This window comes from Dinoponera quadriceps, unplaced genomic scaffold (genome assembly GCF_001313825.1).
Source record: "Dinoponera quadriceps isolate SergipeBrazil2010 unplaced genomic scaffold, ASM131382v1 scaffold2392, whole genome shotgun sequence".
Lineage (NCBI taxonomy): Eukaryota > Metazoa > Arthropoda > Insecta > Hymenoptera > Formicidae > Dinoponera > Dinoponera quadriceps.
This window is the reverse complement of record NW_014556584.1, coordinates 19,801-132,338: the sequence shown is the minus strand read 5'-3', so window position 1 is coordinate 132,338 and position 112,538 is coordinate 19,801. Positions and strand designations below refer to the sequence as shown.

General features: G+C 43.0%; 10 protein-coding genes across 43 annotated transcripts in view; 5 read left to right on the top strand and 5 right to left on the bottom strand.

Annotated features, from left to right (window-relative positions):
- Positions 1–3,546: 3,546 nt before the first annotated feature.
- LOC106747859 (thyroid receptor-interacting protein 6) lies at positions 3,547–8,328 on the bottom strand. Its single transcript, XM_014625823.1, has 6 exons — positions 8,088–8,328; positions 7,783–7,927; positions 6,933–7,422; positions 5,687–6,024; positions 5,179–5,594; positions 3,547–4,891 (listed from the first exon to the last, which is right to left on the bottom strand). Exons 1-6 carry the CDS (start codon positions 8,234–8,236, stop codon positions 4,639–4,641), a joined length of 1,791 nt encoding a protein of 596 aa, XP_014481309.1. The 5' UTR covers positions 8,237–8,328; the 3' UTR covers positions 3,547–4,638.
- Positions 8,329–8,605: 277 nt separating this feature from the next.
- Positions 8,606–21,829, top strand: LOC106747860 (protein Malvolio). 5 transcript variants are annotated; one of them, XR_001374694.1, is made up of 17 exons: positions 8,606–8,712; positions 8,790–9,174; positions 14,027–14,310; positions 14,666–14,861; positions 15,082–15,204; positions 15,362–15,588; positions 16,350–16,488; positions 16,584–16,745; positions 16,814–16,972; positions 17,056–17,106; positions 17,249–17,631; positions 17,711–17,921; positions 18,982–19,052; positions 19,215–19,371; positions 19,499–19,740; positions 20,427–20,971; positions 21,084–21,823. XR_001374694.1 is itself a non-coding variant. In XM_014625824.1 (14 exons), the coding sequence occupies exons 4-14, from the start codon at positions 14,688–14,690 to the stop codon at positions 21,148–21,150; spliced, it is 1,767 nt and encodes a 588-aa protein (XP_014481310.1). In that variant the 5' UTR covers positions 8,606–8,712; positions 8,790–9,174; positions 14,027–14,310; positions 14,666–14,687; the 3' UTR covers positions 21,151–21,829. The 5 variants fall into 5 exon arrangements, 1 of the variants encoding a protein (XP_014481310.1); XR_001374691.1 differs by lacking the exons at positions 19,215–19,371; positions 19,499–19,740 and having other exon boundaries at positions 20,427–20,598; positions 20,926–20,971; positions 21,084–21,824; XR_001374692.1 differs by lacking the exon at positions 19,499–19,740.
- A 728-nt stretch (positions 21,830–22,557) lies between these two features.
- LOC106747861 (prostatic acid phosphatase) lies at positions 22,558–26,103 on the bottom strand. The gene is made up of 7 exons (XM_014625825.1): positions 25,759–26,103; positions 25,349–25,447; positions 24,558–24,980; positions 24,321–24,444; positions 24,045–24,256; positions 23,718–23,898; positions 22,558–23,647 (listed from the first exon to the last, which is right to left on the bottom strand). Exons 1-7 carry the CDS (start codon positions 25,855–25,857, stop codon positions 23,523–23,525), a joined length of 1,263 nt encoding a protein of 420 aa, XP_014481311.1. The 5' UTR covers positions 25,858–26,103; the 3' UTR covers positions 22,558–23,522.
- Positions 26,104–27,836: 1,733 nt separating this feature from the next.
- LOC106747863 (acyl-CoA-binding domain-containing protein 5) lies at positions 27,837–34,940 on the bottom strand. Of its 2 annotated transcripts, none has more exons than XM_014625829.1 (6): positions 34,555–34,940; positions 30,255–30,448; positions 29,986–30,148; positions 29,542–29,690; positions 29,027–29,323; positions 27,837–28,867 (listed from the first exon to the last, which is right to left on the bottom strand). In XM_014625829.1, exons 1-6 carry the CDS (start codon positions 34,613–34,615, stop codon positions 28,724–28,726), a joined length of 1,008 nt encoding a protein of 335 aa, XP_014481315.1. In that variant the 5' UTR covers positions 34,616–34,940; the 3' UTR covers positions 27,837–28,723. The 2 variants fall into 2 exon arrangements, with proteins under 2 accessions (XP_014481315.1, XP_014481314.1); XM_014625828.1 differs by having other exon boundaries at positions 29,027–29,380; positions 34,555–34,939.
- An 88-nt stretch (positions 34,941–35,028) lies between these two features.
- LOC106747862 lies at positions 35,029–37,888 on the top strand. 2 transcript variants are annotated; one of them, XM_014625827.1, is made up of 8 exons: positions 35,029–35,107; positions 35,669–35,910; positions 36,011–36,241; positions 36,310–36,470; positions 36,565–36,758; positions 36,834–37,107; positions 37,161–37,449; positions 37,572–37,888. In XM_014625827.1, exons 3-7 carry the CDS (start codon positions 36,033–36,035, stop codon positions 37,433–37,435), a joined length of 1,113 nt encoding a protein of 370 aa, XP_014481313.1. In that variant the 5' UTR covers positions 35,029–35,107; positions 35,669–35,910; positions 36,011–36,032; the 3' UTR covers positions 37,436–37,449; positions 37,572–37,888. The 2 variants fall into 2 exon arrangements, with proteins under 2 accessions (XP_014481313.1, XP_014481312.1); XM_014625826.1 differs by having other exon boundaries at positions 35,039–35,910.
- Positions 37,889–38,830: 942 nt separating this feature from the next.
- LOC106747856 (inositol hexakisphosphate and diphosphoinositol-pentakisphosphate kinase 2) lies at positions 38,831–62,303 on the top strand. Of its 24 annotated transcripts, XR_001374689.1 has the most exons (31): positions 38,832–38,995; positions 39,223–39,379; positions 39,535–39,643; positions 39,713–39,820; positions 42,536–42,736; positions 42,833–42,973; positions 43,050–43,140; positions 43,289–43,455; positions 43,612–43,904; positions 44,666–44,860; positions 44,975–45,061; positions 45,135–45,323; positions 45,906–46,003; positions 46,125–46,262; positions 47,003–47,032; positions 47,820–48,054; positions 48,328–48,763; positions 48,857–48,993; positions 49,272–49,386; positions 49,468–49,707; positions 49,775–49,891; positions 50,056–50,213; positions 50,503–50,651; positions 55,642–55,998; positions 57,906–58,127; positions 58,235–58,478; positions 58,667–58,758; positions 58,927–59,038; positions 59,319–59,705; positions 60,283–61,198; positions 61,293–62,303. XR_001374689.1 is itself a non-coding variant. In XM_014625800.1 (30 exons), exons 3-30 carry the CDS (start codon positions 39,611–39,613, stop codon positions 60,752–60,754), a joined length of 5,238 nt encoding a protein of 1,745 aa, XP_014481286.1. In that variant the 5' UTR covers positions 38,831–38,995; positions 39,223–39,379; positions 39,535–39,610; the 3' UTR covers positions 60,755–62,303. The 24 variants fall into 24 exon arrangements, 23 of the variants coding, with proteins under 23 accessions (XP_014481286.1, XP_014481284.1, XP_014481290.1 ...); XM_014625800.1 differs by having other exon boundaries at positions 38,831–38,995; positions 58,241–58,478; positions 60,283–62,303; XM_014625798.1 differs by having other exon boundaries at positions 39,223–39,321; positions 60,283–62,303.
- An 895-nt stretch (positions 62,304–63,198) lies between these two features.
- Positions 63,199–68,367, bottom strand: LOC106747887. Of its 5 annotated transcripts, XM_014625882.1 has the most exons (6): positions 68,290–68,367; positions 67,786–67,950; positions 67,245–67,567; positions 66,647–66,739; positions 66,014–66,573; positions 63,200–64,954 (listed from the first exon to the last, which is right to left on the bottom strand). In XM_014625882.1, exons 3-6 carry the CDS (start codon positions 67,246–67,248, stop codon positions 64,337–64,339), a joined length of 1,275 nt encoding a protein of 424 aa, XP_014481368.1. In that variant the 5' UTR covers positions 67,249–67,567; positions 67,786–67,950; positions 68,290–68,367; the 3' UTR covers positions 63,200–64,336. The 5 variants fall into 5 exon arrangements, with proteins under 5 accessions (XP_014481370.1, XP_014481372.1, XP_014481369.1 ...); XM_014625884.1 differs by lacking the exons at positions 67,786–67,950; positions 68,290–68,367 and having other exon boundaries at positions 63,199–64,954; positions 67,245–67,265; positions 67,353–67,550; XM_014625886.1 differs by lacking the exons at positions 67,786–67,950; positions 68,290–68,367 and having other exon boundaries at positions 63,199–64,954; positions 67,245–67,265; positions 67,412–67,550.
- A 1,890-nt stretch (positions 68,368–70,257) lies between these two features.
- On the bottom strand, positions 70,258–72,819 carry LOC106747855. Its single transcript, XM_014625794.1, has 3 exons — positions 72,040–72,819; positions 71,474–71,920; positions 70,258–70,901 (listed from the first exon to the last, which is right to left on the bottom strand). Exons 1-3 carry the CDS (start codon positions 72,817–72,819, stop codon positions 70,317–70,319), a joined length of 1,812 nt encoding a protein of 603 aa, XP_014481280.1. The 3' UTR covers positions 70,258–70,316.
- Positions 72,820–78,647: 5,828 nt separating this feature from the next.
- Positions 78,648–82,007, top strand: LOC106747865 (protein Fer3). The gene is made up of 4 exons (XM_014625831.1): positions 78,648–78,821; positions 79,189–79,343; positions 80,341–80,500; positions 80,873–82,007. The coding sequence occupies exons 1-4, from the start codon at positions 78,774–78,776 to the stop codon at positions 81,023–81,025; spliced, it is 516 nt and encodes a 171-aa protein (XP_014481317.1). The 5' UTR covers positions 78,648–78,773; the 3' UTR covers positions 81,026–82,007.
- A 5,128-nt stretch (positions 82,008–87,135) lies between these two features.
- LOC106747854 (inhibin beta chain) overlaps positions 87,136–112,538 on the top strand; it is a 29,410-nt gene continuing 4,007 nt past the window's right edge. The window contains exon 1 of the mRNA XM_014625793.1: positions 87,136–87,949. Coding sequence (XP_014481279.1) covers positions 87,136–87,949 — 814 coding nt within the window. The remainder of the gene's footprint in view (positions 87,950–112,538) is intronic.

Sequence of the window (112,538 nt, the reverse complement as noted above, 5' to 3'; positions counted from 1 at the left end):
ACACACACACACACACACACACACACACACACACACACACACACCATCACGTAGGGCGGACTATGACACAGATTTGTTGTTCCTTTCGTTGACAAATTTTCCGCGCAAAACGTTGTAACGTGTTGTAGCTGTTAATTACGAGAGAAAAAAAAAACAAACAAGAGAGACCCAAGTACGAAAGACGAATCGCCCCGTACCCACAAGCGAATAAGGTAAGATATTAAATGAAAAAAATAATGAATTAAAAAAAATGTGTCGGCTGTGAGCTTCCAAGCAAATAACAATAATTAAATTATTATAATATTAAAGGTTAAATAATATTCTACCTAATTGTTACGAACGTGGATTTCTTTTATCTATAAATGTGAAGTAAATTTGTTATCTCGTATCTCGCATACCGTAGCTATGATTGTCCATTCTAGAGAGAGGGAAAAGAAAAGAGAGCAAGAGAGAGGGAGAGAGACGGCAACAGAGAGAAGTTACACGAAGTTCGTAGCGCTGTCATGCAAAAATGACACGCACGGCGCGCGTTTAGCGGATGAATGTTCCGGTGAACATCCGAGAACGTGTGGTACGTAGATAATACGATACGTGACAAAGGCCTAGAACGCGTAGGGAGAATCTGTGAGAGTTGTTAACAAAGAAATTAATTTATTGAAAAAAAGCAAGAGTGCCTTCTATTTGTTTTCGTGATTGTATTGTTGAACATTTGTTGCGTTACGTTCCGAGAGCCTCTAATGTTGTTATAAGAAAAAAAAGAGATGTTTGAAGAATGTTGTTCCTCTATTTATTTATTGATTTACGGGCATGCGTATGTGCCGCCCGACTATATCCAGCGAATTCGGTAGTGTGAGTATGATGATGCTGTAGTAAGGTGTCAGTACCGGCGAATACCATATAGTGAGAGCGAACGTGAAAATGTAGCAATCGAATCGCATATTAACTGACGTTGCTGTCATGTCGATGAGAGAGAGAGAGAGAGAGAGAGAGAGAGAGAAACGAGTGCGATGAATTGTTATGAGTGTGAGCCGAATGAATGAATGTGAGGTGTAGACAGGGAGGAATATAGAAGAAACAGCTCATTTCGACACCTAGTTCTACGTATTACATAGAACGCAGAGATGACTCCTCCCTCTAATAATATATATATATATATATATATATACATACACACATATATATACATATATATATACATATGTATATGCATGCGTATATATCCATCGTATGGGTACACGCTGAACGGAAGTGCTCGTGTACACTCACACACACACACACATGTATGTATGTACGTAAATCGACATATACGCATACATATAGACGACTCGCGATTATAACATATACCGAAGATATCTAGGGTGCAAATGCGGAAAAGAAGATATGCATACTTATTTAGTCGTGTGTATTTGTGCGCGCGCGAATCTGGATAGGTGGCTGTGACTTATTGCGTGCAACTACAGATTTATATGTAAGCATACGTGTGCTCGTGCATCTACTCTCACTCACACCATACACAGACATGCACACACACAAACACACACACGTATATATACAAACATCACACCTGCATAACGCATACTTACATAACGCATTATTTCATATATATATATACTATACATACTATACGTGTACCTATATATATATATATATAAAGAGAAAAAGAAATAGATTGTAAAGTGCAATTCTATGTTAATTTTGGTACAAGCTAAAACGTGCAAAAACGCAAACGCGAATATCGTCAACGGACAGAACTTTGCGTGCTAAATTTAACGTAGAATGGTGCTGCGGATATGATCGATATAAATGATTATATATATATATATATATATATATATATATATATATATATATATATATATATATATTACATAAAAATATATATATATTATATAGTTTTAACCCAAAAAAGAAAAAGAGAGAAAAAGAAAGAGGATTCTAAGCTAGACGCCTAGCTAGTGCTATGTTTAGCGAAGTATAGGATCTACGAATGTATTATATACGCAGCTGAGATCGCGTGCATTTCGGATCGTGGAATGTCCCAGTTACTTGTCGCATCTCTCCGAAATTGATACGGGGGAGAGGAATCGAGGGAATGCGGGCTCCGAGACAATCTATATTAAGTGTCCGAACGTTATTGTCTCTCAAGGAGATTACGTCGCTTCGTGAAGAATACCCGCGACTATATTTAGTACAAAAGTGCTATATATATATATATATATTATTAGCGCAAAGCATTTTTCGCGACTTGTTGGCGAAGTTAGTTATTAATTAGCGATTAATTGGACATGTCAGATAATTAGGATTATTTATTTTTTTTGTTTGGATAAAAATCTCGGAATGTTTCGTGGTTTATTTGATAAATTAGTACCTCTCACTCTCGACACATATGACACACACACGTGCGCGCTCGCATGCATTACTTATCTAGTATACGCAGTCGCCGATAAATTGATGCACACTATGTATTCATCGTGGTCTGCCAATTTGTAGATAAGTAGAATCCATCCGTTCATTTCTCCAAGAAGAAACATAGAAGGGTACATTCCACGATCCGCGAAGGGTGCTCGTGTGAAGGAAAATTTATGTATTAATGAACATAAATTATACACAAAATGGCATACAGGTAATATCACAAAAAGTTACATAAGATTTAAGTACTCTATGGTAATATAAAGAAAAAAAATATGTTACGCATAAGAAATGCAAATATCCAAAACGAGATGTTAATAATAATAATAATAATAATAATAATAATAATGATATAATAATATAATAATAATAATAATAATAATAAAAGACAAACACATCTGTGCATGAAAAAAATCATAGCTGAGAAAAATTAGTAAAGGGATGATATAGAATGAAACTGCTGTAAATTTCTTCTGCAATTATATAATAATATAACAATAACAACACAATAATAATAATAATTGTATATATACACATCTGGTATGTGCACGTGTGTGCGATTATACGCGTATACACACCATATGTATACAGGTTGTATAACTGCGGGCTTCGTCTCAGTTACGGTTCTTACGAAATTGGAATTGGTTTCTCCGTAGCAAAGACGTTGAGCTTCCAATAGTTTTCCATGTCGCAAACAATTGAATTCCCCCGAGTGAGCAAGCGAACAAGCATACTCTTCTTTTGACCGTCGACGGTGAATCCAGCAAGACAGCAAAGATACGTAACGTTAAGTGTTAACATTCGTAAAGACGAATATTGTGCCTAATCGAATTTTTGCTAAGGAAAATTGCTCCAAGTTCCTCTCGGGAGGCCCGTAGCTGAAAGGAAGAGAGCGGTAGCTTGAGACACCGTGTAATAACTATTAATAACAACAAGTCACAATAGTAATAACAGAGTAATCGATAATCAATAGCAAGTCTTATTGAGATATAGCGAAACGTGCAAAGCCCGATCGCGTTAGACTATGTTCGCTCGATAAGTGCAGCCGAATGTGCGTGTTGTCCCTGCATGACGCAGCGGGACGACCGGATAGGTAAGAGAAGGATCGATAGGAACGAAGTGTTACTCGTTTGGCCATAAATAACAAACTGTATTTTTATTGATACTATAATACAGAGATCGTATAAGTCTCCTGAATGTATGTCTTATTCATGCATGACAATTCGGGAATTGGTGATTACGTCACGATGTGCTGAAGAGACACGTTTGAGCGTTCGTTCTTTTTCTTTTTGGTACTCTTATTGTGAGAGAGAATTTACTTACAGCTACAAAGTTTTAAAGAAATGGCACGCATCTCCTTACCAATTATTATATATATTTGTCTATATATATATATAATAATAATAATAATAATAATAATAATAATAATAATGCTACTTTTCCCGAATCTGCGGTCTATCTCTAAATATATATAAATTGAAGCGATATTCTCCCGTTAACGGATTACACGTTAAATACTTCGCGGTACGTCGAATACTTTGCTAGAATCACAATGATAATCACATCATCTGCAGGAAAATTGTCGTCGGATGTCGAGATTGGTCTACGTCACCTCTAATTCGTCGTCACCGACGTGTGACGCCCGTTATACTCCGTAACGTAGTGGCAATGCTTCGACATTATGGCAGTGTGACGGAATTTCAACGCGTCGGTCTTACGCCCTTAAGATTCGTATAAATTGAGTACAAAGTCAGCAACACGATTCTCCTCTCGCGTCAAATTGTAAAGAAATCAGTGGCAAGAGCAATTTTTCGTGTCAATTGACTAATACCTATGATATTGTAAAAAAAAACTCGGATCTTTCGCGCTAACGTAGTTAGGGTTCCTTCGAATACAGAGAAATATTGCGGTCTTGTGTGTTACGACAGTAGCGGAATGGAAAAGCCGTACGCGAGAAAGGAAACTGCAATACCGGCATCGATATCACCTCATATGTATAGCAAGTCACGAAAAGGCTGCAGCACATTTTTCTACAAATTCCGGAATCCATCCCGTATCAAAGGACAATTTGTTTTTTAGTAATTCCCAGAAAACACATTTTTCTATTGGATACGAGATGCGTTGCGAAACTCGAAGAAAAATATTGTAACCTTTTCTGTGACTGGCGACACAATCAATCACAATGACACTTGATTCGATATCTCGTCCGTGCGCTCGTCTCACGACGTCTTACAATTCGGTCGTCATGTGGGACGTTAAAGCCTGAACTCGCGTCGCGTTGCAGCTCTTGCACAACACGTGGTCGTCCAACGGATAGCAGCCCCGTCCCTCCGAGTCCGAGGACAATACCAATCCGCAATCCTCGCACTTGTAGCACTGTATGTGGAAGCTGCGATCCAATGCCACCACTCGTACGGTCTCGTCCTCGCCGGGTTCGGGCATTATCGGTAACTTGCAGACGCAGCAGCGCGGCGCGAACTTCCTGCGTGTGGGAAAGGGCGAATTAGCGGGCAGAGGAACGACTATCAAAACCGAGGATACGATCCACTCGAAATTACAAATGCTTTGAAGTGCTTGAAGGAAGAATGTGATTGGCTTATACGGCGCTTCGAAGCGACATGTCTGTTCTTTTTAATCGAACTGACTGCACTAGTTGAAGAAATTTATGCACACCGAAGCGTGAATCTCGTATGTACGTTTTGTACGTTTCAGTGTACATGTAAATTCCTTGAAATAGTGCAACCAAGTTCGACTAAGAGGGAGACTCACTTGTGGAAACACTGAATGCAGTGTATCTGGTTCGTGGCGTCCACGGTGAACGGTATGCCGTCCAGGCTCTGTCCGCAAACGACGCAGGTGAAGCACGATGGGTGATATGGCTTACCGGTGGCTCTCAATATTCTATCTAAAATCGGTCTGATGCAGACGCAGCACTTCTCCAGGGTGTTGAGATAGTCCTCCTCGCAGTAAGGTTTGCCCTCCAGCGAGTAGAAGGGCTTCCCCTGTAGATTGACCTTGCAGACGAAACAGCAAAAGCAGCTAATGTGGAAAACCTTGTCCATGGCCGAACATCCGGTGCCCTCTCCCTCGACCTTGCGCCCGCATTGCCCGCAGATACCGTAAATGTCGCTGTCTTCGCTGTTATCCGCCATTCCTTGGACCAACAGATCCGTGAGAACGTCGACCTGCGAAGAAGTACAGGCATATTCGTTAGGTAGAACGCTGATTTACCGTGCTATGTTACGCCTAAGGCACAACGTAACATTTCGAGACTCACTTCTTTGACGGGGGACGCTTTGCCCTGCGGCTGCGTAGACGTGGCCGATCCGTAGCCGGAGTACATGGAGTAGTTGCACGACAATTGCGACGGTGGCCTGGGGTTAATCGGCTCGTATATGGACTCGTACGTCGAGCTCGATTGCGAACTCGGCCCGTAAATATCGGCGGGATAGTTGCCCGACGGGAAGTCGGGTTGGTAAGTGGCGCGCCTCAGCTCGCTGTAACTGGACGACACGGGACTCGGCGGCGGAGGCAGTTCCTCCGGCGGCGGCGGGAACGAGTTCCCGGGCACGCATGAGACGTACTCTGACGGCTCCGGCGGTGGCGGTAAATCGTCTGCAATCAGAGAGAAACCTAACGGATGCGTATTGAATCTCCCACGCGTACACACACATACACACACACTGCGAATTTCTCTCGGAAACTGTTCCCAGCCCTCTCGACGCGTCCGTTCCTGTACTCCGCTTTAATCGGTGCGAGCAAGAGCTGCCGTGTTCCGTGTTGAGAATAAACGCGTCGAGAAAACTGCAGCCCTATTCTGTTACTTTGAACGACAGTGTGTCGTTACTTCGCGCAGTTTTTCATACATTGTATGGGTGCGTTCGGGGAGCCAAAGAGGTGCTAGCGAATGCAAGCTCTATGAATTGTATGAATAGTGCAATGTTAACGTAACGAGCAGATGCTCTTAGCAAGCTTTCAATAATCACATGTTACAGAATAACCAAGATTGAGGGCACAGTGCATTGTCTTAAGGGCACAAATCAGCCATTCTGCTAAAGTTCTAAAACAGTAAGAAAATCAACCAATCACAGCCACTTATTCTCCTTACGGTCGGGGAACAATCGACTGTGATTGGCCAATTTGCTTGCCGCTTACGTTCTTGTTGCATATTACGAGCTTAACGCTCAGCATTGACAGCGTGGTACGACGAGCTCCCCCGAGCTCACCCACACACCTAAAGAGGCTAACGCTATCAACACCTCGGAAGCGATAGCGTTCACCACGAGAATTTATGTATGTAAAACACTTCCGCCCGTCACAATGGCGTTAGCGCTGAATAGCGGTGATAGCGAAGTCCTCGAGCGTAACGACAACGTAACGATGACGATGTCGTTTGAAAGTACAGAAACAGGCGTACCGGATAGAAGACGAAACAAATAAAGAAAAAAAAGATGTGCTCGTACCGTCTGGCCGTCGCCTTAAGGTTCGAAATGTGTACACAACCGATTCGTATAAGTTCTTACCACCGCCATGCGGAGGAGGAACGTTGCAGTACGTGTTCTCTGGTTTAGGGCTCCATTGAATATTGCTGTATATGATGTCCTTCTCGGTTTTGATCGGCGCGGGAACCGGGATCGGCACCGGCGGCTCGATATTGCTGTACACCGCGTTTCTCGTCGCCCTGTTCGAGCGATCGTCCGCCACGACGGGCACCTGGGGCGCCGGCATGTTGCCGATATTGGAGTAGTAGTTCTTCTCGTCGTATCTATACTTAGGCTCGAACTTGTCGTCCGATTGGCACACGTAGAAACTGTCGTTGTTCTGATAGAGTTTCGACGTGTCCTTGCCGTTTGCAGGTGCCATCTGCGAGAAGTCGTTCTGTATGTCCAACGGAGCGTACGGCGACGGCGTGTTCATATACAAGTTGGTAGCCTTGTCGCTGGAGCCCGCGTTGTTCAGAACTGTGCTGTACGATGGCGTTGGCGGAGCCTTTATGGTGTAACTTTGTGGTATCTGAAATATGTGTGTGAATACTTAGGCACTTTTGCTGTTGTCTCAGGTTCTATGGTAAGACGTATGTTGAATTACCATAGTAGCATCCGTTTTTGAGAATGCATACAAAGGAAGCACGAAACATTACGTTAGTACACAGTGATACAAGTGTGGGTGACAGGTGTTGGATTAACCCTCTAATGACAAGATTTTCAACACACCCGGGAAAGTAGGCTCGGAGTTTGCTCATTTGTCATATAATTCATGTGGATGAGAGAAGTAAATGATAATATAAATTCGTTGAAGAAGAGAAACAGCGCGCACACGCTGTAAAATAAACGAGATCCTACCTTGTGGTCAGAGGGTTAAATAGCGACTCACCTGAGGCTGAGACCTTTTCGGCTTGGGCGGTACGGCAGGCCCGACCTTCTTGCCGGGCTTGACAGCCTTGGCCGCGTCATCGCCGTGGCTGAGCTGCAAGCTTGCAATTTGCTGCTCCAGATTACCCACGTTTGACATTTTTTTTCTGCAACAGAATAGGTTAGGTGTCGAGTTTAGTGTGTACCTTCTATATCCATGCGATTATACGAATTGATGCTGGCGATTGTCGTCGAAATCCTTACACCCTGATCACAGCTTAACACGCAAAACGATTTCTAAGTAATTGAGAAAAAGCTACGACCAACCGACTGGATTTGACAGCACAACGCGTAATGGCAACGACCTCTGGTTTGAGACACGACGTCTGTCCGTGTGCACCTGCACTCGCTGCACCTCGGGCGGGACTGCACTCACGCCTCGAAGAAAGAGCCGCAGTTAAAGGGAACGGGCTCATGGCCAAAGTAATTTAGGGTCTTGTTCCTTTCTGTACGCTGCGTTTTCTGCCATTGTAACTTCCTTTTTTCTCTCTCTCTCTCTCTCTCTCTTTCTCCCTGCACACTTTCATACTCGTGTCGTGCCACTCCATATTTCTTTTTACTTCAAGAGCAATGCCGCCAAAAAAACGAACAACGATGCTGTGAGGACAGCGTGGAAGCGGCAGATTCCGTTCTCTTTCGGGCGGTGACTCAAAAATGCCACGTTTCCTGCGTTTGAAGCCGAACGGTAGAGAGAACTCGGCAGAAGGGAGCAAGGAGGAGAACGAAAGATCGAAAATGCGGCCGGGGGGCACGAAGAAGCTGGCACATGACTCACGCTAAAGACATCGTCGCTGAGCGTCGTTATCGCTCGCGGAAACCGCTCGATTGCACTAATCGTTTATCAGAGCAGCGCCCACACACATTATGTAATAATCGTGGTAATCTGCCGGTGGTACGTACCTTGTGCAATATCTATTCGTATTTGGCACGCGATTGCTCGCAGTCACGCTTTTTTCCCTTCGTTTTCAGATCGCCCTGCGGTGAGAGAGCAGGGCGTGAACTCGCTTCGTCAGCTCCTTTATTTATACACGACGGGGATTTCCGTTACTTCGCGCGCTCCGAACCACACCCTCGCACGCGAGCCAGCCGTCAATCCGGCGAAATAAACGCGACGCCGGCGGGTACACGATCAATTTATGCCGATTACGCTCGACGCGACGCACCGTGCGCTCTCTCGTCCATGACTCTCACGGCCCCACGAGTCCACCTGAATCATCCGCAAGTGCTCGCCGCGACACGCACGCTGCGCAGGTACGCGCCACTCTGGGCTGTGTGCGTATGGGGCCTGTGACGGACTTTCGGACCAGTTTGGACGGTCGGAGCGTCCGGAACGGAGGAAGAGAGAGAAAAAACGGTGAGGGCGACGAATCTGCCCTGCTCGGAGAGTTACGTGCGCCTCTGCGTGCGGCAAGTCCATGACTCACTGTCATCATCATTCTAACCCCCTGATGAAATTTCAGACTCGAGAGAGAGAGAGAGAGAGAGAGATATCTCGGTAACAAGTTGTTGGGCGATTTTCAATTTTATGAGAATTTTTGAAGCTCCAAACAAATGTGATGTGGAAAGGAGAAGTGGGTCGATGGAGGTATTTTGCGAAAAATGTAATGAAAATTTGCTGAAATGCGCTCGAAAATCTTAACTGGGCTTATTTCATTATTATTTCATGAATGTTTCAGTAGAAAATTGCTTTCGTTGGTGTCTCAGCAGTTTTTCTTTGAAAAGTCATGCAGTTTATAGTTATATTTGGTAAATTTTATGGTATCTGATATTTCAAAATGTTTTTAATACTTTTCAACAATGTACTTTAACTTTTCTTATATTTCGCAATATTATATTACATTTCATAGGGAAAATTATGTGTGATTCATTTTTACATGTATAATTTTTCAATAACTTTCATTTCACTTTTCATCAATTTCATGGTACTTTCGGCAAAATATTTCCATCAGGGCGTTACAATAAGTTTGTATGCGCCTCTCCCTTCCACGCTACATCTTTCATAATTCTAAAAATTCTTATAAAATTTAAATGTTTAATAATTAAAAATATATAAATATATATAATATATATAATATTATATAATATGTGTATATATAATATTATATAATATATGTATATCAGTTTTTGAGATTGGAAAAGATATATTGTATATCTTTTGCTTATCTTTCTCACATTTCTTAAGTCATTACGTCAGAGAATGTATCTGAGGGGAAATTATTTTACTGTTATCGAGGATAACAGCCGATATTCGTTGACTGATTGATTGAACAAAAATAATCTCTCGTGCCGGATGACACGTTTCTACTTTAACACAGATTAGATTTAATCTACTCAACGATGTATAATTACAGATATTTGATGCACGAATAGCAATCTCGAAAACACCGACAATTCGATAATTTCATAATCTAGCACGATTATCGTGTAGTTTGTAAATTTGATGCGATGATTAAATAGCGATATTAATAGCGATTTACATTATTTATCTTATTAACGTAAATAATTTCATATTAATTTAACAGATTTCAATTTCCTCTCGATAAAGAAGAGAAATTTATAATGTGAACAATATTAAAAAGATCAAGTTCATAAGATTTTCCGAACTCGTTAAATAATTTCCGTAATAAGTGACCCATATGGCCATATCTTATACGTCGTTACGATCGTTCGATTACTTTTATTTGTGAAAACACGACGTCTGGTTTTTACGTCTGCATTTCAAGGCGAGATTTACGTATAAGAACCAAACAAGCTCTTGCAAGTACTTTTCCAAGTGCACACTATTTTTTTTCCATTCAAGTGTTCCCTCGAGTTACTGTTTTGCGCCGAAAGAGAAGTTTCGTTTACGTTATAACTTGAAATAGATAGAACGAGAAACTAGAATCCATTGTTCATATTCTCTGAATGCCGTGTTTGACTTTTCCTCCTACCAGGGGCTTACCAGGATGAGTCACGAGCGTCACAAGCGTTACAACTGTCATAATTTCTCTTTATTTAAAATAGTGAATAGATAACGTTTAATGTGCCTTACCAATATATTAGAAATCACTTCGTGTGACGTTGAGATTAATTGGAAACAAAACAAACGATAACAGGAAAATAGAAATTGCTATCGTAAAGTATTTTCAACACTTCGAATTCCATGATGAAGTTTCTTCCTTGTACGGAAGAGAAACTAATGAATTTTCTTGTTCTACTAAAATTCTTATAATTCACCTGCATCTCTTTATCATCATAATTCTCGGGAATGATCATTAACAGGTGTTAACTACGTGAACTAGAAACGGCATCCTGATTATTGTTAATCTTTTGCGATTGCCTGTATTAGCATCGTCTTGAATTGAGAGCCTTCCGGTGCCACCGCTTATTTAATTACGATGATTCATATTTTTCCTTATTTTTATGCGCACAGTCACAAGATAACCGGTAATATTCCATCATGGTCGCGTTTTATTGTTGTTTCTGCGAGAAAATTCACACAGAAACATCAATATTCACAAAGAAAAAGATTTCTTTGGATTTAATTAAATTCCTTCAATTGAAATCAATTTCTCTTTTGAAATGGAGCAAACAAACGTTTGATTCAACAACAGAATTGTTTCCGTTTAGTTTCTCAAACAATAAATATTTTTACGTCAAATAACACATCTCTTTTATATTGTCATTTAAACACTACAATGGTCGTCACAAGTAATAAATTATTTGGAAAAACTAACAATAAGTTAGAAAAATATTCAAGAACTTTTTGTGCTTCTGTGGAATAATATTTAATATATAATGAAATACATTTTTTTGTTGAAAACCAAATATATTATTTCCCCTAAATAATAATAATAATGCTTTTTCCATCAACATGGTTTATTCTAATAAAACGATATTTTCATTTAAATAAAATAATATTTGATATTAATATTTGAATTGTTTATATTAAACAAATCCAAATCAAACCTGTATATTAAATCCAAAGAAACTTTTTTTTCCTTATACGTTTTCGATATATTTTTCATTCTTTTATGCTGTTTAGAATTTGGGTTGACAAAATTTGATGTTATCCAACGTCATACGTTTTCTTTATCTCTTCACGTGATCGGATAGTATTTAATTAAAATTCTATCGCGCGTTCTACATCAGTTTGTACTAACTATTTGTTTCTACTCAATGACTCATTATCTCGCCAGTGGTTTTGTTAATTAATGTTATTTATAAAACACAGCCGTGATCAGGTAGCGTGATATGCCGGAAGAATGAACGAGTCTCTCATTTGGTGTATCTAATCGTTGACGATTAAAGCACTTGTAGATATTAAGTTACGTGCCGACTGACAAGTGTCTATTTTTTTAAACATAGTGTCTTCCCGTCACCTCTCGTGCTTCTATAAAATATCGCTTTTGACAGGTGAATTTAAGTTTTATTATTTTATTGTTTTTGTCAAGCCGTGTTATCGCTTATACGTGTTGACACTGAGATGACCACAAGTTATCTCAACTAAACAACGAGACATAAAACTGTAACAACATCAAGTCGAGGATATTTGTGAAAAAATTCGAGAAATATACCTCCCAAGAAATCGCATTTTTACACGTTCTTTTGCTTTCTACTTGCAGACACACAGAAAAAAAGATTTGTTTCGGATTTGATACAAATTTTTTAATCGGAATAAATTTAATTTTTTTTTAATGGAGCAAACAAACGAATGTTTGATTCAAATAAGACTGCTTGGTTTCTCAACCAATAAATATCTCTACGTCAAACAACATATTTCTTTTACATTTTCATTTGAACATCACAATAACTGTCACAAGTAATAAATTATTCGAAAGAATATACTATGCTAAAAAATTTTAAAGAACTTTTTGTCTCAGTGGAGTGTTATTTAATATTTAATGAAATAAATTTTCCTTTTATTGAAAATCAAATATTATTCCCTCCAAATAATATCGTTTTTCCTATCAGACGACATTTTCAAGCAAAATGATGTATTAAATTATGTAATTTATACATTAAACAGACCAAAGTTAAACGCACGTGTAAATCCAAATCAACTTTTTCCTCTGTGTATGTACACGGTGGTGCGCCGAGAAGCAGAGCCCGATCATATAATCGGTGTCGGTAAAAGTTTATAAGTAATAAAAGAGAAGCGGACTTGTCACTTTCGATTTCTTCGAAGCTATTTCAGCAGAACGTACAAAATGACGAAGAAAGGAGTATTTATCGAACTATCGCTATTACGTAGAGGTACAGATCATCGTAACCGGTTTGGCCCCTTCGCGTTCTGTATATTTAGAAGCACGTTCGCTCTCTATCATTATTATGGTATTAACGCATCCTCCCCCTCCCCCTTCCCTTCCTTTAACCGTATCATTTGTATCGCATCAATTAGGCGCGCATTTCGCATTATTACATTCGTATGCTGATAGCGCTGTTAGGTTGCTACATTACGGAATTACGAAGTCACAATTTCTGATCGGAGGACGCGCACTCAGGGAGGAGGGAAGGACACATTCATTTCACGTAGTCACGTCGTCGCCGATAAACGCGGGGAATTCCCAGGATAGTGTAGACGCGGCTGCTTGTAAATCACTGCACGTACAAATCTTCGAAGAAAATTGTAATATTTTTATTTACATATGAGAATATTACTGCTTGATTTAAAACTATTTCCTTTCAGTATGTAAGAGATAATATGAAGATAATATAATTGTTTTAGATAACGTAAAGGCTGTAGATAACAGACATGAATAACGCAACACACATTATTACTAGCTATTTATAATTTAAAATGGACAAAAAATTGCAAAAGAATCATAAAATGAAAAACACATGGGTTTTATTTTTCATAGTGTAATAATTTTTATCAACGCGAGGAAACTCATAATTAAAGGAATGTCGTGAGTGACAAATTTTTGAGATTCGGCTGATCAATTTGGGGAAACAGAGAATGTAGCGTAAGATTATTAAAAAAAAAAAGAAAATAAGTAAATAAGTAGAAATAATGAAAATAGTGAAATATCTTAAAATGATTTTAAAATTATTATAATCGATCTTCCGGCGAAAATGTTTAGAAACCGATGGATTTTTTGGGTAACTGACGAATAAAAAAAAAAGAAGACTTAACAAACTAAATTCGAGGCGGAAAATTAAATGGTAACATTGTACTCTTCCGATCATTTCTGTACTCTCTGACAAAAATGTTATTTCTTCATCAGGACTTGAAGTATCTACGTCCCTGATCGGCCGACCCCTCTCCTGCGGTTCTGTTGGCCAAGTTCGACAGTGTCGAACGGCATCCACTGGCATTCAGCGACGAGCCAGTGAGTGGTGAACAGTGGATCCGGCAGCCTGTTTTCGCTGCGTCGCAGCTGGTCGCGATGATCCACGATCAATGATCGCAGCGTGTGGGTGGTATCAATGACACTGAAGCGGACGTGATTTCCGATAATTGTGCGAATCTTCCCGCTTCGTCGCATTCTTGCGTTTCTCCTGCCGTGAAGTGAGTAGAAGCTCGTCTCCTTTCTGAAATTCTCTCAGCAGCTCGCTGACTCAGAATCGACCGACGACGACGATCTGCATTGATCGATCGCGCACTTTTATCCTACTAACAGTGTCAGCGACGAATCTCACCTGCCTCTCCACCCGATTTCCGTACAATTAAGAACGATCATCTATCTATCTTCCACCTTTTCTCTTTTTCTCCGGGCCGTTCGTTCCGTCGACATCGTGTGTGCTTTTTACGCCGTGCTTTCCGTTGCATCACACTCTCTCTCGGTACGTTTGAATTTACGCGATCGCGAGTAGGAGAAACGGTGACCTATTTGTGCGGCAGTTATCGGGATGGCTTTTTTCAGAGCAACGCATCTCAATACAATCATGCAGACGAGTCACGACGTGAAGCCCAGCGACGATGCCGTTGTCACGACGGTGCCACATCAGCGAATGCAAGAGTCGGGATTAAACAAAGCCACCGAGAACACGTCACTGTCGTCGAACAACAATCAAACTTACTTCGCCGACGAGAAGGTGCTAGTGCCGGAGAGCAAGACGGTGAGCCGACCTTGAGCTGTCTTATCCAGCACGTTACTCGAATACAATAATGCATTATTGCTTGCAGATATCTTCACGTCTTTGTAAGCCAGTTCAACGACAAATTTGTCATTGTCATCGCCGTTATCGTTTTACTTTTTTTCTTCCCCCATTCCTTCATAACACTCACGCCGCTTTGTAACTTGCTGTTTCTCTCACGATCGGACATCTTTCGTTGCAGGATGGATTCAGTTTTAGGAAACTATGGGCTTTCACGGGGCCCGGCTTCTTGATGTCCATAGCTTACCTGGACCCTGGCAACATAGAGTCGGACCTGCAGTCCGGAGTGGTGGCGAATTACAGGGTACGGCTCTGAACTTGAAACGCGCACGACGTAACGGGCGTGCAGCTCTGCAGTGTGCTTCAATTTAGTTTTATTATTATTACTACGCGCGACGTTCCCCGCGGTTTATCTTTTTTTATCCTCTAATGACCTCCTCTGTTAACGTGTTCGCTTTCAGTTATTATGGGTACTACTAAGCGCTACTATCCTAGGTCTCGTAATGCAAAGGCTCAGCGCGCGCCTCGGCGTGGTGACTGGCCTTCATCTAGCCGAGATGTGTTACAGACAATATAAAAAAATACCTAGACTCATTTTGTGGATAATGATCGAAATAGCGATTATCGGTAGCGATATGCAAGAAGTAATAGGGACGGCTATTGCCCTTTATCTCTTATCTAATAAAGCGTAAGTGTCCTGATTGCTAAATATTTATCGCTAACAATACACTTAAGCTAACACAGTGTGAGGTATGTACTTCTCGGGAGGATGTGGAGCAATTAAAATGTCGCGATTCGCGCTACTAACCCTCCTAAACGTTGGGCACACATCAAATTATAGTTGTCACACTGAAAGATAAAAAATTGCTACACCCAAGTAAATATTTGCTAAGGAGTATCAGAGTGTTTTATTTGGATTAAGTAGATATTGTTATTGAATGTAGCACTTCTTTTCTTTCAGGTTGCTGCATTCAAGTAACATTTACTTGATCCAAATAAAATAAACCGATACTCTTTACAGCAAATATCTGAACTTGAACGTAGCAAATTTTTTTGTTCACTGCAGCAGCAGAACATGAATTTTTCTGTACACACTGAATTTTTCTATACTGGGAGTTAATTAACATTTCTTGTAGTATGTGTGAAGTAAGATTATAATCTGCACGTCATGCGCACATATGCATGTGTATATATTCTCAAATTACTGCGTCGAAAAAAAAATATATATATATATATCATCGATTAAATTTGTCGATGCGCATGATGGCTTTCATTCTACGCACGAGTCGTTATCTTTAATTGCTTATTCTTTACCTCCTTTGTCTCTTTTTCTGTTCTTTTACCATGGCCACGGAATATCGTAGATAGCGCACGTAAATATGTGCGGAATGTGATAATGATACAGCAACGACGAGAGTCGGTGCGGTCGGTAACTTTCTTTCCTTCCAGAATACCTATTTGGGGCGGCGTACTTATTACCGTGGTTGACACGTTTACATTTTTATTCCTGGATAAATATGGCCTGAGGAAGTTGGAGCTGTTTTTCGGCTTGCTAATCGCAGTCATGGCTGTCACCTTCGGCTATGAGGTAAGTCACTTCGACGATACTTTGATCGCGTCGCTTCAACTTACGTTCCCGACGTCGTCGTCGTCGTGCTAAATCCAATTTCGGATATGTTTCAGTATGTCTATTCCAAGCCCCCTCAGTTGGACGTTGTGAGAGGCATGTTTGTCCCGTGGTACGGCGGAATGAATTACGATAACAAGGTGTTGCTCCAAGCGGTGGGGATCGTCGGCGCAGTCATCATGCCGCACAATTTGTACCTTCACAGTGCCTTGGTCAAGGTAAAAGGACTTTTAAACGGCGTCGTTGATTCTCCGACGATATGTGTAATAATTTCTGGATTTTTCAGTCAAGAGACATTGATCGAAGACAACCCGCCAAGGTTAAGGATGCTAATATGTATTACTTTATCGAGGCCAGCGTCGCGTTATTTGTCTCGTTTGTGATCAACGTGTTCGTCGTCGCCGTATTCGCTAAAGGTCTTTTTGAAAAAACGAACAACCAAGTCGTGAGTGCCACAATTAAAGATAGTCGCAGATAATCGCGAGATAACGCCAGTAACGTGGATATCCGTTTTACATCTCTTTACAGTACAGTATTTGCGAGGCGAGTAATTACACACTCGGCATGGAAACTTTCGAGGTAAGCGCTCTGTCCCCGCGGAATAATCTGTTCCGATTTATGCAGTTATGTGACGAAAACTCGCATGAAATTGGCGATGTTACAATTGTGTGTGGGTCGCTCCTCTCAAAGGCGTTCGCTGACGGAATCTCGGCATTTCCAGAGGAACAACGAGACGCTCAACGCCGACCTCTACAAGAGTGGAATCTTCCTCGGCTGCTCCTTTGGCGCGGCCGCGATGTACATATGGGCGGTCGGCATCCTGGCCGCCGGTCAATCGTCCACGATGACCGGCACCTACGCCGGCCAGTTCGCGATGGAGGGCTTCCTGAATCTACAGTGGGCCCGTTGGAAGCGAGTTCTGTTCACCCGAACGATCGCCATAGTGCCCACGTTCCTCGTCGCCTTCTTCGCCGACATGAGCAACCTGAGCGACATGAACGACATCCTGAACGCCATCATGAGCTTGCAGCTGCCGTTCGCCACCTTGCCGACGATCGCGTTCACCAGCAGCGTTCAGATTATGGGTGAATTCCGGAACGGATTGTACGTATGACGATCCCTCTTCGTCGTCTTCCTCTCGGTCCTCCCTTCCTACGATCGCGTATATGTGTCTGCGTTGCAGGGTCAACAAGATCGTGGCGACCGCGCTGTCGGTGTTAGTGATCGTGATAAACATATATTTCGTGACGCAAACCGTCCAAGAAGACCTACCTCACACTTGGCCTGTGTACCTCGGCATGTCCATCTACGCGGTTTTATATCTTATTTTCTGCACTTACCTAGCTATTCACATGGCTGTGAGCATGGGTGCAACGTCCCTCGGCAATCACTGGGTATGTATGCCTCACTCTTCTGCACATGACGCACTTATCTCGGTGTTAATGCTCGGAAACTGCGTTGATTCTCGTTGATTACCACTGACATTGCCGTGTTAATTGTCGTCACATGAAACTTGTTGTACGTGAGGTAATTAGATCTGAATGCGGAGTTGGGTGTCTGAGCTTTTCAGAATCGAATCACCAATAAGTGAGAAATGATTGAATCAATTTTTTCGAAACATTAATTTCACGCGAGTTTTATCAACATTTTGACATATTTGGCATAAATGTTTTTTAACTGTTATAATTGGTGATATAATAAAACAGTAAGGAAGAAACATTAAGTCGATCTTATGAAACATTGATAATACGTGGATTTTATAAACATTTTGACGCAGTATTTTATCAATGTTTTTAAACTGTTATTTGATAATATAATGTTCCTAAATATTAAAGTCAGTGTAGAAATATTAATTTTAATATTTTCGTCGAATATTGTTAACATTGACGTATACAATATTAAGAACATATCTGAAAACGTTACATATTATAAAATATCATTATAATAACGTTATTATTGTATATATATATATATAATTAATGATTTCTTGTCTACTGGGAATACACGTGATATTATATTCGCAATCGCGATATTCCACTGAAAACTCGCGTCTAAATCTAAACTCAAATATTAGTATTGCACTTGAGACATGTTTGAAATAACAACTACTCCAATACAGGTCATAAACCTTTATAAATAGCCGTTGCTTGAAACTTATCTCACATAGAATTTTCAGATCTGAATCTGAAGAGTTAGATTGGGTTTTTTTTATTTGAATCATGTACGTGACATTATATATTCGTAATCACGATTCACGAATGGAAAAAACTCACATTCCATTCTAAATTTAAATCTGACTACTCACCTGGAACAAGTTCTAAGTAATAATCCTTAATACGGGTCGTAGAAGCTCACTTGACGGTTGAATTGCCAAGAATAAATCTTTTCAAACTGTGAGGAATAACAGGCCTTTTCACGGGGCCAAAACGTAAACACTTGTCTTCCCTTTTCCAGTTTGTTACCAAGTACATCGGCACGCCCGTAAGCACAACTCTCGGTATAACGAATCCAGCCGTTTACGCCAGGTAAGAGGAATTCTCTATCTATATTCGTTTGTCGAAGCATTGTACCATTGTCTCATCGGATGACACTATAATGCCTGTGGTGGAATATGTTATGCGGAACTCGCCGAGCAACACGGATATAATCAGTGCGCTTTTCTACGTCTACTAATTGTATGTGTGTAGATACGAGACTTTCGGTACGAGCGAAACGTGATTTTGTAAAAAAAAAGGGCTACTCGTGTGTTCTCTACGTGTCACATCATGATTGGGCGTGCACTCGACGTGAATCATGCGATGATACATAATCTTTTGGGAGGCTCAATAGAGTTACCTTGCATATGTGAGTCCACATTAACAAAGGTACTAACAAAGCATGCCGGTGCGACGTCGCTCAAAATCTACTTCTCGAGGTGACGAGCGGCGCAATGTTGACGTATAAATCACGTGCAAATAATTCAAACTAACAGGCCTAACACAGAATGCTTCATGAAATGCACAAGTATACATTCTCCTGAGACTTGCATATGTCTACATGGTGGACATCGCAGTGGTTGGGAAGACGAAATTTGTATCGCGTGCTTTGCATTTGTCGAATTCGTGATAATTGACTCCGCGTTGGCATCCTGTCAACGGTAGTGCCGATTCTGATCTCGTCCGGCCAGATGCATGAATGAATCATGACCTGGTTAAGCGTCGACGTTGCATCAAGGTATTCTTGCCTTACCATTCACATTTGCCTTTCATTCGGATGTTTTCACGAAAGTTTACAGTCCTCGAGTTTCGAAAAAAAAAAAACTCGTTTTCTCCCCCATTTTTCCGCGGATTTCTTCGATTTCTGTGCAAAGGGGACTAAATTGAGAAAAATTCACGTTGGGTTGAAGCTGCATTTATTAATTTTTTTATTAAAAAATAATAATAATGATAATAATGCTACTTTATTGGCGCGAAACGTATATTAAAATAACTCAGAGTTATTACGAGGAAGGTATAAAAAACGTAAGGGTCTGCTGAAAAATTGGAAGAAACATTTTTTTTCTCGAAACTTTAAGAATACGCGTGAAAGTACACTTTCTAACCAGTGCATGCGCTTCGGTGTTGAGTTCGTAACATTAGGCAAACCTTTTGTTTCCGTCATTGCGCAGACTGCAAAGAACACTTTCATTATATATATAGCAATAGTAAATGAGAATTGATCGGTCAAGTGTTCCGGTAGAGACACGGTGATTCGTTACTTATTAATTAGAATATTATGTTAATTACCAATTCGCCAATAAGGTTTTTTAGCATGAATGAATAGTTTAAAATATATATACATAGATACCGTGTGAAATATTCGTTATTTTCGTACGTACGCCTATGTGTGTGTGATTCAGACTGGATTTTCTTCATTCATAGTTTCCACAATACGTCAGAAACCTCGTTGAACGCTTAGTGGGAGTAATACGATTAAATGTGCGAGGCAGGTACGACCTTTCAGTGTTCTCCGACCGAAAACGTGAGAAAAACAATGTCGCGTTGGAAAAGTGTGCTTGTAAAACAACTTGTGACGTCAGCATGATGTCCCATGGTATGTGCCATCAGTTAATTATATCTCGATCGTAATCTCAGAAATGTATACACATATTTCTTTATTGCGAGAAATACGAGTGTAATCGATGCTTCCCCCCCTCCCCCCACCGTGATAACGTTTCGTCATCGTTATTGGACGATAACAACTCGTGCGGAACTCGTCGTCCGTTCACCTCATCCCATCGGTATTGCCGATCAGTTTTTGTTTGGTCCCTGTTGATTGTTTTTCGTACCGACGCTTGTATCGAAAGAGAATTTTATCACGTACGACGAGTGATTAACCAACACTATCTTCATTGCATGCGAATTGTTAACACACGAAAAGTCTGGGCTCGCAACATTGACCTCATTATCTCGATATCGTGACGAAGGTAAGAGCCACATTGAGATTCATTCCGTAATCTCGATGTTAACAATTCAACGTTCGGTTAATATAATACGTGTCGAAAGTACATAAACACACGTTGAATATATATATTGCAGAACAAATCCAGCATTTACCATTCAAGAAAATTTCGGCGGCAGTTTCACATCTATACCAGAATATTAATTCGTTTACGACCAACTTGTATCAGTAACGGATGCCTGAGCGATGAACAGTAAGGTGTACGATCCGCACAGTGCCTCTTCAACTACATTCAACTGGGCAGGAGGTAATCGACAGTACACCGTATGATATCAGTGTAACATTCCGTCATCGAGCACACACGTTGTTTCAAACAGAAGGCTCGGGAAAAGAAAAATTATTTATATATGAATTTTATCTCTATATGTGTGCCTAATATATAACCATATGTAATTGTATATATGTAGCCATATAGGCAAAGTTTATATGCAAAAAAACTACATATATAATTTTGCATATGATTATATATTATCAATTTTTTCCCCGGGTGATTTACAAATACGAGAGCAGGATGCTATGTAATTTTAGACACTCATTTTGTACATTTTACAACGAGTTTCAATTGGAGTCATATTTATATGTGTACATCGTAACAATATCGTTATTGACATGCTCAGATACATATTTATGTTTGTTGCGAACTTTATATCTGGTTCTCTTCAGCGTAACTACTTCAGCGCAATATAATTTTCACATGGTGTGTATTCAAAGGAAAGTAGTATACACGTGAAAATTACATTAGAAATAATGTGTCAATGTGTCGTACATGTAACGTACTGTATCTGTAAGGTTTTAAAATATCACAAAAATACTTTTAGCGAGATTATATTCTTTTTCTCCCCGACACACATACACACACACACACACACACTTACAATATTATCTCTTAAAAGTAATTTGACGGGCACGTTATAAAAACAGCGGCTAACTTTAAAATAGGAACATATTCACGTGTATAACTGCGTGTACACAGATCCAATCGATATTAAAGATAAAAAAGAGTGTATAATCTTACACGAGAATAATATCCCCCCATCGTAATTTCGGTCATTGTTAATGATTTGTCAATTGTTTACGCACGGTTCTCTACGGCCTTGAATTTCTGCAACTAAACGATTTATTTTGCAGTGGGCAGTGTTACACATTAGCTGTCTCTTTTACATGTTGGTATCCGTTATGCGAGGAGAAGCTTGATGTTCAAGCTCGTCGTCGTGACTAGACAATTGTAGCAGTATATCACATATGTCTCGTAACGGTTACGGCAATTAAAATGTGCTATGTTCTCGTCGAAGTCATTCCCTCGTGGAGGGGATCGTCCCTATAGAAAAGAAACTGTCGTAAGTCGTTTCTTGGAAACGCCCGTTCTCTCGTCGCACACTTTGCAGACATACTGAATTGCATTGAATATTTATTACATATAACACACTTGTACACCATTTTTAAGTCGCGCAATATAACGCGTTGTTACAATAGTAGCAATACAATAGAATATCTTCATTGGTATTGTACGTTTTCTCTTTATAAAAGTATATCTGAATATCCGTCTCTCTCTCCCCCCTCCCTCCCTCCCTCCCTCCTCTTTTTCTTTCAAATAGTCTTTTAAAATTTGCCGTGTGTTTAATTCGTGCATCAGAGATCCACGTATTTTTTAAGTAAACGTGCGCGGTATAAATCGTTATTATTATCTCAATGGTCGGACTTATTTCTGCTAAAATTTTTTTAACAAATTTCCCTTGTGTAAAAATAAGCACACATATACACACACACACATACGCGCGCGCGCGATGCGGCTCACGGAGGTATGACAGCGAACATTCACTTCGTGAAAATGAGCTCAAGATATGCTTAGAACATAGGTAACAGTTCAGTATAACCTACTGATAAATGGTACTGGTACAAGAAAATTTACAATATCACATGATCGAACATTTGAGAACAGAGGAGTTGCAGATTCACGAAATTAACGATCTTCTCCATATCTACGAATAAAACTTGATGGCTTAAAAAAAAGATCTACCGTCCATTGTAAATTAATTGTCGTAAAGTTAGAGTGTATAAGAAAATAATTAGTCTAAGTAACTTAAATTGTTGTACGTATCGAATATTTCAGCCCGAATTTCATCCGGTCATATTGATCTACATTTATCTATTTATTATCTATATTTAGGCATAATATATTTTATATCGGTTATCCATAAATGGGAAATACTATTTCCTGGGAGGAAGCCGATTAATTCGGTCGTGCAATGGATCTTGAAATCATAATATTGCTACGTCCGTGCTTAATCACACAATCACGTAGAAGAGACCGTCTTTTCTGCATCATTTTTCTCTGTCGCCAACAGAGCATTTTTTCCGACCGAGTTTGAGTACAGTACTCGGGATGAAATACTCGTTACATACATCGGTTAAAAACGTCACGACGTCAATTTAATCGCGCGAGCACATCAATGATTAGTAATTAATAATTATATTTCTTTCTCGCTTTTCGCTATGATGATTTGCGCCAATATTCGTTATATGGCGTCGGTTGTCAGACGAAAATAATACTGCTTGTGTTCCTTTTTATCACGCAGATACATGCAGCCGATTATTAGTAGAACTAGTAAAAGTACCAATACTATAGATAACGTCAGGGTCGCTGGAACAAACGAAAAACGGTAATTGGAATTTCAGATGAGCAATCGAAGTACACAAAGACGAATAATTACTTATAACTACTGCTGCGTTTAGGTTGTACTCGTATTGTTCCGTCTTAAATAGACATTCTCGTTCCCAGTCCTCAGGTACAACATCTTTAGTCAAAGTAATAAAATTGTCTAAAGGGCACAACGTAGTACAGCCCGGTAACGTCATAAGTATCGGTTCCGCGCTACTATTCTTGTAAGAAACCTACGGATACACATATAAAAATATATGAATCTTATAATTAAATATATATATATATATATATATAACCTTGAAATAAATATATATGTATATATACATAACTTCACTTTAATGAGAAAAGTGTACAAATATTAAGCAAAAATACGTACCGTTACAAAATACTGGTTTTTGGGGTTTGTCCTTAACTCTACGAGAACCGTGGCGACATAAGGTGGACAGTGCGGCTCAAATAACTTGAGGGTCATCAGCAGATTTGCGATAGTTTGATCATGGGCACTGTATATCCACACTTTTCTGTCGGGTTCCAACTCATTCTGCGATTTCTTTACCATGTGGTCTATCATTTCCCCAAGCAGTGGACCTGTGACATCACAGTTAAATGCCAGTAACCGAGAACATGTAATTAAAAAGTCGCCCATAATCACCTGATTTCAACCTCTGAAGTATCTGGTTGTACGCGTCAGTTGTGAAACTGAGCTCAGCGAGAGGCTTCATCTTATCCGGAAATACTGACCTTGTCCACGGTGGTAGAGTTTTGTTGTATAAATTCTGCAAGATAAACCGAACTTCTTTACCTTATCTTTGCCTCTCAGACCAGCGACAACGGACAAATCATTTATCTCTCGTATCGATACGAAGCAAATATGCTTATCAGAACGCACCTCGATATACAAGGTATTGTACAAATGTTCGACATTCTCCAACGAAGAAACTTTATAGCCGGTGTTCTGGGACAAGTAGCTGTAGAGCTTCGCGTTCGCCTGATTTATCCGCTTCCTTTCCGGCGACGTCAGGACTTTCTCCAGCTCGTACTTGTAGCGCGCACAGTATTTCTTGCCGCTCAACACGTGATCTTGCTCCTCTGGAATGGTGTGTACCGGAATTGGCATCCACTTGATACGGTCCCAGACTTGGTCCCTCACCGGTGGGTAGAGTCCCGCTAGATTCGCCTCGGCCGACATCAACGTGCGGTCCACGTCCGTACTGCGGACGCAGATATCGTATCGCGAGTAAACAGCGGGCAGGAGATCGGAGTATCGTTTCCGCAGCCAACGGCCAAGAAGCAACTGCTGGTGTTTACCAAGCTGTATTTCAAAAGAAAACAAACATCAGTGTCGGTACAGTTGGTACGTAGGTCCTCAAATGCAGGTGCAAACGGCAGAGCGATCTTGAAAATCCATCTAATGCATCTTAGCGCGAGAATTTCACTTTTTTTTCCTCCTTGTTTAAATTTATACTCGTTACATAAACACTCGTGTAGCAGCGGTGCCAAGGTTCAAGCGTTGTGCCAACTCAGGTGTATCAAATTTCACGGAGCGACATTATCTTGAGGAGATAAGAAGCGGAGAAAAGACAGTGTCACGAGACACTTCTCTTTGTTCTGCCTGACTACGACCAGCCAGATCGTGTCGATTGCAGTCGAGACACACACCATTCCATGGCTTATACTCACATTCGTCAATTCTCCATATGGAACCGGCCAGGAAGTCTCCTTGCGATAAGGGTCGGTCGGATAAGGAGCGATAGGAGTTCTATCGCCATGTCTGTATAACTAGAAATACACATAACAGAACATATTAGATAAGCCTCGAGTTATTATACAAGTAGCTGATGCGTCACAACAAGAGATAAGGATGCTTTTAATGTTTAACCCACACAGTTTAACATTCAACAATAAATTTCGAAACAGATAGAGAAGAAACAACGCAATAGGTCTGAAGTCTCACAAAGACGTCATAAAGTGATCGATGGTACGCAAAACGTCTGGAAATGAATCTTTAAGACGAGTCTCGATTTTGGATATTGCGTTGCCCGGGAATAGTGATGAATGATATCGGTAGTTTTCAAGGGAAAGGTACTTACAACGTTTGCGAAAACGATCGTGCCCAGGTCTTCGGTGGTGGAGTGGCTCGCGGCGAAAATACTCGCGAACACGAGTAACGTCAGTCTGCTGCTGTTCATCGCGAGAGCGGCGAATATCCTTTCACTCGACCGTCGGTGTTCGAGCGCTTTTCGAGCAGTAACCTCACGTGGACTTTACACGTGACATCGGTGAGTAAACCTTGAACGGCGCAAGAGAACACGACGGTTATAATTTACGGAGAATACCGTCGCGCGATGTCATTTTCGTGGCCGCAAACGACGCAACCTCCATGCCAGTCCGTCCGTACGCGAGGAGCGTGCCAGTTTCGTCACGCTTTTATTATTGTTGTGTTTGTATGGTCACGAGGCTGTGCGAGGTGGAGGGACGACAGCGGGTGAATGCTTATTGGCCCTCGACGTCGACTGAATTTTCAAAATAGATAACGAGTCGGTAATATTTGCTCGATTTTAATCGTTTGCAACGCCTTTATTATCGTGACCGTAGTTTTGCATTATCTTCACGTTAGAACCTTCGGCGCAAATGCATATTTTTGGATAAAATATACCGACGTTCGCTAAAAGTAGGACGACATTCTGAGAAGTTGCTGTCACGATAACATTCCGGGACGATCTCTTGAAATATTGGAATAGTCTCGCAATGTTACGACTTTGTGAAGTAACTTCGTTTATTTTTGATTAATTTAGTAATGGTTTATTTTGTTTTATTAATAGTTTATTCAGTTATTGATTGAAGGAGCTTCTATACAAGTACACTGTCAATAATTAATCATTCGAAATTTTGCAAAATCGTAAAGGACTTTCTCTTCAATCCATTCTATATCCACCTTTGCCCCTGTTAATCCGGGACACCATATATAGTTTTAAAGGTTCGGACAAAACCGGTTTTTCCAATTTTCCAGTTCTCTTCGATTTGCTTCCGTGGTAAATGTGAAAAAAATTTTTTCGAGACTTCAAAACTATAAATATATATAATGATTATACATGAGAAATTTTTTATCAGGAATGTGGGTTGCCTCACTTCGCAAATTTCGACGTTTCGATTTTATGCATGTCCACCGAACTTTCAAACTTTAATGAATCTTCGGATACGTTATCAAAGTATCACGCTGCCGCATATTAATATTAATGCATATTAATATTAATGCTGCATATTAATAACTTAAAATTAAGATTTTGAGACGATTCTGCTTTGACCTCATTTGAATAAGAAAGTTGAAGTTTAGCAATTTAATTGAACAAAAAGTCAGGCCTTGGCATTTAATATGCGTGCGTGTTATCGGAAACAAGTTGTCGAGAATAAAATTAAATATATTTCTAGAAACAAATTAAATAAATTGCCGCTTCTTGACTAAACGTGCAATATTTTTTGCAATACTACAGTAATAGAAAAAAGTGCACGTTAATTAGAAAGGATGAGATAGCAGGAATATTAACTATTGAGATACAGGATAACTTGACACGGAAAAATTGACTCACTGGATATGTTGCGAGTGCGAAAAAATATTCGGCAGGTGCGTTATCAACTACAAGGCCTGTTTAGTCGAACCAATACTTGTTCCTTTTCCCTTCAATGTTATAAATTACATATATCTTTCTTTCTTACGGTAAAAGATGCAGTCTAGTTCGGTCGAGAAAAAAGACTGGTCACCGTCCCCCTATAGTTTAAATATTCACGTTAATAATAGCGATCGGCTTTTATTCTGACCTTCTCTCGCTTCCTTCCGTTAATTGGAAAACCTGTTTGCGCGATTTGCTCATATTTTCATGTTTAATCGGAAAAGAGATATTATGAGAGCGTCCTATTTCCAACGGCTCATGGCATCTTAGACGTTATTTAAACGTGACTTGCTATCCGTAGAAAGGTCTAAGTCCTCTCTTAGCTGTACTTTCTACACTCGTTCTCCTTCTCACTTCTTTACTTTCTCTTTGCGCGAGAAAAATCTAGAAACTAAGAGGGACGGGGCGATGCTCTTACCACGCCACAAGGAAGTCCGTTCAGCGGAACAACTCCCGCTCAGAAGTGAGAGGAGTCGGTGGGAGGTGTTCAATTTAAGATATAATTAGAAATTTATGTATTTCTCATATTCCACCTATGTACATCAAGCTCGCCGCGAGCTCTCGCTAGGTAAAAACTGCACCGTAAATGTAAAAGTTTCGCACGTTGATCACGACGATGTCGCCATTGTAATGCCGGGTGCGTGGACGCTTTGAGCCCCCCCCCCGTTTTCTTAAAAACTCGTTACATTACACGTAGAATATACAGTAGAACAGTAACCATCACGTACGCTTTAACGTGTACAAAAGAATTTGCTTTCCCCGTATGTGTATGTGTGTGTTTATATTACAACTTACGAATATATAATTATTTATATTATAATACACATACAATTCCACCTTTTAGAAACCACTGAACTATATCATTGTATTTTACATAGTTTATTCCGTAAGGTCGCGCACTCTCTCCGAAACACACAGAGATCCTCGGTAACCGGTCCGAGAGATCGTCTTCGATCCGCCGGTGGTTAGAAATTTAGAGAGGAAAAACATCGAACCGAGCCACCGAGGCTTGCGTTCATGAAACTGTAAGGTCAAGTTGATGCAATTGCAGATTACAACGGCATCCGAACTTTCGCTGTGAATCCATCGAGCACTGCTCGCTCGACAGACAATTTGCAGTCGGGAGAGAAAGTGCGTGACCTCTTAAACAGGTCACACACACACATATATATATATATATATGTGTGTGTGTAAAAATGTACAGAGAGACCGACCTGGTTACGGTATTATCACAATTCACGTTTACGAACGTAATCGGAGATTGTATTAGGATATAGTGAGAAAATTGCCCTGCGAGAGAATCTCTGTACGTCGTTCCTCAACTGAAAATCGCCGACCCGATCGATGAAAGCGGATTCTCAGCTGCATGAGAGTAATAACCGTAGGATCACAGTTTTCGTTGGCGGTAGCGCTGCGTGGCGTTGATCAGCATATGAGCGAGGAATGGCCACAGGATTAATACGGCGAACAATCGAGGCGAGCACTCGTGGAACGGCCACCAGCTCGGGTGTGCGCGTTTGCCGGTGTACACCTGAAGAGAAAAAGAGGCACGAATGATTTCAGCACTTTCATATAAATTTGTCAGTCCTTATTGCGTATCCCTAATATTTCGTATGCGATTTCACATCTCAGCTGTGTGCACACATGTGTCCAAATCTGAAGAAAGTGAAATATGCCGAGTGAGACGTACGCTTTGCGGCGCCAGCGCTTGCAAGGCTCGCCCTTCTAAACTCCGTACTCTGGTGGTCACTCGGTCGAGATCTCTCTGGAGATGCTGCACGGTCGTGGCGATCTGATTGAGGAACTCCGCGTTGAATTTGTCGTCTTTCTTTGTTCTCTGTCTACCCCTCTCCCGCTTACCGTCCGCCGCGGCGTCCACCGCGTGGCCGTTAGCGTTACTGTATCCATTAGTTAATTCAATGTTCTCCGTCACTACAGTGCTCTCTGTATTCGAATTATCAATTCCGTTATTTGCCGTCGTTTGTACCTTTTGAGGACAAGTAGAAGATTTTAATGCGTCTTTCTGCGATCTCTCCGGCGCGGACTGGAATGAAATGGGATTAATGTTGCTAATCGAACGATCATAAGGGAAAGAAAACAACAATCCCGTAATTCGTATCGCGATAAGCTCGAGAGCTAGAGTTACGTTCTGCGAGGAGATGATGATGACAGGGCGCGGCTAGAGAGCGACACGATGATACGCACCTCGACGGTATCTATAAATTCCTCCTCTTCACCGTCAGTGTCCTGCGGCAACGGGCTCGCGGTGCGGCTGCTGGTCGGGCTGGTCTCCAAACTGCTAGTTATATGTCGCGAAGCGTTGCAGACCCTGTGGGGTGACGTTTCTCTGGATGCTGACGGACGAAAGAGACAAATTCAACGGAGACTGAATCGAGCGAGAGAGAGAGAAAGAGAGAGAGAGAGAGAGAGAAGAAAGGGGGAGAGAATGATACTTGCACGGAGGATACACGCGTTTCTCGCTCGCCGTTATCGGGGCTGATAATTTCGATGCTAAACAAGAGAGTCGAGTTCTCGTATCAGCGAGATATGAGGTCCCCCGATAAGTTTGTGCAAAGTCGGTTCATCACTTGGAACTTTCGAGGCACGTTTCGTTGTGCGTGTGGAAGAAATAAAAAGAAAGAAACGAACCCAACGGCGAGCCGGATAACGGTGAACCCGGTTGGGAGCGCATACGCTCCAGCACTGGTCCCACGAGCAGCTCCAAATCCTCGGTCGGCACGCTCTCATAAAACGAGTCCAAACTGCCGAGAAAAGTCGCCACGTTGTCCGTGTAAGACATAGTCTCGACGATCTGTGAAGTAACGACGACGTTTTCATTTGACACAGATATGCGCGGCCGGTCGGTCGCGCGATTCGATTGCGCGACAAACGGTGGTGCGTCATGAGGAGACACGTACTCTCTTTAATTCCTCCACGTAATTATTCATGGCTTCTGTGCGGCTCATGTTACCGAGACGCGTCCAGGCGTCCCATTTTGCCTTCTTCACCACCTCCCAGAACGCGGGTTTCGACTGCTGGCAGGGCCCTTCGGTCGCCTGCTTGAAGTACGAGTAAAATCGCAGCATGATCTCGTGGCTCGGCTGGTACGCTCCTAAAAAATATTTATGCGATGTGTGCTTCTAATCGTAAGGATTATGTATGTGTTATATAAATGATATGATGTATAAGTAAAATTATGTAGAGCGGAGCCGATCCTTCTGCGAAATATGATCCTTTATTCAGCAGAACAAAATTGTATCTTCGATAAGCGATCGGAAATTATTGGCATCCATGCAGAACACGGCAGGCCTGATTAGCGTTTTCTAACGCTATATTAATATGTAAGAAGGCCAGAGCTGAACGAGAATAAAAAAAAAAGGACACCTCTCTGTCACTTAGCCTTGACACTTTGACTCTCGAAAGCGATCTCGCGAATAAACCGCGATGCAATCGCGGTTTGCTTAACGAATGTCGATTCTTCCCGCGTGTATCACCGCGCAATATCCCCGGCGATATTTCTACGATTCCGATTGCGACTGGAAAAATCCTAGGTAGACTCGTAATCTTGATAGAACTTGCAATTCTAGAAAGTGATGCTCCAGAATGTGAACGTTGCTGCGTAGAAGATAATCGCCAGTTGTTTTAGCAATTGTGAAAGTCGTTCCCCCCAACAAATTGATCAGATCGGAATTCAACAATATGTAACAAAATATATTTCAGCATTATTATATTCGATCGGCAGATCGGTGTTGTTGATAGGTTGTCCGCACATGTATTTACACGCATTTATCTGTTGAAGCACGGCATAAACATGCGGAGAAAAAAGAAAGAAGTCAAGCTGACTATGCGTAAATTCACGAGAACGGATGAGAAAAAGGTAATCGCCGGTAACATGTCAAATATCGCGGGTGAAGTGCGAGGAAACAAAAGGAAGGAAACTTCGTTTCTGATTTATATGTCGATTTGACGATAATTAAAGCGCTTGTTAACAGAGTTTTATAACTGCCAGTGCAATGCGAGCGATTTTTGCGAGCAGTGAAGAGGAACATTCTAGTTTTAACCACAAAGCATGGTTCAGCTAGACTTGCGCCGTTAGAAAGTAAAGTGGGAGTAATACAGTCACTTCGCCATATGAAATGACTGGAAAGTACACCTATATGCAATATTCGACATCAAGGCCAAAATGGCAAGGAAAACAGCGGTGAACACAATCGGCACCGAAGCAACGTTCTATGAAAGAGTACAGTAACTGGTAAAAAAAAAAAAAAAAAAAAAAAAAAAAAAAAAAAAAAAAAAAAAAAAAAAAAAAAAAAAAAAAAAAAAAAAAAAAAAAAAAAAAAAAAAAAAAAAAAAAAAAAAAAAAAAAAAAAAAAAAAAAAAAAAAAAAAAAAAAAAAAAAAAAAAAAAAAAAAAAAAAAAAAAAAAAAAAAAAAAAAAAAAAAAAAAAAAAAAAAAAAAAAAAAAAAAAAAAAAAAAAAAAAAAAAAAAAAAAAAAAAAAAAAAAAAAAAAAAAAAAAAAAAAAAAAAAAAAAAAAAAAAAAAAAAAAAAAAAAAAAAAAAAAAAAAAAAAAAAAAAAAAAAAAAAAAAAAAAAAAAAAAAAAAAAAAAAAAAAAAAAAAAAAAAAAAAAAAAAAAAAAAAAAAAAAAAAAAAAAAAAAAAAAAAAAAAAAAAAAAAAAAAAAAAAAAAAAAAAAAAAAAAAAAAAAAAAAAAAAAAAAAAAAAAAAAAAAAAAAAAAAAAAAAAAAAAAAAAAAAAAAAAAAAAAAAAAAAAAAAAAAAAAAAAAAAAAAAAAAAAAAAAAAAAAAAAAAAAAAAAAAAAAAAAAAAAAAAAAAAAAAAAAAAAAAAACTAGACGTTAACTTTGTAACTCATTATATAGTTTTTTTTTATTCAAGAAAAAACCCGTTTTCTTCCTCACTTTTCCGCGAATTTTTTTGGTTTCTTGTCTTTTTTACGGAAAAAAGAAAATATCTCGGGTTTTAACCGAACACGCGTGAATTTTTCTAAATTCACGTGTAAAATCCGAGGAAAAATAGAAAGAAAAACGATTTTCTCCCGTAATTTTAAGATTGAAACATCGTTATTTCCTATTTGAATCTTGTAACTATAAACTATACAACATATTAATTTCCCGGCTTGAATATTATTTTCGGCTGAAGTCGGGCAGATATTTACACGCGAGTTCGCGATAGGACGATCGTAAAAAAGCAGACAGACCACTTCTCGACAAAAGAGGAAGTGAGATGAAGATAATACGCATCCCGGCGCTAGTTTCTTCTCGCCTCTCGAAACCTGTTGCGATTGTTTCGTTGTATCTTTTTATTCCGGTGCTTACATTGTAAGAATAGCAGAGGATCCTGGAGTCGTTATTATGTTTTACTGCAAATTTGCGGGGTTGGGAAAGTTACTTTTAAAAAATAATTCATTACCGTTACTCGTTACCGTTAGTTAGGAAATGACGAGTCATTAAAATTTCATCGAGTTTTGAGGGTCCTTTTTTAGAATTCGCTTCTGCTCGTTTCATATACACCTATATTGCGTAACGCGTGCAAAGTAACCATAAAAATAACGATTATATTCGTTACCGTTATCCAAGAAACGTGACATTACCGTCACTAATGAGAAAATGTCGTTACCAAATCGTTACAGGAAAAAAAAAAGAAACGATAACAACGTTGTAAATAACTCCGTCGTTACTTTCCAATTCAGCAAATTTGTTAGTTCTATACTCGTTACCGTACGCGCAGAATTAAAAATCCTACCGCACAATTACAATACACACGTTAATGTAGGCGAAAACGGTTGGCTTCATTCGAAAGACGAGAAAAAGTTAACGAAACCTTTTTTTTCGAACAAAAACCACCGTTTCCGCCCGCATAAACGCGCGCATCGTGAGGGAGAACTTTTAATTATGCACAGTCAGTAACGAATATGACGTGAAAATATTCGCGCTAAACAAGGGCGACTGCAAGACTCATCTCAATGCTCGTCGGCTCATTATCATAACAAAGCCTCGAGTAATGACGCGGTGTGTCGAGCGTCTCGGCGAGTGATATTAGAATACGACAGTTACGATTAGTAATCGCATAACACGATATAAAGACCGGTTTCAAAGGTTGAGCCGTTTCTTCCGCCAGGTTTTCGTAACGATCTCGCGCGTATCGCCGGGCGCGCGCGAATAATCGTCGTATCCTCTCTCGTGCGTTTTTTCCGCCGCGCCGACGAGGAAGTCGCACGACGATTCAGAGATCGAATTTTTGATATCGCTTTCGACGTCGCGCGCGCGAGCGAGCAAGAAGTTACATTCACTTTCTTCCCCGGCTATCCGATCCCGTGAATTTCTCTGCTCGGTCACATTGGCGCTGGCTTGCTCGCAAAATCCGTCCTTGTTTCCAATCGGAAGCGACGGAAAAGTACAGGGAGGAAGCGGCCCGAGGAGACGGTGTCGTCAAGTTTCGAAAGTGTGTTTCAACGCGCGCCCGAACGCTCGCGACGCTGTCCTTCGACCGTCCGTCTTTCAGCTCTGGACGGAAATTCATTTACGATCTCGTTACGATCTCATTACCGTACATCTACTCGGGATACGACGCACGCAAACCTCGTGAATTCGACGAAAGGTCAATATCCGCTCGCTGCGTAATGGGCACGCAGTGGAAAGGGAGAAAGAGAGAGAGAACCTTGAGGTGCGAGTCGCCGCGACTAAACACGATTTTTCGACGTGCGTATATGTGCTGACAAGGAAAGCGAAATTACACGCTGCGCCACCGTGCTGAATTTTAAATGCCTCTTTCTCTCTATCTACCTAATTATCTATCTCTTTATCTCTCTCTTTCTCTCTTGTATGAGGCTAGCAGTCGTCCCGAGGTGCCAGCGGGGAACGATGACGACGGCAAATATCAGGCCGTGGACTTTAGTCGATACGCAATAACGCACCGGCCGTCGATGTGCGGCCGAAAGGAAGAGAAGCTGGAAAGGAAAAGAAATCAACAAAGAGGGGAAAGCGATCGCGTAATATCGCCACCGCCGCCGACGCTGCGGATATCGGTCGTTCTCGTCGTCGAGAGTGAACACGATGAACTGTAGATGGGCAGACGAGTAAAAGTCATACGTGGATAGATAGGTGAAGGTTGTCTCCCCTCTAAGGATCGCCGTGACAAGCGCGGTGTGCCCGGCAACGCGACGAAAACATACAGGGGGATCGTTCGCGACACTTTTTACCATTTTTCGGCAGGCTCCTGATCACGTTCACAGCTGCGTTGAATTTCTCTTCCGTCGTCATGTTTCCCTGGTGAACGCGGACGGGCCGCTTCTAGTCAGGTCTTGGCGATAAAGCGCGTCTCTCTCTCTTTCGGCCTCCTCCTTTTCAAGTGCGGGCGCTTCTTTTGTCCTCCACGAAAAGCACACCGGGGATCAGCGCGACGAAATGTACCCGGGCGACGGCGAGCGACGACTACCGCTGACAGCGACTCGTCTACTTCGAGAATCGAATCATCGAACGATTACCAACTGCCGCGAAACTCCCCGCGAGGAGAAACCGATTGACAATTGATTATCGTGCGGCAACCGCGCGACGTATACGACGAACCTGGACCAACGACGCCACGACGATGACTGACGGATTCTAATAAATTTATCGCCGCGGGCTCACCGATTGGCGATTGGCGATCGCCCGTTCAGCGTCTCGGCGACGGCACGCATGCGCTGGCCGCTAATTCAAGTTATTCTTTCATTCGTTCTTTCGTGCCCGCCGAACGGGGGGATATGTATGTATGTGCGTACGATTTTGGAGTTGCGATTACTTGCGAGTTACCATCTCAATGTTCTCGAGTTACGATACATTTTCGAGTCATGAAGTTACTCATGATTCGAATATACATGTAATCAGACACGGTGTTCGCGACACTTAATTTTTCTACAAGATTCGGAACGCACCCCGTGTCCAATAAGAAAATTCGATTTTTAGTCATTCTCGAGAGGCACATTTTCCTATTGGGCGTACAAGATGCGTTGCGAAACCCATCGGAAAAAAGTGTTGCAACTTTGACCACGCCGATCGCGCGAATAGTGTGACGACTGTGTCCTCGACGAAATGTGATCAAATTTTTAATTGAATTGCAAATTTGAATTCGCAGCTTGATAGACGTGACGGAGCATTTTTAATGTACCCCGCTGGTCAGGCGGCGCAAAATTTGCTCGGCAATGCGGTTGCATTCGATTAAATTGCACCCTCTGCACTTTCTCTCTCGCCCTTTCTCCTTTCTTCGCCGGAGCTGAGCATACGTATATATGTACACACATACACATGTGTCTCCACCTCATTTTTAACTTGCAGGAAAGTACATTTGCGCTATTGACCTCCTTCTGCCACAAAGTTCACTCGATGTTTACACCTTGCACTCTTCGCACTCTCTCCATCTCTTTCCCCTTTATAAACGCGTATGCGGGTATCCTTTTCACTTGAAGTGTAAAAAGTGTAAAAACAAACCTATGGAACGTGTAGTCGTACTGGCTTATGTGAAAGACGGCCCGTGTGACGCACGTAGGTGTTCGTTTAGTTTTGCAAACTGTTCAACGGTGAGTACGGTGTAAAAAAACTCTTGCCAATGAGCTTTGCTTTCCAAAGTGACCCATCAAACATGTGTTTCTAACGTATGTCTTTCTTCCTCGCCGACAGGTACAATTGTCAAAGTTGCAAAATGACTTCGTTCGGTCGCGGTCGTGGGTGGTTTCTTCAGAAGAAAGAACAGGGTCTTCGTAGACCGGGAGGTGTATTTTGCACCAATGATGCCGTTAAAGACATATTGAACAAGTTAAGTACCAACGGTACTTGTGAACAAATCTCACCACAGCTGGTTCAGGAGATCATCGACGTGATGACTAACGCGAGCAGCAAAGAGAACCTCAGGTATTATACAGTTCCTAGTCTTGCAACAATTGTTTTATCGCTCCTGAATGCAACATCTCGTATGTTAGAGAAACATGCGACATGCTTTGGAAACAATCCGTGATGAACGACACCTTCACCATGAAGATGGCGATGGTATTCAGTGATAATAAAGTTGCCCTCATAGAAGATACCAATAAAGAGACCATACGGTCTCGTTTCCTACGTTTTCTGCAGGATAATTATATGTGCAAGTATCATGTAAAGTTTTCTCGATTGTCTTATGTCAATATCGATGTTATTCTATATATATATATATATATGTTTGTGTGTTGTTCTTTTAGCTAGGGAGAAAAATAAAATGGAGGACAAGAAGACATTTGCAAATATTGTTTTACTTCATGCAGAAGTTTACTATCATATGAGACTGAATAATGGTAGTAGATTGAAAATATTGGCTTTACCATTGATTCACTATTTAGGAGATTTGATAGAAGATAGTGTCGAGGAAGAAAGTATTCACTTCATCATGATACAGGTGTGCTAAAATCTACATTGTGCGGATTTAGTAAAAACAGCACCTTACAATTGTGTGAAGTTACTTTTCCTTCAGATACTCAGATCCGGTAAAAATCTTTACACAGCGTGTCCGGAACAACTTGTGGAGTTTATAATAAAAATTAAGCAAGCATTGATTAAAGAAAAGAGCGAACATTCTCGAAATCGTGCAATGTTATTGCTAGTGATCGACTTAGCTAATAACCACTATGAAATTAAGGACACACGCCTGAGGCAGCTTTACACTTCGAATATTAAAACGCTCATTTTCGAATATCCATTTTTCAAGAAGGAATTAGAAGCGGACACAGAGACGAAGATTGGAAATGGTAATGATGACTTGTCAAGCATTGGGGGATGTGTTGCAATATGTGAATAAAAGTTTTAGGCAATGATCTGCCAAAGAACATGCAAGAAGTTGACAACGTCCCTCCTCATCGAATTGCAAAAGAAGAGATGAACGATCTTTGTAATAAACAAAGCCATCATTCAAAGGGTCATCATGTTCCAAGAGCGATACGTGGAACGGGTGCATTAGATACTAAAAAAGAAGATGATGTTAACACAAAGCTGAACTCCATGAAGATCACGTCTCCAAGGCAGAAGAACGCAGACTTCTGGGATCATGACGATAGATTTCACAAAGATTACGAATAGTGTGTGTGTGCAAGGTAAAGATTTACATTTCTCAGCTCGTGTAAATATATCTATATATATGTATAAAAATGGAGTATCTTTCTTTTTTTAAGCATATATAAAATTCCTCATACGGTGTTCTCTCTCTATATTGTAGAAACGTTATCCACTGACTTAACGAATAATTATAAGTAATAAAAAAAGACTACAACGAGGATGTGGAATGAGTGACATATATTGATTGGAATGTCACATACTGATAAATATGGACGTGATTAAAACAGCAGAAAAACATAATAGATTTGTTTGTTCAGCTGTATTTTTCCGCAGGTTTCGTCTTTTTATATTTCCGACACTTCATTATGTACTCCTTTTGAGTACACATGAAGTGTACAGTCAAAGAAAGGGAAAATAAAGCTACTCTTATATCTACATTAAGGTAGAAATAAACGTAGATATACTCTGAATGTGATACATACTCTGTTATTATTTGCAATGTTTGCTGTTTTGATATTTGATTGAAACTTTCGGGGGCGATGATATACTTTTTATAAAAGATAGCGCTGCTAAGATACTCGTGTATACAATGTAGGTAAGAGAGACTGCAAGATTTTACTGATAAATTTGCGACGTTCTGAGAAACAGAACTTAAACTTCAACGACAACTAATATTGTCTACTTCAGCTAATTTGGATTTTGTTTTTTTTAAGTATATTTGCTAAGGCTGGGCCGCGTCTTCTCCAGGATTGATAATTGATAAAGAAGCTCGCGTGTGTCATCATTTTGTTACTTACAATATCAGTAGAACTTATTGAAACTACATCCACGTTTATATGTGAATGTACAATATATATATATACTTACTTCGACGTATCGATAGAATTAATCTAAGGGCATGATTTTTTGTAAAGTCATGTATCATGTATCATGTCAATCTTTCAATAATAAGGATATACCGATTCCATTTTATATCTTCATTGCAGCGTAATACTTCAGTTTTCTTTACACGAACCGATGTGAAACTTCTCGCGGAATGCCATACACGATATATACGTGCGCGATATCACGCAAATAGACCTCGGTATGACCAATTTATCGTTCGAGTTTCCCGCCCGAACCCACCTGAGTCACGTGACCTTCCCGTCTGAAGTTCGGTCATTCGAACCGCGCGTCGTGTTTCGGAGCTGCCCCGGAACAGCTTCGCGGCTGCAAATGCGCGTCACGTGTAACAGGTAGAACGCAAGGTAAACAATTGGGAGTGCGGACGTTGCGAGAGGTGAAATCGACAAAAAGATAATTTTTCGAGCGAGCGACGGGGGGGAGGAGACGAAATTTCGACGGAGCGCCGAGAGCGCTCGGCCGAGATGGACGGTTCGTCCAACCGGATGTCAGATTCGGGCGCCGGGATCCTTCCCTCCTCCATTTCCCGTCGAGATTCGATTTCGGCAACATGTCCGCGAATTGACCGACGCCGCCAGGTGTATATACGGTGAATTCAAAACTGTCGAGCCACGCGTCTCGTGTCATATTACGAATCATGCGCGATCATCGCCGCCGTGAGTCGCACTTTCGCCACGATCTGTAAGTACGCTCCGGCTCGCTTGCACTTCTCCGTGAATCGCCGACGAATGCGCGAGTGTTTGCACGCAGTTGTCTCGACGCGGCGCGGCTTAATTGCGGCGAAGTTGCATCGTGCCGAATCGAACCGAGTCGTTGGTCGCACCGAGCATCGTCGCGGCTTTGAACTCACGGTTACCCTCGGTTTCAAAAATTTCACAAACGCCTCGCGTCTCACGATGTTCTTTCAGATGGCTCACGTGTGTGTAAACATTGCGGCATAATCTTGTTTAACACGATTCGCCGGGGATACAACGCCTCAACGTAACGTACGATCGGTGCAAACAAAGGTGCGTTTCGTTCCTGGAGGGAGGCCCGCAGTTCTCCGGGCTGTACGCGAGAATTCACGTGAGAGAAAAGAACTTGTAAGATAAGAGAGAACGAATGGAAATAATTTGTAAATTTGCCAACTGTTTCACCATATGTCCTTCTTAATTATGCTCGATGATGTATCGCTGTACTTCATCGTGCGATGGTAATACTCGATTAATATGATATAACAGTTTCAGCAGTGTGTTACATTGTCTAACCCCAGTATAAAACAGGGTTGATTCTTTTATCAATGAAACGTGATCTGTCATGTCTTACACTGAACTGGAACATGGTTATCAGGTAAACTGGATTACAAAGATACAAATATCAGGATGTGTGATCGAGTGTCTCATGAGGATCTTCTCACAGGGTCTCAAGAATGCGAGCAGACCAATGTTCTACATAGGAGATATTAATACGGTACAACCACCTATAGTAGGTCCTGTTATTCCTTCCATCTATCGTTCATCTAAAAGGGTGAGTCTGCATTTTGTCATTGAGGTCTAGTCGCAAGCAGAATTCACGCATGTCCAGGGGAATCACACAGAGCAAACTTTGGAAATGTATCTTCCATTTTTAATCAAAGCACATACTATATGTAATATTTTATTGATGTCAGACAGATAGATGTTTCGTTATGTACAATCATTACTTTCATTCGATAACGATTTGTATCTGATAATCTATCACAAGAAGCAATATTAGATAAACACAGAGTTGTATACATCGATAAGTACTTATATAATTCGAGAGAAGGATTATCCTTGAGATAATTTAAAATACGTCAGTTTACATGCTTATTTGTATATCTTGTGTTTATATTTAAAAGGTGACAAATACTTGTATTTATTTGTAAGATATTGAAGTAAACGATGATTAAGAGGTTAGAAATAGAAGACATAAGTATGTGTGTGTGTGGTTTATATGGTATGTAGATATATTTCCGGTGTTTAAAAATACAAGTGAACAGCCCATGTTTATTTACAGTATTCTCACTTTTCCGTGAAACTGCAGCAGTAGATACGATTCTTAAACAGTTTTTGCCAAGTAAATGCTTAGAGGAATTCTCTTGCTGAAACATTATTTGATATTGATGCCAAAGTGGTCAAGAAAGCATATATATTCTTATATAATAAGCTGTTAAAGGAGCAAACCAATCGACATAGGCATTATTCGTAATATATATATTTTAGGTTAATAAGTGTTTCTATCTAGCAGAATGTGAATGTAATCGGTATAAACATAGGATAAATTTTGCGCCTTCGTGATGTTTGGGCAGACAGGAATTTATCTGATTAAAATTATAAGGCAAAGTATTCGAGCTATAACGGTACGCATATGATATACGAGTGAATATTACATTTTGCAGTGAAGGCATGTAGTGCAGATATATTTTCACTTTGTTCACTCTGTGTGCGTGTGTGTAAAATGAAGATAAAAATAACACAAGTTATGTCGATACGTAGCAACTAATATTAACCGAATCATAAATTACGTCTAACTACTTGGGCTGGCAACATTATGACAACTGTTCAAAGTTTGTTCCGTTATGTAGAACATATAGTTATCACACAATGCATGAAAATCTGATTTTGTTTGAAATTGTATATTACTGGCAATTAAACTTCCCATTTTTACCAGAACATAACACACTGTGTATCGGTTTCACATTATATTGAAAGTATAAGCATGCTATCAGATATTTGAGTTTTATCACGATAGAGTTGCAATAATAACCTCGAGTGCTACTAAAGAGCAAGTTTGATGATTTGCTTTTTATTTCCTTATCATGACACACTATTGTAGTCTTTGAGTGACCAGTATTATTGACACCAACTAAATTGATTGCTTGTTACCAGGAAAGTGCACACTCAGTCCAGTAGGTATTCAAATTTTTGCGGAGATACGTAAGAATAATATCTATCCCCCCTTCTCCAAGGTGAAAGTGTGTGTTTGTCATGATATGTGTACTGTGTGATACTGTAATGTACTTCTGATTAACTATGCACATTATCTTATGTAATCGTGTCATGTATGCTCAGTAATACGTATAAAATATACATTTTGTCGGTTAACAGAGATAACGACTGGTTATAATGAAACAGAAAGAAGATACAGGAATTTTAAATAGAGGAATGAGAGCACACGATAATAATAAAAGATTGAAAAATTGGTGAAATTTTAATTCAGTTCAGAAAATTATATTCATTGAAAACACTACTAAGTTTCCGTGATAACTTATCAGATATTTAATCACAGAAATAGACTAAACATTTTTTTTCAAACAGAAGTAAGATACTTTTTTCATTCACTCATCGTACAATTGTCGCAAATTAGAAGAATTAAGAAATAGGCTTTTTATTTGCGTTTTATTTCTTCAGTTTGTAATTTTTGTTCTCTTATAACAATTTCTCGATTCTTTTATTACAGTGGTCAAAGAAAGCTCATTCCTCAGCTAATTCATTCAGCTTGTCAGCTGCATGACCGATATCACATTCCTCATTGCATTGGATTTTTAGCGAAAAGTAATAATAATCACAGAGTACAAAATAAAATGGCGACTGAAAACGTATAGATGAGAATTTTATGCTGAATCTCAGACTCAAAAGAGTGAGCGAAGTCTCACTTTCAAATTCCCATGTTTCACGCTTTGTTGCTTGATACGTATTACCTTTCTATGTAGGCGATAACGTATGCGATCAACGTGTAACTTACTTATCGAAAGCTCAAGCTAAAGAGTATAATGAGTAATCATACAAGGGTTTGCAATGAAAATTGCCCTGAAAGAAATGCCGACGACAAGCCCAGATTTCTGTCCTGCCTTAAGGCATACTGGGTGAGCACTACTTAGCTTGGAGATTTTACGATCTCTCTCGTCGCTGCTTGTTATATATATCGAAGTGTAGAAAAATTGCACATTCATTTATACAATATGAGAATTAATCCGTAAATTTCTTCGCATTTTTCACGAATTAGGCTATCTCGTTGATTTTTGACGGAAGGAAAGGCGTGTGTGGTAGTGAATTTAATTTCAAAATCTCTCTACACGTAGTCTTATAATTATTTGTGTATTATTTATTATATACATGTATATGAAAAATATTCATTGTCATCAGGACGTATATCTTGCACACGCACAACAACAGAGAACTTCTCGAGCAGTTGTCGTATATCACCAATTTTACCTTCTAGCCTGAACTGTCAGAAGGGTGCAGCAACGATGATGCTTATATGGGTAGCAGTGACGTGGAAGGGGAGGGGAAGCAAGTCTTGGTCGGGGTGTGCGCGATGGCGAAGAAATCGCAGAGTAAACCGATGAAAGAGATTTTAACGAGGCTCGAGGAATTCGAGTACATCAAAATTATTGTGTTTCCGGAAGATGTGATACTAAAGGTAGTACATTCTTCACGCTTTTGCACTCTAACGTTTTATCGGGTTCTCCTTTTTTCCTCCTTATATACCTTATTCAATATTTTCGCTCGTTTACAGGAACCGGTGGAGGATTGGCCTATAGTCGACTGCTTGATAAGTTTCCACAGCAAAGGCTTCCCACTCGATAAGGCTATAAACTATGCGAACTTGCGCAATCCCTTCATCATTAACAACCTTCCGATGCAATATGACATCCAGGTAGAGAAACCGTTGACATTGCAAGCGCCACTGTTTTTCTACCGCATATATCACACGTGAACGATTACTCTGACAGGATCGAAGGAGAGTCTATGCCATATTGGAGACCGAGGATATCGAGATTCCACGGTACGCCGTTCTCGACAGGGACTCACCGGATCCAAAACGTAAGTAACATTCATTTGTTGCATTGTAAAAGCACCGTGTAAACACACTCCCCCACCACGACTTAACGATTTCGATCGAACGGTGCACCTAGATAAGTTTAGAAAGCTCTTTTGTTGCATATTTAATCTTGACATATGCAGAATGCAGAATCTTTTTCAGATCATGAATTGGTGGAGTCGGAGGATCACGTGGAGGTGAACGGTATTACTTTTAACAAGCCGTTTGTGGAGAAACCGGTGTCCGCTGAGGATCATAATATTTACATTTATTATCCCACCTCTGCGGGTGGAGGCAGTCAGAGATTATTTAGAAAGGTATATATATATAATTTATCCTCTCTTTCTTACGTTCTAATAATTGAGATACAAAACACGTTGTGTATAAAATTTTTAGAATATGTAAATTACTTTTGTACGCGGTAAATCAATAATTCACACGCAAACACTCATCGTATTTCGTTCGTTATACAGATAGGTAGTCGTAGTAGTGTATATTCTCCGGAGTCTCGTGTTCGAAAGACTGGTTCGTATATCTATGAAGATTTTATGCCTACCGATGGTACTGACGTTAAAGTTTATACCGTGGGACCTGATTATGCTCATGCCGAGGCGAGAAAAAGTCCGGCTCTCGATGGCAAGGTCGAGAGAGACTCGGAGGGCAAGGAAATTCGTTATCCAGTGATATTGAGCAACGCTGAGAAACTTATCAGCAGAAAAGTATGTTTGGCCTTCAAGCAAACGGTATGCGGTTTCGATTTGCTGAGGTATGTGTGCGAAAAAATTACCTATTCCGCGACATAATCAGTATGAACACGAAAAATTTAGGTCCACCTTAGTGACTTTGTTGGTAAACGGTAACACGCATGCATCTGCTTCGTGCATCGCGCAAAAATGTGTATTCCAGAGTTGCCACAAACCTGGAAAAGTCGGGGCAAGATAACAAAAAATCTGGAATTCGAACTTTGCTCATAATTTCCTTAAACGCTTTCGATTGTAGTCTTCCTTCCAGTGCTCATTTACTTTTCGTTGGCCTGAATTTGCATTCAGGATTATAACGTGTTAGTAAACTTTCAAGTTTAGCAATATAATTCCTGCTTCTATGTGTTCAAGTTTAAGATTACACATTGCTCGTGGAAAATTCTCTGTCGTCTGGGAAACGTGGAAAAGTCGGGGAATCTCGGGATTCATTTTCTGTGGCAACCCTAGAATTTCCTATTTAGAACTTCAGTTAAAGTATAATCTGAAAATTGCAGTATTATCTATTCAACACTACACTGAGACGTGACACGTATACTGGCGTTTATTCGTGATTGTCCGACGCAGTTATCAGTGTCACCCTAGAACGCATATCGTATTACATACGTACGGTTACGTACGTAGCTTCGATTCTTCCTGCGACGGACGTGAACAGTCGGTATCGACACCACCGGCGAGTTCTGTCCGCGCTAGAAACGTATCGCGATTCACCGTGAGCCGTTTGAAATCGAATGCGATTGATCCAGCGCGAATATCGCTTTGTTTGCAGAGCAAACGGACAGTCGTTCGTGTGCGATGTAAATGGATTTAGTTTTGTAAAGAATTCGAATAAATATTACGATGACTGTGCCAAGATCCTGGGCAATATGATACTGCGGGAATTGGCCCCGACACTGCATATTCCATGGAGCGTGCCCTTCCAATTGGATGATCCGCCCATCGTGCCAACTACATTCGGCAAAATGTTAGTAGAGCTGCAAGTGAGAATTCGTGAACAGGTGGAAATATCGTCGTTAATGCAGATGATGTAATAGTGCCTTTCCTATTCATTGTTGTTAAACTTTAATGCACGGTTTAGGATGGAATTGCGCTGCGTCGTGGCGGTTATTAGACACGGCGACAGAACTCCCAAGCAGAAGATGAAGGTAGAAGTGCGTCATCCGAAGTGAGTACCCGGGGGAACAACTGTAGCGGTGTTTTTGCCGAGAAGTGTCGCAAACTGAAAATAAATATTGCAGATTCTTCGAGATATTCGCCAAGTACGATGGCTATAAACACGGTCACGTGAAGTTGAAGCGGCCCAAGCAGCTGCAGGAGATCCTCGACACAGCGCGTAGTCTGCTGTCAGAAATACAGCATCGTGCTGCGGGGCCCGAGCTGGAGGAGAAGCAAGGGAAACTGGAGCAACTCAAGAGTGTGTTGGAAATGTGAGTGTCAAACGGACGGTCGTAACTTTAATCCAACAAAGTTGGATAATAACTAATTACTCGGTTAAGCTAACAATTTAATAACTTTTAACTCGAACTAGTTCATTTAAAATGCATTAACTATAACTTGTTAACCTTTTTTATATATATATATATATATATATATATATATAAATATTAACTTAGTTTTATATTAAAGAAAAGTCAAAAATAACGCCAGCAGAATGTTTCTTTGCGCGCCAGTACTCTTTTCTTGCGTGGAATCCTGAGCGCACAAAACAGTCCCTACTTTTCCTATAATAGACTACCTTTCTTTTTACTTCGTATAAATTTCATCTACGATTAAAAATTATTTTATTATATAAGAATATATTTATATATAGATTGCTTTGCGCACTTAACTTTATTAAATTTATTAAATTAATTTAATCTTAACTTAGCTTTTAATTAAGATCTTGTTTAAGTAGCTTTTAATTTAATTTATTTAAAAATTAACTTATCTCACTTGAATATAATTGCGCGACCTGTGAGTTTTTTGATCGTCGATAAGTATGTGAGAAAATGATGAAAATTGTGTCTCAGGTACGGACATTTCTCCGGCATAAATCGCAAGGTCCAGATGAAGTATCAACCTCGGGGACGACCGCGGGGAAGTTCTTCCGACGACGGTAACGATCTCAGTATGGCGTGTTCACTTTCTTCCACTATCTTACATGGCTCTCCGCTGGCAGAGAGTCATGTGACATATTTCAACGGGTGTGCCCCGGGGCTGCGCTCCTCTCCACTCTTCCTCTTTTGCAGATCGATTGGGTGAGCCGTCTCTCGTCCTGATATTGAAGTGGGGCGGTGAATTGACGCCGGCTGGACGCATACAAGCGGAAGAGTTGGGACGCATATTCCGTTGCATGTATCCCGGTGGTCAAGGTAGACACCTTAGTGGTTCGTATCTTATGTTCATATGCTTGCCATGCTCGCTTTTAAGTTTCTTACACAACATCGAAGGTCACTTCTACTGTAATTTATCCTCTGTTAGCGGAACTTTGTCTACGTAATTCCGTCGCTGTCTGAGAGCCTCTGTTGTTTCCGTTTTTCCCAACCGTCGAGAGATTGAACCCGTCAACCTGAGAGTTTAAACTTTCTTAATGCCCGTTTTTGTCATCATGGATTAAACCTAATCGACGATTAATTCAAAAGAATTGACCAACCGCATTGGTTTGATTCCGTTGAATCAATCGTCGATTAAATTTATATCATGATGGTAGAAACGAGCGTTAGTCAGAGACTTAAACGCCAAGTTGAAGTTCCGTCGGACGTTGGTAGAAGTGAGGCGTTCCAATTGGCGTTACCGTAACTTGTACAAACCTTGAAAGCGTACGAACGGCTTCTTGAGATCGGCATATTGCGAGATTGAATTGCAATCTTAAATGCGACTCTCCCGTCTGTACGCGCTCTGTATTTTTGTTAGAGGCTCGACAGTAGTCAAACGAGAGTAACACTAACGCTGATCGAGTTGATCGAGTGAAATTGCCAGTGTAGCGAAGCACAACTTTGGCAACTAACGACCATATTGGCAATCATATCGTAATTCGTAGTTGGTAGTGAAAAAAATGCAGTAATTACGCCCACGGGTCGCATTAGCAGGATAATTTATCGGTAATCTATCTCCAATGTTATTTCAGAGGAAGAATCAGAGATGTTACCAAACCACGGTAACCTTTTATTTATGATCCACGCTTACTTCTCATAGTTCTCCTAAGTAGATTGTATTGCTGTCCTTAGAAATAGCGATGTTTTAGAGTCGACGGCGTAAACAGTAAGAGTATACTGTACACTTTGTTATTTCTCTCTTCGTTTTTGAATGCTTCGAGCTGCCGCTCGACTCGGCGTCCCGCCGAGTTGTTCGTCGCAGCGTTAACGAGTGGCATGGTTTTTTATCGCACTGTACACCCCACACACACCCCACACACACACCCCGCTCATTCATCTTTCGCTACACGCTTCTTTCTGCGTTTCTCAATGGATGCTTTCGTTAACAATTCTAATAGCACTACAAACACTACAGATACACATTAAATGTTATTTTGTCGTTTTCATACGAAAGACGTCGTGCACGCGCTGTACAATTACAATATACAGCTGATTGACGTGGAGAGAGGTAATCTTTTCATTAGAACCGTAACTCCCCCATCCAGGAGCTGCAAGGTAAATTCCAAGCCATTCCAAAGACATGTAAAAGCTTCGTACGGTAATTCCCTTGTTGCGGTAAGACTTTATAATCAATACACAACGCAACGTTTGATGCCAATTGATAACGATTAATGTATCTCTATGACAATATACCCTCTCGATGATCCTGATACGAGAACGTAGGTCATCCCGATAGCGGTTTTTCGAGTAAACGTCCCTATTGTTCCATGTCGTTGTGTTCTATTACCGTTACTGTGCCTCGGCGAGCCTCTTCATCGTGCTGATACCACTTCCCTTGTGTAAATGTAGGTGAATACGCAGGTGCGCAAGGACTCGGCCTGTTACGCTTGCATTCCACATTTCGCCATGACTTAAAGATATACGCCAGCGACGAGGGACGCGTCCAAATGACCGCGGCGGCATTCGCGAAAGGATTGCTCGCGTTGGAAGGAGAACTGACGCCCATCCTCGTGCAGATGGTGAAGAGCGCGAACACCAACGGCCTGCTCGACAACGACTGCGACAGCAGCAAGTATCAAAATATGTAAGCTCATCGTTATTACTAACGAAATATTTGAAGATATAACATTTAATTTTATATTCTTTATTTATACATGTTGTATCATTTATATTTTCAATTTTTACATACCGTATGTTATATAATTTTTATTATATAATAATATATATACAGTATTATTATATAATTGTTATATAGTTTTTACACTCTACATATTACATAATTTATATTTTTAATTTTTATATAAAATATTGCATTAGATAATAACTTTTATACGTTCGATATTTGTTTTAATTACAGGGTAAAGACGCGTTTGCACGAGCTGCTGCAGCAGGACAGGGAGTTCACTCGCGAAGATCGCGAGCAGATCAATCCGGGGAACGCGTTGAGCATTAACGCTGCTTTGGACTTCGTCAAGAATCCAGTCCGGTGTTGTCAGCATGTTCACACCTTGATTCAGAAGCTCTTGGACATCGTGCGCATCAAGAAAGAGGACCCGAAGACGAAGGACGCGATACTCTATCATGGTGAAACCTGGGAGTTAATGGGACGTCGTTGGGGGAAGATCGAGAAGGATTTCTGCACGAAGCAGAAACGCTTCGATATATCCAAGATCCCCGACATCTACGACTGCATAAAGTACGATCTGCAGCACAACAATCACACGTTGCAGTTTGAGCACGCGGAGGAATTGTACACGTACGCCAAGTCTTTGGCGGACATAGTGATCCCTCAGGTACAATTCTTTCCTATTATCAGTAGTAATTCCCCAGCTTTCCTAATTTTTCCTTTGTGTGCGAGTTGCGTCACGCGTTATTAACGCACACAGGAATACGGTTTGACGGTGCAAGAGAAGCTGACCATCGGCCAAGGAATATGCACACCTTTGTTGAAGAAGATACGGGCCGATCTGCAACGAAATATCGAAGAGTCCGGAGAGGAGACGGTCAATAGACTGAATCCCAGGTATAACAATTACCTATTTACGGAGAACACCGGTTCTCGTGTCTTCTTGTTTCTAACATGTAATTTTTTCTTTCTAATTATTTTCGTTTCTAATATATGTAATATCCTAACCCAGACAGCACCGATTTCTAAAAGATGTCTTAGGAACGTCTTACCAAAGACGTATCACATTTTTCAGACGTTTTTAAGACGTCTTTCGGAAACTCTCACTGTCTAGGTATTGTATTGTTTCTAACCCACATAATTCTAATAATTCACACACACACGCACGCACATAGATATTCCCATGGCGTTTCGAGCCCCGGACGCCATGTTCGCACGAGGTTGTATTTTACGAGCGAGAGTCACGTACATTCCTTACTCACCGTGCTGCGTTACGGTGGTTTGCTCGATGTAAGTGATATATACGTTGTTTCCGAGTGAAAAGGCCGTCTTGTGCTACGTTCCTCTGGCTCTACGGCGAATCGATTACAGGTGGTGAAAGACGAGCAATGGCGACGCGCGATGGAATACGTCAGTATGGTCTCGGAGCTGAACTACATGTCGCAGATCGTCGTGATGCTGTACGAAGACCCGACCAAGGACCCGAGCAGCGAGGAGCGTTTCCACGTCGAGTTACACTTCAGTCCTGGCGTTAACTGCTGCGTACAGAAAAATCTGCCACCCGGACCCGGTTTCAGGCCACATTCGCGCAACGAGAGCAGTCACAACATGGTGAGCGTCGAAGGTGTCCGGCACCACACGTCGAAAATGGCACGAATATATCGGTTCCCTCTTTCAGGGCGAGAGCGGTGGTTCCGGCCAGGACACCACGTCGCAATGCAGCACCCGGATAGAGGAGGAAGACGCGGAATTGGGAATTATGGAGGACGATCTGATGAATCCCGTGGTGCAGACCGTGAGTACTGCAGTTTGCGTCGCATTTCAGTTGTCTTATAAATCAGCTTACGCGTGATCGCCTCAGTGTAAATTGACGCTTTCGGTCATACGTTTATGTCAAAGTTACAAATTGCTTCTCAAGCGTTCTCACTCAGTGCGGTAAGTATCGGTGACGTTTTCCAGGACACGCCTCCGTCGCTAATGGAAACCGACGCGGTGGATTCCATGCTAGACAGTCCGACAACCAGTCGTGGAATCGATATGATGGACTTGGATCCGAACATGATGGACGAGCCGTACGATAGCGGCTTCTTACAGAGCTCGGCTCCGATCCCCATCAGGTTTGTCCCACCCATTCACATCTGATTCTCCTGAGATACCAATGATATAACTATTATGTAATAATAACTGTTATTATTTATTTAAAATTCAATACTTATTATTTTCATAATTATTATTTATTAATACAATGCGATTCAATAATTTTATTGTAAAATAATCCCCCCTTTGATTATTTTCGTCCTTTTCTTTCGTGTCAAAAGGATTTTACTATTTATTTTAATACACATGTATTTTAATGAATTTTATAAGTAAACAAAATAACTGCTGATTCTTTTGTGACCCACACAGCGCTAGAACGGTGGCCGGACACGAGGCAGCCAGACTCGGCAGTCAGTTGGCGGCGAGTCAGCGGCAACGGCGAAGCAGGGAAGCCGGGACCATCGTCGAACCGCGCGCCCGCAGCTACGACCATCAACGGCAAGAGAAGTCGGAGAAAGGTAAGTGCGCCCTCGACGGCTCGCAAGTTATCATCCGCGTCAGTGGGCGGACTTGCGAGAAACTATGTAAGTGTGAAGGATGCGTCGCTAATGAGCCGGCGAGATGTGCCGGCCGAGAGATTTTCTCGACATTAACAAGCCAGGCTACTCCACTTACATGTACATACATGTACACACACACGTGTACGTACACGTGCGCCGATGCAAACGTATGCGTACGACGTGTACGCGTACGGTATCCTTAACACGTTGATAGTTTGTGCATGGTATATTGTGTAATTATTAATTATCATATATATATATATATATATATCGGATTTTTCTTCTTCCTACATATGTATATGTATGTATGTATGTATATATATATATATATATATATATATATTTATTTATTTATTTATTTATTCTCATATACGTGTCACCGTGATCGCACCACTGTCGATATTTCTAGATATATGCTACGTGAATGAATGCCGTATGCTATCTCCCGAATATTATTATATGTAGCAGCTTCGTCTCGCGAAAAAAGAAACTGCATTTTATCACGATAAATTCTGTCCCCGACACACACGAGTATATCGATCGACGTACGTGCTGAAAGATCGCATTGTGACATAGAATCTTAATTGCATTGAGATTTCGGATTTTCACGTCTTGATGCATCCCACGTTTCGAACACAGTCCGTTCCGGATTACCGGAGTATAATAGTTCTCACAGTTTGAACACTGAGATATCGATATTTTCCCAATTGGTTTACTTGTGAAACATAATGATGCACATACTGAAATTATATACGTCAAGGTGAGAGCACACTTTGCAGAACTTTTTTGCCGTTTCTTACTATTTGAATGACTTTCAATTTTGCTGAATGAGCGAACATAGACGTATTGGAGCCATCGCGCCATTTTTACGAAATATTGTGCATGACAATGAACGGTGTATGCGCAACAACAAGATAGAGAGGCACCGAGACACCTTTTCTGTTCATTCGAACATGATATTGTACTGTTTTGCGCGCGAGCACAAATATAATTCTATTTGAGGCATATACACATACATACATATGTATATATATATATATATATATTATATATAATATATATATTAATGTTAAGGCATCAGGGCAATTAGGTAGCGCTTTTACGGCTAATTACTAGCAATTGAAAATTGATGGTGGAACATCGCCACAATGCTCTTTCTGTGTTCTGCTGTCTCTTTTTGTAGCTGCGGACAAGCTGCAGTATCAGAGCTTGGACGCGGTCAACAAGGAAGGTATGTTTTATTGGTTACCGATTTTGCAGACGACTCTCCGAGATAATGCACATGAATTTTGTCAATGATATGATTTCCTTTTTTTTTTATATATAGCTCTGTTTACTTTTATTTGCTGTAATCCGAATGGATTATCGTGCCCTCTTCTTTCATTAGAGTACAATTTTGTTTTTATTTTCCGTGTCTCTAATGCCTATAGAGTCTCTCTTATGCTCACGTTGCAATGAAATAGTTATCGATTGGCCATTGGTACATATTTATCGGTGCATTCAGCCAGGGTGTCTGCTACCTGGAAAAGCCTGAAAAATTTGCAGTTCTCAGGGAATTTTAATTTTAAATAGCATCTATCTGCAAGCCGGATTACCGCGTTATCTATGAATAAATATTGTGTGATTGACTGAATTTTGCTTAATAATACTTTCTTCATTAAGAATCTTAGAAAGAAATATTTCAGAAAATATTTCAGAAATATAATCAGGATTTCTTGATTTCATTTTGAATTAATTTTAATTTTAAAGATATTCAATGTTGAAATCAATGATTTCGTGTTAGATGCAATTTTGTTGAAGACAGATATATTTTAATAGATTTATAAAAGTTACACTTTATATTGGTTATGAATTATATGATTCTTTTATTAGTAACTTTTGAAAGAGAAAATTTTAAATTTTACGCAACATAAAATATTTATTTTTTAGAGCCCTCACAGTTTCTTTCGAAGTTTTTCAAATTTAACCATCGAAATTCGAGTGAATCTTAATTTTACTTTATGATTTATTTAGCTTTTGTGAATGAGTAATATTAAGGATTTTGCAGATAAGATTAAAAAAAAATGCCTTTATTTTACCTGGAATTTTTGACAAATTGTCTGAAAAATCAGAGAATTCTCATGGAAATTTTTTTTCGGATTTCAGTAGACACCCTGTCAGCGTTTTGCATTGAGATATTTCACGGGGGAGAAGATTCTTTCCGTTTGATCTTGTAATGACAGTTTAATCGAAGTGACGCGCCGTAGCGATTTCGTAGTTTTCTTTGTGTATGTTACCGTTCTGCCACACATGTAGCACAAAACAATTCCCCTGGACTTCCGTGACCGTGTAAAGCAGAACGTTTCTCGATTTTCGTTGCAATTAGAGTGCATATAATCGTTGAATCTGTACCGGTACCCGGAATGCGCTTTGTACGCACATAATCGGTATTACGAAGTACTGATTAAAAAGCAACCGCCGACCGTCACACTCCCGTCACACTCGTGTCTCCTCGTAGCAAATACTACTCTCTAATCCCTTCCCCCGATGGAATTACTTTCTCCCCACATTTTGTCCCGAGTTTTTCTTTTATTTGCGGACCACGTTAGTTAGTTCTCGTGACGATCTGTATTGTAGCCTGTTATTTTCTCACTCTAATCAGAATCCCACGAAAGAAAAAAGACAAGAGAGGATAGCAAAAAAGGGAAAAGAAGAAAAGACACGTATTGCACGTATTGCTGTATTCTATTAGACGAGAGAGAAATCTCGGTGCTACTTCTCGGGAGCGTGTGGTAGAGAAAGAAACAAGAACGCGTCAACCGGGCCGAGTACCGACCACAGTCCGGTTGAGTGGCCACGATCCGGTGGGACGAGCACTGATCCGGACGAGTCTAATGTGAATCTTGTTTCATGTAGTCTAGACGGGATTGTGTTACTTTGCCGAAGTAGGAGGCGGCGGGTTGAAATAACTCTTTGCTCAGCGATAGTTGTGCGCGTGGAAGCCAACTAATCAGTGTCAGCGGCGGTTGTCTGGCTCACACCACGTCCCCACCGTGGTGTGACCCATTCAGTCGCCCTCCCATTCAGTATCCTCGAAATATCCCACACGAAGAGAGAAGTCATCAGAGTTCCGCATGATTCGCGCGGTCGGCTCTCGCCGTACGTGTCGCCGCTTCCGCGGAGACGCTCATCCGCGCGATCATATTTCTCTCATCCTCTCATCGTACTTCTTTTAATTCATTTCACTTCGTACTTTTTTTTTCCATTTTCTTTCAAACTAGCTCGTATCGTCGTCGTCACGCTCGTTTCTTCGCACTTGACTATCATTGATTACACTACTGCGATCTCTTCTCTCACTTCGATAGAGACAGTCTTTCTCTCTCTCTATCTATCTATCTATCTATCTCTAGTAGATGTGAGCCACATAGTAGAGCATTCTCACCTCTTTTCTCTCATTCACACACGTATCTCGCATTCACAAGGACGAAAGTGAGAGAGAGACCGGCACAAATCGACGTGTCCTCTCACGTATCGTCGTCGTCGCGACGATCGTATTAATTAACGCCGTTAAAGCTTCGGCGGTTTACTAATGAGTGTTTGTGTAACGAGACTGATCCATATATGTCAAAGTCGTGTCATGTGGTTTGGTTGGCTTACTGGTTGCATGGCTATCGTGTGTGCCACGGTTGTTGTGTGGTGTGCGCGTTACTCGCCGAGTCTGATATACGTACGTACTCGCTACTGTGCGTGGGAACGGTCGAAGGTATATACTCTTCTTCGCTCCTTTAATTTACTTTTCTTCCTCGGCGGCGAATCTTTACGGGCGTGCCAAGCGCGACAAGTACTTTCACTTGCCGCTCTGGCTGGCGTCTTTCTCTCGACGACGCGCGAAATCGTGAATCCATTCTCATTTCTTGACCCTCGCAAAGAAAGGGTGGGGGTCATTCATGACCTCCGGCGTATTATTATATTTTTGAAAAATATATCCTTGTTATTGTTCCATGTTATTTTATGTGACCTTTCCTTGTTTTCCAACGGAATGCATATTCATAAATTGGGATCACTCATGACTCCACCTTTCTGTTCACGTCATGCTACTCCACCTTTCCTTGCGAGGGTTAACACATTGCCAATTCTGCGGAATTAATAAGACCATAAGAAACTCTGAGAAACACACATTTCGTGAGTAATAGCATATCTTAACTCGAACTTTCACAATTCTTGCAACAGAGCAGCGTTTTTATCCAGTCACTTACGTCACCTTTTGTCACTTACGTCACTTTTTCTTGACAAGTTACTTAAAAACATTAAAAAAAAGGTAATTCAAAAAATTCACTATTATCCAAAATGGATCACAATAGCCACTTTTCTTAAGGTACCATTAAATTTGTAAAATATAGGCATTCTATGTATATTTTTGCCGTCTCTCTTAATAAAAAACTGCAATGTGTCACGAAAGAAAGATCCATCGAGATTTTCTTAGAGAGTAAGTAAAGAACAAATTCTTCACGTTTACCGTCGCGTTTCGGCAATTTGCATCGTACGAAGAAAACGCAAGCGGATGCTTCATATTAATTAATGTCGTCACCGACGAGGGGGGTAGATTTCGTGGTCGCTCGAGCGAAAGCAAGAGAAAGAAACACCGCATATTCAAAGATTCGCCCCGTTCTTCTGTTTCGTTGGTAAATGGGTTCTTTAATCGGCTCTTTTCTCTTTTGTTTTCCCCCCTTCCTCTCTCTCTCTCTCTCTCTCTCTCTCTCTCTGTCTGTCTGTCTATTTCTTTCTCTATTTCTCTTTCTCATTTTTTTTCTTTACACCGTTATCCCAAATGCTGCACTATTATACTCCCCCTCCCCCTGCTGTTGTCAACCGGCAATCCCACTTTGCTCGTTATCACGAAATTAACGCGGCGCGTTATCTCGCACCTTCACGCCTCGCACCGTGCCTCGCATCATCTTCCCCTGATCAGCCGCGGAGCCGAGCGAGGCGTATCTGAGGAAACCGGCGACCCTGTCGCAGTCGCACAGCTCGCCGGAGCTGCCGGTTTCGCCGGGCGCAGGCTCCGCGAGCTCCTCCTCGGGTTCGCCACCGCCCACGATCACGCTTCACAGCGCGCCGACCTCGGTCTCGGCCGGGGTCGACGACGGACAGCTACTCGCCACTGCCACCCCCTGCTCGTTGCTCGTCCCGTCGATCGCGATCGGCGGTGTCCTGCTGCAGGAGCAGCAGCAGCCTACTGTCGAGTTTTACCGGTCGTCGTACTGCGGCAGGAAGTACGGACGGTCGCGCTCCGAAGCGATTCTGCTCTCGTCCGTCGAGACCTGCGGTGAGTGCGAGGATTCCTCTCGGTGAGAACGGGAGAGAAGGCTGGCTCGAGATACGGAGGCCTCCGGGTCCTCTCGGGGCCCTTCACGGCGAGCGAGATAGCTCTCTCAGTATCAACGTCGATGAGGACTTTGTCGAGAATAAAATCTTACAGCGGGCGCTTGCCATTTATCTGACCGGTTAACACCTGTGTTAATTTGTGTCGACGCAGTTAACGTACACAGAAAAAAAATATAGTATCAACTCGAGACTCGTATTCTTATACATATTCTTATATCATATACTTGTAGTTTAAGTCAATGCGAACAGAAAAGTCCTTTATCATTTTCTCAAGTATTATTTATATTTTCATGAAATATTAATTTGAATATTAATTTGAAGATATCGTTTTTCCCGATATCTTTCCTCTCAGTTCATAACAATTATTTTTGAATAACAAGAATATGATATTTTTAGCGGAGCTATGTAGATTTTCTTCATGTAAGTTTTACCTTCATATAAGACTATATATTTTTGCTTACATATGAGAAGTCCTGAATATAAAAATTTTTTTTTCGGTGTACAAATGGAAAAAAAAGCGCTCTGTTAAGAATGCTCTTTATTAGCGAACGATGCATTATTCATTGAATGTTTTCCATTTAGTAACGCAAGTTGACTTTAAGTAATTCCGCTTTTGCAGAGAGTTGAGCGTGGTTTGGCGGCTTTTCACTTACATGATTTGTGTCCGTGCAAATGGACACAGGTGTTAGCACAAATCCTACAAATGAAAAATATTCTTAACTCTCTGAATCGACGTTTGAACATGATGTGAAATTCGTTACTTTTTTCCTTTCACTAATGAAACGTCCTGACATTAAAATGCTGGTTCTGAATGACATTGTATCGCGTGTCCGAGGTGTCATAATCCGATCCTACCGGATTCATACCGGAGTCTCATTCTCTACGATAAGGAAAGTTGCATAATTAATGCAGTGAGTCGATCGAGGCTGGCGTTCGATGTCCTCTTGTCGAGAGCTACTAGTAGAGAGTCATGGTAGTTACGAGACTACTTATCGTAAGACGAAATTAGCAGCGAGCGATTAGCAGCCTGCATCCACAGAATTTACAACACACGCGCGCGCGCGCATACGCACACACAAATATACACGATTCATTAAATTAATCTCTTCGAACGGATGCGATCGCAAATCTTGCATATCCAATAGTTTATCTTCCAACACGAACCATTCTCACAAACGTCGATTGGAGTTTACTATGATTTAACTAATCCTCCGTCTCTCTCTCTCTCTCTCTTTTTGCTCATATAATATTCTCGCTTATATATGAAAACATTTACCGATTGATTTAAGACTATTTCTCTTCTGTGTGTTACTTCATAGTTGCGCTTGAGAGGAATCTTCTCAGAGCGTATAATAAATAATGCTATAAATAATCTCCCCGCCCCCCCCTCTCTCTCTCGATCCGAAATAAAAAATCAATTAATCATTAGCATCAGTCTGACGGTTTGTGGGAATGGTCCCGTGGCTCGTTAATACATGTGACCGATTCGCTTTGCTCGTTGCAACTGGTGCCAACATCTTCCCTCTTACTAGCATTGGATGTCTCTTTCTCTCTTCTTTTCTCCCTGGTACGCGAGCACGAACGCAAGCACGAGTCTGGCGTGACGAGGTGTAAAGCTTCAGACGTAGTCTACTTCTGCGGCTTTCGAAGGCACTCTGTACACAAGAGCACCACGATCAGAACAACGTTCACTATTCACGTTCATCCACCATCAACCATATTGTCAACCGTATTATCACCGTCCTCCCCCGCGAGTCTGATCATTCAAATCACCATCCAGTCTGTCTCTCAGTATCGGTCCCTCCAGATCGTCCGTTGTCCAGCCTGAATTCCTCTTCTCCTCCCCAGACACGCGACCTTTGTTCATTCAACCTGATCCTACCTGCACAGCAAGGCGCCACCGTCACAGTATCTCCGGACAGATGAGTTATTTCAAGCTGTTGGGCTACAATGTCAGCAAGAAACTCACCGGCTCGGCGAACAGCCTCTTCAGCACCGCTGTGATAAGCGGCTCCTCGAGCGCGCCGAATCTCAAGGACATGGTGCCGCCGCACGCGTCCGCGGTCGCTGGTGAGTGTTGCCTTCGTAATCACGAGAGTCTGAAATATCCAAATCCGTAATCTCTGATCTCGTCTTTCCTCTTCTCTCTTTCCCTCATCGTTTTGCACTCATTGAAGCGATAGAAGGCTTCGGCGGAGTACCACCCATCAGACCACTGGAGACCCTTCACAACGCCTTGTCGCTACGTCAGCTGGACTCCTTCTTGGACATGATGACCAGCGTGCCGCTGTTCCGCACTCCGGCCTCGTCGCCGCCCAAACACCCGTCGCCGGCCAGCTCGACGCACGAGTCACTGAATCCAACCCTCGGCCATCCCGGGATCAGTCGCGAGTATCACTCTTCCGACACGGAAGCCGTCAGGTATCGTAAGAAATAGCATAAGACGCCTCCGTGAGTATCGACTGACTTTCTCGCTGTCCCTTTTCGCCGGATTTCCTCTCGAGCGCGCTGCGCCGACAATTTCCCGCTGCTTTGCTCGTGCACTCGAGTCTCAGGCTTGTTTGTTTCTCGGTACGAGACATCATCAACGTTTCCCTGTCGTCGTTCAGGTACATCACGCCGACCCCGATACAGTACAAGCCCCTGGGCGAAGCGGAGACGTGCGACAGAGGGAATCTACCGTCGCCCACCAGTCCGAACAGTGAGCATCTTCTATCCTGCGCGAGTCCTGACGGTGTGGCAAATCTCGTCGAATAATTGTCACTTATTTCCCGTCAGAAATTATCTTTTATTCTACGTCAATTTACTTATAATTTTCCAATCGTCTCTGGTTTATTGTTCTTCTTGTGGAATAATTTTTACCGCGCAGGTACGGGATGGAGCAGCGAGCCACAGTCCTTCTTGTCTTCGGAGCCGTCGTCGCCGGCGCCAACCTCGACCGGCGAGTGCAGTATGTCCATAAGTTTGATAAGCAACGACGGGTGAGCTCCAACGCGCACTTTGTACACTCTTGTGTTCCATCTCTTTTCGTATCCTGATTATTTTTAACACTCTACTGTGTTCCCTCCCCCTACTGTAACGATATCTTATGTATATAACATGGATGAATACTTACGTTAACCTCAGATATTCTGTAATTATACTGTTGTTATAGCGTGTCTGTATCTTAACTGTCTTATTTGTGTAATCCCTTCGTGTAATCCTCATCACACGCCGTATATTTAACAACACCACTAGAAAACGACGTCTCTCCGTTCGTAGTGCTCAGCTTTTCAGCAACGCGCCCAAGTTCTCGACGACTCCTTGTCTGGACGTCGATTTTAACGAATTCTGCATGAGACTCGACCAAGAGAATCGAGAAAGTCGCGGCAGCGTCTCATATACGGATTATTACAGCAACGAGGACGGTCAGATACGCAAAATAACGCAGATACCGCAGACCATGCAGCAAGTGGCAGCAGCGGCCGGCGGGCAGCCGAATACCGCCGGCGATGATCTGCCCGCTGACAACGTTGACGAGGACGAGGATCACACGTTGACGTTGAGACAGAGCGAGGAGCAAAAGAAACAGGACGTTAAGCTGATATTCGAGCAGCGGGACAACGTGAATCCCGCGAAAGTGAGCGGCGGCTGCAAAAAAATCGGACGGTGAGCGAAAGGGAGGAAAGTTGCTTAAAAGATGGTTCCGCTGTTGCAAGTTGCAACGAAAGTTTCTCTAAACTCGGAATTGTCGTGTTCAAGTTTTTCAACGGATACGCACGATTACCCGGAGTCCTAGATATATAAATAGAGAAGCGCAAATTGAATTCGATGCGTTGAAAGTCATTTTCTTTGCACGGTGATATTTGGGGCGAGTAAGAAAATGAAAGAAAGAAGTTATCAGTGAAGAAGAAAAATTAGGTCGCGAGAGATTGACCTGAATTATCAGTCCAAGTAAGAAATACTCTCTCCGTAATTTGTAACTGCTCGTAGCTTACAACCCGACACGTCAGAAAAGGAGCTTATTGAGTTATGGATAAAAAAATAAAGAATATTATAACTTGCCGATACATCGTGTGCTCTTTGTCGTGAAACGGACGAAGAAAACAGGTGTGACTTTCTTCATCGCGCTTCTCCATTTGCGTCTGAGACTCCAATTAGCGCGATCTAGCTGTTTCATTCGGTGTAATTGAGGTGAAATGAAGTACTCGCGCTTCTCGCTTCATGTTCGTTTTTGAACCCGCAGCTTCCGGGTGGAGAGCACGGACATAACTCAGGGCGACGTCAGGATTAAAGAGACCGACAACGCCGGCGCGGCGGACAAAGCGAAACCGTCCACGCCTCAGAGGTCCGACTCGCCGAAGTCCACGGACAAGATGACGCGGAAGGACTCGAAGAAGAGCGGCGGCAGCAGCCAGCACTCGTCGCAGAAGCGCAGGAACTTCTCCCGCTCGCAGAGCGTCACGGCGCCGAAGCCGACTACGGCGAAGCCCACTGAGCCGAGTTTCAGCTACAAGAGCATGAGCTCGAAGCAGGGCTCGCTCTCGACCATGTCGGTCGCGGATCTGGAGGACTGGAAGCTGAGCGTGCTGAATCCGACGACGTCACCGCAATCCGCGACGGCGAGCCGAGAGGACGAGCCGATTCTCACCGTGGCCGTCGGCGACAGCTCGAACGTGACCGTCGGCTTCGACGTTCAACGGGAGCAAAGGGAGTAGAGAGGGAGGGAGGGCAGACGCGAATGGATTCTTCCAAATTCCGGCCAACGACGCGCGAAAGAGAAATCCCCGTCATCTGTATTTTCGCCGAAACGGAGCCGAGCACCACCGCGTCAAACAGGAAACAGATAACGTTCTGTAGATCTTAAAGATGATAATTCGTCACCCTTCCTGTCGATTAAACCGTGCGAGGCGATGTATTAAGCAGAAAGTATTAGGACGCGATGTTGTCACTTCGTTGTTCCACCAGTAGTAGTCCGCGTTGATAGAAGCTGATCGATACACGCGAGCAGGACCATTCGTCTAGCGGAACTCGAAGCAGCGGTACTTAACCCGCGTCTCCTCTTCTTCTAGAACATAATTTAGTGAGATATTTTGGATCAAATGCGACGCTCGTTTTAACACCTCTCGAGGAATAGCGAATTAACTGATTCCCCCTCCCTAGTAAGTTATTTCACGATTTATAAGAATATATATATATATATATTTTTTATTGACACAGACAAGAGTAATCGTCATGTTAGGTGATCTTTTACAGAAAGAGAAGAAAATTGAGAAAAATGTGGCCGGCCGTTGAATCGAGAGCTTATGATTTCCGGGTACTTTATTCCCCTGACGACGACGACGGCGGCCGTTGCGCAGGCATACCACCTCTCGGAAAAAACTTATTCTAAACGAAATTGAAAGTCAGGAATTTTTCGATCAACGAACAAACGCTGATTACACAGTAGCGATCGCGACCGTATGCGATTTCTAGCGCATAGTGAGGATTCTTTAGGCGAATAAACGGTCGCAGGCAGCAGTACTCCCGACAGTAGGATCCGTAGATTCCGTTCTGACACGTTGTAACTGTGTGCATATCCGTCTTCTAGAGAAATCACTGCGGATGTACAAAGGCTTATCTACCAGTGTAGATAAATACTATGTGATAGGTGTATTTCAATTGAGGATACTTAGGGAAACGCGCAAAGAACGAGATAGAGAGAGAGAGAGAGAGAGAGAGAGAGAGAGAGAGGAAGTGGCATGCGATTAAGAATGTTGAGAGATTTATTCTCAGGAGGAATTGTATAAATGTATACTTCTCTACGCTGTATTATGTTCTTCTGTACTATAGGCTCTGTTGTAAATCGACGGTTAGTTCCTTCAAATTACCAAAGGCGGGAAACTTAACACTTGCGCATCGTCTAACGCGTATCGCAGAACAACGAAGATATATTAGATCATCGTTAGAAATTCTATGTTCTCAGGTGTCGGATGATACAGGCGTTCCCGTTGGTAACGTTTCGTTCTTGTACAGCAGCGATCGCTGGAATCGGTAGGACTTGATCCGAGCCAAAGAAAACAGGTCGGTGCGTTTGACGTTGCGCGTGGAAACGGTCTGTTGTTACACGCGCAGCTTCACGGGAGGAGGATGTTTCATAGAGATATTATCTGTGGACGGGTGATCGTACTTGCAAAGTAGCGAACATCGTGCTACGTGTGTGTACATTTAGTATGTATATCATGCGCGAAGGAGGAAACGTTTTAATAAAATGATATAGACATAGAACCAAGGAAATTGTCTAATTCATTTGTTACCTGTAGAATTTTTTAATATTGCATTTTTAATATCTTGCACTGAGGGCAGGCAGAAACCGAGAGTAAACACAGATTTGACTTTGGAGACATAAAACGTGGTCTACGATGGGCAGTAGGAGTATGTGTGTGTGCGTATATATGTTTATATGCAGGAAGAGTACCAATTATTGGAGAATTATTAGAGAAGGAATTAACCAATCATAGTCGATTATTCTCCTTACATTCGAATATGATTGGCCAATTTCTTATTCTTCTTATAAATATACTACCACTGCCCATTGTAGATTACGCTTTATAATGTGCGAAAGCACGAAAACTCGTATCTATGTGTAGATATATGTCCATACACAGCAATATCTATGAAAAGATGTAAGATGGTTCTATTGTTTTTAATACATTTTTTTTCGTAATTTTGACAAAAAACTTGCAAGAAATTATACTGCAAGTCTCTACGTAAATTTTTTTTTCACAAACCGGTCAACTAGAAGAATTCCTGAGAGTTTTGTGTAATCCCTCATGCTAGTTCTAACAATTATTCTTATGACTCAAAATAAAAATCGCGCACAAAAAAATTCCCTTACACTTTTTTGTATCACAGCTGAGAAAATTTGTAAGTCTTGCGAGAGAATTTTTCAATTAACGGCATAAAATCAGTTAAAAAAAGTAGATCTTTCCAAAATGTTTAGTTGTAATTTAACGTTTAATTTTAATTTAGCAACTTCAATTTTACAGCCATTTTTATCGACGATTAGAACAAAGAAAAAGTCTTGCTTGGTTATTCCTCCTCTGTGCGATGAATACGAAGATAAAATATGATTATATGTCTTATCACAATTATCATGAGTTTCTTTCTTTCTTTCTTTCTTTCTTTCTTATCTATATCTTCATCTTTTATTTTTAAAATTCGATATTGTACAATGATAATATACAGTAGTGCACAATGATAATATACAATAGTATACAATGATATACAACATGCGAACTAAAAAATAGTACATAATTATGAGATTAAAAATATCTACTGCTTAAAAATTAAAAATATCCATTACTTACAAATTTAATTAAAAAAAGGAAAGAAGATACAGTTGTTACACGTAACAACATTTTATAAAATTTTTATAGATATACTTTTATAAATATACGTATATTCTAGTCAAAAATTTCAAAATTTGCCATATAGATTAATGGAAGAGCAGTGAAGATACGTACGATAACACGATAAGATAACAGTGAGATACATAATGCTTTAATGGCCTCACTAAAACTAATGGCCAATAAACTCACACAACATGTGTGTGATAACCAGAACAACTGTTATTGTCCGCTCACACAACATGTGTGTGATGCTACCGTCGAAGATTATTGGCCAGTACCACACTCTCTGTGATGATTTATGAATGTATGTTTGTACATGTTGAATTATTTCGTGAATTTTAATAGTTTTTTAAAATTAATTCTTCAAAAATATTGCCGGCCCCTGGCGACGTTTGACTGCGTAGACGTGCGGCCATTAAAGTGTTAATGTTAAATTTAAAGATAAGAATAGGAGATAAAGCACCTTATATAAAACAAAAATAACAATATTATTATATTACATTAACCGTTTGAGTGCCAAGGAACGATTTTGCGCTTCTTCTGTTTCGCTCGAAAAGTACCAGCGTTCTAGGCTGCGAAGCCGATAACCGGCACACGCTCGGCTTCTGTCGATGCGTGACTTTACGGCTACCATTCCGTTTTAGGTAAAAATGAAATAATGAGACAACTGATAAAAGAACGAATTTTAATTGCAATCTAACATTTGGATGCAATCATCAGAGAATAAGACAAGCGCTATCGCGCCGTTTGGCATTTCTGGATGGGGAATAAGACAAGCGAAAAAGCGCTCCTTGGCACGTTTGGACGGAGAAACAGCAGAGACGCGTGGCACTCAAACGGTTAAAATTCACGTTTCATTCAAACATTTTTCCAAAAAGTGATTTGCTCTGTTTCAATTCGAACATTTATTTATTGCAAGGCGCACGTATCTGGATGCGATGTTTCATTCGGACATTTTTCCGGAATGTGACCTACTTTGTTGCAATTCGAACATATATTATTTATTGCAGGACATGCGCGTTTAACCATGATATGCGATGTACCGCAAAAATTGCAATTTAAGATTTTTTTAAGTCCGCATCTCCAGTAGAAGTGATTTGATTTGTGACACTTGCTGCATACATTCATGTAAGCAGGACACTCATGATAGTAATGTTTATCTCCACAATTTGAGCAATCATCTTTATATTGAGTCGGGCATCTCTTTATATAGTGGTTCATATTGTTACACTTTCCACATTTTTTACCGTTAGCCGGACATTTTCCTATTACATGCATTAAACTACAAGCGTCACAGTTTTTAACCACATTATTAACGATTTTTTCCCTTTGTGTAAAATTCACGTTTTCACATTTCATCCAAATATACGTTATTTCTTGTACACTCAAAGACTTTACGCTAGATGGGAATGAAAACTTTGGCACCAAATTTACAGCACTGTTTGTAAATTTGTTTTCAGGTATTTCTTCCAGAATCTTCTTCTTCACTACTTCATCTATATCGATCGTATATATCGACGCCATTATCTAGAAGATAAAATATTGCATTATATGCAATTTTGTTTATGACGAAATAAAAGAAATAATAATATTCTTCACGCAACTTTCTATGACGTAAAAGTGAGTGCGAATTGCAATAAACATTATAATTACTTAAAAATTTAATTGTGTAAGTTTAGTTTGTGTATCTTTCTTGTTACATTGCTTAACAAAATCTTATACAAGGTAAAGACGATATTATTACCTTGGATATACTTAAATTTTGAAAGCAGCAGAAAAATCTGAATTTTAAAAGAAATTGCATTCATATGTTGTGCGCACGTGAACAAGAGTCTCTTTGTGAGCGTAAAGTTCAATTCAAAATAACACAACGGCGCATTAACAATAACACAATGATTCTTCAATTTATTGCTTCCTTGAAGGAGCACAACACACGCGTGAGAGTTCCGCGACGCACTCACTCTCAGAAACGTTAACAAGAATTGAAAGTGTGAACGCAAATTCAATAACACTCGGTAAACTTTGTAAATACCGCACGCAGTTATTATAGAGTATTTCAATGGATAAATTGCGATTGACGACGAGCAATCGACAACGCGTAGCACGATCACGAATACGTCCTGTCACACAAGCTATGCAGAAACGTACTGAATCGGATTCAGAAGCTCCCGAGGATGTTTCGATTTCTTTTTAATCTCGCGTTTCTAAGACACGAAAATATCAATACAATAAAAAGAAAATAACGCGCGTGCCTAGCGACAGCCGACACGATGTTGTCAGCTAATCGCAGATAATCGCCTCTCGCGAGCGACAATATATCGCACGTATCACGAGTGTACCGTGTGCCTCGCACATATGTATACTAACGGTCATTACTTTGATTATTTATCGTAAATGTAAACTTTTTTTTTATCTTCGTCTAGTCGTTTACAAAACATTTTTTTCGAAGTTATTCAAAGTAGTAATAGTTGCTCTACCTTGTATAATCCTATTTTATAATTTGATCTGGACAAAACTTAGATCTGTGATTAAAAAAGATTTTAATTATTTTATAAACATGAAGAAAAAAACATTTATAAACCATACCTTCAAGTCATTTACGTATGTATCGATATCTTCGCCATTTCTTCTCTTTTTATTTATAACTGTATAATACTGATCAAATTTCTCAAATAATATGTCTATATCTTCTTTTGCTTGATCATTATCAAAGGTAAAAGTTTTATATACTTCTTGTCCACCGGGACCCAAACGATTCAAGAGCACAATACCCCATTTTTCTTTATTGTTTTCTGCTTGGTCGATCAACTTCATATATATGAGAAATTTATTTTTCCACGAAGGCCACATAATTGTAAAATCATTCTTTGTCATTATTAAGGGCAATCTAGCAGATATAGGTGCTGTATTTCTTGCGTGAATTCTATATGTTTGCGTCTTAGGATCATACTTTTTTTCATTCAAAGAAACATCGCTTGCAAAATTAGATTGAACATCAAATTTGAATGATCTTTTCTTAGACGTTAAACAAAATTCACATAGTACATGTTCATTCAACACTGGATACGTATTACAATCCTTACATTTCACTGGACATGGATTTTTATAAGGTTTGTTTAAATTAGCATTATTTGGACTGCTAGTACCTGGTTTAGATGAATCATTAAAATATTGTTTATAAGAATTCTTTAATTCATATAGATTATAAACTTGACTTACCGGAATGATTATATTCAGATTTTGCATCGTTTTTATTCGGTAAATTCGAATCAGAAGTAGTATTATGTTGTTCTGGTGTGGTCTGACTGGAACCTGCAATATGAATTTCATATAATTGCTCAATAGTATTGTGTAGACATTCCTGATGGACATATTCTGAAAATTTTAGTGAAATTCTGTCTCAAATGATCTTATTTTACTATCATTCTGTCAATATATGCAGTTTCCAGTTAAATTCAGAAAATTTCAACAGTATACTTTAACTTTCCTTATATTTGAGTACTGGTGTAGTATGATGAATTCAATGACCAATGTGATGAAAGTAATTTAAAAATGATTAAAATATATAATAAATATTTCAAGATGTATCATAATTTTCTTTGTGAAATTCATTTTAATGCTGTGAAACATAACGAAAATTAAAATATAATTCTGAAAAGTAATAAAAGAATTTTTGTAATATTAGATATCATGAAATTTAATGAATGAAACTGGAAAACTGCGTATACTAATGAAATAGGGATTGAGAGAATATTTCAGTCTATCAAAATATTTCCATCAGGAAACGTCTATTATAATTAAAAGAAATAGTTCATACCCATTTTTCAGAAATCACACACTATTTTGCACAAAAGAGAAAAGCTTGTATCAATTTTATATCTTCAATATCTTTCAAAGCAAATGAAAATACAAATAAAAAATATACAAGATGAATTACAAAAACTGCACCAAGTTATTGGTTACTACGTTCTTACGCATACGTGCCACAGTTTGACGGTCAAATCACTTCTGACGTAGCAAATAACATTATCTTCATGCAGCTTACTCAGCTACAAATTGGTGAATCCCCTGACTCAACACATATATTCATCTATGGGCGGGATCGGTAAAAGGAACTGATGGAGACCTCTCGTGGAGAACCTGTCGTGCACAAAAGTTTCAAATTGTATCTAAAATACGGAAAAATTATCAAGTATTTGTGATATTTATAATCGGGAAAACTGTTCACAATCTTTTATGAAGCGACTTTTTGGAAAATAAGTCGAAAAACGTAATAATTAATTTAAGCGAGAATTTGAAATGCAGTTCAGTACGAGTCTGTATTTTCATTTATTATAAAATTTTAAGACCCTAATTACAAAATCTGTCTCTATATATATCTCTTGAGACATTTGCTGGCGATACTTCCAGACGGATTTGCTGAAGATGTATGATTTCTCTGATCCAAAATGCAGGAAAGCGCGGATACCAGTAAGAAGAGTGTAGCTCAGATGATTTTTCAATGTAGTTGCGTTAATCCGTATCTACAATGAGTGTAATAAGCTTTAAGCCTTAAGAAATTGACCAATCACAATCGATTATTCTTCTCACAATCGATTGGTCAATTTCATATGGCTTACGGTTTCTGCCCACAGGACATAACAGCCAATAAACTTCTAGTTCTCGCGGCACGTTGATTGACTACCGCGTCGCTTCTAGCCACGCGGCAAGCATTTTCGCGGCCTGTGAGCAGAAGCCATAAAGCCTGCATCAGACTACAGATTGGGATTGAGATTGAATTAAAATTTGGCCAATCAGAGCAAGATTCACTAAACTTGAGTTAAATTACAATCCAATCTCAATCCTAATCCTGATATCCAAACCTGATCCGTAGCCGTAACAGGATCCAAACTCGCTCTTGTGAAAATTAGACACAGTTTTCAACGCCATCTGCGCTCGGCCTCGAATGTGGCTGAACTAAATGCGTAACGTCAGGCGGAGTGAGATGGTACTACACATACATACCACGAACACGGTTGCATATGCATGTGTCTCTACTCCGAATACGTCATATGTTTAGTACATCCAGGAACGAGCGCGTTAGGTGTAAGCGAGCACATGTACAAGGCGGTAGTTTGGATGCACTGGTTTCCGAAGACAAATCTAGATTTGCTTTTGGCCCATGCCGGGTCATAATGAATGGTTCAGCTACGCTTTTCGTGGTATGTGCAACTTCAAATATTTTAGCTCGGAGAAGTCATATTTTATTAAAAGCTATTTTCGGGTTTTTTCTTGCAAATATGTACTACACAGCTGGATTTTACAATAGGCCCTCCAAGTGTTTGTGATATACAATTGTCGTTTCAGCTGAACTAAAAAACGGCTGGGCTACACCCTTCCTACAAGTACCTGCATTTTTCCAAATTTTGGATCGGAGGAATTATATTTCCACGGCAAATCTGTTTTGGAATTTTGTCAGTTAATGTTTCATGGAATTTGCAATGGAGGCTTTAAAAATTTATAAGTGGCCTGTATTCTGAGCGCTCTTACAAAGATGTTAGCGCATTAACAAATTAACTTATTCGTAGTTCTGAATAGGAATTTTGTTTTAAACATGTGTGATTATCGAATTTTCCTAACAAAGCACTGTTATACCACGTTTAAAATACAAGCGCTACTGAAAGTGCCCACATTTCTTCTTTAATTAGCGTGCTGTGAACGCGTGTAAAATACGGGCCAATGAAATTACGGATTCGTGCTACACTTCAAGTATTACACTCACGGCACTCGGAGTGGAGAACGAGTCTACATTTGCATTCTACTATAAATTTTTGAAGACGTAACTGTAAGGCGTCCACCGTTGGTAAGTTTTAAAGTTCGCAAGAAAGATTCCAAAAATTAGCTTGACGGGCAAATATGATTTATTTGAGTTAAAATATTGTTAAGCGTGAAGATACAACTGAAAGTGCAGCCTAGCGGCACTTTGATATAATCGATATTTGGCTCTTGCCGGACATTAAACCAAGCATGGTCTCGAATTCCAGCATTAAATTGGATCTTAAGCAGTATCTATGAAAAGACTTTAAATAGTTCTACAATTTTTAATACGTTTTTAAAGTAGCTTTGACGAAAAAACCTGCGGAAAATCATCCTGGAAGTCTCTATGTAAACTGGTCAATCGTGAGTCATAGAAAGTTTTGTACAGCCATTTATGCTAATTTTAATAATTATTCTTACGACTGAAAATAACAGAACCGCACACAAAAAAAGTTCTCTTACGCTTCTTCGTATCATAACTGTGAAAACTTTTTAATTAACGGTACGAAATCAGGTAGTTAAAACAATAGGTTGCTCCAATATGTTTAGTTGTAACTTAATGTTTAATTTTAATTTAGCAACTTTAATTTTACGACACTTTTTATCGATGGTTAGAAAGAGAAAGTCCTGCCGAGTCTTTCTTTATGCTATGAATGCGACGATAAAATGTGATTATATTTTATTATGATTTTTATGAGTTTCTTTCCCGCTTTCTTATCAATATTTTACTTCATCTTTTATTTATAAAATTCAATAATACACAATCATTAATGCGCGAACCGAATAATAGTACACAATTATGAGACCAAAAATACCTATTTAATTAAAAATAGAAAAAAGATACAATCACATGTAACAACATTTTATAAATGCTTTTATTGGTTTACGTATATTTTAATCATTAAAAACTTAAAAAAACTTAAAAACTTGATATAGACTAATGGAAAAACAGTGAAGATACGTGATATTTCATATATCTATAGTGCTTAATATCAAATTTATAGATAAGAAAAGAGGAAATGAAGCATCTTATATGAAAGAAAAATAAAAAGTAAAAAAAATCATCCCGTTACAACATGTTTAAAATTCATGTTTAATTCGAACATTTTTCCGGAAAATGACCTACTTTGTTGCAATTCGAACATATATTATTTATTGCAGGGCACACGCGTCTAGACATGATATGAAATGAACCGCAAAATTTGCAAAATACGATTTTTTGAAGTCCGCACATCCAACGAAAGTGATGTAGCCTATGACATTTGCTGCATTCATTCATATAAGAAGGACAGTCTTGAAAGAAATGACTGTCTCCACAAAATGAGCAATTATCTTTACATTGAGACGGGCATCTCTTTGAATAGTGGTTCATATTGCCACAATTCTTACATTGTTTACCATAAGCGGGACATCTTCCTATATCATGTATGTAACTACAGTTGCTGCAGTTCTTAACCAAATAGTTGTCGATTTTTTCCCTTTGTTTAAAATTCACGTTTTCACATTTCATCCAAATATACGTTATTTCTTGTACACTCAAAGACTTTACTCTGAATGAGAATGAGAAATTTGGCATCAAACTTACAGCACTGCTTGTAAATTTGTTTTTATCTACTTCTTCCAGAATTTTCTTCTTCACTACTTCATCTACATCGTTCGTATATTTCGACGCCATTACCTGCAAGACAAAATATTGCATTATGTGCAATTTTGCTTATGACGGAATGAAGGAAATAATATTCTTCGCGCGCAATATTCCATGATATGGAGGTAAACACAAATTGAAATAAATATTTATAATTAGTTAAAAAATTCATTTTATAAGTCTAGTTGCACCTTGTATTCTGCTATATGCATATGCATAACTATGCTCTATGCTATATGCATAACTTCAGTAAATTCTACATAGATCTGTGTGAGTGTGTGTGTACAGGATTATATATATAATCCTACTTTATAATATATTGACCTGAACAAAACTTAGAATTATAATTAAGAAAGATTTTAACCCTTTGCACTCGAGGGCTCCGCTATGGAGACAATGCAGATAACTTTCAGTTCATAACATAAAGACGAAGACAAATCGTAAAAACTATTGTGTATAGGATATTCCGCTCTTGTTATTTGCATTGTCTCCATAGCGGAGCCCTCGAGTTTGAAGACAAATTTTAAATGGCTCCGCTCCGGAGCCCTCGAGTGCAAAGGGTTAATTATTCTATACACATAAAGAAAAACGTTTATAAAACATACCTTCAAGTTATTTACGTATGTATCGATATCTTCGTCAGTTTTTCTCGTTTTCCTTTCAAGTGTACAATACTGATCGAATTTCTCGAATAATACATTTATATCTTCTTTATCTTGACCATCATCAAAGTTAAACATTCTAAATATTTCTTGTCCACTGGGACCCAAACGATTCAACAGCATGATACCCCACTTTTCTTTACTGTTCTTTCCTACTTGGTCGATCGATTTCATATATGTGAGAAATTCATTTTTCCATGAACACCACATTGGCGTAAAATTATCCTTTGTCAACATTATTAAGGGCAATGTAGCGGATGTATTCGTAGGTTTTTTATTTTCTTCAGGAATTGCTTGCATCTTAGAATCAAGTTCTCTTTTATGCATGAGAACATTACTTGCAAGATTAGATTGAACAATAACTGTATCTTTATGAACAAGTTGGTATGGCTTATTGTACCAATTACATAAACATTGTTCAAATTGCCCAGAATACACTTTGTACCTTTTACAATCCTTACATTTTTCTGAATATATATTTTTATGAGGTATGTTTAAATTAGCATTACTTGGATTGCTAGTACTTGGATTGCTAGTACTTGGTTTGGATAAGTCAGTAAGTGGTTCACAAGGATCCTTTGATTCATATTGAGTATAAATTTGACTTGATTTGTCGGAACGTTTATAATTCTGCTCATATATCTCTTGGGTTGTCCTTGTATGTCTACCATAATTTGGAGGATTAAATTTAGAGCTTGCAGCTTTTTTATCACTTGGATTGCTAGTACTTGGATGGGCATTACTTGGATTGCTAGTACTTGGATTGCTAGTACTTGGTTTGGATAAGTCAGTAAGTGGTTCACAAGGATCCTTTGATTCATATTGAGTATAAATTTGACTTGATTTGTCGGAACGTTTATAATTCTGCTCATATATCTCTTGGGTTGTCCTTGTATGTCTACCATAATTTGGAGGATTAAATTTAGAGCTTGCAGCTTTTTTATCACTTGGATTGCTAGTACTTGGATGGGCATTACTTGGATTGCTAGTACTTGGATTGCTAGTACTTGGTTTGGATAAGTCAGTAAGTGGTTCACAAGGATCCTTTGATTCATATTGAGTATAAATTTGACTTGATTTGTCGGAACGTTTATAATTCTGCTCATATATCTCTTGGGTTGTCCTTGTATGTCTACCATAATTTGGAGGATTAAATTTAGAGCTTGCAGCTTTTTTATCACTTGGATTGCTAGTACTTGGATGGGCATTACTTGGATTGCTAGTACTTGGATTGCTAGTACTTGGTTTGGATAAGTCAGTAAGTGGTTCACAAGGATCCTTTGATTCATATTGAGTATAAATTTGACTTGATTTGTCGGAAGGTTTATAATGCTGTTCATATCTCTCTTGTGTTGTCCTTGTATGTTTACCATAATTTGGAGGATTAAATTTAGAGTTTGCAGCTTTTTCATTCTTTGAGTTCAAATTTGGATTAGTATCGTGTTGCTTTTGTTTGGCGCTACTGGAGCCTGTAATACCAATTTTATACATTTGCACAAAGATACTGCGTAGATACGTCTTTTATAATAAAAAAAAAAAAATAGTTCATACCCATTTTTGTAGAAGTGACGCACTATTTTGCATTGAGAGGAAAATCTTGTATCAATATCATGCCTTCAACGTCTTTCGAAATGGAAAAAAATGTTATATCGTATGACATGGACTGCACAACACATTTTTCGTTGCTACGTATTTGCGCATTCACACAGTATAACGCGTCAAGTTACTTCTAGTATGGAAGATAACGCTGCTTTCACACGTCTTATCTTCGAATAAGCAGTGAATCCCCCAACTCGACGTATATATTTATCATTGATCTATGGGCGGGTTAGCAGAAGGAACTGTGGAGACCTCTCGCGGAGAACCTGTCGTGCACAAATGTATTTCTCAAATCATATTTAAAATACGGAAAAAACCATTAAGTATTTGTGATATTTATAATTAAGTACTTATAAAATGATAATAATAATAATAAAGAATTGTCTGCAATCCTGTGTGCAGCAATTTTTTTGGAAAATGGGTTGACAAATGTAAGAATTTATTTGAGCGAGAATTCAAAGTGTAGTTCAGTACGAGTCTGTATTTTCATTTATTATAGAATTTTAAGGCCATAATTGCAAAATCTAGCTCTTTATATCTCTTGAGACATTCACCAGCAACATTTCAAAACGGATTTGCCGAGGGCGTATGAGTTCTCCGATCCAAAATGTAGGAAAGCGCAGATACCAGTGGAAAGAGTGTAGTTCAGCGGCTTTAGTGCAGTTGCTTAGTGTCGGTATGTGTATGAACATATTCTACACAGATACGATGTTTCGCATTTTCGCTGCATAACGTCTTCAAAGTCAAATCCGGATTGCTCTTAGCTCATGCCGGGCTTTAAGGTGTAGCGTAGCTGCACTTTTCGGGATATCTGCAATTTCAGGTATTTTAACTCGGAGAAGTCATATTTGATTAAAAATCTTTTTTGGAGCTTATAATCAGGTCCTCAAAAATTTATAATAAATGCAAATACTGACTTGTTCTACACTCCGAGTGCTGCAAGTGTGTGACCTGAAGTGCAATACGAATCCGTAGTTTCATTTAATATAAATTTTTGCGGCCCTAATATTGCAAAATCCGGCACCATATAGCTGAGACGTTCGCTGACAACATTCTGAAACGGCTTTGCTGAAGGAATATGATTTCTCTGATTCAGAATTTGGGAAAGCGCAGGTACCTGTAGGAAGAGCGTATCCCAACTGTTCTTTGGTGCAACTGCTTAGTAACCGTGTGTGTGTGTATGGATATATACTTATAATACAGATATGGTGTTTCGTATTTTCGTTCCATTAGGCCTCCAAAGTCAAACTTTTGCTTCTGTACACTAATTGATTCGTTTACAGTGAGCGATTAAAGTGCTATTTTTGCTTAAACATCATCCAGACAACACAATGTCTAAAACCGAAGTATAAACGCCTTAAAGATGTCTTAAAGATACCATCAAGACGTCTTATGTCTCGATTTTAGACGTTGTGTTGTTTGGATAAATAATTTAGGGAAAAATCGCACTTTGATTAACATATAAATTAAAGAAAGAAATTTGTGCCTCCCAACGATATAAACTGCATTTATTTTTCTCTAAGAAACGCAACTTGACAAACTTCGTGAAAAGTTTTAGCATCTGTAAACCCTAATTAATATTTCTATAACATTGTAAAAATTAATTATATTTTATTCTCGAAAACATACTTAAAAGTTGAGATTGAAGATGGTACAGTCGCCAATTCTCATTTAACTCGATATAACTTAGCAACAAACAATAATAACATTATGAATTTAACATTCCTGAAAGGTAGAAACTTCAAGCTTTAATATGCAAACGAGATTCATCCGAGGTTCATCCTTTTTGCGTTAAACTCCTCTCTGTCTGTTGACGGTATCGTCGGCGATTTTACGGCGATTATCTTCGACACTTCCTGTCCATAATTGGCTTTACGTTTAAAGTGGCAGCGGAGTCAATTGACGATTTCGACGGACACGTGCGTGTCCCGCTTGTCCTCACGAGGGACAGCCAGCATATTGTTTGCGCGCGTGACAGAAAGAAAAAGAGAAAGAAAGAAAGAGAGAGGGAGCGATCGGCTTCTCGTAACGTATTCTAAGGGGGTCTGTTTCATCCCTGAATCAATTAAATAGATATTAGCCGTGTCACTTGATGCGAGAGACCGTCCTCCACCCTTGCACCGAGCGCGTATAAACATCGCGCGTTTTCCGCGCGTGTCAAATCGGCTCGTGTTTACCCCCGACGTAACGTTTGACGGGGTGCATAAAGTTATTCTCCGAGCATACGCCTCGTGACGTTTCCGCTCCCTCGGAACGCTCTAATTACATCATACGACGTCCCTCGCCGGCCTTTTTTCTCCCCAAAATCCCTCGTTGTCCTCGATATTCGTCGATAAATGGCGAGTAAGGTGAAAGCATCAATGCCCGTATCTAAGAATATACGTGATACTATTAAAGTATCGATATTAATATTAAAACATATATTTTATCAAAAGCATCGTTATGTCATACTGGTATCAGAACAAAAATATATCGATACTGATATTGAAACTTTAAACAATTCAAAATTAGAGGAAATATGAAAACGAGAGAAGTGTTCGTCTTGCAAGCTACTTTTAAGGATTTCGTATTTCTTACGCGTAATTATAACCTTACTATGTTATAAAGATACTTTTTACTCCTTTTACTTCAGCAATCAATAAATAACAGTAAAAATTAGATTTAAAATATAAATTACATGTTACACTAATTTTCACGAGACAAAAATATACGATACCTTGAAGATTGAATGAGTAAAAAAATTAAAGAAAAAGATATCGGAAGGATATGGAAACAAAGTAATAGTGATATAGGTACGAATATCGATACAAAAATAGCCGGTGTTAAAATAAAATTATCGATACTAATATTATATCAGTAGCGTCATAGCCTCCCCTACGTGTACCTAACTCTGAACATTGTTTTGGTCTTAATATAAATATGGGTGTTTAAGTTTTCGACATCAAATGTACATACATGTCGCTTCACCCGTAAAACGCAATCGTGACACTTTCGTAGGAGGATTTGCATCATAAGGACGTTTTACAACAAGACGATACCAGGCGATCTTACGTATTAGATAATATCGTATCGAGAAATCGGTGAATTTTTGAAGCACCGGCTGCGCGCTCGCGCGCAATATCGCGTGAAATATTCGATACACGACGTATGCGCGAGTCCTTATGGGATTATAACCGCGCATGGAGAGCGGCCGGGATGTTTAATACAGCTCTGCTGTAATATGCGCTATATACATAACTGCAAGCTGACGCCCCGGATCGATGTTCCAGGCGTCGGCGCTGGTAAGCTCCGGAGCTTTCCGCCGTCATTTTCTAGAGCGGCCGATGCGATACGTGTGAAATCGCGCGCAGAACTAAGCGCATTTTATGCGCCTGCATTCTGTAACAAGGGACAAAGAGTAAGCTGAGATCAGGTGGAATTGAGGAGAATTTAATTTCAGGCGAAATTCATCTTCCTGAAATTTTTAACTTTCCAAAGTCCAGGGTTGACCCTAGTTATATCGAATTTTCTGTTATTTCTCGCCCCATCCGTTTATTTATAACGTTTTTGCGCAAAAGTACACTTCAAATTGAAATATTTTCAAGTCGTAATAATTTGACGAGAAGTTTATGACTCACGTTTTAATTCTATTCAAGATTTAATTATTATTGAATCATCGTTGTTATTTATCCGTACTTCCGTAAGAACAGAATCGCGAAAACAGTGTTCTTGATCCACGTTGAACGTTCATTTAATAATTCTATCGTTTCTTCGGCACACCCGTGTTAAGAAGAGATCTCCGCTCGAGATTTGTCAAAGATATCCGCTTATTATGGCACACGAAATGGAACAATTCCGACAAATTCGCGAAAATAAGGGAAATCGAATAATAGCAGGGCCGCGTAAACGCCTCCGTACGTCGGCTTTTGCACGTGTTCGTCCGATCCGATTTTGATGCGTCGCTAACAATGCACCGACCCCGGGTGCACCGTCGCCCGCAACGGGGTCACGCCTTTGAGCGAAATCACGGGGTTTCGTCACGGGCCTTTACATACTGTCCCGACGCTTATTACGCGAATTCGTCGCGGGTAACCCCCGAACTGTTGCGAGGTGTTCCAACCGACGCGTGCGTTATAAATCTTACAATAAATGTATCAAAGATAATTTCTCCGAGCGATAATCGAGGCCCGGAGAGCCAAGGTGGATTCCAGTCTGCGATTCATCGGTTGTGTATTCGTGAAATGAGTATTAAGTCGTATCGAGAGTAAATCTTATTGTGTCGTGTAATAAGTAGCTTAGAATTTTGTAGACAAGTGAAACACAATTATGTTGTTATCTTTTTTCTTTAATCCACAACTATCACAATTGTGATGGTCACACTGGGAAAGAAAAAGCGGAAAATCAAATCGGCGATCGTCCGAAAAAATATTATGTCCACTGAGCAAATTGCGTTGGCGCAACAATATGTTGCGTTGATACAGTTGACAAAGTCTCAATCGTCGAATCAACTGATAAAACTCATTACAGCAATTATATGATTTGTTCAGTGGACTAAACGTTGTGTTTGGAAAGATTTTGTTCTTTTAAGCAAAATTTCGTCAATTCTTTTTTTCTTTGTCGATGGATTAAGAAAATCCACTTTGAAATTTGAGAAAAACGTTCCCGCTATTTATTTCATATGTTTACTTCCAGATAGAACAGAAAATGACGATGGAGTCAAGATGACGTCGGAATGATGAGAAAATGTTCGAAAAGTGAGTTTTTATAGTCATTATTTTCTTATTTATTTACGAGAAATACGCCTTCAATACGTTTGACAAGTAAAATAATAAAGAAAAAGACTAAGTATGGTACTACCTATACCCACTTATAAAAAAATCCTTTACAATATGAGACATATTATATATTACATTATATATTTTCCCGTCAATTTGACGTAATTTTGACGTCATCCTGATTTTTTATCCTACTTAAGCTACATCCATCGCTTCGAGGGAAATTTTTCGCTCGTACAGATTTTACTTGAAGAAATATTAAAAAGCACCACTCGAGAACTCGGTTCTCTTCGTTGCTCGACTGTAAAGAAATGATTTTCTCAAAGACAACATTGAGAAATTCTATCGAAGCCCATGGGAACCAGTCCTCGAGCTTCCGCATCTGCTCACAGATTCCTCAAGTTTCCTAAGCACCGGTCGGAGAAAAATCCGCTCGAGTCGAGCTCCCGATCGTCGTCGCAGCGTCGCCAGGTCGACGTTCGCACCGAGTCCATCGCGCCGACCTTCCATCTTCCTGGTCGATATCAGAGATCAGCTCTCTCTCAGCAACTGAGCAACGCGACGTGGGCCGTATCCGAGCAAGCACCGCCCAACGAGGCAATATTGGGACGGGAGGGTCCAATGTCGCGACGGCGTCGGGACGCAGGCGTCGAGCAGGCTGCCGACGAGGGGGTGGCCACCCCGGCTCGCACCCCGGGCTCGAAATTTCGGAAGATGCGTGCGGCGGACCGTCCGTTCCGCCAGAAGAACGAGGCGCTCGGGCCCCGACGGGAACGTCGCAGGACGTCGTCCAAGTGCGCGCGCGGACAGCCACTTTTTTTTAATTTTTTTCCACCCTCTCGAGTGAAGCTTGCTGGTGCACCTGCTGGATAGGACAGCGAGCGCGGGATATGAGCTACACCGAACCGCTGTGGGAGATCAATGGGAATCAAGCACCAGTGAGTCCGCGTCGGACTCGCGACGCTTCCGTCCCGGGCGCTTTCGCAGCGGGTAGACGTCGACGACGTGTAACTGTTCGGCGCCGCTCGACTCGAATCGTTAACTTATTTATCCCTTTTGGTTATCTTATGCCTCTCGGATGTAGAATTGCCGAGGGGAATTCGGAAGATCGGGTCGGATGTGTTATGCCACGCCGAGAAGGAGAAATTGACGCGAAGTAAATGTTTTTTTGTCCTCTGATATTTATCGGCTAGAAAAAAAATTCGACCGGTGGCGGCGAAATAGATATTTTTGTGAAATATATCCAAGTTGGTAGTTCGCGCCGCTCGGTCCGACCGATTCTCAGGTGAGATCTGTTGGCGACAGGTAATCACTGCGGAGATGTCGCAATACGTCGGCGGTGAGATCGGCAGCTACCCGATGTGGGACGGTTCGGTTTTGTACCAGGCGCAGCCGCCTACTCATCCGCACGTGAACGAGCACGGACTGTACAGGCAACCCTGCGCGTTGTTGCACCAAAGGTAAAATCGGAAACGAAAGAGTTGGAAGAATATCTCACCCATAGAATCGCGCTTCAGAAAATTTCCCGCTCGAAATAACGACGCGATCGATGCGAGGATGCTCTTTCATCGGCCGAGCTTTCACGGTAATATTAAAGTAGTTTATTTTATTCGGATTAAATACTTGGATTATTACTTGAATGTAGCACATTAAGGGAGACAAAGTGCTACATTAAAGTAATATTTATTTAATCCAAATAAATTAAATTACTCCAGTCCTTAGCAAATATTTACTTGAACGTAGCAATTTCTTGGTTTTTATTTTTTTTTGTTTAAACGCTATCCGAAAGAACTGATATACAGCCAGTCCTCGACTCACGAAGGTGGATGGTTCTACAAAATACCACATGGAGAAAAATACGTTACTACCGCATGTTCGTTGCGACAGCAATAAAATTTAGCTAGCGTAATCAATTAGCGAGTTATTTGTTGTTAGAGAGCAGTTCTGTTACCAGGATGGAAAATATTCGGCCGAGTAAATTTTTTCCTTAAAACACGTTAGAATTCGCAGTTAGAACAAAATAGTGTTTTCCTGCATTTATTAGTTTGTCCTTACAGGAAGATAATTTGTAGATTCAGCGAAACAATCCAACGGAAGGAGATTAGTATTCTTAATATATTGTTTTGCTGTCCATATGGTACTAATTGACAGATTTCGCGACAGCATAAAATCTGCCGTGACAGCAAGTTATTTTTCTCCGTTTAGGTCAGGAATTTTCTACATAAGTACGGGTCTATGTATGTCTATATTTCAAAAATTCATTGTGATATGTCGTGATAAATACGAGCAAATATGAGTCTTTTCATTTGGCGAATAGTGATAGTCGGAGGATATCTAAGATATCGTTGCGAAAATACACTCGGTAACTTCGACGGAAACTAAAATAATAAAGTCGATATTCGAGGTACCGATTATTCGATTATCGCGACATCAGCGAACCGAGACTGATACTTTTAGTCGTTACACACCGAACGGCCGTTCGCCGAACCTGCCGTCGTCGACGACGAAGAAGCCGAGGCGTCGAGTGGCGACGGTGTCGCAGAGGAGAGCCGCGAATATCCGGGAGAGGCGTAGGATGTTCAACCTGAACGAAGCCTTCGATAAACTTCGCAGAAAAGTATGTAAATCTCGCCTATCTTCGAGAAACAATACTTTCCTCGCGACACGCGAACATTAATCGTGGAACGGAGAGAGATTTAAATTGTTACTCGGGGATATTTTCCTTTTCACTTTTGATTCACACTTCGTTGACAAATTTCTATCGCTCCTATCTTCTTCCGATTCCTAATTAACACGTTGATCAACATTCTGATTTCCACGGGCTATACGAGAACTAATTCACACCACTAATGACGGTAAATAAATATAATTCGAGACATGTTTATCTTTCGGTTTAAGATGTATATACATGTAGAAATACTTAATTAGATACGATAATATCGCAATGCCGGTCGTTGATATGTTAATGATGAAAGTGTTCCATGTTCAGGTGCCCACGTTCGCTTACGAGAAACGGCTGTCGAGGATCGAGACGCTGCGTTTGGCGATCACGTACATCGCTTTCATGGGCGAGCTGCTCGGTATCGAGCCGAGTAGCCCGAAGCAGGAGTACATACCGCGAGAATATTACCTGCCGAACTGAATCTCACGTCTACTTCGGCTACTTTGACGAACCGGGGCTCGACGTGATCACAACACGAGGTCGCGTCTCCTTCAACAGCATGGCGCGCCTCATCAACGCTCGCTTCCGACCGACGAAACTGACGATTAATAAACGAGTCTTCCATTATTGATTAGTGTCATAAGGGTTAAGTGACGAGACGCGAATGTCACGTACGTGATACTCGTTCTCCCATGCCGGAACTCCTCCGGTTCGAGCGTTGTCCCCGATCCTTTCGATACTCTCGCGATCTCCTCGCGTTTCCTCCGAGAATTGACGGGAAAATATAAAAAAAACGATTCTCCTCGTTCCCGGCGATAAAATATTTCCGAGTTTCCCCGCGGGATGTATCGAAGGGATTAAAATCTGTCGATCTGACCTTCTTCTATTCCTGTATTATGTGGCCAACGGTCTCGTAACGCTTCATCGTCGCGATTATCGCGAACCTTTATGCGATTAGAGGAGTTGACTACCGATATTAAGCGACAATATCAGATTAAACTTCTCTGTCTTCCATTATTCGTAAGATATTATATACCATAAAATGACGTTGGAACTGTATTTGCAGCGGAGTTGGAAAATTGTCATATTGGTGTCTTCGATGTGGAGCAAATTAATCCGAAGACTTGTAATATTAGAATTAACGGTAATGTGAAAATTAACAAATTGACTTTCTCCGATATTGGGGAAAACGTTTTTTTTATTCGTCTGTTCGCGCGAAATTACCCTTGCAATAACACAGTGAAGCTACGTTTCACACTGCTGCAAATACTCAACGATTTTAACAAGAATGATGACCGGACGATTACTGCGTGAAAATAAATGGGTGTAGTGTAAAAATAAGTTAAAATAAAGTTGAATAATAATACCATCCGACAACTATCTTGCAGCGGTTGCAACAACAAATTGAAGAAGACGACGAAATAGGTTTCAAGTAATGATCGTAGAACCCTCTTCTCCTTACGGAAAGCAAATAAATACGAAAATAAATTTTGTCAAATTTTATCCCATTATATCATTGTACAGAATAAAAAATTTTGAGTTAAAAATGATCCACTGAAATTTTGTGTTACTTTGATACAGTTTGGAAAGCGTAGGAAAGTATACAGATGTTAAAAAGTAGACAAATATAACAGTACAACATATATTTACAAAGTGAACATGCTAATTTAATATTATATTTGTGTACTTTTTAATGCATCCTCCATGTTAAAATAACAACAAATTTCAGTGGAGAAAACGAAAGTGTCATTTTTAACACAAAGCTTTTTACTACATACAATGACACATCATTCCATAAAGCGCGAGGTGAAACGTTTACACGGAAAAAATGCCGTTATATGCGGAAGAATCAAAGTCTGCACAGTAAAAAACATTTTGTACTTGTGTCAAAATCGATTCGTGTTAAAATGTTTGTGTTAATTTTCCAACATACCCTTGTGTTAATTTAACATATCATGTTTGCGTTACCTCAATATTTCGTGTTAAGTCGATATTCAACATATGTATGTGTTAAAATAACACATTTTCTACTTCAGCGTCGATTAGCATACTGTGGATGTTATAATTTTGCGTTAATTTCCGGCGTAATATTTGTATTACTCTTCAACATATTCGCTTTGTGTTAAATTAACGAAAATTTGTGTGGACCGATCACGGGACACATGAAGTATGTTAAATTTAACTCCAAATTTTTTACTGTTTATTTTAGCCGCAGCGTGCGATCGACGCTCGGAGAACCACGAAGAACCCTGCACGTACATCGACTGATAGCGGTACGTCACGTCGTGTTATCACTGGGACCGTCGTGACTGACGTTATCAGCACTGAAAGAGACAGAGAGAGAGAGAGAGAGAAGAAGAGCAGCACCGAGCCAGCTGTCCTCGAGAAGGTACGCGAGGTAACCGTGCCGCTTACTCGACGTCGGTATCGCGAGCGTTGTATCGATTTCTTGTCCCTCTCTCGCGCGTCAACACCCTCCTTATCGACCCTACGTTGCCGCAGGACTAGTCAGTCGCGCGAAAAGCCGGCGAGGACGACGCTATAGGACGTGGTGGTCGGTGCGAGGGGTTGACCGAACCTACCGGGGGGAACCGGTAGCCACCCAAGAAGGCGGCCTCCTTTCTCTGCAGGCCGGCGAGCCGGCCATTTAACAGGACCCCTTTTTCTTTTGATTCTCCTTTTTATCAACTCCTTCTTTTTCGTTCAAGGTTGCACCGCTGCGACGACCGTTCTTTCTCTCTCTCTCTCTCTCTCTCTCTCGGACTAGAATGAGGAGAGAAGCCGCAGGAGTGAGCAAAGAGAGGGAGAGCGCCTCCGAGGGAGAGGACCGTCTTTCAGCTCTCGGGACGATGTGGGTGAGCTTGTTAGGCTGACGTCTCAATTTTAGCGTTCTCGATCCCGGCGAGTCGTCGAGCAGCGAGCTGACGCGGGCGGAATGGCCGGAGAGAGATATCGAGGGTGGGCCCAGCGCGAGGCCACACGCGCGCACGTGCACACGTCTACGTGCGCTCGCATTGCGTACTTACGTACCTAGCCGACTCACGTATTCTCTGGATGCCGCGTTCGGAATAAAGACAAGACGGCCCGAGCGAAAGAGAGAGAGAGATGGATAGAGAGCGGGTAGAGGAGGATAACGCGGGGTAAAAGGGCTCTCTCAGTTGGTTCGCGGGCGGACGGACTGGCGAGCGAGCGAGAGAGCGGGGGAGGGAGAAAGACAACGGCGGTGGCGTCGAGGGTGAACCTCGGGGGGAAAAGAAGAAACGAAGATAGGAGCCTTGGCTCATAATAGGTGGAGAGGCCGGCGCCTCTCGTAGCATCACCACGTGGCATGCGGCCAACTACTGTCTCCTGATCAATATGCTTACGGCTACCTCGCCTCTCTTTCTATCCCTTTCCTCTCTCGGCGTCTCCCTTTTGCGCCTCTCTCCGCCGAGAGGCGGAGAGCGGAATCAGCCGTTCGGAGCCGCGACGCGACGGGATGCGGTGTCGAGAAGCCGTTTCAACGCTTTCCTCGACTCGAAGGGACGCGATCGCCTCACCATCCTGCCCTTCCTCAAAAGATACATCCCGCCGTGTCATGATTGATGGGGCTGCGATTCCCGGATTATCCGAGACGCATGGAAATGCTTGGGTCGACTGCGCTCTCCCACCGCTGCGCCGATGGGTATCGACGAGAGGCTATCGCGGAGAGAAAAGGACGGGGAATATCGAGTTAACTGTCGAAAAATTACGTCTCTGCGCGGAACGAAGCGGAACGCAGCCGGGGATATCCTCGCGCAATATCATCGGGCCCTCCACCGTTGCTTCTCCTCGTCTTTTTACCCACACGGAGAGGGGCAGAGGGGAGGAGGAGGGAGGGAGAGGCTGCGACCGCAACAACCGCCCTATTTTCGAAGCTCGCCGGGCTCTCTCGCACGCAATAACGCAGCCATTGTCGCGGATAAATATGAGGCATCATTTTCGCATTTTCCAGCGGCGCAATCTCGAGAGCTCGGCGGAGGGAGAGGGGGGGAGGAGCGAGGAGCTGGATTCCTCCTCCGCCCGAGATAAATATCCTCGCCCGAGGCTTTCGGCTATCGCGTGGGTGGGACAAATTGGTCATTCGTTTCCACTTGGGCGTTATCTTATCATCACCGCGAATTTCTCACCGTGATATATACCGCGTTGGCGCCTAACAGGTGGTCCCGTTCGTCCCGAGCGCTCCTTCGACGCCCCCCGTTAATGAGTCCCCGATGACGGCGAAATGATCGCCGGAGCGCGGTACCACGCGTCAGCCACGTGGTTTCGAGTGATCTTTTACGTCTCTTTCTCTCTCCCTCTCTCTCTCTCTCTCTCTCTCTCTCTTACCTTCACTCTCTATCTTCCTCTTCCGTCAGTCTTCAAAATCTGACGGAAGTGTGAGTGGCGGGTGCGCCAACGTCTCTCTCCCTCTCTCTCTTTTCCTCTCTTCTTTCTACGTTATCCTTCGTCCACCCTCCGATTCTGGAGGAGCCGCGCACACCGTCATCATCGAGACTCTACACCACCCGTACGCACACAGGAAGAGCCGCGCGTATATCCACGTGCACACGCGTATGTACGGTGTGTACGGAGGCTTTAAATATCCCAGCGGCATTCGCGACATCGCGAAGCAAGCGAGAGAGGGCGAGGGAGCGAGAGCGAGAGAGACGGCGAGCTATCGCGTATTATAAGGGACCACCTATATAAAGTTACCGAGGAGTTTAGTCGGCCGTTGTAGTACCTATATCGCGCGGTGGGTGGATGGACAATATCTCGTTGGTCGGTCGGCGACGGTGGCGGCGGCAGTGGATGGCTTGATATTGGTAGCGTCGGTGGTAGTGGTGGTGTTGTTGTTGGTGTTGGTGGCCGACGGCGGCGACGGCGGCGGTGGTGGTGGTGGTGGTGCTGTGCTACTGCTGCTGGTGCTGCTGGCTGCTGCTACCGTTGCTCTTCTTCCTGCTGCCTCGCACGGCCGTGGATGAGTGCGGCGGTGGTGGTGCCGGGTATCGGTGGTAGTGGTGGTAGTGGTGGTGGTTGCCCCTCAGTGTCCGGCGCGCCTCCGACAAGCGTGCTTCGGTCGTTACGAGAGGATCCCTCGGCGCTCCGTTTCACCGCGGATGACATCGGCTGACTCGCCGCCGTCGCGTAACAGACAGACGGTCTCCAGGATCATTAACGGCAGGTTAGGACGTGGGCCGGGCGGGCAGGCAGGCGCAACAGGAGAACGGAAGAGGAGAGAGAGAACCTGCCGGTGAGGGTCGGACGTGTAAACCGTGATTGCGCGATTCCGTCGGGCTGATAATCGTCGTCATCGCCGTCGCACGGTGAAGAGGATGCGATTAACGTCCGCGTCGCTCCTCCGGTGCTCGTCGACGGGGTTCGCACATTCACGGTGGTTCGCGCGGCTCAGGACGACGGGCCCGCGACGTTTGCCGCATGCGGCAAGCAGCCACGCGTCCTGCTAATTGCCGAATAACCGCGTTCCTACGAGCACGCGGAAGGGGTGGACTCCTGCGAGCGGCCAACCATCCGTCCGGACTCTCGCCGCGTGCTGGGGTGCCTCTCGGGTGGAGAGTGCCCGAGGGTCGAAGCCGCGCACGGAGCCGCGCCAGACTTTTAAATGGTGCATTATTATTCCGGGGATCTTAGCCGTAGTGAAGAGTTAGGTATACATAGGAAGTGCCCGAGAAAGTCGAGAAGACCCTAGTCGATAGCGAGCGACGTCGCCGCTTCGTTCGTTCCGAGGAGCCGGTGTGACAGAGAGAGAGAGAGAGAGAGAAAAGAAAAGGGGTTAGAGTAGCGAAGTGAAGCGTGCACATACAGTCAAGTTCAACGACCCGTTCGAATTAGCTCGCGCGAGCGAGCGGAAGGTCGGTCCAAGGACGGTGTTCAGGAGGAGCCGCCGGAAAGAGAGATAGTGAGAGAGAGAGAGGGAGGAAGAGAGGCGGAGGAGGAGGAGGAGAGAGAGAGGTATACATGTCTACACGCATATAGGGATACACATATGTAAAAAGGGAGGATAACGCGTTAATGGGTGAACGTGAGAATCCGGGAGCAAAGGGAGCGCGAATGGCCGAAACTACGAGCAGGGTGCACCGGGTTACGGCGATCCATCGGTTGGGTGAGATCGATCCTAAGGCGCCGGTATCCGGTAGTTGGTGATGGGGGGTTTAGGCGAGGATGCCTTCTCCCTGTCTTCTCTGTCGTCATCATCACCGTCGTCGTCACCGCTACGCGCCGTCATCCCCAACGTGTCAACGAGCCGTCCTATCCCCAGTGGCCGTCGTCGTCGTGGTATCACCCGCAGCCACCGGTCGCAGGCAGAGAGGCGAGGCAGCAGTCCCGTTAACGAGCGGCGATCGAGGATCGTCCCCCGCGCCGACGGAGAAGACGTCCCCGACGTCGGATGCGTCAGTGGTAACGGCCGCGTCGTCAGCGACGTGCTCGCCGAGTCCGCGCGAGAGAGGAGGAAGGTGCACCACGCGGGAAGGACACCACCTGAGTCGGTATCGCGTGAGGAGGAGGAAAGCGAGGAGCACGCCAGCGGGAGGAGGTGGTGGGGGCGAACGAGGTGACTCGCGTCCGTCGAGATGCACCAGGTGCCGTACAGAACGGGACGCACCTCGAGTGAAGGCCGATACGATAGCTTCTGGGAGCAGTCCGTGTGCGGCGGAGCGGTGCCGAGGTCCCGCGGTCGTGCCCGAACGCGCCGATCCTCCCCGGCCGGCGGTCACCGGCCCGCCGTGGCCGACGAGCGTCGCGGGTCCCCGGTGCGTGCCCTCTCCACCGGCTACGGCGGTACCCCGCCGTTCTTGCCGTCCAATTTGCTCCTCATAGGCCTGGCGCTCTGCTGCCTGGCTCTACCGGCGGTGCAGCCACGTCTCAGTCACCATCAGACGTGCCCCGGCTGCCCGCACCAGCAGCAGCCCCAGCACCATCATCATCATCAGCAGCACCACCATCATCATCACGTGCACGAGGGCGCGAGGGGTGGGATTTTCAAGGACACCACCGCGCCCAGTCCGGACGATCTCAGGCTGGAGGCGATCAAGCATCAAATCCTGACGAAGCTCGGACTCAGGTCTCGCCCGGATGTCAACAGGACGTTAGCCACCGTGCCCCGGCACTTGGCGTTGGAGACCCTCTACCGCGCGGAGGCGCAAACGCCGCCGCGCTACTCCGACCGGTCGAGGGTCGACTACGAGAGTGAGTATCCGGGCGAGTTCCTTTACGCCGGCGACGAGTACTCGTACAGGAACCTCGAGCAGCGGACGGAGGAGGCCACCACGACGGAGGGGAACGCCCGGACCACCTCCAGGTCCCATCAGGGATACGACGACGTCCAGGAGGAGCTCGACGACTTCTACGCGAGGACCTCGGAGATTATCACCTTCGCCGAGCCCGGTGAGTTTCACCTGGCTTCCGATTGATCGGTCGTCAACGAATCCTCGCCATGTGAATCGCGAGGATTGCGAACGACCGCCCCTGTCCGTCGCGGCGATTTCGCCGGCGAAAACTCACCGAGAGGAGCGCCTCGGGGGAACGCGTGGGCTGACACGTGACCGCGCGCATGTCATCGACGGGTCATTTCATCCTCTCGCGTTCCCCGGGAAGCTATGCAGCCGATGCGAAGGGCAGGAGAGACCCGCACGGAAAGAAAAAGTGCTGGATTCAAATCAATCATTATATTATGTAATCGTTATATTTCGCTTGGATCAAATAGTAATGCCTAATCCAATTCAAGTATTTCCCAAGCAAGCTATCTAAATAAGATATTCGCTTGATCCAAATCAAATTTATCTAATCCGAGTAAAATTTTGCTAGAGCATCGGAGTAATTGTTTACTGGAATATCACTTTTTCCCCGAATCACTAACCAGTGCATAGGAAAACAATTAGGTTTAAATCAACAATAGATATTCTCATATACAAGCAAGAATATCGTAATCTTCTTAGATGATTTTTTTCGTTCTGCTTTGATTGTATTTGCATTGATTCAAGTATGCACTTGCACTCAATTCAAGACTGAAGATCTTCGAGGAAGGTTGTAATATTCTCGCTTGTACACAGGAGCGTCTATTCCTGATTCAAGAATAATTTCATTCCGTGTACGGTCGGTAGTTTGGAAATTCCCTGTTTCTTGACATTACGATTATCGAATTTACACTTGTTTGCGTATGGTCAGTCACGAAAAGGTTGCAACATACTTTTTATTAATTTTTTATTAATTTCGCATCCTGCCTCCAGTATGAGAGTTTCTTGTTTAGTCATTCTCGGGGGACACATTTTTCTGTCGGATACGTTACGAAACTCGTCGGAGAAAGGTGTCGCAATCTCACGACCGACCATGTACTCGCGAAAGACGGACCGAGAGAGGAGAAAAATGTTACATTCAAATAAATATTTTACTAAGGAGTATGAGAACAATTATTTTACTCAGATTAAGTAAAATTATTGCTTGAACGTAGCACGCTGGAAGGAAAAAAAAGTGCCAGATTCAAGCAACAGTTTATTAAATCCAAGCAAGATAATCGCTCCATCAGCAAATGTTCACTTGAATGTGACGTTTTTCCCTCTCTCTCAGTGTGGACACGTGCGAGAAATAACGTCGGCCTCGCTGCTCGATGCACGCTCGCGACGCAGACGAGCACGACAATCGACACCTCTCGCCTCGCCCCGGAGGCACGGTGAGGCATGAAAGATCGCCTCCTCCGCGTACCTCGACGCAAATTACAGCGTCACGGAGTAACCGTCGCTTAGCAATTCCTGCGCGCGATACATCGCGGTCGATACCGAATAATCAAGATTTAACGACGAACTCGCGCTGTCCTTCGCGCGTGATTTTCACCGCTGCGATCTCCTCTCTCCTGTGTGTAAAGCTCGCTTCTAGGAAAGAAAGAAAAAAACGCTTTCCAACACGCCGGCCGGCCGGTGCGAGGTGTCGGTGCTCGCCGGCGGTGATCCTTGAAAAAGTTGCGAAGACATTCCGCGATGCGGAAAACCGTGACGCAAGTCCGCAGGCCAGGACGCACTTTAACTCGGTCAACTTTCCTTCGCAAGTCTCGCCGGGTCTCTCTTTCCAATCAAAATAGTCCACCTACGCGAACGGGGGAAATTACATCGCGCGCCGGATAAGAGGCGTTGTCGAGTCTACGCTCTAATGCGAACGATCAATTATTCGTCGGTAGTCGCGCGGAGGCGCGCGCGCGCGTGCGATCGTTAGATGTTGTAATACGCCGCGTATCACAGCGCGCGGCGGCGTCCTGAAGTCCGATAATGTACCGTCTAATAATTAATAATAACGTTGCAAAACTCGACTCGGTGATTCCTCGGTCGTGGAGAGCGAGAGAGAGAGAGAGAGAGAAAGACGACAGTAGTCGATGGCAGCCGCGTTCGTCGCGAGATCGTCCCATCTAACAACGATCGCGATGGCGATTCGGGGAAGCGAATTACGGAAATCGAAGGCCGACGAACGGTCGATATCGCAATTGCGCGTTTTTTCGTCGTTTAATATCTCCTCCCTTCCCCTCTGCCCCATCTGCCGCCGGAGGAGACCGCCGGATTAAGGAATTCGTTCGCTCGATGCCAAATCGTGCGAGGAGAATTTACTGATTCCACGTCTGATTGGATGACCCAGTCACTCGACGAAACTTTCCTCCCTTCCCCCCCCCCCNCCTTCCCCCCCCCCCCCCAAAACTTTTCCCCCGGGGCGTCTCGAGATATACGCCTTATAACGAGGATATCGATATATAGACGGGAAAATATAGCTAACGCCCGTTATCCGCCCGTATTCGTAGCTTATCGATCCCGGCCCTTCCAACGATCACATCTCCCGCCGAATTAGCGCGACGAGATCGCTTCGCCAGCTTTCTTGCAGCTTTCCTTTGTTTACGATCTCATGATCGATGCTCGGTATCGCGGCCTTCGCGTCATCGCGAAGTGTTTATGAGCGTCAGTCCGTGAGACGGCTTTGTTTCGCAAAGTGGTACGCTGATGTGTTAATCGGAGACTCGTTTCTTCGCGTTACATGTTACAAACGCATGTGGGTGTAATTGTCCGCGGAGTAACCGAGTTTCCCCCGAGTTTGTCGACGCCTCGGGCGTTAGATTGCTTAGAATGCGGATGACATTCTTTTGTCGTGGAAATATAATATAAAAATATAAGCATCGGAAGTCGTAGAAGAAGTAGTCTCACATCGGTGATTCATTTGTATCATCGGATTAAATCAATGATATCACTAAATATCGTTAGATTAAATCAATGATATTCTTATATATAAGCAGGAATATTATAATATTCTTAGAGGAGCTCTTCGAATTTTGGTTGAAGGAAACGGAATTTCTCATTCTTACGGCCCAAATTCGTTCCTCACAAAGGACCAGAAAGTCTCCTTCAACCAAGACGTACTTGATTCGTTCAGTATCTATCTTGTAAATTCAGCCGTTTTTTCCCTTACATGATGATCGCTTACGTGAGGCGAGACGTTTGAGAAAACCAATGCGATCCCGAAATGCGTAATAATAAATAGGAAAAAGTCTTTAGCGAATTACATTTCACCGTGACGCACGGTTACGATTTAATGGACCGTGAATGTTTCCGCTAAATAGCGAGTACGCGAATGGAATTGACACGGCCGCTATTTGCAATGAGCTCGGTCTCCGATAACAGGGTGACTTCCGCGAAACGCCAAACAACACGTCGCATGCACGGCGCATACACACACAGATACAATGTAATAACCGCGCTGTAAACAAGGCGGGGTTAATCTATCGCGTATTACGTTACTTCTCTCCGGTAACGACACGTACCGGGGGCTACGTTTTATTGCAATTTCATTCGCGACATGACGTAATCCGTGTCGCGCGCGTTCGTAGGAATCACAGCGTCGAAAGCCGGCTCACGCGATATCATCGATACAGCCGATATCGTGATCTCGCAGCGAACACAATCGACAAATCCTCCCCGGGGAGGAATCCCCGGAAAGCGATTCCGGCCGATTCGCGGATCGTCGTCAATAATTTCAGCCGCGTTTACCGCCGATAGGCCGCCGGCGAGGCCCAACGAGGGGTGACTCATGGCGAAATTTCGAACGGCTTGTCACACTTACAACTTCCATCACGACTCCTCTACATTATTCATTCTCTAACATCATTGTAGTTTCGCTTCCTCGTAGTTTCGCCTAGTTCGAGTCCGAGCACAATTCGCGCGTGTAATTGCGAGTGACAATCTGCCGCCGCCCTGCTCCTCCCTGCCGACGACGCCGGAATTCGACATCTCCGAGCGAGAATGACGAAAGTGCTCGAATTTCTTCGCTCGTCATCGTCACCTGATGAATTACTGTCGTAATCTGCGTCGCGAGCAGCACGGCATCGGTCCAGGACGAGAGACCGAAGCTGAAATTTCGCGACCGGGGCGACTCGGGGAGAGGCGGTACGTCCGCCGTTCGCCGCTCGAGGCGCTTGACGAGCCGCTCGCGGCCACACACCTGCGGCCACGTGGCCCCGCGCCGCGGCGAGTGTTGCGACAACAGAGCGGGGTCTATAGTTCACTCCGTAGTTCACAGTAACTCTAAGTTTAACAATAAGGGTAATAGAACCACAAGGTAGAAACGGTAATGTTACCGACTCGTTGTGGCCCGCGAGCGAGCGAGCGTACCTTCGCCGCCATTAAATTAACGAGCCCGACCGAATCGACGCGTTGCGTCAGCGGACGCTCCAGCGCATTTAACCCCGTCGCCTCGTTTCACCTTATCTCTCTTTTCTTCCTCGAACGAGAAACACGTGTCACATTCGAGACGATTTCCCCGCACAATGGCCAGCGCCGGGCGGCCGTCGTGGCACGTGCGACGTCGATTTTCCTTTTCGCAAGTGGACAATCAAAGCAGCCGAGAATAGAAATCCGCAGCACTTCAGCGAGCGGCTGTCCGAAAACGGCCGTCCGAGGTGGTCGCTGCACGTGGATCACGGGGAAAAGAATGCATTGCGTCGACAAGAGAGAGAGAGAATTGTGTGTGATTTGGCTTAATTAGGTTTTAGCGCGGTGTCTACCGGAGCTCGGGCACCGATCGATTCGCGCGATATCGATGCCCCCTCTTTCCCGGGGGATCGTCATTCCGGACGCTTCTGCCGCGAAGACGAGCCGCGGAGCGGCCGAAATAGACGCGTCGTCGAGTCGGCGCGCACCCTCGCGCGTTCGCGAATCTCTCGGCGAGTCGCCGATTTTCCGGCCGATTTTTCCGGACACGTCGCGCTACGGAGCAGCCCGGCGAATGCGCCACATGTGATACTTTAACGTTAATGTCGCCGTCACTATACATAGCCGATGAACACGTCATTCTTTTTGAAGAAACTAAAGAAACTATAAACGACCATTGGACTCGGCCCGGCATCGACCGGCCGGGGCAGCCCGAGCCGGGGGAAAGTTTGTGTGTTCCACATTTTTTGTCTACGTGGCAAAACGCAAGCAAAAAAATGCCGACGCGATGCGGCTCTTTGCCACTTTGTCGCCGGCGCGCGCTCTGTCTTTGTAGTCACACGGCGTGCCCGCAGAAAGAGAGAGAGAGAGAGAGAGAGAGAGAAAGTGAGGGTACCCTCGCCGGCGGAATCGATACGTTGTGCCCCGGAGCACAGTCGAGTTGACGGACGATAATTACTCGTCGCGTTAGCCCGCGAATTTTCCCGGCCGATACGCGATTTTTCCAACCCTCTGGCTGCGTGCACGCTCTTTCTCTCTCTCGCTCGCGCGACGAGCACTCGCTCTGAACCGTTCATCCCCGACGACGATATTCGGTGGCGACCGCGCGCGAGACGTGTAACGCGATGTAATTTGTAATACAACGCGACAGCCCGGGGATAAATCAGCGTTCGCGCTAACTTTCCACGTATTTTTATACATTTTTACACGGCGGTGGCGGGCCGCCCACCGCGGTAATCGATCACTTTTAGCGCGGCGCGAGTGGATGAAAGTGCGGGGGGAGGGTAACGATATTTTTGCATAATATATGGCCCACTTGCTGGCGATTCGCGAGTTTTTCTCGCGAGCGCCGCCACTCTCGCACACTCCACTACCTATGTCGCGATCACATTTTTTTCTCCCCCTCGTCGACAGAGAAGGCCGAATTGAGGGGCCGAGGGTTGCCGCTCGGAGGGTGCATGCGCGACTCTTCGCGAATATTTTCGCGGAAACTTTCGTGGAGGACGGTCCTCACCGCCTCGCGAAAGTGTTAACCGGATTGCGATACTTTCGAGCGAAGAATAGCGCAGTTAAAAAAGGGACACACACAGACGCATCGGAACGCGCCGCTCTCAGTCTCCCCGTTAACGAGTTCTTTCCTTAATAATAACCGCGCGCTAATCAAACTGTCGTCGGAAACAATTTTACGACTCACTTTATTCCTCAGGTATGTCGTTCCGCCATACATTCGCCTGCCAAACGCGCTTATCGATCGAGCCATTGTCTCTCTCTCTTTTTTTTCTTTCTCTTTGTCTCTCTCCCTTAAATCTGCTTTACGACTCGGTATATGATTACGAAATAAAATCGCCATACTATCCATACCGTGCGAAGACTAACCGTTTGACTAGGATAGCCAACTCTTGATCAGTCAATTGTAAGATATCGATCTGAAAAAATCGGAATATAATAATAATAATCGTTAGTTCATAGCTAAGAACAGACTAATATTCTTGAAATAAAATTAAAAGAATAACCAACAGAATGTGAAATATATAATTATGTGTTTGGAAAATTAAGTAATTTCCATCAAAGAAACTATGTTTTTGATTAAGTAAATAGGAATTAAAGTAGTTTGTAAGAAGAGTTAGTGTCGGACGCTTTTAGATGCTATTCGTATATGAGCCTTTAATTTGACGTTTATTGAAGGGCAATTCGCGAGGGTTAATGAATTACAATTTATTCTTGTATTTTATATGATTTATTTTTCGTTAAGTGAAAGATCGGGACAAATGGCCGTTCAAGGTTCTGTCGGAACGCCGAAAGCCGGGACGGTTGGTCACCCTACGTTTGACCGCGACCTAAGCGAGTTACCCTGATCTTCTTATTCCCCTCTCTCCTTTACGACCGATAGTAAAATATATAATTTTAACATACGTTTTCTTGTGTCACTTTATCTCCATATCTCTATATCTCGCAATCATCGGCGGTACGCTCGTCTTTTGTTAATTTACAATCGCGATCAAATTATCAAGGATAATTAAGAGCGTTACCACTCGCGTTGTTACCTAATACATTGCCGAGGATAAATAAGATTAATCGCTCATCTCACAATGTAATATTAATGATATGCAAATCTACTCGTCTAGAAGCCTGCGCGCCGCTTCATCCAGCCATTAAATATTCCCGACGTAGTTTTATCGATACGGCGACTCTTCCCATTCGGTATGCGGCCGATTGTAGAATACGGGATAACTCATCGGGCATAATCGAATTAATTCGATTCCCCGCCCCCGCGCGCTCCTCGTTCGGTCCTTCTCAGCTGACGCAGGGGTNAGAGGGGGGAGGGGGGGGGGAGGCAAAAGAAAAAGCGGAGGGATAATGTCCTTTCACGGTAATGCAACGGGGGATTGTACGAACGCAATCGACAGTAGAAGAACTCGTAATGGAGTTCGTCGGACGATCGAAAGTTTCCATGGTGGTGGTGGTGGCCGCCGAAAAAATTCCCATCGGGTCGTCGAGACTCGTCTCGGCCGAAACCTTTCAGGCATTATTGCAAATTGCGACCGGCTAGTTCCGCGCGCGGCGACGAGAAAAAAACATCACGCGGGCGTGGCATTAAAAGCAAATAAACAACGAGAGACCGATGTGTTCGCGTTTTTCTCAGGAGGAACAGTTTTCTGCGGCGGGGAAACAAAATGCGGGGCCTCTTTCTGCACTTCTCCCGGTACTTTTAATTCCGTTAATTAATCTGTCGTTCGCACCGACGAGGGGAAGTCTGTCGCGAAAAACGATGTACGATATATCGTTCGAAAGTACTCAATATGAATATGATAACATATTGTATAAAAATAATATAATATGTAATTACTATACGAAATTATTGAGTATATAAATGTTCAATGAATATTGGCTAATGCTAAAGTTTTGGTTATAAACATATCTTACGATCTTCTATCTGAAGCATGTACTTTGGTGCTGCAACCCCCGACAAGCAGAAAAATTTCTTCTCGTGCTTCTCGAGCTTGGTTGGATCTGTCTGGACAATGCACAACCAAACGCGTTCCAATAAGAACCAAATTTGGTTCTTACCACCAGAAATTCTGTCTTCTTCAACGGAAACACGAGAGGAAACACGGAAATATACTTGTTGCGTTCAATTAAATCCTCACCACAATGGTTCATCGCGATCACCGTTGCGCCCGATCCGCATCAGTTTGAAGATCAAGCGAGACGACAGGTGGTCCACGGAAGAAGACGCGACAAATCGGATCGCCAATTTAAAAATTCATCCATGAAAGAACGTCGGATCTCGCGCGCACGAACAATCAATGAGGAGTCGATCGGCATACGGTCGTGTGAGTCTCCGGCAACGAGACTTGCGAGAGTCTACGTGAACAAGCATCGACTGTAAGTAACACTGGGAGCAGCGGCAGAAACAGCAGTGGCAACTGCAGCAATCGTAACAGCACGATGAGCAGCAGCCAGCGCGGAACTTTACAACCCGTGAGTAACGCTCCTGTGCAAAAACAACGTTTATATTCTCGCCACCCTTCAGCGGGCGGCCATTCCGAAGCACTTGGACCATAAGATACCATAAGAATTTATGCGTCTCACTCAACAACGCCACCAACAGCGTTACCATTTCGTTGTCGTCGAGGAGGTGAAATCCCGAGCGACGACGACGATGGCGTCGATGACGACGACGAGAGGAGAAGCGGAAGGGAAAGACAACGAGGGTTAACGAAGAGGGCGCAAAGTGATTGATAAGAGTGGGCGTCGGAAAAATAAAAATAATATTATTTTGATTTTTACGGAGGGGAGAGGGGGTGAAATATATGTGAAGTATATCGAACGGAATATTTTCACGACAGCCCCGCATTTAGACAAACGGACGCAGCGAGTATCTAACGAAATTATCTCCGACCTTTAAATTCCGACGCAGCCGACGCGGAATTCTTGACACCGAAGACATCGTCACTAGTCCATCCTCGATATAATTATCACGGCGTAATTAGACAGCAAGATACGAAATTACTTCGTGGCGAGGACGAGTCGACACGGACAAGGAGATTTCCGTGGAAGAAAAAGAGAGAGAGAGAGATAGGGATAAATTCAATCCTGAAACAAAGCCCCTTAATCTTCTAACGGCAAGGTGGATTTTCGACTTATCCAGGAAGATGGGATCAGATCCGACCCTATGCTGTTTTATTTCTTTTTTGCATGCAATATACAAAATAGATAAAAGAAATAAATAATGGAACATTCCTTAAGAAGAGAAACAGCGCGTGCACGCTGTAAAGTAAACGAGCCGTGGGGTCGCATCCGACCCCAATCTTATCGTAAGAGGGTTAAGATACACCTTGAATGAGCTTGCAAAAAATCTAAGTGGCTATGATAATACTATAATAAACTACAAGATGACAAATTAGGGAATAATCAACATACAATGACGATAACGATGAGCGCGCGAGTGACAGCTGTAAATCGAATAGGCAACGAGGAATGACGTATAATGAATGATTGATAAAATACGTATCCATGAGAGAAACAGAGGAGAGAGGGAGCAGAAAGAGAGAGAAGGCGACACGCCGGACGCTCGATATTCCGCGACGTTTACCGACGATGTGCAGTATCGCGACGACGACATATCCGCTTTCTCTCTTCATCTTCGACTTCCTTCCTTCTCTCCCTCCTCTCACCCTTTTTTCGCCGTCGGCCCTTCTCTCTCTCTCCTCGGATCCGTTCCCTTAGACGCGGCCATTCCACCGCCATTACCGCAGCAGTGCCGTAAGCCAGCAGCCGTAATTTTGGCGGTTTATTGTGCCTCGCGTTTCTCATGTTCAAGAGGAAACCATTATCTCTGACAGGGTGCATTGCGTACAGTGTATTACCCAGTCGCGGCCGGTGACGGACGGCCGAATCCGTTCGCTCGCACGCGCGCCACGATGGCGATGGTGGCCGTAGTGGTGATGGTGGTCTCCACGCGAACCTGCTGCCAAGGATCATTTGCCCCGCTTTCGAGCCGGTTAATTACACGTAACCACGCGCATCCACCCCACAAGCGGTACCGAGCTATCGAATCGCGCGAGGAGTTCAGAAGGGCGGCGTTCCCAGCGCGCGAGACGGATCTTGCGGGGAAAAGCAGCCGCATCTTCTCACGCGAGGACAATTACTCCCGGGTGACACTGGAGAGATGCGTGGAAGAGGAAACGTCGAGAGACGTTTCGTGGATGCAATGAAAAATGCGGATACGATGGGAAGAGAAAATGCCTTCTCGCGCGGCGGAAAGTCGAAGAGAGATAAACCGCGGGATTGTTTAGTCGATTTGTTCCGCACTGGCGGATTTTCTACGGACGACGCCCGATTATCCTTCCTCGTCTCGCACCAATTCGCGGCCGACCGACCGACCGCAAAGCTCGTCATTGCCAACTTTAATGATGCAGCGCGATCGGTTAATCGATCGCCGCTCGTTCGCGACTGCGCGGCCTGCGCGTCTCCGAGTCGAAATTCTTAATTCCGCGTTAAATCTTCGAGAGGTGGGAACGGAAGTACGTTCCTATTCGTAGCTTCAAAGCAGCAGTGCATTAAGTGCTCCTTAAATGGGGACAAGTAGGAGTTGAGACCTCTGGGAATTATATTTTAGTTCTACGTTAAATCTTCAGGTGAAGAAAACGGCAATAACTTCCCTATTTGCAGCATCAAAGGAGCACGATGAAAGACCTTTGAAGATATAACATAGGATTAAATTAGACTTAAAATGGAATTGATATTTCGACTCGGGTAGGCGGGTTAATCGCTAGAGAGAGAGGGAGGAAGAGGGAGCATTCGTTTTTTGCTATAACCCCGCGCAGCCTCGGCAATGCTTGACAACAATCGCCCGAGTATGCACGACACGTGTCCTTCCGCCAAGTACCGTAGAAACAATGTTGCGATAATGCGCATGAAACTTGCATGCGATATGTGCCGCTTAGGGAGACTTGAAATAAGCCCGCCGGGCGTCTTGAGAAATTACACGAGGCAAGGCGTCCCATTACAACGACAGGCCGATTTTACATCGCATGTTAGTACGTTTGTTTGTCGAATGGAAACCCGAGTCGAAATTTTAGTTCAACTTTAAGTCTGACTTGGTTCTACATTGAGCGCCCAAAGATCTTCTATTGTGCTTCTGTCGCGCAGAACTTAATGCAGAAATAAAATTTAGATTCTGGACGATTAAATTCCTATTGTAGAATTAAAGAAGCACTTATTGTGCTTCTATGATGCTACGAATAGGAACTTATTTCCGTTTCCTCTTCTCTTGAAGACTTAGTGTAGAATTTGAAATTTTGACCGGGGAAGTAGAAAAATCCCGCAACCGGAGTTAATAGTCGCGTAAACCAAGCAACGCGTCTTGGGCATTTTGATGTTGTGCCTGCGCCACTCTGCTTACGTAGTCCTTTATTTCAAGCCGAAACGTAAAGTATTTTAATACATTATTAACCCTGAGAGAGAAACACTCGTCACCTCAACGCTGAAATAACATTATAGTACTCTCAAGCCTGAGTCACGAGAAAAAATGAATAAAAATCGTGGCTTTTTGGATTAAGTAAATATTTTATTCGGATAAATTATTTGAAAAATATTTCACTTGGATCAAATTAATATCACTCCTATTATCCGAATAAAAATTTGCCAAGGAGTATCGAAGTAAAATTGTCTACTTAAATCTAGTATTTCTTTTTTTTCTGAGTAGAGCCTCCTTCGAATCGCAGCTTCGACGAATTCGCCAAATTGCCGGACGAATTATTTCCTTTTATCACGAAGACACCCGATGGATCCGTCAGTTCGATACATTTTCCATGCGCTCCATTAATTCGCCGCGTCATGTCCGAACAATTAACGCTCACCTTCCCGATGCTACAGAGCGAGAGTACAGTGACACGATCCGCGAATACATACGCATCGCATCGCGACTTGGGGGCGCGCGAACAGCCGAGGCGAGACGAGGCGACGCGACGCGTCGCGACGCGGCGCGACGCGATGGGCGAATTGACGCAGTATTTCTCAGGGCGTTCGTCATTGCCGGATGAGATCTCGTAGAGCAGAGCGAAGGAAAGACCAGAGGGAATGAGAGAGATAGAGAAAGAGACTCCTGTCGCGCGGAGGCCGGCCATTATGCGCGCTCGACGGTTGTTCTCTTTTAAAAGGACTTGGCGGCGGATCTTCCCAGCGCGATTCTTTATGAAAGCCCGAACGTCCGTCGCTCGTAACTCGCGGCTCTTAACAGTCAGCGGCGCACCAAACATCCCCTATTTAGCTTCCCCGACGAGGCGACTCGAGGCGTGCCTCTCTCCCTCTCTCCCTCTCTCTCTCTCAGACGCTGACTATTATTCAGATCGACGATATCTGTCCGATCCGATTCACTCGATTGCGACTCCTTCGCCTTTCGTCCTTCAGGAGATCATCCGATCGTCTGATCCATTCTGATTGATTACTTCTCATGTTGGAACGAGTCGAGAAACTGCAGTTCTTCTACATTAAATCTAATTATTTCCGTTTTTTCCACTTGAGACTTAATGCAGCATTTTAAATTCCTCCCCGCCCCTCCCCCAAAATGGTCTAAATTCTCTTTGTAACACTAAAGAGACATTATTAATGCTCCTTTGATGCTGCACGGAAAAATAATTAGTCTTAAATCAAGAAATAGATGAATATTCTCATACATATGTAAGAATATTATAATCTTCTTAGAAGATTTTTAGTCTCGATTTGATTGAATTCGTATTGACATAAATATTATTCACACTCATTTCAAGATTAAAAATATTCTAAAAATATTATATTCTTGCTTATATATGAGAATATCTATCATTGATTTGTATGTAAGACAATTTTTTTCTGTGTACAAATGAGGAGTTATTTTCGTTTTCTCCAGTTGAAGGCTCAATGTAGAATTGGAATTTCGACTCGGGTACGCACGTATTCCGGAATCGAAATTTCAAATTCTACATTAAACCTCAAAACGGAAAAACGGCTGTAACTTCCCACATTGTATGCGGAGAAAATATTGTGATAAAAATTACCACAAAATTTTGCAATGTAAAGACTATACCGGAATTATAATTGAAATTATGACGTGTGCTGTAATCATAATTTCAGTCATAATTCCGGTACGGTCCAATATTTTGTGGTCATATTTATTACAATATTTCCTCCATATAGCATCAAAGAAGCACAATAGGAGACTATTGAAGACTTAATGTAGAACTAAATCAGATTTAAAGTAGGACCAAAATTTCGCCTCGGATTACTGCCTTATCACGATTATTCGCTCTCACCGCGCTTCACCGTCAATCGCACTCGTTCCCGCTGCACCTTGGCGTATAGCACTCCGTTATTCTTACTTACTTATTTAATACGTCGTTAACTGTACCGACTGTGTACTCGTTACACTCATTACAGCTGTTCGTACGACGGGGATGAGACGTTTCCATAATCGGCCGGTGTGTTTCTTCGCGAGCGACGCGCTGGTTGTACGGCGCGGGTATCACGGAAAGTTTAACGCCGCTAATCCATCTAAGAGCTTTTAACGTGGATACTTTATTCAAGGCCACTCCGTGAGAGCCAGCACGAGACGGAGGATTTTCTCGCGGACCTTGGAGTGTCGGGCTGAGAGCTGATATAGCGATGACGAGCAAACGAACGATATCGATTGCGTTTACGTTTGTCGCGCGACACGACGAGACGAAGGGAGAAGGAGGGGGGGACACTTCGTTCCATTAGACTTTTTTTTACGATTGTGCGCGGCAGGATTGGTATAGACGGACGCGTGTATGTTTTCGCGCTACGTCGACTTTATATAGCAGCGTATCTCGCTAAGTCATGAGAGCGCGAGGGAGGAAAAAAGAAAAAGAGAGAGAGAGAAGAAGAAGACACGATAACGTAGCGATAACTTAGTACAAGCGTGCTATAAAAAAGTCAATTGATACGAGAGGGACCCGATTGGCGGTAAACGTTTAATTATTTCGTTTTATCGTTTATCGACATAACGGACGACCCAGCGTGTGACGACCTTACTCGAAATTCTCGCCAATTCTCCTCCGCGAAATGCCGGGCGCGCATCCCGAATTTCGATGGAATCGAGTTCGTTCAACCTGTGGGAATTCCAGAGCGAACACCGAGTCGGACACTACGCGCGGGGGTTAAAACTCGCCCGACCCCTCAATGCCGCGAAGCGACGCGCACTGTCGTCTCCTCTCCCGCTCTCTTTCCCTCTTTCGCCCTTTTCCTCCCTTTCTCCTCTTTATCTTATCTTTCTTTCTCCCTTTTCTTCCTCGCCCTCTTCACCACACGCTCCCTCATACCCTACCTTTATCTTTTTCTACTACCCTCTTCTCTTTTCACCGTCTCTCTCTCTCTCTCTCTCTCTCTCTCGTCATTTTCATCTCTCCTTCACCCCTTTTTCCCTTTTTTATGCCTCTTTTTTTCCTTTCCTCTTTCTCTCTCTCTCTCTCTCTCTCTTTCACTCTTTCTTCCTTCCACGTCCGCTTTCATCTCACCGTCTCCCTTCGTCCTCGCAATTTTCTTTTCTTTTCCTCCCCTATACTTTCTCTTCGCGTTTCTCCCCCCCCCTTTATGGGGAGTATCAGAACCGAGAGTTTGACGGTTCAGGATGGGATGAAACGGTTCGGGATGGAGTGGAGTGGGGCAGGGTCGAACTCATGGACGAACGAGCCGACGGATAGGACGGCTGGCGCCTGTAGTCAGATCGATGCACGTGGCTCCAGCTGGGCGCCGCTCTTCGTATATCTTCTACATCCCCTTTATTCCCTCTTGACTCTCCTCATCCTGGTACACTCTCCGCTTCAAGATAGAAAAGGGTAGGTTGCTTCCTTTCGTTCTTTCTTTCTGTCTCTTTCTCCCTCTCTCTCTCTCTCTCTCTCTCGCTCACCTCGCCTTCACCCCCGTCTCTTCTTTCTTCCCCTTTCTTCCCTCCTTTCCAGCTCCGCGCGTTTCCCTTCCATCCGCTCTCTCTCTCCCTCTCTCTTTTTCTCTTTCTCTTCTTGTCCCTCCGCTCTCCTCGTCCGCCGCCCTTCCGCTTTTTCTCTCTTTGGCTCCCGCGACCTCTCTATCTATCTACGCGTTCATCTCCCCCACTTTCCGCCCGCCCGCTCCGCGTGCTATCCGTCGTTGTATCTTTTTTTTGGCGTTGTCTTTAATTTCTCCGGTGCACGTTCGTCTAATGTATTAGCAGGAGCCGCGGCACAATCGCGCAGCGCCGTTCGCGTAACGCGCACCATCATACAACTCATCGTTCCACTCCAGCTCCTCCATTCTCTCGCGTGCCGGTTCGCCCTTAATGCCCCGCCGACGACGACGACGGCGACGTTTCCCTGTTGCTAAAATAAATCGGCCGATCTCGGCGCGCGCGATTCGTATCCAGCGACACTTCTCGCTGCGCGCCACGTCGCGATCATCCTCCGCCGAATCACGCCATTCCCAAAGACTCCTCCGTTTACATGTGTCACGTGTGATTCTCGACGACGGTCGCATAACACCGCACGCTCACCGTTGTTATCCCGTCCGAAAAATCTCAGACCGATCGGAGGAACGGCGAAAGAGAGAGAAAGAGAGAGAACAGCGTTTGTTTCATCCTAGCCTTCTAAGGACAAATAAAATACACGATAGAAGAGAAGAAGAGAGAAATCACATTTTTAATTTCAATTAAATCAAAAATTACACAAAATAAAATTATAATTCTGAATGTAAGGTAAAACAGAGACGTAAGAAAATAAGGTCTAAATAAATTCAAACTATATATATATATATATATTCACAAAGAACGAAAAATAAATTAAGCCACATAAAAGAATAAATTAAAGAAATGAATCATAAGATAGAGAAATTTTTCTTTGTGACAGTTACTGGCATGAGAGATAAAGAGAGAAAGGGGGTGGGGGATCGCACAATTCCTCGGGAGCAACGGGAACGTCCGACCTTGTTCGACCGTTTCCACTTGCTCCTTTTCCCTCCGCATCAGACAGCTCGGTGGCATCGTCGCCGATTCCAGCTTAAGCTCCACCACCACACAGCAGCCACACCCAAAGTGCCGCGCGATCTCGCCGGCAGCGCGCGCGCTCGCGACGATTTTTCTTTTTCGCTTATCTCCGATATGGCGCTAACGAGTCGCGATCGATGACGAGCAGTCGATAGGGCGCGCGCGGTGATACGCGCGCGTGGACGCGCCGCGTATGATCGCGCGCGCGAATACGTCACACGTGCTTTAAACAGCGGTGGGTAGTTGCGAGCGACCACGTGGCGATAGATCTGGATCAGGGTTACCAACTGGCTATATCTGACCCTCTTATTTGACTGGTCGTATTACGGTCAATCGCCTCGGCCCTACACGACACGATAGCGCGCTGCGCTTGTATACGTGGTACTATGTCTGGAACACGTCAGTAACATGTCGCGCTGTAATTAGATTCGCACTGGGGTTGCTCAGGTTGGACTTCTTATCTGGTGGCAATACGCTGCGCTCCTCGGCTGTGTGCGCCCGCTCTCGTATATGTGTGCAAAATGAGAGAGAGAGAGAGAGAGGTGGTGCAGGTGGTGCAAGTGTGTGCGCGTGCGTGTATACGGCTACGCGGTATAGTTTTAAACGTTTTATCGACGAACGACCGCGTGCTGCACACCGTGTGTTTTTCTTCGTCATCGCGGCGGCGACGCGTACGTGACGAGTTCGATCGGGCCCTCCTTTTGCACTTCGCTCTCTCGTCGTCGGTAATCACGTGAGGCGAAGGGGCTAATGCGGTTCGTTCATGAGGTTTCGCGCGGAGTCTTGCTGCAGGGGGTAGCGAACGCCGCGATCTCGATCGACGATTTCTATTCGGATAAGGATTTTGTCAATTCACTTCGTCGTATCGGAGCTAACGAGAGCCGTCGTTGGGTGTCGCGTGTGATGATTGTGATTCACCCCCTCGCTTATAGATTTTAACTGAATTAAAAAAGTCAGCCGATCATCCCTGCCGGCGGTTCATCATCGGATGTCTTTTTATTCGTGTTTACTCTCGTGGGAACAAGCGAGATCTCTCGTGTCTTCTCGTCGTCGTGCGCTGTCCGTCGTTGCGATACCTCGCCCGTGCCCTCCGACGCATGCCCGGGCGGCCCACGTAGCCGGCGGGGGTACGTCGTGAAATCTCACGAACTTCCGGCTTTCCGCCCTAGTAATCACTCTTCTGCGCGGCACCCTAACTGCGAAAACTTCCTTCCGTTCCGCGTGACTTCACCCGGACACCGAATTATACCCCGCCTTAAACGCACCCCCTCGCTTCAAGCGATGCTTAAAAATCGCACTCTCCTCGCCTCTTCATCAATCTCGAGCCGCAATCTCCTCTCTTCCTGTTACATCCCCCACCCACTTGTCTCGTCCGTTCTCGTCCCTGCTAACAGTTGTAATCCACGTTGCTTTCCCCCTTCCACCCTCTGGCTCCTCTCTCTCTCTCTCTCTTTCTCTCGTTCTTCTGCTCTTCCGCACATCTTTTACCTCGAGCCAAACCCCCACTTCTTTCCGTACTTATCTAGTCTAATGCACTTTACTGGTCCACGGGAATTCGTTTCTTCCGCCCCGACAACCTGCCCGACCTGTCCGTTCGATCGCGCGATCACTTTCGACACCCGCGAGTTACGCGCTTAATCCAAGTACGATGAAGAGCTCCAATCCGCTCTTTAACTGATCGTTTTCTCCCCCCCCCCCTTCCCCCTCTCTCTCTCTCTTTCAACTGATCGATCCGATCGGACGACATCCGTTTTCGCGATCGTACATCACGCGGCTTTACGCATCTCCGCCATTGATCTTCGGATTAAAATTCAAATTCGATAGTTGAAATACCTCAGCGTCCGTAAAGCATCTTTCGACGGTTTTCATTCAGTTCTCGCGTTTGTGGCTCGTGTTTTCTTTCAATAAGAAATGCACCGAGAAACTCAATTGAATCGGACAAAATTCTTGTTTGAATATCAGCAAACAACTGTTTCGGTTATAAGAATCAAGGTTTGATTATCGGGATCAAATCTCTTTCATTTTCGTCCCGGAGAACAAAATCTCGGCTCTCACAGCCAAAACATTTGTTATCCGGCGGAAATTTAGTTTGATTCAACTAAACTGGGTCCTTCGCTGTGTCAATCCTTTAACGGTAAGATGGATTTTACATATCCGAGAAAGAGAGGTCGGATCCGACCCTCTGCTTTGTTTTGTTCATTCTTCACGTGTTTCAATCAGTGTACAAACAGGTTGATAAACAGGTTGATAATAATAACACGGGGCATTCCTTAAGAAAAGAAACAGCATCCTGTAAAATAAACGAGCCCGAGGGGGGGGGGGGTCGCATCCGAACCCTTACCGTTAGAGGGGTTAAAATTTGCCACAATATTTATGAAATTATCCGAGAGATTAATTGTGAATGTCCTTCTGTAAGGATTCTTAAATGAGGGTCGCACCACAATGTATATTTATGTATATATGTCCCGCGCAAATACAGAAATCATCGTCGCGCTGCCGCGCGCTGGGGGCCGACGTCGGGGCGAGTACATTAGACGACGATGTCAATCTCCGAATTCCCCGATTTCCGTCGGCGGTCTATCGTTTGATCGGGATTCGCGTGGAGAAAGTCCTCCTCCGATGCCTCGTCGTTATCTCCGGCCAGCGCGCCGCCTCCCCGTATTGCTGTCTGGGCTTCAAGTCGCCTCAGCAGTTTTTGCGGGACCGTCTCATTTGGGAAACGGCGAAGTAGGGCTTGCTCGGCGGTGCTACTTCATTTATTCGTCCCGCCGTGATCCTCGCAACGACGCCGCTTCATAGAGCGGGATGCGCGATCTCCCCGCCCGTCCTCTCCTCTCGATACATCGGGACGGCCGCGAATTGTCCTAGAAATCGCTGCTTTCTCTCCTATTTCCCCCGCCTTCCGATGGGGGGGGGGGAGTTCCTCGTGTGTTTACCCCCTAAAGGCTCTCTCGCCCCTATCACCACGATCTCTCCTCCGACCGCCGTCGTCGCGGCTCCAAGGACGGGCCGAAATCTCGTCCGTCGGCGAGTTGTCAGTGACAAACTATGGACCCGCTGCCGCTTACATTCGACCGGATCCTCCGGATAGTCTGCGTTGCCGCCCTTTCCTCCCGATTTTTCTCCCGCAAGAATTATAGTCTCCGGCGCTTCGTTCGGGGATCCGCGCGACGACGGCGGTAACAAACCGCCCTTGGTATCGCGCCCGTGTATCGTCGAGATGGAACCCCCCCGAGGGGGAGGGTGCCGCGGTAGTCATCGCCGAGAGAGTCGTCGGAGCCGCGTTCGGCGAACGAAAGTCTCGCGACTGCTGAAGCGCGTAATTAATCGCCCGTTGAACGTCCCCTCGAGGCGAGGCGACACTCTCAACTTCTGACACGTTGACGCGGATTTTTGCTTTTTTTTCGAGCACCCTTCAAGAACGCGCTAACCTTTTCGCGCGATCAAAAGTGCCGGCACGATATTCAATCGCGTGACATTGAGGCGGAATAATGTGACCGAGCAAATTCTAAGAGAGAAAGATTCAATCGAGGTTCTGGACAATTTTTCACCGCGTATGCAACTGAGAAGCTGCTTTCCAGTGACGCGTCATACGCAACGAAAGGGTTAAGAAGGACGAAAGAAGTTCGGTATTTTCGCGACGAGGCGTAGGGGCTGTCGAAGGTGACGCGAACTTCTCCGTCGAATCGGTCTCCTCGCGGTCCTACGTCGCGTTTCAAATGGACAGCTTGGCGACGTGGCGGTCCGTCTTCGCCCCGTTGACGAGCGCGTGTGCGAGATTTACGAGATGATGTCCCACCGCCGGGAGAGATCGCGCTAAACCCGATTACGCCTGTAATTCACGGGTCGTATAAGGGATGGGCGAAATAGGCAGGGATTATTCGCGCACGCCAGTATTCCCTTGCAGAAGGACGTTTGTCATTATTGAAAATTACTTCCGCAACCGTCTCCCTAATTCGGACGTCTGAAATAAAAAAAAAGATTACGATCATATTATCACTGATCGTCCGGCTCCTCGTCATCCTCCCTGCATCCGAGTAAATTTAATGTCCTTTCTACCCCTGTATAAACATTTCTGTGTTGTGCGTTTAATTTCTATAAAACGCACATCCCGCATTCACGATTTTGTATATTTAAGCGAGGGCGCTTTCGGGGCGGTCTACTCAATCGTCCCTCTTCGCGCGCGTCTCTGATAATAGCGATCGGGACGAGGAGAGGGTTGGAGGGGGTGGTTGAACGGAAGGACGTCGGGGCGATATTTCAACGTCTCCTAGGACGAATCTAGGAAATCTTCGCCGATTTTCTACAGCCGTATTTCTATGGTCCATACCTCGCGAAAAAGTCTCGGCCTCTTTCTCCCCCCTCATCCCTTCCCTCTCCACCCCCTTCTCTTTTCTTTACTTTCCTCTCTCTTGTCTCTTTCCTTTCTTCTGAAACCGCACTCCTACCTACCGGTGGAAAAAGCTTTCTATTAAATTAGAGAACGAGAGAAGAGTCCGCGGACGGCAAGAGGGAGGGGGGTTCTTAACCCGCGCGCAAATACTACGACGGCGAGCGACGTTCCCCGTGCCGGCGGAAAATTTCGAAGTAGGACGACGCGAGTTATTTCGCGGCGGGTATCTCTCTGACGCAAGGTCACGAGGAGCTTGCCAATCATCGTCGAAGCCAAGCGATACCGTAGCCTCCGCGACATATTCGGCTGGATCTAATATTCCCCCCTCCCTTCCCGGCGGAATTCATCTGAAAAACAATATAAGCGGCCCGCTTATACGCGCGCCTGTTTCCTGAAATATCGTTGTTTTCAAACGTAACGCGCTACACGCGACTGCACCCTCCACACGTTTACATATGTACGTACACATACGCGAGCACCTACAAACGGAAGATTCACACTTTCGCAACACGCTCCATTAACCAGCTCGATTCAGGCGAAAATTATGGACTTCCTCCTCCTGGGAATGAGCGACTCGCGGATTTATTAACATAATCCCTCTCCGTGTCCCGGAACGATCGAGCGATAAAACGTAAAAGGGATATTACATCCCGGTGGATGATCTCCCGGCGCTTTTCCAGCGCGTTGCGTGTCGTGTAGTTTTTTTCCCGCGCCCGTTTTCCCCGCGGCGTCGCGTTCTCTCTCTCTCTCTCTCTCTTTCCTCGAGGACGCGATAGGCGCGATGTAAGGCCTATAACCGCTCGAACCTTGGCCGTGCTAATAGGTTGATTCGCTCGATAGCGTTCGCTCCGAGCCGTTACGAGCCGCAGCCACGCTCTGATCGGTACGACATCGTACAACATACGTGATACGTAATATGCTCGCGGCTTTCGACGGTTTGCGGCTCAACACGCGAATAATTTCCGTTTCCCCGAAATCGTTCACAACCGTGGCGACAATCGATTCTCTCTAGAGCCGCGCGTAAGCTGACCGTTTCGTATGAATCGCCTGTGAAGATGCGAACGTCGTTTCATGCATATCGGCGAAGAGACCTTCACCGAGGGAGAATTGCGACGTAAATCGCGTATTATTAACGCTCTGATGGCAAGGTGGGTCTTCAACGTATCTAGGGAAGTCAGATTGACCTCACGTGCTATGTTTGGTTTATTTTTCGTATAAAAGGGGTAGATTATAACGTGAAATAATCAACTCCTTTAAGGCTCGGTGTATGTAATAATGTGCGTTAATTTTGGATCCTCTCGTTCGTTAGTAATGGTTCCGTTAATATTATCAATCTATTCTGAATGAAGCTGTATTCTCCGTCGTAACTCGTGAAATTAGTGTTTTCCCGATTGAAAACAAACATGTGCAATCTCATGAAAAATCAAGTCGCCGACGCTCGGATTTATTCCTTTTTTTACTTATATTTACTTAATCCAGATAAAATAAACTATCTTGATACTCCGTAGCAAATATTTACTTGAACGCAGCAAGTTTTTTTTTTCTCAATGTATGTGCATTCAGCAAATCGTACTTTTTGACGGCCAATCTTACTCGGACAAAAAAGTTTCATCAGGAACGTCCTTGAAGACAATCTTATAAATTACAACATTTAACTCAATTTTATTTCAATGAGATCGATGTGTGGGCCCTAAAGGGTTAAGGAGAGAAGCAACGCGTGCGCGTTGTAAAATAAACAAAACCGTGGAGTCAATCTGGAGACCCCGCTTTTTCATTCTCTCAATCACCGTATGAAGGACCTCGACAGGATCGCGAGAGCTTTTTGCGTGACTAGTAAGTTCTCCAAAATAACGATAATGAGATCAAGATAAAATATCCCTCGCGGGAATTAAGATCAAGCTTTCGGTTAAATTATCCGAGACGGTGTTCCGCGAAGATGTACGCTTATGGACGGCGCGATATCTCCCGAGAGCGTTCAACGTTACGCACGTGCAAAAACTCGCCACGTGGTTGAGCCTCGCCTCCCCTCGAGCCGCGTCGTTCCGCGAGTGATATTCGCCGTTGTCGTCGTCGTGGAAAAAGTCTCATCGTTCCCGTGCGATGAGAGAAAAGAGAAAACGGGGTGCAGATCCGGTGGTGTCGCATTGCGGCGCAGGGGGCAAAAGTACCACCCGATGTACCGACCTCGAAAAGTACGACAGACGACGCACTCGAAACTCGAGCGAGGCCGTTAGAAAATCGAACGACGCCCCTGTAGAACATCGCGACCCGGACGGAGAGAGAGAGAGAGAGAAAGAAAGAGTAGAGCGAGGGGCTGCGGAAGATTGTACATACGAAACTGTTCATGCAGAGAGAGCGGCCGGAATGAATTATATCGGTGTCAAGTCCCGAAGATAAGTGGCCGGGCGCCATAAGTGTCCTGTCCGGCCGAAAATTTCTAACGTTTCACTTTAAAGCCGGACAAATGTAGCGGTCGGCAAAACTACCCTTCCGCCGAGAAAAGTCACTCGTTAACATCGCGGATCAAGCGCGTGTGACGTGCTCTCGTTCGTCGAAGAGCGAAAAACGAACGAGGGGCCGGGGGGGGGGGGAATATACGGAATTAGGATTATGCGTAATTTCAGCGATTACGTGATAAAGGAAGTAACGGAGTCATTTGGCTGCTTCGGAAAGTAGTGGCAATTTTTTTTCCTTAATTTTAACGCGTTCTGTTAAATCGTTGTTTCTTTTTATCTATCTATCTATGTCGTTCTTTCTCTTTCCCGATATCCGGATATCTGAACAATCGGGGAGAGAAACGATCGGACGTCTGGGACACCCTGTGTGCAAAGGAGAGATGCCAGTATGGAAAGCCAAGGCGTAATTTCGGCGTCTTGTGAGCCGCGATTGTGCCACAAGTATTCCGCCACTAAAAATCCGTATTACTCTTGTTGTCGATCACGTGCCAAGGACGTGGAGCGTTCTGGAGCCGCGTTTTATATCGCGCTTTTTCCGCCGTATCCGCATATCCGCCTCGGTCCTCTCGTGTTAAATCACGAGGAGAAGACGTTGCATTGTACCGCCGGTTAAGCATTCCACGGCATCCGAACAAAACCTGATTAGTTAGCGACGCTGACGCACATCAAGTCGCTTATTAATTCGAAGAAATTAATTCTCAGAATTAAATGTGATTTTCAAATTTGCGAAAATACCGCATAAACGATCGCGTCTCGTGTCCATACTCGCTTTTACGATAATGATTAGTATTTGAGAATTTGGCAATAAATTGAACTGGATTGAATTTTATTTTATTTCCTATAACTTTATTCTTTTAATTTTATTGGATTAATTTATTCGATTAAATTAAATTTAATTGAATATAACTTAGCAGATTAATAGATTAGTTGAATTCAACAGAGATAAATGAAGAAAATAAAGAAATATAGTTAGTGAAGTGATATAAAATCAAATTAAATTTAATTTATTGCCACGTTCTTAAATATTAATCATTATCGCGAACGCAAGTACGGACACAAGGCGCGGTATCTCCGTAAATTTGACAGAAATTTCGCTGAAATTCAACTCAATTTCATTTAATTCAGGTAATTTAAATGAAAAATAAACGATTCACGCCAAGTGAACTGGCCGAAATCCCCCCGTCCTCAAAATTGGTCATCAATTCAATTCTACAATCAATCTCCGGGCCGATGGAATATCGTTGAATGTCAATCGTTATTGTGTCACGCACGTCGAGCGGTGTGACGGGCGTTTGTTCGCGGCGATGCCCGATCATCAAGAATTTACAGCGCGTATGCACCCGTGCGGCATCCGTTTCTCGGTTCTTTATATCGCCGCCGGCTGGGGGGAGAAATCGAGCCGCGTACGGCGTCGGGCGTGGTGCCCTCGCGAAAGACGGAAGCGCGTTACGATCATTGACATTGTTCCACACTGTTCTCCCTCTGACTTCCTCGCGTTATGCTTCCCTGCCCCCTCCCTTAGAATCGATCGAAATCACCCCCATCGTGCCCCTCCTCCTCTCGGACAGCGCGCTGTTCGCGACTTTTTCTCGCGTCTCGCACTTTATCGCGCGTACCCCTTATCGCGCTCCTCAAACGGCCGGATCGGCCAAATTAGATTCTTCGTAATCTCGCGCTCGCCCTTTTTATCTCCGGCCGCTTTTTCCTTTTTCGCCTCGCCTTTATTTCGGGATCGATTTCCGCGAGATTGTACACGCTTCCACCGGCGCTCCGCCGCAGAAATCAAGTTCCACGCTATTCCGCGCGCTGCTACATGTGCGCACACACACACAGATCGCATGTGTATATCGCACACACGTATCCGATTAACCCCCCCCCCCTCCCCCGGAATTAGAGAGAACCACCCGCCCAAGAGCACGATCATCGGGATGTGCAT

What these genes read in the sequence shown, in the direction of transcription:
- LOC106747860 (XM_014625824.1), top strand. Translation starts at nt 14,688, where the DNA reads ATGCAGACGAGTCACGACGTGAAGCCCAGCGACGATGCCGTTGTCACG. An exon ending in TCGGCATGGAAACTTTCGAG is followed by an intron (nt 17,107 to 17,248) that starts GTAAGCGCTCTG and finishes CGGCATTTCCAG; the next exon opens with AGGAACAACGAGACGCTCAA. An exon ending in AATCCAGCCGTTTACGCCAG is followed by an intron (nt 19,053 to 21,083) that starts GTAAGAGGAATT and finishes TATATATTGCAG; the next exon opens with AACAAATCCAGCATTTACCA.
- LOC106747856 (XM_014625798.1), top strand. Translation starts at nt 39,611, where the DNA reads ATGTCTTACACTGAACTGGAACATGGTTATCAG. An exon ending in CGGAAGATGTGATACTAAAG is followed by an intron (nt 42,737 to 42,832) that starts GTAGTACATTCT and finishes GCTCGTTTACAG; the next exon opens with GAACCGGTGGAGGATTGGCC. An exon ending in TGCGGTTTCGATTTGCTGAG is followed by an intron (nt 43,905 to 44,665) that starts GTATGTGTGCGA and finishes CTTTGTTTGCAG; the next exon opens with AGCAAACGGACAGTCGTTCG.
- LOC106747863 (XM_014625828.1), bottom strand. Translation starts at nt 34,615, where the DNA reads ATGACGACGGAAGAGAAATTCAACGCAGCTGTGAACGTGATCAGGAGC. An exon ending in GTTATCCGGCTCGCCGTTGG is followed by an intron (nt 29,691 to 29,985) that starts GTTCGTTTCTTT and finishes TTCGTCCGTCAG; the next exon opens with CATCCAGAGAAACGTCACCC. An exon ending in AATTTATAGATACCGTCGAG is followed by an intron (nt 29,381 to 29,541) that starts GTGCGTATCATC and finishes ATTTCATTCCAG; the next exon opens with TCCGCGCCGGAGAGATCGCA.
- LOC106747865 (XM_014625831.1), top strand. Translation starts at nt 78,774, where the DNA reads ATGAGCTACACCGAACCGCTGTGGGAGATCAATGGGAATCAAGCACCA. An exon ending in TGCGCGTTGTTGCACCAAAG is followed by an intron (nt 79,344 to 80,340) that starts GTAAAATCGGAA and finishes TGATACTTTTAG; the next exon opens with TCGTTACACACCGAACGGCC. An exon ending in TCGATAAACTTCGCAGAAAA is followed by an intron (nt 80,501 to 80,872) that starts GTATGTAAATCT and finishes TTCCATGTTCAG; the next exon opens with GTGCCCACGTTCGCTTACGA.
- LOC106747861 (XM_014625825.1), bottom strand. Translation starts at nt 25,857, where the DNA reads ATGAACAGCAGCAGACTGACGTTACTCGTGTTCGCGAGTATTTTCGCC. An exon ending in CGATCGTTTTCGCAAACGTT is followed by an intron (nt 25,448 to 25,758) that starts GTAAGTACCTTT and finishes GTGTATTTCTAG; the next exon opens with TTATACAGACATGGCGATAG. An exon ending in ACTTCAGAGGTTGAAATCAG is followed by an intron (nt 24,257 to 24,320) that starts GTGATTATGGGC and finishes GTGATGTCACAG; the next exon opens with GTCCACTGCTTGGGGAAATG.
- LOC106747862 (XM_014625827.1), top strand. Translation starts at nt 36,033, where the DNA reads ATGACTTCGTTCGGTCGCGGTCGTGGGTGGTTTCTTCAGAAGAAAGAA. An exon ending in TCTGCAGGATAATTATATGT is followed by an intron (nt 36,471 to 36,564) that starts GCAAGTATCATG and finishes TTGTTCTTTTAG; the next exon opens with CTAGGGAGAAAAATAAAATG. An exon ending in TTCACTTCATCATGATACAG is followed by an intron (nt 36,759 to 36,833) that starts GTGTGCTAAAAT and finishes CTTTTCCTTCAG; the next exon opens with ATACTCAGATCCGGTAAAAA.
- LOC106747859 (XM_014625823.1), bottom strand. Translation starts at nt 8,236, where the DNA reads ATGAGCCCGTTCCCTTTAACTGCGGCTCTTTCTTCGAGGCGTGAGTGC. An exon ending in TGTGCTGTCAAATCCAGTCG is followed by an intron (nt 7,928 to 8,087) that starts GTTGGTCGTAGC and finishes ATTCTGTTGCAG; the next exon opens with AAAAAAAATGTCAAACGTGG. An exon ending in TCCTCCTCCGCATGGCGGTG is followed by an intron (nt 6,025 to 6,932) that starts GTAAGAACTTAT and finishes CTCTGATTGCAG; the next exon opens with ACGATTTACCGCCACCGCCG.
- LOC106747855 (XM_014625794.1), bottom strand. Translation starts at nt 72,819, where the DNA reads ATGAATCAAAGGATCCTTGTGAACCACTTACTGACTTATCCAAACCAA. An exon ending in TCCAAGTACTAGCAATCCAA is followed by an intron (nt 71,921 to 72,039) that starts GTAATGCTAATT and finishes TGGTACAATAAG; the next exon opens with CCATACCAACTTGTTCATAA. An exon ending in CATACGTAAATAACTTGAAG is followed by an intron (nt 70,902 to 71,473) that starts GTATGTTTTATA and finishes TTTGTCTTGCAG; the next exon opens with GTAATGGCGTCGAAATATAC.
- LOC106747887 (XM_014625882.1), bottom strand. An exon ending in ATCTGAATATAATCATTCCG is followed by an intron (nt 66,574 to 66,646) that starts GTAAGTCAAGTT and finishes CATCTAAACCAG; the next exon opens with GTACTAGCAGTCCAAATAAT. An exon ending in CATACGTAAATGACTTGAAG is followed by an intron (nt 64,955 to 66,013) that starts GTATGGTTTATA and finishes TTTATCTTCTAG; the next exon opens with ATAATGGCGTCGATATATAC.